This window comes from Ziziphus jujuba, chromosome 1, assembly GCF_031755915.1.
Source record: "Ziziphus jujuba cultivar Dongzao chromosome 1, ASM3175591v1".
Taxonomy (NCBI): Eukaryota; Viridiplantae; Streptophyta; class Magnoliopsida; order Rosales; family Rhamnaceae; genus Ziziphus; species Ziziphus jujuba.
The window spans coordinates 15,714,425-15,857,113 of NC_083379.1; the positions used below are offsets into that span (position 1 = coordinate 15,714,425).

Below are 142,689 nucleotides of genomic sequence, written 5' to 3' on the forward strand. Positions count from 1 at the left end.
ATTGTGGACTTCCAATTTATTTTATCCAATAAATTTTATTCTACATATTCATAGATCAAGTATGATACAAACAGGAACCGAATAACATTACTACTAGGGTCAGTCTTAAACGACATCTTTTTAGCCTTCGAAGACAAAGAAAATTCACAGTTATTGTGTCTTCCCATTCAATTTGTTCAAAGATATGCCATGACACATAATCGGCTCTTAACATGTTATTTTGTCTTCCCATTTAATTTGTACTTAAGTCTCTCATCCGCTATGACAAGCTGCAACTCTCTTCATAGATAACCCTTAAGAATAATGCAACGGAAAGAATAGCTTAACAATCATTCTAATTGCATACTATATAGATTGAGTATGATACAAAATTGTATTCGAATTTTGTTAATGATAACTTGTAATGTTTTTGTCATGTGTCTTTTAAATTCGAATCAATAAGAGTTTGTCATCATTATATATTTTTTTGGCCACTGTGTTGTTGGTACTATTTATATTTATACCATATATACATATGTTTGTCCAAATATTTATATTTATATTTTAGCCTTTTACATATATGGTATATTTGATGGTTTGTTGTCAATAAGAAAATAATGGTGTGGCAAGAATATTGTATTGGTGGCCTCAATTTATATTTGTTCAATTTTTTCAGAGCAAATCATCACAATTTAATTCAACAACCTTCGATAATGTGTGTTTCTACCAAGAACATGCTCAATATAACTTTATTAATGATTCTGACAAAAGAATCCACAAAAGATTTGGAAAAAGTGAGAAAATTACAAACAAAGTGGATTACCGAAGGTAATTTTTCCAGCAACTACAAATTGGTTACCGTAGGTTTCATTGGTAATTACCAAAGGCCCTACCGTAATCAAATTTTTGTGCCAATTTGAGAACTTTTTCAAAACTTTTAGGGTTTTTTCTTCTTAGGATCATTGAAGAAAGTATTTTTGCATGTTGTTGCATTTAACACACATTAGGGGACTTTTGGGGGCCAAAAAATTGATAAAATGTGATTTCGGTAATTAACGATAAAACCTACAGTAATTTGTCAAGCAAGGACAAATTGATTACCGTAGGTTTCATCGGTAATTACTGAAGGCCCTACGGTAATCAAATTTTTATGCCAATTTGAGAACTTTTTCATAACTTTGTCTTAGTCTCACCCACTTTGAATCCCTCATATGTTTGACTCATGCAATCTTGCCTCATACCTCTGTTACCATGCAATTTTCCAAAGACTCATATACTAATGTAATATGCAAGATCAGGAAACTATCAAATGACATATTTAACAACCAAAAAATTAAAGAGTGGGCCATTAAATGACATATTTACCAGGGAAAAAAAAATCAAAGAGTTGTGCAAATTTATGGTTCAAATTATGAATATATTAAATACTCTAAATTATGCAGGATTGTAGAGTTTCATTAATGATGTTTAACTCTCAATATCTGGTTGACATTGAAAATGAAAAGATCGGTCGTGTTTTGAAACTTGATTCCCTTAAAAATGGTGATCTATGGAAGGAAGGACCTAAGCAACCGTATGATCATTTTTATAAACTAAAAATACCATAACAAGCATGACAATTATGATGAATGCATAAAAAGTTGATTCCAAGTATTTGGAAGTCCAGCAATACACCAATGGTTATAGTCCATGCGCCTAAAGCCATTATAAAAGCCAAGATGTCCATCTTTTCTAAGTTGTGATAAAGTTGTTATATCCAGCAGATGAACATGTTTTCTCATTCCAATTAATACATCTTTCACCACATATAATGCCTTGGGCAATCCACCTCGATAACTGATCCACTTAGGAGTTTTGTCTCATTGCCACAGTTTGTCACCCATAGCTCATTCCAATCCCTTGCCACTAAATATGAAAAGGAAAAAAAAGAAAGAAAAAAAAAATAGCATCAGAGAAATTCACGAAATTAATTTTTGGTTTTCAAAAAAAAAATTGGTGATGGGAAAGAAGTAAACTTAATGGTTGTGGGTAAGAGAAATTCCTTGGAAGATGACTTTGGTTTTACTATGATTCATGGTAGAATCCACCCACTTAACCCATGTTGTCAAACCCTTACGAAAAGCAACCATACAATTCATGTCTTTGAGAGTTTGGTTATCATATTGAGAATTTGAATGCTCTCTTTCTAGTCCTCATGAACTAAAGTGAAGGCAGTTCATAGGGATGCAGATTGGACAAAACAGGAAAACAAAAGTAGCAGAGAAAAGAAGTTAATCACATGTTTATAGCAACTTTATTAAAAACTCTATGAGCAACAGAGCATTTAAATTCTTTTTTAATCATATGCTTATAGCAATTTCATTAAAAACTCTATAAGCAACAGAGCATTCGAATTCTTTTCCTCTTTTGTTTTCTTTTACCTGGTATCACCTCTAACTAGACCCCATTTGTACCCAACAAAGACTGATTCCTTAAAGCCAATATTAAATCCCTCTTGTGCTACAACTTCTTCTCTTGCTATGAGACCATCATGATATCCACTCTAGTAATACATCAATTGTTACATGAAATTCACGGAAAGGGTGTGGGGGCAACGATTATTACTTCTAGACAAAAAAAAAAAAAAAAAAAAAAAAAAACACAACTTCCATATGTTAAGGAGGGACACTACATCAACCTCATAATCAAGTGCACAAGGATAACGATATGCACCTGACCTAAGGCATTTTCAAGCACATTTTTGGAATTGTAACCAATAGTATGGGTTTCTCAATCTGTAAATATCAGTTTATCATGGAAGTCTTGAGTGCCATTAGCCTATAATACAAAACCACAAGCAAACTAATACCACATCTCCGCAACCAACCTCAAATTCATAAAATAGGAGTAAGTATAAGACAGTTCACCTATCCTATCCCCAACTGCATATCTGTAATCAACTTGAAAATTAATAATGTTCCACCAGCCAAGCCTAAGAAATTCCAACCTTGGCTGAAAACTAAACAGAAAGAAATTAAGGTAAACTAAACAACATAGATAGTATACCTCATGGTCCATATAGTAGGTATAACATCTTTTTTAAATATTAACTAATTGTAAACAAAAAAAGAGAAAGTTAACTTATATAATTCGCCATAGAACATATAACTAAAAGGATACCATAAGAATCACTTTGGTCACATCGGGCACTTGGCATAAGATCACTTTCTATTTGATGTTGCAAGCTTTCCAAGTGAAGCTCCTCTGCAAAACTACCGCTCACCTTCATAACCATAAACAAGAAACCAACATAAAATCAAAATTAAGTTATGTAATTAAATTATGATATCTAGCAGGATGGTGAGTGTCATATAAACAAGAAAACAAATGATCAACATTTGAAGCAGATTTAACCATAACTGCTTTCTACTTATTTTTCAATTTTGTTTTTTTGGGATTTCTTTTCTTTTAATTTCCTTTAATATTCTGTTGCAATCAGAAAATTCAACAAACACTTGTGAAGTATTTCTGACCTTAAAGCAATATAGAAACCGACCCTAAAGCATACTCATAATATTTAATCACCCCACTAAATTGTATAACCTACTACTACTACTACTACTTGATTTCGACTAGTTTCCTCCATTCCAATCATTGTCTTCGCCTTTCACCAATCAAGCAAAAACCCAAGCTAAAAAAAAAAAAAAAAAAATCAAAATACATAGATCCTTACCTCAAACGCAATTTTTCCTTAGTCTTTCATATGTTTGCAAGAGAAGAGGTAAGAGATGCACGGAGATGGAGCATGGATTTTTTTTTTTTTCTTAATGAGATTGTGTGTGGGTTTTCTGGGGGATGAAGAAAAATAGAAAAGCCGAGTGCAGAAACTAAAGACTGTGGGTTTTTTGGACTGAAGGAATGAAGAAAGGAAAGTAAAGTAATTTTTTACTTTCATTGGGGATAAAATAGGAAGCAGAGGGCAGATAAAAAAAAACCAAGAAATGAGGGGCATATTTCATTAAAGGCCTTGAAAAAAGAACATTGGGCCAAATTACCCTATATTTAAAATAGTTTTCCATTTCATATAATTGGAGAAAGAGCGGGCCTATTGGGCTTTGATCCACTTTTCTATGTGAGTCTTTTATGAGATCCTTTTGATCCAATCTTCTTGGGCTGGAAGTTCTGGAAAATGGGCCTGCATTTCCAGCCATTGTGTTAAAAATAGTTTATAATTGACATTTTTTTTTTTTGGGGGGTCCATTTTCTTTTTGTCAGCTCATAATTGATCATATTTTTCCAACTCCGTAAACACTTTTTTTTTTTTAATTGTTTTTTTAAGCTGAAGACGACTTCTTAAACCTTTATTCACTATGGGGGAGTGTTATTTCATTTTCTCTCGATAACTTTTTTTTTCCTTTCCTTTTATTTGTTTATTTTATTTTATTGGCAATACTTTTAGTTTATTTCCCAGATGTAATTGTAAAGATAAACGATCTTTTTTTCTCCACTAGTTAGACAGTCAAAGCAATTAATCACGTGACGCATAGCATACGTGGCCATAAAAACATCCTCAGAAGATCCGAAGTTGTCCGTTGTGTCAACAACTTCAATGAAATAAAATCGAAAGGACTAACATAAAGTTGCCACATTTCCTACCACAACTTTACTCACCAATGACCCTACTTATTAAAGTATAACATATTCTTTATCAAAAAAAAAAAAAAAAAAAAACCCTGTAATGATAAAAGTAGCCACGTTGACGATGTGGCATTATTCTATATATATATATATATATATATTGATAACGGCTTATGTTGGGTATGTAGGACATATGTAGATCGGATGACATATTAAAATAATATAATTTTGTATTTGATATAATTTCGAACTGAATAGTAAATTAATTGTTCAATATTTTATATAGGATTGAATTGGATTGGTTATATTTTTTATTTTTTTAAAAAGTGAAGAGATCGATAAACCCTTGCCTCCAGTGACTTCACCCAAGATAGATACATACAAACATATATTGTGCATAAACATATACAGAAAATCTAATTTCTCTTTAATTGAAAAAAAAAAAAAAAAACCAAAACATAAACAAGAATTCAAAGGATAATTGCCAAGATCCGCAAAATACTTTTTTGACAACAAAAGCAAACCTTGTAATTCCACAAAAAAAAAAAAAAATGTCAACCAATTACAACATTTCAAACAACATAGATCTACAAAACAAAGAAATTAGAAAGAACGAAAACACTCATAAACTAGTTTTATACTTTTAGAGAGAGTGTGTGAAACAGATTACACCATGAATCTGAAGAATCACCAATCTACCGTATCTTTCTCTCTCTCTCTCTCTCTCTCACACTGAATTTGCTAAGGGGAGCTGATGAGTCATAGAAATTCATACTAAACCTTGCAAACAGATCCAATTCAAGTAGAGATTTTTTTGTAAAGAAATTAGGGCTTACTACAACAACTTCCAAAAAACCATGTGGAAAAACCAACGAAAAGTTGCCTTCCGAATTCTCGGTGATTTCAGGTGGCTATCCTTAATCAAGTGCTAAGCCTTCCAAATTTAGCCTTTATCCTTGCAAATCGAAGCCCTAATTTTGCGTATCAAAATCCTAAATTTTGCATATATTAATCACATGAATGCAATATAACAAAGCCTTAATTTTTGCAAATCAAAGATAAAGAAAACACATTCAAAACGAATAAGAAGAATAAGAAGAAGAAGAAGAAGAAGAAGAAGAGGAAGAATCGGCATCAATGGGTGCTAGGTTGTGAGGGTAGAGTAAGAAACGGCCCTAATTTTTGCACATCAAAGGAGAAGGTAAAGAAGCGGAAGGAAGAAGGAGAATGTAAAGAAATGGAAGAGATGTAGAAATTCATACTCATCGGTCGTGTTTGTTACTCGAAGAGATGTAGAGGTCCAACGAGAGACACGATCAATACGATCCAGTGAGAGAGAAAAGAGCTGCTTCGATTGTTGACACAATCCAGTGAGAAAGGGGAGAGCTGCCTCAGCGAGTTTGGGACAGGTGAGACCCAAGGGGAGAGACAGGTAACTTGAGTCCTCTTCGAGTGAGACAACATGACCTCTTGGGACAACTTGTCCAGTTCTCAAAATTGTCTTCCAAACACGGTGTTGGGACACAGTTCTGTCCTGACCTGGCCAATCCTGCGTACCAAACACTGCCTTATAAGACACGTTGGTTGGAGCTTAGACAAAAAATTGAAAAATATAAGAATAGAAATGCAATTTTATTTTATTATTATTATTATTTTTTTCCCCTTTTCCACAGTTTGGCTGTAATCTAGACCAAGAACAAAATGTGTCAATTAATTAATTAAAATTCACCACATCATCATGCGGGTTTCTTTTTGTCGAAACAATTTTGACTTCGTGTAAATAAAAAGAAAGATCTACTTGCATTTGCTACATGATCTTAATAGTTTTATTTTAAATTTATAATTTTTATTTTCATTTAAAATTATTATTAGCGATATTTATTAATTGAATATATTTATATTCAAAAATAAATAATTGAATATTTTAAATATATTTAGAAATATATAATTAAACATTTTAAATATATTTAGAAGTATGTAATCAAATGTTTTTAAATATGAATATCTCAATTGTGTTTAGAATTATACAACTTAACATTTTAAATCCATTCAAAAATATGCAAATAAATATTTTCATATATAAATATTTTAAATATGTTTAAAAGTATATGATTAAATATTTTAAATAAACTCATAAGTATATAGTTGAATATCTTTATAAACGTTTATAATTTTAAAATCGAACATTTATAAATTTATCTTTCCATTGTATAAAAATTTTCTAACCGAAAAGAAAATTTAGTGGAATCTTGATCACTATTAATTTTGTTCCAAAATATTAAAATTTTTTATGAAGTGGTATATGATTTTTAAATTATTTATAATTTTTTTTACCTAGTTAATATTTTATAAATTATAGATATTTTAAATATTTTAAATATTATGTAGAATTATTTTATGTCTACCAAAAAATCTTTTACAACTGTAAAAAGAAATTTTCAAAACTTTTGCACTTTTTAACTTTTAGGATCATAATTACTATTTTATCAAAAACAATAGATATCGTGCCAAAAACGATCAGCAGGCTTGCTAAATTGGCAACCTTAACATGACGGGCGTTTCTTAGTGGTCTATTCAGTTGTTCAAGAACTTGGAGACTTTTCAACCAAAAAGACAAACAAAGAACTCGGAGACTTTTTGTTTATTTATTTATTTATTTTGTGGTGTCGTAGACAAATTCAAAGGCTGTGATTTGTGGGTGAGGAATGATTAATCTGCATAATAGGTGACTCTAGCAACTACAAGCAGTGAAAAGTATTATAAAATGTGTCTGTGTGGTTGTGCTTCTAACATTGCGCCAGTATTCATTCAAAGGCATTCCAGAGCCAGTCTCTCACTCTCTACGTTAAGCTCTCTCTCTCTCTCTCTCTCTCTCTCGCAATTTGATTCATGGGTCAAATAGCAATCTATCTTAGTTTTATATATGTGAATATTTTATTGATTCATGGGTCAAAATAGCAATCTATCTTATTCAATGGAAGGGAATTAGACAATGAAATGTGGCGTTTTGTTGCTCATACGACATTTTAGTTTTATATATGTGAATATACGTACGACACCGAACGGTCTTATGTATGTACAACGATCATAAGCTTTGTTCGTTTGTTTTCCCAGAATCGTTCTGAAAGTTCTTTGCTTTTTTTTTTTTATATGATTTTTTATTTCGGTTTTTGTCTTTAATTATACATGTAGAAAAGAATTAGAGAATATAAGGTTGTGGATTGAGTCTAAATTAGGACATATTTTGAACAGAATATTACAGCACTAGTTCAACATGGCTGAGGCCTCCGCACCGGCTACTCTCACCCCTGAGTTGTTGGAATGGCCTAAGAAAGATAACCGCCGCTTCCTTCATGCTGTGTATCGTGTCGGTAATCTTGATCGAACTATCAAGTATGGTTTCTACCACATAAATTATTCTTTTTTGCACAAATAATTGACAGTTTCCTGTGGATTTTGTTTCTTATTCTTTTTCTTTCTCTACTTTCAGGTTTTATACCGAAGCTCTTGGGATGAAGCTCTTGAGGAAAAGGGACGTTCCAGAGGAGAAATACTCAAATGCCTTTCTTGGGTTTGGCCCTGAAGAATCTCACTTTCTTGTGGAGTTAACATACAGTATGCTGCTCCTTCTTATCTCAAACTTCGTGTGTGTGTATATATATATTGTTAAACGTCTAGTCGTTTATTTTTTTATTAAAATATTTGAACATACTCTTTTATGTTTGTAGTTTTGTTTATGATCCATTGAGCATTTCGGAGTGAATAGACCACAGTTCTAATTTCTTGGTGAATCTTATTTAAGAATTATTTAGTGCTTCGCTAGTCTTTATTTAAAGTTTTAAGTTCTCTAGTCAGTGAATAAACTATGCTTTTTCATTAGGACATGGTTGAGAAATACAGAATAGTGGAAGGAAAAGAATTAGCCCACTTTAACTATTTAGCCTTTTTTTTTTTCTTCCCAAAATTGAGCCCACCTGAGCTATTTAACTTTTTTCAAATTGATTTTCTTGACTTGGTTTTCTGACTTTTGTTTCGTCTTGACAAAGAAACTGCTGCTGTATTCTTTTTCTAATTTGGGGGCGGGAAAACAGATGCTTTCATAAACTGGTAATAAATTTGTGATCACGAAGTGAGACTTTTTGCCCCCTTGAGAAACCATTGAAGGTTGACTTGTCATTCTTTACTAAGAACTTAAAATTATTACCAGAGGTGAAATGCGTAGACTTTTGGATGCTCAGATTTTGAAAAGTCTTGATTTCTCATAAATATTTTCATTCTGATTCACAGATTATGGGGTGAGTTCATATGATATTGGGACTGGCTTTGGGCATTTTGCTATTGCAACTCCAGATGTAGGTCTCATTTTTGTTTCTAAGAAAGTTTAAAAGCACTCTGTTCTCATCATGATAACCTATTGAATTATGATTCCTGGTGAATTCCTAGGTTTACAAACTGGTTGAACACATTCGGGCCAATGGCGGTAAGGTCACCAGGGAGCCTGGAACTGTTCAAGGGGGGTCAACTGTTTTTGCCTTTGTGAATGACCCTGATGGTTACTCTTTTGAGCTTATTCAACGAGAATCATTTTCTGAGCCACTTTGTCAAGTAATGCTGCGCGTTGGCGATTTGGAACGCTCTATCAAGTTCTATGAAAAGGTGAGTATGCCTAATTTTATTTTATTTTTTTAATTTTTTTTCAGTGAATTGTCTCCAATTATTCTCCAATAGAAGTCTATAATAGCGACCTTGTGCACAGGATTTGAAGTAGTTACTAAATTAAAGTGGATTTGTTGATTCTGGATCAAAGTCTATTATTTTTGAACTACTAGTTTACTGCTCCTAAAGTGCAATACAAAATGGATTTTCAGCACCAGCTAGTTGCTTTCATTTTGAAGAGATACTGTAACAATGTGATTCACAATGTCAATCCATAAACTATTTTATAGATGCACACAATTCGAGTCTGAGGTTTAAGTACTTCTTTTGCTTTAAATTTCATATAAACAAGGGCGCCAACTGACTTCTTCACTTTCCGTTTCTGCAGGCGTTAGGATTGAGGGTGGTAATGAGAGCTGACAGGCCTCAAGACAAGGTGCTTTACAGAATTAAAAATGTCATGTTTACGTTCCATACCTTTGTCGAGCCTTTATAATTTCTCCCATATTTTGTTGCATGCGCTTCACAGTTCTCCCTTGCCATGCTGGGGTATGACGAAGAAGAGAAGACAGCTGTTCTGGAATTGACTTATAATTATGGTGTGACTGAATATACCAAGGGAAATGGATACGCACAGGTCTTTATTATTTTTTCCTACCTTCCATGTTGAAATCTTAGTCTTATTCTTCCTCAATTCAGGATTAACTTGATTGTTTTTGTATCAACACCAGATTGCTATTGGTACTGATGATGTATACAAAAGTGCTGAGGTAGTGAATGCGGTTACACAAGAGCTTGGAGGAAAGATAACTCGACAACCAGGTCCAATTCCTGGTCTCAACACCAAGATTACGTCTTTTCTGGATCCAGATGGATGGAAAACTGTGAGTTTTTATTATAATTGTTGGTGTTTAACGTTCTTTTATTTATTTGATTCTGAAAGCAATGCTGAGTAGACTGGGTAAAACATTATATCTACGTATGAACTTGTTTTCCTTATGTATTCTATCTACGTCCAAACAGTTGTTTTCGAGCTCATGTCAGCATTCATTGTTATGCTCTTGTAGGTCTTGGTTGACAACAAAGATTTCCTCAAGGAACTGCATTGAGGAAAAAGTGAATGCGCAAGAGCCTGGATGCATAGAGCACCTACTCTTTTATCTTGTATGAATAAATGTTAAAGTAGTTTCAAAGCAACTGGGATTGACTGTTTTAATATGGATGCTTCTATTTTTCTCTATATGTGCTCCTATGATGGGCACCTTTCTATGTAGTATTTACTGGTATGGTATTGATATGAGGTGTAGTCCTATGTTCACTCTGTTATGGAATGTGTATGACGTAGCTGACGAATCATGATGTGCATAATTTGAAAGATCGACTTATGGTGTTTACTTCGTGAGAGCTCATGGGCATTATAAGGTAACTTAAGAAAATACATGAACTGAAACATACATATATATATATATATATATATGTATGTATGTATAAATTTATATATCATGTTTTTTTTTTTTTTTTTTTTTTGGTTTTGGGATAAATATATTTCATAAAGAACATCACAATGATTATTGGAGTTCTTAAGACAATATGATTACCGAAGTAAGTAAACAATAGGGGTTAGCAAACAATTAAATAGTAAACAAACGACACTATTTTGGAAAAGGCAATAGGTGCTGTGGTAGACTAGGCATCTATGAACGGTGATGGTCCGGACCTAAGGGGGAAAAATTATATAAAATAAAATAAAATCTCCCACGAAACTGTTCGGTCAAAATACTGAAAAAATAATAATCGCATGCTTTTGTCTCCATCCTCACAGCCACTTTGCTTTACAATAGGTCCACAGTCCACCGACAGGCAAAATTTGATTTGGTAAACATTGTCGTAGAGTATCAGGAAAAATTGGTTAAAATTCAACGAGTTTATGTGGCCAGGCCGCAAAGTGATGTCATTTGGTATGTGAAATCTTGTAACGAAAAATGTTTATTCATGACTATGTTGAATTATCATTGATTCCAATCTACAAATAAGTAGTGAATTATATTGATTCTAAAAGTTTAAGAATGTATATTTTTATTTTTATTTATATTTTTTTGAACAGTAAAATATGGTGTATATTATTCATGTGGTTGACTTAACAAATCAAATTGTCCCCAAAATCAGCCTCATCTCCCAAATAGGCTATGGACGAAAAGGAGAGTTGATCCCCGTTGCACATTGATAACTTAAAAAAATAATAATAATTATGATAATCTTCTTAAAATTGGTTTTTTTTTATCTTTTTCTTTAATAAATTTTCCTAAAGAATATATATTTTTCTTTATCACCTTGGATTTTTTTTTTCTATGCATGAAGACAAAGTCTCCACATTCAGCTCATATATATAACTCATATGTTTTTCAGTTAATGATTTAAAACAAAAAAAAAAAAAAAAAGGGGGAAGAAAGAGAGAAAGAAATAAGAGGGTAAAGATTGACTTGAGCATGCTGTCAGTTTTCATTTTCTAAAGTATGAAATGCCGTATTTGTTCAACGTTGGCACTTTCAGAGGATTTGTCTCCATGCTAGAAAAACCTAGCTAGTAAACAGTCTTTGCAGGCATAAGTAATCTTCATGCCTCCAATATTGAAACTATCTAATGTAGGGATACAAAATCCCAAGGCCCCTATCGAAAGTAAGCTTGCTTGTCCTGTTATGTCAAAGTCTCATAACATTTCCAAACTACTAGCCCATTTACACCAATAAAAAGAATGATGAACATTCAAAACTGATAACAACCAAATGCTTTTTCAAGGACTTTTCTCCATTCTCCTAGTTCAAAGCTTTCTTGCTCATCCACCATCCGCCTCCACACCGACCATATGTTATTTACAATAATTGAAGGTTGAAACATCTTTTGCATGTTTGGCTATCCAGAATCAACATGGAGCAGAGCCAAGAATCAATATGGGTTTACAGTGTTGTAACTGATATATGTTTAATTTGTTTAACTTATGATACCACTAACAATTGGCATCAAATCCTTTACACATATGATATAATCTCTAGATTTGGATTCTTTAATTTCTATATTTGATGCGATGAAAAATAATGTCCGACTTATTTTATACGTTGCCTTTTGAATATTTTGGGTGTTTTGATTTGTTTAAATTTGAACGGAAACTAAATGTCCTCGTTTGGATTTATTGTGTGTATAAAATTGTAGAAACTGAGTTTATGCAAAATTATGTCAAACTTTTGTTAGATTAAATTAAAACTTGGGTTGTGTTGTAAATTCTTTTTCGAATCGAATGGAGTGATTTAGAGGTGTTCTTTTTGACCTGAAAAGTTTGAAAATCCATGAAAAAAAATTGAAACCTTGGCTGACCCACACCTTGTTTGGGCATTGTTTATGGACAAGGTTTGACGAAATTAAGACCTAAGTGTTATTTCAAACTGATATTTGGATGGAATGGATGAATTTTTTAGCACCTAATTTAGCATGAATACCCACATGTTGAGAACCTTTTAGTTGATTCTCTCTTGTGTTTGGGTGTTGATTTGGGCATTTTTTTTGCCAAATTGATCTTTGGATTATTTGTCCCACACCGAGAGGAGAAGATTGGTATCGGTTTCACAGAAAACGACAGTCGAATTTGAGTTTTTTAGCCGGGTTGGACAAGGGGGTCGCACAACTAGGTCGACCTGCGACCTGACTGAAGGTTAGAGATGAGCTAACTTCAGCACACATCATATGCTAACATCGATAGCTACTTATAAAAAATAAATAAATAAAAATAAATAAAAAAAACTTTTTTATTTTTTAATTTTATTTTTATCTATAATTCTATTATTATTATTATTATTATTTTACTAAAAACATATTGACAAAAAAATATTTATTTAATTTATTGTCAAATTTTATGGTTTTTTTTTTATCCAATTCATTAATTTTTTTGGGAAATTTTACTCCATTCTCAATTTTTCTATTTCTTTTAATTAAAATGCCCAAGATTCAAAGTACATATTTTGGTTAAGATTGCCCACTAAAAGTGTAACACCTCGTCCCAAAGTACAACGGAAATTTTCCAACTTTGACCGAGGTTGACCGTTGACTTTGACTTTGACTGTTGACCGAAGGGGTCAAAATTTGACTTTTTGAATTCTATGTTGACTGAGGTACCGTTACGAAGTACACGTTGGCACGAGTTCGTAGACTAGTAGTACGTCGAAAACGGAGCTACGGTTTGAAAGTTATAAACAAAACAAGTTGAGATCCAAACTGTCTAAGGGATGCCGGAGTTGACTTTTTTATTCATGCAAAGTTGAGCTTTGACTCATGCATGGTTGTGAAGTACCCGTCGATACGAGTCCGTAGACTAGCAGCACGTCCGATTTGAACATGTGGTTTGAAAGTTATGGACCTGTAGAGTTTTTCAAATACTATATTATTTTAATATTATTTTTTTTAACCGTGTAACAATGTGCCACGTGTGACTTAATAAATGTGACCATGTGTCACCATGTTGAGATGTCATATGTCAACCATGCTTAATACCATATTATTTTATATAATAATATTATTTTGTTATTATTTAATTATTTCTTTTTTTTTCTTTTCCCCCACGTGGGAAAAAAGGGCCATGGCCCCTTCCCCTTCTTCTTCTTTCTTTCCTTCTTTCTTCCTTCTTTCTTTCCTTCACTCGCCGGCGTGTGTTCATCTTTCTCCGGCCACCACAAGCCACACGCACCGGCCACCGTCCAAGACCACACGCCGGCGAGCTAACCAGCCAAATTTCGTGGCCGGCCGGCCGGCGACGGGCCCAGATCGGGCCAGTGAAGTCGGCGGCGGCGGGTTGAATTTTTCCTGCGATTCTCGCCTTTTCCGGCCAATCCAGTCCAAATTGCCACCCCTTTCCCCCTATTTTGGGTCCTCTGAGTTCAATTATGGTCTCCAATCATTTAAATTCGAAATGGTTCGTGAGATACGAGGAGATCAAGACCGGCCGAAGCTTTCCGGCCAAATTCCAGCCACCGCCGGTCGAATTGAGCTCAATGGAGGTTGGTAATGTGATCCTCATCTCACAAGCTTTCCATAGATATATAATTTGTCAATTTTGGTTAACGTTTGTGTTAGACCCCCGAGTACCGGGTATTATTTACCTGAATAAAATATTAATTTATTTGGCTGTGTGTGAATTGTGTTCTAGGAGCTTGGTTTAATGGAGTGCTCCAGGTGAGTGACCCACCTTCAAAGTAATTTCGAAAATTAAATTTGTGAATATTTTGTGTGAATTGAATATTTGAAATTGATATTTTATGTGCCAAATATTTAGTGGTTTTATTTGTGAAAATTTGATGCCCAATTGAGTGAATCAAAATATTTATATATTAAAAAAATATTTTGATTCAAAGAATTTTATGAAATTGAAATTGAAATTATTAATTTTTAAATTAATTTGTTGGAATATTTCATAATTGAATATTTCCAAAATATGTTTATGTGTTCGATATCATGAGAATTTCTATCTAGAATGGTATTGCTAATTCATAACGTTTTTAATATACATTTTGGTGCCAAAAGAATATATTTGGAAATTTAAAGAAATTGTGGTTTGATTTATTGTAATTATTGCTATGGTTATTAGTTTTAAAAATTGTTTTGGGGTATAACATAATATATATGTGTTCGAATAATTTGGCTTATATACCATTTGATTGAATGTTTGGATTATGCATATAAAAATATTTGCCTTATTAAATATGAGTTGTCATTTTACGTAAGGTTTGACAATGTATTAAATGATTTTATATTCTAATGGGTTCATAAGTGAACTTGGAGTAATTAAATATTTTGGTATTTAAATTGAGATTTTAAATCATTTTGGAAACTATTTGGTTTGAGAAACCAGATTGAAAATCATATAATTTTAAGCACAATCAAATATTTTATAATTTTAGGTGTTTAAAATTGGTTTATGGTGAATATATTTCACTGTGGTATTTCTGGTTTTCGTATGAAATGATATTTTGAGATTTTGAAATATTTGAACAAGCGGTTGAACTTGACAATTAAATTATGATTATGATACAGTAGGATACTGTATCGGTTATTTTAATCGATGTAACCATATAGTACCAGAGTTTGGTTCAGTATTATATTACAGCGTGCTGGGTTTACCACGGTGCCGTGAGGTTAGTTTCATCCAACGGTTATCTATTATTATCACAGACTGTGAGGTCGAGTTCATCCGACGGTTTTAGTATTATTACCATGGTGCCGTGAGGTTGGTATCATCCAACGGTTTATTATTGCCACGGACCGTGAGGTTGGGTACGTTCCAACGATTTATTTATTATTATTCCCATGACACCGTTCATATATTGAGGGTCGTGAGGTAGGTGTATCCCACGGTTTACAGATTGGTATGTTGTATGGCACATTGTATATGTTGTATGTAACGTTGTTTTTATTAATTGTTTCAATTGGAAAACTTAATACAAATTTTATGGAATTTTATTATGTTTTTGATTTCTTATTTATAGTAGTATTTTAACAGTACATTTCATCTTGATTTTTTTTTTCTATTTATATTGGGTTGATGATTTTTAAAAGATCTTAGTATGTTTTTACCATTTATCTTAAATGGAGGTTTTAAATTGACTTAATTTTTTCCTTTACTTAATTCTTCAAGAAATTAGTTTATTTCATTATAAATTCTGAATGCTTGAATTATTACATTTTATTTGATATTTAGTTGAATAATTGACTCCTTGGTTTTCGGGGAATATGAATAACAGGTTTTGTGAAAAGGTTTTAAAAGGGGAACTTTTCCAACCGAAAGAATCGTAAGGGTTTTGAGAGAAATTATTATTTCCAATTAATTATTATTTATCTACTTAGTTATCGTGGTATTATAATTGTACAGTAGATAGGCTCACCCACTGAGATGATTAGCATCTCACGTTTTTAAATTCCGTTCCCCTAGGTCCAGGTTGGGAGACGTTGATCATCCGGGGCGAGCCCGACGTCTCAGTTCATTGCTGAAAGTTCAAGAAGTATTTCTTCCCTTTTTCATCTCCATCTTGTATTACTTCTTTATCTGTCATCGTATTAATCTCATATTTATTTGTATAATGCTCTGTATACTGTATTGGACATTTAGTTGTTAATTATGCACTGGTTCACTGTTATTCATTTGAAGTGCTGTAAATTTGTGGAATCAATTCGTAGTAATGTGGAAGGAATAAAAGGATGAATATAGAAGTGTGTTTTCAGTGTAGGAAATTTGTGGTAAGTCCAACCCTTAGGGGAGGTTCTGCCAGATTTTCCATTGGAGGGTCTGGTAGGGTTTCCCTAGGATCAGGGCTTGTCTAGGGTTCCGGTGAGGAATTTTGGACGAGTCCTGACAAAAAGTTTTATATTATACTTGATATAGTGGTGTAGATAGACTAAGTGTTTGCTTATTGCAAGATTTAGTACATGCAAACTATGAATTATCATGAGACTCAGTATCTAGTTGGTATAATGGTGTGAAATTTTAAGTACTTAGTTTTCATGAGACGTAATTTGTCCATATGATGTAATTGATAATGGAAAAATATTGACATAGTAAATGTAAGTTTATGTACTCACCTATAGTTAGGTTTAATTTATTGGATTTATGAATGTCAACTTGGAGTTAGGATAATGGATAGGATGCTAGGTATATACCTATAATAAAATTTGGCTTGCCTATTTCATGAAATTGCCAATATAACTCATTCTCTCCCACTTATGAACTAGGATCTATACAGATAATTAGGCTACCCTATCGGTGGTTTAATTACTTGGTAGAATGCTGTGAATGACAATAGAAGTTGATTAAATACCATGAATTGCAGGTTTTGAGTTGCTTTGTTGGTGACTTGATTCAATGCAGTTGATTATGGTTATTTGGTTAACTATTCCTAGCACGTGTATGGGTATCTTTTGTGCTATGGAGACCTTAGCAATATGATGTGTTTTGATATGATTAAAGGGGCTAGAAGATAACATTTGCACAGTTCTTGTGATGTAATGCATTCTTGTTATTTGTTATTTCCATATTTGGGAGCACCCCTTATACTCTGTCTATGAATGCCATAATAACATAAAATAAACTAATTATCAGAAGGTGCTAAAGATTCTAAAAAATTTTTTTGACCTTGGTAAAGCTAGATTTAACTTTAGATTTTGGTTCACTGGAGATACCAAATATTTATAACACTACCAATTTAAATGTTGTATAAAGACTTCAAGCACTTGTATAACTACTATATAATGGTCAAGGAGAATCAAATACATGATTCTATATATTTTTTTTAGGTATTATGATCTATGAATACTGTTCATAAGCTCTTTTAGAATAGTAGAAAATTTATCAATTTTAATAAACCTAGAAAAATTACTATTTAGATTTATTGAACTCCACTGTGTATAATAGAGTTAGTGGTATGAATGAGCTTATCTTAGAACTTTCCTCTTATTATATCAATCTCATGGGCCTTGATAAAGATTTTGGTAAAGAGTATCTATTACCATAATGAAAAGCTTTTCGCTTCTTTTGACAATATTAGGTTAAGGCTCATTATGTTAGAAAGTTTAGATGTATTTTGAAGGAGCTAATTACTATTTTTTTTAATGAGAAAAATGACATCAAACTGAACAAGTTTAAGCATTTTGTTATGGTGTCCAATTAAAATGACAAATTCAAAAAGGTTTCTGTAATGATGGTGAAGATCCAAAGCCCAATGAGAATAAGGGCTTTGTTGCAAAGTTTTATAAGCATAAAAGGTGGTTTATTATCAGTAGGGGGAAAGAAATAATCATATCATGAATGGTACAACTTTAACTAGAATTTGATCAACTGTTGAAAATTAATGGCTTAATAGGAGATAACATGGAATGTTAAGCCAATAAACATTGGCCATTGTGAGATTTTATGTGGCATTTTATAATAAGTTGGCTTATAAGCTTTTGATTGTGTTAGATTCCCTTGTTTTGTTATTGTTATTCTTGTAGTTTCACATGTTTGAACCATAATTAGAAGTAATTCTTTATGTTACAGCAATGATGTCTATGTTTTAATTACGCCACATTTTTCAATAGACCATAAGTATTTTATTATCTATGATAGTGACTTCTTTTGTTATGGATATGTTGTGCTTTTCTATGAAAAGTTAAACTCCTCTGAAGATAAAGCTTTAGAAGAATAAGAAGTTGATGGTTGTGATCTAGATGATGAATACTATAATAGATACGAGGAGAGTAAATGGAACCTAGTGCCATAAATAATTTATTTGAGTGAGTACAATATTGATGTGTAGTTTACAATCCTGCATTCCTTAGCAAATGACATAATTGAGAGGAATAACCACACTTAATGGATGTAGCACAATGTGTGTAGGCAAATTTTAATTTGTCATTTTTTTGTGAGTGACAAGTTATGTCTAGTTTACACATTCTCTTATGTATGAGGTTATAAAGTTGATGTTATGATATATAATTCTGATATTAAGAAGTTGGACTATAAAATCTTTAATGGTTATTTTGTTGGCTCTCGTAAAGAATACAGGGGTTCCATCTTATACCATCAAGATAGTTAAATCAAACATGACTATTTATTTTGAGGATATTTTAGTTTTGGTGAAAGTAAGGGTCCAAATATATATATATATATATATATATTTTTTTTAGAGAGGAAAGTGTGTTTATTCTCACTGTTGATGTTCTTGCTAGAGATATTATTGATATGATAGTTGTGCAATTGGTACTAAATCAGGACTGAATCCATTAAGATAAAATGAGATATTTTGGTTGCAACTGTTACTGATGTGTGCTTTTGAGAAGGTCACAGAGGGTTCAAAGATTCATTATATCTGATGACTATTAAGTTTATTCGCAAAAACATAACATAGATTTGCTATAAGTGATGAGTTGTAACCAATCACTTATTAGGAAGTCATAAGTAATTTAATGGCGATCTTTTAGTTAGATGCAATAAAAGATGATATAACATTTATGATATCAAATGATGTGTAAGTTTTTAGTTTAGTAACCTAAAGGTAGCAAACCTATTAGGTACAAATGGATCTATAAGATCAAGAGAGATATTAATAATCAAATGGACAAGTATAATCTGGACTTGTTACCGAAAGGTTTAACTAGAAAGAGGAAATCAGCTATAAAGAACTGTTCTCTCATATACCCATAAGGGATTATTTTAAAATCATTAAGATAATTGTGGCTAATTATGATTTGGATTTGCAATATATGGATATCAGAATTGCTTTCTTAAATGGAATTTCATATTCGAATGTGTATATATATGGTCCAACCAGTTGGCTTCCAAGCAGTGGGGAATGAGATTTTATTTTATAAACTTAAGAGATCTATTTATGGTTTTTAGTAAGTCTTAGAGTAGTGGTATTTCAATTCTGATGAAATTGTCATCTAAAATAGTTTTAAGGAGAATATTGTTAATTTGTGCATATGTTTATGGGTCAGTGTGAGCAATTTAATATTTATAGTATTGCACGTTGAAGACATACTGTTGGCTTTCATTAATACTGACCTATTGATTGAGACAAAACTATGGTTGTGTAGCTATTTTGATATAAAGGATCTTTAAGAGATTTCATTTGTACTTGAAACAAAGATTCTTCGAGATAAGGTTAATTGTGTATTGTAGTTGTTTTAGTTAGAGCATTGTTGATAGAATTGTGCATAGATGTAATTGCACAATATCTCCTCATATGGTATCAATGATAAGCTCTTCAGGAATTTGTATCCCAAGAATGAAAGAGTGATAAAAGGGGCAATAATAATAGTCTAGTATTCTTTCGCATTTAGCAATTTGTTGTTCACTCAAAATTACATACCATCAGATATTGTTTATACTATGGGTGTGTTTTGTTAAATACTTGAGTAGTCCCAATTATGTGTACTATGAAACAGCTATCTTTGTTTTGAAATTAATGCACCACTATTTTAATGCTATGCGATTTTGCGAGCTAATTATGATGGCTATATATAGATGATTTAAAAGTCTAACATTAGAAATGTTATATATTATGGTTGTAGAAGTTGTTTCATGAATTAGTGTTGGACAAATACTTACAACTTTTTTGATTGTTAAGGCAGAGTTATGGGGCATGGTTTGAGACTATGATACATGCTTTTGGGTGCATTTTTGTTAGATGGCTAAGAATGTTATTTTATGGTAATTCTATAGCTGTATTATTTGTTGAGAGTCTCATTTTATTGTGTACACGCTTGTTATAACATGATGACAGACCCACTAACAAATATTAGCTTATAAACCTATTTAAGAAGCATGTGTCCTTGTATGGGATTGTAGAGCAATTGAGACTACTATAGCTTAATAAAAGTTTTGTAATCTCCAATGTCCATGTTGTATGTTGTATATGATAAGTATTGCCTTGTAAGCAATATATCTATGTATGTGGATTATTATTTATATATATAATATGTTTATTACATATATTGTAGCTTCTTAGGCTAGTAGGCTCTATTTGATACTTTAGTCTCTATGTATATATGTACATTGAGTATGTTGTTGTATTCTGTCGATATACAACGTACTTGAATGAAATGTTATTGTGCATTGAGAGATTGAACGTGATAAGGTAAATCTCTATTATACAGACTGAGTTTATGGCATGCAAAGTGTTCAGTTGAAATGATATATAGTTTTTGCAGATTTACTGAGAAAATCTCTACTACCAAATCTAGTATATTGTTGTGCTCTATCGACATGCTATATACTTAGATGAAATAATATTTCGATTTGAAAGATTTTGTAATAAGTGAGTTTGTTGTTGTTTGAGATGATTTATAAGTGGAAAATTGTTAGATATTTTATGTGGATTTGTCATAATCATGTGACTTATTTACAGGATTTGGTTATGCTAATAACGGGATTGACTCATTTATTGATCTTTTTTAGTAGAACTTTTGGCACATATGTTTTGTAATATTTCAGTTGACCCATTAGACTGAAAGATTTATTCTTTTTAAAATCTCAATCAGCTTATTCTTTATTTTTATTATTATGTATTTATTATTCATTGTATATTATAATATTATTATTTTATATATATATATATATATGAATATATATAGAAAAATTGGAAAATAAGTTATTATAGAGAGTTAGTATGATATATACGATAATTAAAATTAGAGCTTAAGATGTTTATCCATATCTTCTTGGTGAAAATCTAAGAAAAAAATGTTAGAGATGTGTGTGCCTATTAAACATTATTTTAGTCTTTTGTTATTTATTTTGCAGGTTAATAAATTTTATAATTATTTAATCGCTACGCATGAAATGTTAATATGTCAAATACCATATATATACATAAATATATATATATATATATATATATAGAAAAATTTCAAATTTACACTGCAATTGATATATGTTTAATTTATTTATTTTATAATAGCACTAATAAAATATCATTAAAAGATTTGAAGTTGTGGTTGTGCCAACAACTTTAAAGAAATAAAATCAAAAGGATTAACATAAAGTTGCCACTTTTCGTACCGCAACTTTACTCACCAATTGACCCTACGTATTAAGAACAACATATTCTTTCTCAAAAAAACCAAAAATATAATGATAAAGTAGCCACGTTCACGATGTGGCATCATTCTACATGCTTTTTGATAACGGCATGCCGCGTGCAGTCCTTATTAGATAATTATAGGACATTTTGGTTCGAGTTCAGACCAAAAAATTGAAAAATGTGAGGGTTGATATGCAATTTTATTTTATTTTACCCTCTTCTGCATTTTGGCGGCAATCGTGACCAGGAACAAAACGAGTCGATTAATTAATTAAATTTTTCTGCCACGTCATCATGTGGTTTCTGTCCGTAAAAACGACGTTGACTTAACGTAAAAAAAGAAAAAAAAACTCAAAACTTTAATGTTCAAGATCTCGGAAGATTTTTTTTTTTTTCTTTTTTTTTGTAGGGTGTTGTAAGCAAATTCAAAGGCTGTGATTTGTCGGTGAGAATGATTAATCTGCATAACGGGTGACTGTAGCAACTAGTCCCAGTGAAAAGTAATATAGAAAATATAAAAAGTGCCTTATGTGGTTGCACTTCTAACATTGCGCCAGCTTTCATTCTAGGGCGTTCCGGACTCACTCTCTCACTCTCTCTGGTAAGCTCTCTCAATTTGAAGCTTTTTGTGGTTTTGATTTTGAGAAATAAAATTATATTGTGTATCAATCATCTGGCTTTGCGTTAACCATTTTTTCGCCTTTGTTTGTGATCAGACCTGAACTGTAAATGTTCTTTTTTTTTTTCTTTTTTCTTTTTTTTTTTTTCCTTTTTGAATTTCGCTTTCAATTTTAAAAGATTGTGATAAGCATTTCGAAATTTTGATTCTGTTGAGCTGTTTACTTGGTGATTATTGATAAAAGGTTTTATTGATTCATGCGGCAAAATAGCAATTGATCTTATTCAATGGAAGGGAATTAGACAATGAAATGTGGCGTTTTGTTGCTCATACGACATTTTAGTTTTACATATGTGAATATACGTACGACACCGAACGGTCTTATGTATGTACAACGATCATAAGCTTTGTTAATTTGTTTTCCCAGAATCGTTCGGAAAATGAGTTCTTTGTATTTTTTTTTTTATATGATTTTTTATTTCGGTTTTTGTCTTTAATTATACATGTAAAAAAGAATTAGAGAATAAAAGGTTGTGGATTGTGTCTAAATTAGGACATATTTTGAACAGAATATTACAGCACTAGTTCAACATGGCTGAGGCCTCCGCACCGGCTACTCTCACCCCTGAGTTGTTGGAATGGCCTAAGAAAGATAACCGCCGCTTCCTTCATGTTGTGTATCGTGTCGGTGATCTTGATCGAACTATCAAGTATGGATTTCTACCACATAAATTATTCTTTTTGCGCAAATAATTGACAGTTTCCTATGGATTTTGTTTCTTATTCTTTTTCTTTCTCTACTTTCAGGTTTTATACCGAAGCTCTTGGGATGAAGCTCTTGAGGAAAAGGGACGTTCCAGAGGAGAAATACTCAAATGCCTTTCTTGGGTTTGGCCCTGAAGAATCTCACTTTGTTGTGGAGTTAACATACAGTATGCTGCTCCTTTTTATCTCGAACTTCGTATATATATGTTTATATATATATATATATATATATACTGTTAAAAATCTAGTTATTTATTTATTTATTTTTATTCAAATATTTGAACATACTCTTTTATGTTTGTAGTTTTGTTTTATAATCCATTAAGCATTTCGGAGGGAATAGACCACAGTTCTAATTTCTTGGTGAATCTTATAATAATTAATAAGCGCAATCTTATTTAATAATTAATAAGCGCTTCGCTAATCATTATTTAAAGTTTTAAGTTATCTAGACAGTGAATAAACTATGCTTTTTCATTAGGACATGATTGATAAATGCAGAATAGTGAAAGGAAGGAAAAGAATTAGCCCACTTAGCTATTTAACCCTCCCCCCCCCCCCCAAAAAAAAAAGAAAAAATTGAGCCCACTTGAGCTATTTAACTTTTTTCAAATTGATTTTTGGACTTGGTTTCCCCTTCTGTCCTCACTTTTGTCTCGTCTTGATAAAGAAACTGCTGCTGTATTCTTTTTCTAATGTGGGGGTGGGAAAACAGATGACTTTCATAAACTGGTGATAAATTTATGATGATGAAGTAAGACTTTTCTTCCCCTTGAGAAACCATTGAGGTTGACTTGTCATTCTTTGCTAAGAACTTAAAATAATTACCAGAGGTGAAAGGCATAGGCTTGTGGATGCTCAGGTTTTGAAAAGTCTTGATTTCTCATAAAATATTCTTATTCTGATTCACAGATTATGGGGTTAGTTCATATGATATTGGGACTGGCTTTGGGCATTTTGCTATTGCAACTCCAGATGTAAGTCTCGTTTTTTTCTAAGAAAGTTTAAAAGCACTCTGTTCTCATCATGGTAACCTATTGAATTATGATTCCTGGTGAATTCCTAGGTGTACAAACTGGTTGAACAAATTCGGGCCAAGGGCGGTAATGTCACCAGGGAGCCTGGACCTGTTAAAGGGGGGTCAACTGTTATTGCCTTTGTGAAGGACCCCGATGGTTACATTTTTGAGCTTATTCAACGGGAATCAACTCCGGAGCCACTTTGTCAAGTAATGCTGCGCGTAGGCGATTTGGAACGCTCTATCAAGTTCTATGAAAAGGTGAGTAGGCTAATTTTATTTTTTCCAGTGAATTGTCTCCAATTATTCTCCAAAAGAAGTTGATAATAGCGACCTTGTTCACAGGATTTGAAGTAGTTACTAAATTTGACTAAGTGGATTTGTTGATTCTGGAACAAAACCTATTACTTTTGAACTATTAGTTTAGTGCTTCTTAAGTTATGTACAAAATGGATTTTCAGCACCAGCTAGTTGCTTTCATTTTGAAGAGATACTATAACAATGTGATTCGCAATGTCAATCCATAAACTATTTTATAGATGCAGACAATTCAAGGAGTCTGAGGTTTAAGTATTTCTTTGCTTTTTTAATTTAATATAAACAAGGGCACCGACTGACTTCTTCACTTTCCATTTCTGCAGGCCTTAGGGTTGAGAGTGGTAAAGAGAACTGACAGGCCTGAATACAAGGTGCTTTACATAATTAAAAATGTCATGTTTACATTCCATCCCTATGTCGACCCTTTCTAATTTCTCCCATATTTTGTTGCATGCGATTCACAGTATACCATTGCCATGCTGGGGTATGACGAAGAAGAGAAGACAACTGTTCTGGAGCTGACTTATAATTATGGTGTGACTGAATATACCAAGGGAAATGCATATGCACAGGTCATTATATTTTTTTCCCTACCTTCCATGTTGAAATCTTAGCCTTATTCTTCCTCAATTCAGGATTAACTTGATTGTTTTTCGTATCAACACCAGATTGCCATTGGTACTGATGATGTATACAAAAGTGCTGAGGTAGTGAATGTGGTTACACAAGAGCTTGGAGGAAAGATAACTCGACAACCAGGTCCAATTCCTGGTCTCAACACCAAGATTACTTCTTTTCTTGATCCAGATGGATGGAAAACTGTGAGTTTTCATCATAATTTTTGGTGTTTAACGTTCTTTTATGTATTTGACTCTGGAAGCAATGCTGAGTAGACTGGGTAAAACATTATATGATTACTATTTCTCATTTTAGCACCTCACCAGGTTTGATTAATTGTAGAACTGCTGTTTAGCCTGAACTTGTACACCATTTATAGGAGGAATGAATTTCTCAACCTTATTTTTATGGCATATTCATTTCAAGGTTTAATTGGATTAAAAAGATGGAAGAATCGGAAAATCATTTTTAAAATAAACTTGTTTTACTTATGTATTCTATCTACGTCCAGCTCATGTCAGCATTCATTGTTGTGCTCTTGTAGGTCTTGGTTGACAACAAAGATTTCCTCAAGGAACTGCAGTGAGGAAAAAGTGAATGCTCAAGAGCCTGGATGCATAGAGGACCTACTCTTTTATCTTGTATGAATAAATGTTTAGTAGTTTCAAAGCAACTGGGATTGACTGTTTTAATATGAATGCTTCTATGTTTTTCTATATATGCTCCTATGATGGGCACCTATCTGTGTAGTATTTACTGGTATGGTATTGATATGAGGTGCAGTTCTTTGTTCGATCTGTTATGGAACATGACGTGGTTGACGAATCATGGTGTGCATAGTTTGAAAGGTTCGACTTATGGTCTTTACTTCTTGAGAGTTCATGGGCATTATAAGGTAACTTATGAAAAGGGTATGAACTGAAACATGCATGCATACATAGTGTGTGTGTGTGTGTGTGTGTATACACACAGAGGGTGAGATTACGGTGTGGATTGTTTTATGCAGGCTGCATCAAAATCGACATTTTTTTAAAAAAAGCATCGGCTTTAATGTTATGTACACAGGATTAGGTGTTTTTTTTTTTTTTTTTTTAAATGTCGGTTTTGGTATGGTCCGTCCGCATGGACTATCTTTTATATATATATATATATATATTTATATGTATATATTGGTTTTTTTTTCTTTTGGATAAATATAATTCATAAAGCACATCACAATGATTAGTGGAGTTCTAAGACAATATGATCAACGAAGTTAGTAAACAATGGGGGTTTGCAAATAATCAAAATAGTAAACAAACGACACTATTTTGGAAAAGACAATAGCTGCTGTGGCGGAGTAGACATCTATAAATGATTATGGTTCGGACTCCGCACCTAATGTTTGGCCAAAATATTGAAAAACCCTAGTAAACAGTCAAAGTAGCGACTTTGTTTTTCAATGGGTCCACCGTCTAGTATCAGGAAAAATTCGTTAAATTCAACGAGTTTATATGGCCGGTCCACAAAATGATGTCAATTTGGTATGTGAAATCTGATTAGTAAAAATGTTTATTCATCACCACCACCGGTAATGTATGGTGTATAGTATTCATGTGGTTGACGTAGCTAATCGAATTGTCCCCCAAATCAGCCTCATCTCCCAAATAGCCTATAGACGAAAAGGAGAGTTTACTTTTTTTTTCTTTTTTCTTTCTTTTTTTTTTACTTTTTTTTTTTAATAAATTTTCGTAACGAATATATATATATATATATATATTTTATCATCTTGAAGTTTTTTTTATGCACGTGGACAATGTCTCCACATTCAGCTCATATATATATATATATATATAACTCAACCATAAAATCTAACAGTTCATGATTTTGACCCCAAAAAACAAAAAAAAAAAAAAAAAAAAAGAAAGGAGAAGGAGAAGAAGAAAGAAAGAAGTGGGTAAGATTGGCTTGAGCATGCTGTCGGTTTTCATTTTCTAAAGTATGAAATGCCATATTTGTTCAACATTGACACTTTCAGAGGATCTGTCTCCATGCTAGAAAAACCCTAGTAAACAGTCTTTGCAGGCATAAGAAATCATCATGCCTCCAATGGTGAAACTATTCCAATGTAGGGATACAAAATCCCAAGAACCCTATCAAAAGTAAGCTTGCTTGTCCTGTTATGTCAAAGTCATAACATTTCCAAACACCTAACCCCCTTACACCAATAAAAAGAATGATCAACATTCAAAACTGATAACAACACTAACGCTTTTTCAAGGACATTTCTCCATTCTTCTAGTTCAAAGCTTTCCCCGCTCTTCCACCATCGGCCTCCACAACAACCATATGTTATTTACAATAATGAAGATTGAAACATCTTTTGTATGTTTGACAGTCCAGAATCAACATGGAGGATAACTGCTATCCTTTTACAGAATTGTGTCTGTTGGATAGCAACCAAGCACGCGGAGAAATCTTGCAAATTCCTGCATAAGTAGAAAGTTGACAATGAGAATCAGAAGCCTAGGTCCTCGACAATTATGCAGACTAGCTTCAGTGTTAAAAAGGTTGTGGGTAGGTCAATGACCACAAGGATGAAAAGCCTAGTGTAAGAGGTCTGTATGCACCACAAAATTAGACCTTTGGTGAAACTATTTTGAGAAGGAAATGAGATGTTATTTCTAGTTATGATCATATCAGTGATTACAAAATTAAAAAAAACATACTGTATCTCAAGCTCAACGAGGCTTTAAGTGCCTACAGACCATATAATGGACTGATCTTCATTTGAAAAATATACTAGATATTATGTAGAATGCTTAGGTTAAGGGAAAAAGAAATGATAGTATTGCATTTTAACAATCATCAAACTATATAATGGACTGACCTGCAAATGCCCCAGAGCATATTGAGCACGGGGTTCTGCCATTGAAGCCTCAAAATCAATATAAAAGAGGTAATCGAAATACCTGCCACAGAAAGTTACTTACTTCTATAGAACAGAGAATCTATTCTTTTATGATACCCAACCAAAGAAAAAAAAAATTGCATATTTAAAGACAGCCCAAGAAAACTAATTCAGAATTATTGTTGTAACTTTTGATATGACTCACTTCGCACTCCCTTCATTAGAATCATCAACCACTCTTAATGGCCGTTGTTTCTGTGGGCGACTCTCTATCTGAAAATGCTCCAAATATATTAGACAATGACCAGAGCCTATTAACATGGTAACACAACTTCAACAATGAAACAAATCAAAAACTCTTGCATGAGTTTACCTTTGTCAGATTTATGTCCCTCAGAGCAAACACTGCCAATGCTTTGAATAGCATCCCAGGACCTTCCTCTAGAGTGAAAACAACGCTTGTCTAGGAACAAAAATTTTAGATATTAACTTACAGCACATTACAAAAAAAATAATCAAAGTGAATAATTGAACAGAAAAAGTACCTTGTACTGCCTATCGGTTCCTGCAATTATAGGTTCTCTTGCGAGTATCAGAAAACGAGTTATGTTATCATCATCGTCCTGGCAAGGGCAAGGTGGGGAAAATAAAATTAAGCTGCATCACTTGAAATTTACAATAGCAAACAAGAGACACGTTTTTTAAGGTAGCAATGAAAAGGTACAGGATTGTTGGATACAAGCATTAAGCACAAGTCTTAAATAACTGTCAGGGCAAAAAGGAAAGGTTATTAATGCTGTAAAAACATTCATTTATAGCACGTTACATAATTATGATATAGAATTTGTTCATTTTGCGTTACGTGTACGATGTACTAACATTGTTCTATATATCATATAAAGTTGCAGATGTTCTCCATATGCCAATGGAGTGAGCATGTCTGCAGCTTTGCAGGCATAATTGACATCAGCACGGTTCAATGACAGGTATCATTTTCACACAAGGACAGATGCTTTTAAATTCTATACACACTATAAAAAAACCATAGCCATCCCTACCCCAACCCTGCAAAGATAAAACAAATAAGAACATCCAAGCTTGAATAGCTATACTCAAGAGTCAATAACGTTAAGTATTTGGATTTTTCTTTCACACACTTCCATTTGTTTTTCAAACTGAAGAGGTAAGGTAGGAAAGAGAGAGAGAGAGACAATGAGAGAGAGGAAAAAACACCCAAGGTTGTGTTTTAACAGAATCGATAATTTCCCAACTTTGTTTAACTTTTATGTACTCATAAGCAGTAGTTTCTGTAGTCTCATATGTTAGTCTCATTAAATGAGAAACAATGAGAACAAAACAATGTGCGTTATTTTCCGGTTTCATGTTCTCCATTGTGGAAAAATATATACTTAACACTAACTCAAAGTTTTACCATTAAATGTAGGTTTTTTAAAATAAATCCAGCGTGGAAGTTGTCCAAATTCAGAGTTTCAACACGTAATATTTAGTCTGATGGTCAACAGAAATTTCTTAGCAGATGCCACGACAAAACCAATATCCTAACATGCTGACTGCAACAATAAATATACCACGACAAAACCGTTAACTTGACATGCTGACTGCAATAATCAATTTTTCATATACTTCCAAAGATACAAGGTGAACTCTAAGCCAGAACAACTTCAAACACATTCATGGTTGTTACAAGCCTATGGAACCTCTAATTCAAATAAGTTTTGTACAAAAATATATATATATATATATATATATGTATATATTTATTTAATTCACACAATATATAACTGAGAAATTAAAACAATTTCAAAGAAAATTTTACCTGGATTTTCTCTGAAAGAATGTCAAGCCCATATATTTGTGCAGCTCGAGCGCTTGCAATAGCACCAGTATCTCGTATTCCAGTTAAGGCCACCATCTGCACAAAATGTTGCTATCTTTATAATATATACACCCTTCAATGTCATTCACAGTGTAGTTCTTACAAAACACAGAAACTTTAACACAATACCTGGGCAGCACCAGCAGTGTCATCAGCACTGATTCTGATGATGCCTAATTTGCTTAGCGTCACATCACATTGAGCAAGAGCCTGCAAGTGACAATATTAGCAGCAGAAGTTTTAGCTGCCTACAAAAAGTATACACATATGAGCTAGCATCAGCTAATTTTTAAAGATAAATTCTTTTAATACGTGTATGCATGTCTATTTCAACTTGGGTAACTAGCCTCATCAAAAAAATAAAAAAATGAAAAATGAAAAAAAGAGTTTTTAGACCTCTTAATCCAAAAATCTTAACACTACAGTGTGGCATCAAATTAATTTTTTTTTTTTTCCTTATTTGCCCACCTTTAACCCCTCCCCCTTTTTTCGGACTAGTTTCAATTTGGAAAGTACTAGAATATAAATTGCAATAAACAAGTTGAAGGTACAGCAATCAAGGCTTGTTAGGGAGAAGCACTATAGAGGTGCTCTATTAGAACAACGAAAACTTGAGTAACGCTAGCGCCAATTTGCTCATGCACTCTCTTCATCACTCGCTTCATTCGGTGTTGCCACGTTCCAACTTCTCGTCACTCGCTTCATTTTGTGTTGCCAGGTTTCAACTTTTCGTCACTTGCTTCTGAAAAGTACCCACTAAATCAATTCAAATAAAAGCCTATTACATCATATCAAATTACAATGCTACCATTTAGCCAATTAAGTATAAAATGCAAATCATCCTGTGATAAATTTATCATGCACCAGTTTTTCTCTACAAAATACGTTCTTTTTACCTATGAGCAAACCAGAAACAGCATTTGTTCATTTTAATCTTTATTTTCTTTTCATCACCCACTATTAACATCTTTAACATTTTAGCAACATTGGTGCATGTCAAAGATACATTTTTCTTTTATGTCCAGTAGTGGAAAGAATATATTTTGTAGAGAAAGAACTACAATTTTTGCAATGATGATAAACTTTATAAATGAATTGTTCATATTTTATACTTAAATTGGCTAAATAGAAATATTGTATATTGATATGAAAGAATAGGCTATTATTTGAACCGACTTCGCCGGTACTTTTCAAAAGCCAAAAGCTGAAACGCTGTAACACCAAATGAAGCGAGTGACGAAGAAAGTGCATAAGGGGTCAACGCTAGACAACTAACAGACCTTACCTTGAAGCATTTGCAAATCAAAAATTTAATATGCTTCCATCATATATAAAATAAATCATATGGATTCTTTATTTCCTTTTTTAGTCAGTTGGGCTATAAAAGGTCAAGAATACTTTAATTGAAAGAAAACTTTAAAGCCAGTCACAAACAGAATAAAATATTTTCATGTAACATTGATAATAACCAATTCCATATGTTGTGGTAATGCAACATATCACTTATGTTCCTCTTCTACAAACTTGAAATCTAGAATAATAATGATAACTAACAATATCAACCTGAGGATGGCTGAAAACACGTTTTAGCTCTTCTTTTCTTACACCAGGCAATCCCAATAGACAATGGTTCACTTGCATCTGCACCTCTCCAACTATGTGCAGCCTATGGCGAAGGAGCAAATCATAGTTACGGTGGATGCTTCCACCAACAGAATTCTCAATGGGAAGAACTGCTTTATCCACTAACCACAGTTCAACTGCCTGCAATTTAAAACTCAACTCAAATCAGAAGAACTAACACATAACAATACAATGAATTTCATATGATATAATCCTGCGGACCTTGAATGCAGCTTCAAACTGGTCACATGGGACAGTTTCACACTTTGGATACGCTTTCAATGCAGCAGCTTCACTATATGCTCCTGGTAACCCCTATAGCAGGAAAAAAAGCAAACATAAGAATTACAAGAAAGCTACAACAAAGAGAACATCTCGTATCAAACAATTTACCTGATAAGCTACTCGCACTTTTGAACCATCATTAGGAGAAGAAGAAAGATCAGTTGCAGTCAATGGTTCTGCAAATTATTTATTCTTGCCATGAGATTGAGCAACGAAATTGTATAAGGAGAAAAGAGAAATAATGGATTATTAGCAGGAAACAAATTAAAAGTGCATTTAGACAGTCAATAAAAAACTATCATCATAAGAGTCAATCTACCACGTTGGACTGGGTCAGGACACACTTCCCATAAACTAAATTATCTGGTGTTATTTAATGATAAGGAATAACCAAAAAGGCTCTATTTTTTTATGGTGTGTCTCAATTTGAGCCTGTCATACTATCCCTATAGGTTTGTTGGGTCCTAAATTTAAGCAGCCACAGAAGGGTGTAACTATGCTAATTTGACATGACTATCCAATTAGATTGTGATTTAAAATTGTATGTTTCATACATGGGCATTAAGTTCTAGGCTTTCCAAGAGAATCCCTTTTTTTGGGGGGTAAATAAAGGGGCTTTAAATTTGAAAGAGTGAGGGTCTTCTCTTTCTATCTATGTTAAACTTCTTACCCACAACTGCCAAAACAATGTAAATCATTCTTTGTTTGTGATGCGTTCTATGTTGCAATTAATTTAATTTTCACTGACACCTAACCTCATAGTTTGAGTATAACTAAAGCAGATTACGAGAATTGTCAGATCATCACACGTTGACCCAACATCCCTTGTTCATCACACACATGCAATACACCACCATAACTAAGCTGATTTATAAGTGTACATCATCTATTGCATTCAAAGGAAGGTAATTAAATCTTCATCATCATATATGCCCCAATACTCAGGAACATCAACTAAGTCCAGGGTTAACCATTTAACCAAGCCTATTTGTGTATAAATTTTACCCATTATGGATAGTATCAAAGTAACATAACAATATTGAACACACTCAAAAGCATTTATTTTCCAACAAACTACCAAGATTTAGGTACAAATTTCATTCTAATGGTGTTCTTCACTACAAAAGCTCCTTTTGTATAATCCCAATAGCATAAGCTGATGGTGAAACAAATGCCACTACATGCGAATGTTACATTCTCCAAAGGAAAACGAAAACTAAACCAATAACATTATGACAGAAATGGAGAACCGTGATCAAGTCAAACTCACTAGGAAGAAGGCTCAAATCCTTATGGAATCGCCCAGACTCATAGCCCTGAGTCCGTTCAATTGGCGCGGAAGAGTCGGAGCCGGGAACGCAAGGCTTCTCATCTTCAACAGGAGTGATAGCTCTCTGAGCTAAAGCACCCAAGCAACAACATTCCAATTTGCGGTACCTCTGAAGATCATGAGTCAAATCCAAAGCAAACACAGAGCGCCTAGACCCCAAATCAGAGACACCCAGATGAGAAGAAGGAGTTTTAACACAAACCCAGAAAGGAGAAGACTTAAGAGCCATCAATGGAAGCCCAAATCTCTGTGAAACCCACAACCTCAATTCTCAAGCAAATTCAGTCTCACAAGAGAGGTCGTGGTTGGTGCTGTGGTTGTTGGGGTTGAGCTTCCAGCACCGCATTGTCCAAATGGAAGAGAATGGTGGTGGGTTTTGGACCCCACAGAACCACAAAACATATATATATGTATATATATATATATATAAATCCAATACAGATTTCGATACGAACTGTGTAGGAGAGCTTCCGTTTCAAGTGAGAAAAATATATATATATATTTGCGTGAAATTAATAAATTTTCTTGGATAAGTTCAAAATTTGGAAAAGACCAACAGGTCTGCACATACTTAACTGGTTAGACGAGAGAAAGACTTTTGAGAGGTAGATGAGCAGAATGTTGGCGACACGTTTTTCTTTCCCCTGATTTTGTGTGCGTTAATGAAAGAAACGGCAAACAGAGAGCGAGAAGAGAAAAAAACAAGAAGAAAAAGAGAAAGAGAAAGGTGTGAAAAAGATTTGAGCTCCTTTTTTTACTTTTTTTTCTACTTAAATATTTTATTTTTTTATTTTTAAAAAGACACGGAGAGAAAAAAAAATTTTTTTTTTAAAACAATTCGTGGAGGTGGGCCACAGAAGTATTTACACCTTCACGTATCCAATTATATTTAAGCTTTTGGGTCTGAATTTAATTGCTTTCCTTCTATATGGTTCTTGATTTCTGTGTAAGTCATTCACCAAAAAGTTTTACTATTTTATCATCTGCGCAATGCAAGTTATTCATAAAATTAAAGATTTTCTTATTTATTATTATTAGTATCTATAGTTAATTTATTAATCTATGTGATATTAAAATTTTAAAAATAAATTTTTTAATAATAATTATTTAAATTTATCATACTATATATAAATTTTAATTAATAATCATTTATTTAATAATAATAAATAGCATTTTATTCGTTAAATTAACTTTATCTTTTTTCTTTTTTCACTCTTCATTCACATCCTATCTCTGATTCTTGTCTCTATTTTGGCTAAAGTTGGCTGGGATTTGAGATTTTAGCTTTGGAAAAATTATTGTTATTTTATCAGATTTTTCTTTTTTTTTTTTTGGAGTTTTGTTAGAAGTACCAATGGATTTACAAATCTAATTAAATGAATTTAATTATATTGTATAATTTTTTTATAAACAAACCTATATATATATATATATATATGTTTCATTGATATTCTATTTAGAAATGATAACAAAATAGTATTTTGTAATTTTTTTAGAAAAAGTGTGGATCACGGTAATTTCGATTTTCAACATTTAAGAAAGTTGAGCGTCTAGAAAGTAATTCTTTTTTCAAACTATGTGGTTGCGTAAACAAAGATCAATTCTATAAATATTTTAAACAATTAAATTCAACTATTTTGACTTTGAACTTTTAATCATTTATTAAGGAACTGTCTTTTCGAAATCCGCCTGGTTTAATTAAATTCATTGTTTTGCATATGAAATTTTTTTTTTATCATTTTTGAACACTGCTTGTTAGATTAATAACATGTATGAACTTTCAAAAATTTTACAAAAACACAAATTATGGATAAAAAAAAAAAAAACAACTTTAAAGCTATTATATATAATAAATAAATAAAAAGTAGCTGGACCAAATTATTCATCTTCCTTTTTGTGCTAAAAAGTTGGTTTATATGGCATAAATGAGCTGCAAATTTAACAGCCCTCCATTCTGACTGGGGAAGGCAGGGTCAGTACTAAAACATAACAGAAAATTCAAATATAGGAGAGCAGTCGCTTTCACTTTAATTTCCGTCAATTCCCAATTTTGTGTCTCCAAATGACCGCAATTATATAAAATATTATTCACCAAAAAAAAAAAAAAGAAAAAAAAAACACAGAATTATATAAAATATAACACCATAAAACATTTACTTCACAGCCAAAAAATAAAAATAAAGTAAAACACACCAATTTACATTTACAAGTCTGCTTGGTAATGAAATCGAATAAAGCATTACAGCATTTTTTATGTAACGTTACATCTTATTGTGCTAACACTACAAGTCCATGAAATTAATTCCTTAGCAAAAAACGAAAAAAAAAGTCTTCAAATTAATTATCAAAAATTTATGATCATTCTGCATAATTCGTCTTTCTCCTGTATTCTTTTTAAACCCCCATTAAATTAATAATGATCATAATTTATTTTGTTGTTTATTAGTTAGCAATTGAACTTAGAAAGTGACAATATAATAAATAAATATATCTTACCAATAAATATATGTTACCGACAGTTTTATCATGGGTCTATGTATATATATTTTTTAATAGTAAATTTATTCTTCAAAATATATATATATATATATATATATATATGTGTGTGTGTGTGTGTGTGTTTGTGTGCAAATTAATTATTTGTGTATAAATTAATTACTTGTTTGAGTGATGGAGGGTGGCACTGAAGATTCCAACAACTTTTGTAACTATTTTAAATATAAAATAAAGATATCTAAAACATTTGAAAAAGTGTATATTTTAATAATGCGTTTATAGTAATTTTTTGTCTTTTTCTTTATCAAGGATTGTAATATATTTTAAATTTTTAAATTAACAAAGTATTTGAATAATTATAAAGTTAGTGAAAATCTAAATGTTTTTTAGAAAAGTAAAATTTTTGAAATCTAGCAGAAAATAAATTTCAAAATATGGGAAACTAACCTGAAAAGTTGATCATCTCAAATAAGTATCATTCTAAAATTCTCAGAAAAATTAATTTTATTTATTGTTTTAAATACAATTTACCTCTTAATTTTAATGTATAAACTTATTTAATTCCTTGTAAATATTATATTATTCTATTATTAATCAAACACAGTAAAAAGAATCCAAAAAACTTATTCATGATAATCTAAATTCTAAAAAATTGATTCTCAGAAATTACTTTCTTTTAATACTTTCCCTTCTGCCAAACAAAGCGTAAATGGTGATGTGATTCCATCCAAACCTAATCAAACTTAGGACCTAAATGTGTTCTTTATAATTTTTTGACTAGACTAAACTTAAAATGTATTTCTAAATGGAAGGTCAAACCTCGTTCAATTTTATAAGTTTTCTAAGACGAAAAATCAATGTAGACTTGTTAAAAAACTCAAAGTTTCATGCTTCATGATTTATCTTTATCCAATATATGTAACCTCAAAGTTTTTATTGTATACTGGATGAGACAACAACCTTCAATTTGTTTAAAAAGGCTGCATATTTTAAAGCCATGTGAAGTTGTTTGATATATGTATAATCTGTACATTTTAATTCTGCCTAATATATTTATATAGACAAAATAACAACCTTCAGTTTATATAAATCAAACACATATTCTATAATATATGAACTTATCCGGTATATATATATAACTTAGACATTTTGATTCTATTTAATATATGTAACGAGGAAACAACAATCTTCAATTTATACAAATCAGATGCACATTATATGATAATGAAGTCATTCAATGTACATAATTTGGACATTTTGATTTTGTCTCATGTATATTTACCGAAGGAAACAATAATTTTGGTTTATATAAACCAAACTCATGTAGTATAATGTAGATTTTATTTAATTTTTCTATGTTGTTTATGGTTATTATTGACCTTTCATTGACGAATAGTTTTTTTTTTTTTTTGGTTTATAATATAAAAAATTATTAAAAATGTAATATGGGTAGAAAAAATGAGTGTGGAAGGAACCACTCAACACAAAATAGTATAGGAGGATAAAATGCATTTAATCTTCATTTTATTATAGTTCAGTGCAAGTCACAGGTTTATATTTCAAAAATTAAGAATAATGGTTCGCATCAATTGGTCAATGCACGTGAATTTGTATCTACCCTTCATATATATAAAACAAATTCATAGTAACATCTTCTGTTGTTATTATTATTATTATTATTATTATTATTATTTTGGTGCAAAGTTATCTCACTCGTGAGAATTTGAGAATCTGAATACTCAATGATAAAAAAATAAATAAGTAAGACTTCTCATTTTTTTAAAATATTTTGGTGGATCTCATATTGTTTTTGCAAATTTTTTTTTTTTTAATATTGGAATGGAAAATTTAAAATTTTGAGCATTGTCTGAGAAAATAAAAACTTTGCAATCTTATTTGAAATTAAATAAATCATCATTAGCTAATAACGCTATTATGGGACAAAAAAATAATGTAGATTTGGATTATCTACAAATGTAGATAGAACAAATTGTAATTATAGTAATTTGTGCAATATTGTTTTACGAGCACTTTTCAAATTGATTATCATACACTAATTTGGTATACTCTACAAACTATACATAACAATCATGGAGGACAAAGATAAAAATGGGGTTTTTTCTAAATAACATGGAAATAGAAATGATGACGTGTATATATATATATATATGTTTTGATGAAGATAAACCAGTAATTAAAGAAAAAAGTTGACATATAAAGTTGACCGCCTTTGAATATGACATCAAACAAGTATTTTCCAAAGTCATATTTGCTTTGCTTATGTAGGAAAGAGGGTACAATTTAAAAAGCATAATTCTCTTTTTTATTTTTATTTTTTCGCTGTCGATGTTGATGGCTTTTCACATTCACCTAATCTACAACTGGTTTTTTGATGTAAAATACCATTTGAGATAATAACTTCGGCTGCTATTGTTGTTGGGTAGGTAGTGATTTGGACGAAGAATGTTGACTATTTCCTGGTTGTTAATATTTAATTATATCAAGTATGTATGCGTGTGTATATATATATATATATTAAATGATATGAAAAGTGATTTATGAAGATGATTGTAAAGAATAGTATTTATAATCACCATATCTATATGATTGTTATAATTTGATAATCCTAGATAGCAATCCACCATAGTTTCTTTTCATATATCCTTTATCACATTAAAACCATATCTATATGCATATATGATTAATAACAAAAATCTGATATTTATTATCAAGTAAATCTTCAGACAATATTTCAGTAACAAAGTATTTACCCAAAAAATAAAATAAAAAACATTTCAGTAATAAAGTAGTTATTTACTCATAAAGGTGAGTTGTTAGGTTTGAACCTATAGTATGATTTTTTTTCTTTCTTTTTTTAGAAAAAAAAGGGCTTGAGTCATAACTCATAAGGGAATATTTCATTGATATTCTTTGAGATTTGGGTTAATATAAAAATATCTCTTAGGTTTTAAATATATGATTTACATCTTTTGGAATAGTCTAAATTTAACCCTTATACCTTATTAAAATTTAATTATTTTTAAATTCCTTTTCTCTCTTTTTTTTTAATTATTTTAATTAAGTTTTATTTAAATTATATGATAGTTTTAATTACATAAGCTTTTTTAAGTAATTTATATATTTGACAAGCACATTTAGTTAATTATATTTGAAAAATTATAACATATTTTCTTCTTAAATAAATTATAATATATTTAGTTAAATATATTTGATAAATTATGATACATTTAGTTAAATAAATTTGACAAATTATCATTTAATTAAAAACGCTTATAAGATTTAAACTAAAAAGCTATCACATAGTTTAAATAAAATTAATTAAAAATGTATATTAACAAAACTTTCAATTTTTCAAAATTCATTTTCGCAAAATCATCAACAAGATTTATTTTTGTAAAGATAGTTTAAAAAAAACCAAAGGCAATTAAAGGTAATTCAATTTTATTAAAGATATAAAAGTAATTTAATTTGCCATTAATAGTTGTGAATGATTTATAAGTGAGATTCATCAATATTTAATACTTAAAGTATTATGATTTTACTTTTTGATTGGTAGAAGTGGTCCATCACTGTTGAATATTATTTATAATTTGATAATACTATTTATTGGCACGTATTATTGGAGAGCTTATTTTAAAAATAGCTGAAAAATTTATATCAATGCTAAATTTTAAAAATGTCAAAATCATATTTATTATTGTAAATGCTTTAAGAGATTTTATAATCTGAAGGCAAAATGTAAAAAAAAAAAAAGAAAAAAAGAAAAAAAAAATTATAATGTGATCGAGAATGAAAACACGTTTAGCGAATTAATGTTGCGTGTTTGATAAAAAAGCATATCAGATTTTTTTTTTTTGGGGAGAAAAATGATCAGATTCAGATGAAAACAACACTGTAAAATTAATACAAATTTCGGTGCCTTTTTTTATTTCTTTATTTTATATCTAAAGAAGTAGAAATAATAGATGCATATAATTATTAAATATTATTTCTTACTTTTTTTTTTTCCTAATTTTAACTTGTATCGGTAATAATCAAAGTAAAAAAAAAAAGAAAAAAAGAAAGTAACGGTAGTTTTGTTTGTTTTGACAAAGTAACAGTAGTTTTAACAAAAAAAAAGAAAAAAAAGAAGAAGGTAGTTTTGTTAATTATAGTTATTTATGAGAAAAAAAAGTAAATACTTACCATGCATTTTTATTATAACTATACACAATTCGTTAGCTAGGCTAGGGGATTTTTAAAACTGAGAAACTTTTATTGTTCATCCTAATTTTTACAACTTTGAAATTTCAAGCTGAATTAAATTTTCTGTAAAATTGCAATTACAAACTGTTTTTTTTTTTTTTTTTGTTTTTCAATACTATTAATTTTTGCTATGCCATTTTTTTTTTCCCCTTCTTCTTTATGTCACTGTTGAAGTAATTGTTAGGATCGATGACCAAACTCCCAAAAAAAAACAAAAAAAAAATTATGTGTGATAGGTAGGATTCAGAAGGTAGGACCACAAAGATGGAGGAATCTCAACGGAAAGGTATAGAAGAGAGCCAAAACTAGTTAGGGAGTTTCGTTTCCATCCAGCGTAACAGATTCCACTGAAAATCCCAACATTTCGTTTGTATTCAATTTACTTTTTTAATTTAAATAACACACCCTCACTTTCTTTTCCTTTACGCCATATAATTAATTAAGAATAAATATATGGTTTTTATGAATTTTATTTATTTTTTATTAAATATGCAAACAACAATTAAAAGCCTTTTTTTTTTTGTGTAAAAAGAAAGAAAAAAAAATCCTATATATACAGAAGAAGTTGGATAAGGTCGAGGCAGCCTATAACTGGTAAGCATGTTAATTTTGTTTATGGCTAAATAAAATGTACAAAATTAAAATAATAATAATAATAAAAAAGGGTATGTTTCTATAGGGCAACTAAATTTGAAAATGCTACATTCATTATTCATATGGGGTTGATGACGAATGTACAACCGTGTCACAGGCTGGAAAAATCTGGGTCCAATTGGGAAATAGTAGAGTGGGATTGGCTGGAGGGGTGTTTTCCTTTTTCATATGCTTCTTCTGGGGTTCGGATTGCCCAACTACAGCTTCACCATCACAGACACCCTGCTTCTGCTTTTATCAGATAAGCAACTAACAAGCTCCACACAAACTCCCATCACAATTTTGGAAATGAGGCTGTCAAAATTTACAGCTTCAATATAAGAAAAAAAAAAAAGAGAACAATCTTAATGTACTGTAATTCTGTGAAAAAAAAAAAAAAAAAAAAAAAACCCTCAAGCTCTTCTCTATATGTCTGTCTCTACAGTGTGTGAGTGTGTATGTTTGGAGTATTGGCGAGTTCCTTGGGTTTGGGAAATGGGGGATTTTTATGGAAGTTGATGGAAGTTTACAGGAAGAATGCTGTGTCTGACAGAAAAATTCATACACGTTCCAGACCCAGTACATGCTTTGGATAGGGCCTTGTATGGCAAAAGTCAGAGTTAAATGGTCCACAAGGCCCATTTTGGAAAAAGGGAAATGTAGACCCATAAAGTATTTAAACCCAGAAACATTTGTGTGAGTCAAATGGTCTGCACTACTTTCCAGGTCCTTGAGCCTTTATTAAGTTAACGAAGGTAAATTCCTATTTCCTATTTGCAAGCTTTATCATAGATATGATGTATTTTAATAGTAATTTGACGAAACGGTCAAATAAAACCAACCAAAATAACATTGTTTCGGTGGAATTGATAAACCGAAAGTTATAATGAGCACTTGAAAATTTACAATAATTTATTGGGTATTAAAAGTTTGACATGACGTAACTCGCAAAAATGAAAAAGACATTGTAGTGATATGGATATTCGATCATTTCCCAAGTATGATGCCAAAAAATATGTAATCAAACCAAAACCAAAAATACAAAATAAAATGCTTCCTAGAGATACCCTCATCCAAGCGAACCAGCCAATGGGGTAAATAGAAATAATAGGATGCCATTTTTTTTTCTTTTAAACTCCTAAACATACTCACTAGCAATGATCCCATATTTATGGGATTGCATTTTGCTGTATGAGAGACAAAAGACAAAAAGATCTCAAAGAGTTTTCAAGTTTTGGTGTTTGGATTTGGTTCCAGTTTAAGCCAACATGTTCACTGTTCTCACTGGGGTGTGGTCGCAACACCCACCTACACAAAAGCCTACTACTTACTATAACTGGTCATCGTCTGCTCTTTTACCAATGGACCCCACACCCACAAAGTCCCAACCAATCGTTTTCTGACAGCAAACTCCCAAAGTACCAACCCTTGCTGACTCTGCATAGTCCACGCCTAACTCGCCAATTCAAGGTTGCTATACTGTTTTTTTTTTTTTTTTTTTTTTTTTGCTCATTCACTTTTTTCTTTTTCGTACAGCACCCATGCCTGTACTGTGCACACAGTTCAGTGTACTGTTTGGTAGCATTTCTTTTTCTTATTTAAGTAGGTAAAGAAATTTCCATTTATGAAAAAAAAAAAAAACGAAAAATGAATAGCAAATCCGTGATATCAAGGCGCCATAATTGCATTAACATTACTCAAAATTAATTAAAAGAGAAAAAGAAGGAAAAAATAAGTTACTGGGGGGGGGGGGGGGGGGGGGGGGGGCGGCTATGGAAATAAATATCCAATCCGGTGATTCAATTCAATGCCTATAAAAGACGTGCCCCATTGCGTGTATTCAGTCTATTGCATCTTCTAACCGTTCCCAATAATGGAGCGACCTTAATTACAAAATCACCCCTCTCCTCTTCTGTCCATCGCTTTGGTCGTTCTTCTTTTTAACATTTCACGCTCTCTCACTCCCTGGCCCGACCTGGTGGTATCAGCAATGGCAAAGTCGTCGACCCCCTCGACGACGCAGTTCCCGGATATTAAGCCGGAGAACTACTCCCACAGTCCCGTCCACTATGCTGTTGCTCTGGGCGACCGCACCAGGCTCTCCAGAATCATCTCCACCCTGCCTCGACTCGCGGATCCTGCTCAACTTCATACCGAGTCCGATTCCCTTGCTCAGGAACGTGTCGCTGACCACATCTCCTCCGTACTCGACCGCCGCGATGTCCCGCACAGAGAGACGCCTCTTCACCTGGCTGTCAGATTGAACGACGCCGTGGCGGCTCGCTATTTGGCCTCCGCCGGTGCTGACATCTCGCTCCAGAATTCAGCCGGCTGGAATCCCTTGCAGGAGGCTCTTTGTCGCCGGAGCTCCGACATTGCTCTTATTCTCCTCCGAGTTCACCACCGCTCTGCTTGGGCCAAGTGGCGCCGCCGCTTGCCTCGCGTCATAGCCGTTCTGCGCAGAATGCGGGATTTCTACATGGAGATTTCGTTCCATTTCGAGAGCTCTGTCATTCCCTTCGTCGGTAAAATTGCCCCCTCTGATACTTACAAGATCTGGAAGCGCGATGGTAATCTCAGGGCCGACACGTCGTTGGCCGGCTTCGATGGCCTGAAAATCCAGCGCGCCGACCAGAGCTTCCTATTCCTCGGGGACGGCGATCAGAGCCATGACATTCCTTCTGGCTCTTTGCTAGTGCTCAACCGTGACAAACGCAACATCTTCGACGCCTTCGAGAACGCCGGAGCGCCGATGACCGAGTCCGACATTGCCGGGTTCTGCTGTCAGACAAGCGTGTATCGTCCCGGCATGGACGTTACGAAGGCGGAACTCGTCGGAAGGACCAACTGGAGACGACAGGAGAAGATCGAAAGCGTCGGGGAGTGGAAGGCTAGAGTTTACGAAATCCACAACGTGGTGTTCAGCTTCAGATCAAGGAAAGTCACAGCTGGCGAAGCAGACGTGGCAGGGAGCAAGCAGGTACTCCCTCTAGAGCTGGACGAAGACGATGATGGTTTCCTAGTGGCGGAGAATCCGGATTTCGGAATTCCCGACAAGCGGAGGCACAGCAGCTTCGTAAGAGAAGAGAGGCACAGCAGCTTCGTGAGAGAAGACAGGGAATTCGTAACGCTAGGGAGGAAGAGCGTGGATTTACCATCCGTAGTCGCTCCGCCACCACATAGGAGAGCTATTGCGGCGTCTGCGTCCGTGGTTCCGCCGCAGATGAAGGAGAAGGAATACGTGAGGAGCTTGAGGCCGTCGGTTTGGTTGACGGAGCAGTTTCCTCTGAAGACGGAGGAGCTCTTGCCGTTGCTGGACATCTTGGCCAACAAGGTGAAGGCTGTGAGGAGGATGAGAGAATTGCTGACCACCAAGTTCCCGCCGGGGACATTTCCGGTTAAGGTAAGGGGCAATTTCGGCAGCAAAGGTTTTTGGGGTCTGTCTCTTTGGGTATTCTTTTTCTTTTTGGTGCTTTTCATGTTCGCAGCAAAGACCTCACTTGATCTTTCTGACTAATCAAACTTTGAAAACCATCTGGTTCCATGAGAAGCTTTTGTGGGGACACCGCACACTTTATCTGCTCCCTGATTTTACAAGAATACCCCCAAGATTCGATTCCAATTTGAATTCAACAAAAAAAAATTAAAGGCAGGCAGGCGTGGCAGGCGGGCCCCATGTTTCATCCCTCACATCCAGATCGGTGTCCCCACTAAAGCTACATTCCAACCAAACAAAAAATTAAGTAATTAGTTTGACCTTGACTTTTGCCACGTCAGTCGGGCCCACTACTGTGTTGACGTGTCAAGATCTTGGACGGTTCTAAAAAAACCATAGGGGTGGGACGCTGGGGACCAACTGCTAATAACTTTCAAGTTCCAATTAGTAACATGGGTAGGAATTGTATTGAAAACGATTTGATTAATCTGACGGTTGATGTTTGTTTGTTTGTTTGGTGGTACAGGTTGCAATACCCGTGGTCCCAACGGTGAGAGTGGTAATAACGTTCACAAAGTTCGTTGAACTCCAACCAACTGAACAATTCTACACTCCATTCTCAAGTCCAAGACAATTGTTTCATGGTGGAGAAGGAGGAAAAAGCCAATCGGAGGAGGAGTACAAGTCACAGAGCAATTACTCATCTCTATTTTCATCATCATCATCATCATCATCGTCATCAACATGGCTGAGGCGAAATAGCAGCCAATCGGGGTCTGCAGGCAAGCAGCAACAGCAGCAGCAGCCATGTGCTGCAATGACACAAGATTCCGACCCTTTCGCTATTCCTAGCGGATATACATGGACAAGTGCCGATGACAAGTCTCGCAAAATGAAGAAATCCAAGTCCACAAGGAAGTCTAATTGTAGAGAGAAAGAAAAGGATATTGTTGGTGGGTGAATTCAGAAATTTGCTTGTGTTGTTGGGGATTTGCATATATAGAATGTAATATTATATAGTTTTTTGTAATTTGAAAGTCAGTGTAGCAGTTAGAATATGGTGCTACAAGAGAGATTTTGGGGAAACATTTGTAGCTCGGAAAGTGTATCAAACTCATTTTTCTCTTTACTCACAAGTTTACTTTTCTTACTATATTTCAGGAAGTGTGTTGGCACTCTTGCTTTGCAATTTACTATTTTCTACTCATTTTTGTGGCTCTCCACATCTAATTCTTTCCCCTACTCCTTGTGTATTGGCTTTGGCTTCTGTTGCTTTCCATGTTGATTCGTTATGGACACGGAAAAAGAAAAGCATGTAGAGAAGCAACCGTTGTAATTTTGAAAGACATTTACTAGGCTGAAAAGAAAGATGTGGGGGTTCGAAGACTAAGAGCAGAGGTCCAACACTTTGAAAATCAATGTCAATAACTAGGAGCACCTAGTTTTCTACATCTGATACGAATATGCGATACCATTTTTTGATTTGAAGTGCAAAGAGGGATGGTTTAGTATGAGAGCTCTTATGTCCTAGGACCATAATGAAACCGATATATAATTAGCACACAAGATTTGGGCTTTGGAAATTCATCATCAATTCTGGTTGAATTGTGAAAGGAACATGCTAATCAATAATAACAAAGCAAATTAATATAGTTGTAACAAACATTTTAAGTATGCGTTAGACTGCTGGCGTTTTTTTTTTTTTCATCCCTGAAGTAAACAAGCTAGCTGAAAGTCACCTCCACTCCCATTTCCTCCCACACCATCCTATGAAGATTCTAACCATCTCTTCACCATATCCTGAAAATTGCATGCAGTTCTAATGTCAACTGATATATAGAAATACAACCAAGGATTCCTCATCCAACACTGAAAGAGCAAAAACATATGACCCGCACTTGCAACAGAGTAGCAAAGAAATAACACATACATGGACAGTCTTGGTTAAAAGTCATCCAAAACTGCAGTTACAAAATTATTAATTTATTATTTGTGTTGCTACAAATGTGTATATTAACCGGATTGGATGGAGAGATGTGGGGAATATATCTTGTTCGCTGTTTCAAATTTTTTAGCCCGGGATTGAAGAAACCACATTTAGCCAAAACAGAAGCAGCAGCATATGGCTTTGTCCTTTACTTAGCAAAGAGATTTGCTGAGCCAAATTAGACATATATACACTAGTGGATTCTGTGGGAATTATTGATCCACAATTGCAAGTTTTTATTGGTTGGCCTAACAGGCTTTGTTCACATGTGAAGGATGCCACAAATCCACCCTAATATTGGTCAAAGATGCTTTTATTATATTATCCTCTTCCAAACAAGTAATAAATGTGGTTAATTTTAGCATTAGGTGCAAATTGATAGATTAGTTAATCTTTGTCAAATTCATGGTTAGGCAAGGTAATATGTTTATATCCAAGTTGATGGGCCTAATTAAGGATAAGATGCATCTTCAGCTTCCTGGATAAGGAGAGAAGTTGCTGTATGATTAGGATATCAATTAGAAAAGATACCAACGACAAAGTATGAAGGGGGGGAAAAAAAAAAAATTTGCCAAAAATAAGTTTGCTTCACTAAAGGGAAACCAGTGAGTTGGCAATTCCTTTAAAAAGGTTTAAAAATGCGGTAAAAGACAGCCCAACCAATGTTCTTTTCTTTATTCAGTTTTAAAGGTCTTTGAACGCATACCGTTTTGCATCTACACCTTCAAGGTACACCTTAATCATCAACAGGTGCTCTCTCTCTCTCTCTCTCTCTCTCCCTCTCTCTCTCTTTCTATGAATTTCTTATTTCAGGGTTGAAATTTATCTTTCAAGAAGCTACATGTAAATCCTGCTGTATGTTAGTTTGGATATATATCTATTTTATTTTATCTGTTTCAAGTGAAAAGATGATTTGGTGTATGATTTAATTTAAAAACCTTTCAATAAACTCATTTGATTTCTATATTTAGGACTAGATCCAGTTCTTCTTACGTATCATACAAACCCTGAATGCATGCTTTCTGAATATCATTGATGAGTTGCATATATAATAAAGTTATTGCTTCCATTCTTCCATTTCAAGCTCTGTTTCCTAAACTGGTAAGGTTGTGCATTAAAAACATTTTTTTTCTCATTTTAAGATAGCATTGTATACTTCTATGGAAATAGGTGATTTGGATTCACCGCTGAGAATCTTGGCTGGATGGCAACTGATGGACCGAGCTGGGCCGACCAGTGGGGTGCCGGAGGAATTGGTGCCATGGAAGAAGATGACAACACAAATGATACCAAAAAAGACAGCAACAACAACAAGAAGGCAGGCGGATTAAACAAAGCCAAAGCAGCTGCTATGGCAAGCGCACAGAAGATCAAGACTGGTACGTCCAGTGGCTTCAAATGGATCAAGAATCAATGCCAAAAACGAAGCTCCTCCAAGTGAAAAAAACACAAGATTTTCTCAATTTCTGAATGTAACCAAACAACTGCTGCTTTTCAAGATTTTGATCGAAACCCAACTCTCTGTTTGGAAGCTACACTGGTATTTTTAAGGATTTTATGCTCAATTTTCATTCCACCCAACATTGCTTCTTTTTATTTTTTTAATTTTCCATCCATCTCCCTGTTCATCCCTCTTCCTGGTCTTGCCTTTGAAACAACTAAAATTGGTAAAAATCGATATTGTACCAGCTTAACTAATCACCAAATATGCAATCAGGAATTGGCTACTAACCTTATAATAACAGGACAGCAGAGACAAAGTGATCTTGAATATTTTTAAAAACTTCATTTGAAATGGTACTGACATTTTTTTGGATGTTTTTTTTTTTTCAAACCTAAGTGCCAACTGACATGGATGATGTTGTTTATCACACAGGATATCTATATCATGGCAGTACTTAATCGAAAATCTTATACATTTAACATATATAGACCAATTAACAATCAACCAAAAAATATCGAAAGAAACCGTGAATAACTGACTAATTAATTCTAAACATTCACAAACTAAATCAAGATGTCGAACCAAAAATATTTCCAGCACCATCTACCCCCAATAATACTAAAATGATAGTGAAGGAGAGGATTAACTAAAATGAACATTGCTGTCAGAATATACAATTTCCAAGCTCTGTCTACGCAAAAATTTCCTCTCCTAGAAGGATCCGAAGGTGTTCTCTCCACTGTAAGTCATGTAAAGAAATCCATCTTCATCCTTATTTTCTTCATGAACGATTTTCATCAAGGAAGCTGTAGGCAATGGAAGATTAAGTTACACACAACTTAATAATAAAAAGGGTTATTTGCACTATTAGTTCATGAAATATGTTTAAATTTGCACTCTTGCTTTTTCGGCATTTTGATCCCTAAACTTTAGTTTTGGTTACACTTTGGTCCTTAAAACTATTTTTAGTCTTTTTTTTTCCTTTTTAAACTAATTTGAGGTGTCCAATGCACTTCATGCAACACGAAGAGGTCTTTCAAGATTGTCTAATTAGCTATAAATACTTTCAGGGACCATAATGTAACAAAAACTGAAGTTTAGGGATCAAGATGCCAAAAATAAAATAAAATAAAATGGTTTGGACCAAAAAGCAAATGTGAGCATAGTTCAGGGACTAATCGTACCAATAACCCTACCCTAATAAAAAACATTGATATACAAAATATAGATGGCAATTTACCATTGGAAGGTAGAGTATTATTGACAAAGATAAAAATAGCCTTCTCTGGACCAACATTGATTCCATTCCGAATAATATGTACAAACTGCCCAACAGTAATATCAGCACTGACAAGGTATCTGCAAACAAAAAAATAAAAAAATTATTACAATTATGTTTGAATCCCTTGACAAGATTTTTCTACTTGGAGGAGGATCTCATTAAGCCGGTTGAACATAAGAATACAAAAGAACATGAAGTTTAACGACATAAAAATAATAAGAATTTGGATACTCAAAAGGCAAAAAGGTATAAACGTCTTTGTAGGAGAATTTGGTCATAACGCAACCACTTTAAAGAAAAATAAAAGCTAGGATAGACCTCATCATCATCGAACAACTTCATTTTAGTTCATTTTAAGACCTTGCATTGCATCAATACTTCCAAATAAACAAAATGTTCACATCCTTAAAAACCAATAATCCCCCATAAAATGAGTAATACCTCCATATCAATATGATAACTTAAGATCAGCATCAATGCTGAAAAACAACCTCACCACCACAAAGTCTCAAACTTCACCTCGTAGGTCAGCAAAGGCATATCTGATCTAGGATTTTGTAAAGGTATTTGATGAGTGATTGGCTCATTAGTATTCGAAAGAGTAGAAATTCAGCTTAAGTTTTATTTGCTTTATTTGGGATGGTACAGGAGTTGTTTAGGAGCTAAATGAAAGAAATTAGCTAATTTCTTGTGTTTTTGAGACTATATCAAGGTGCATGGAATTAGGGTTTATAAAGTAGGTTTTTAATGCAGCTTTAAACAATCTTAAATCTGGTTGAAATTGAAAGAAACGGAAAAAAACTTATTTTGCAAGATTTTAGAAGATAGAAGGATCATTCCAAGGAATCACAGTACCCCAAGATCATAGTCTCTTAAAATAATAAGTATTCCAAACTTGTTCTCCATTGATTTGAAAGAATAGATCCTATATAAAACCTAGTACTCCTAGTCCTACTGATATCTATTAAAGAACAGAAAACACAACACCAACGAACCTAAATTTATATACAGCTCACAGCCTGCAAATCCCCAAAACCACCAACATAAATATCCCAAATAAGCTTCGCAATACCTGGGACATTCCAAATCCAGCGTGGGCCAAACCAACCTTAGTATTCCTTTCATAGGTCCTTACCAGGGAATTCCATCATCTTGGTTTCCACACAAAATGGCAATCCATCAATCACCTCACAACCAGCTCACCATCTTCATCACCAATCATCACTATGACAAAACGCTGCATGGTGGTAGTTTGGTTAAGCTAAGACCACAAAACACCTAGTTCCAAACAATTATATTCACATCTCAATAAAAGAGTTCATTGATCACAACATTACAATAAGGAATTTCTAGGACATATATTTTCCACCTTGAATCCAGATATGGAATCACAAGTAAGAAAGAGGTTTTGCAAAGACTGGACACTAAAACATGTGATGAAAGAGGTAAAAATCAAAACAGAAATACAAGAAAAAGTGTTTAAAAAGAGTCATATTGAGATGTAGTTAGTTGGATTAAATAAAATAAATGACATATACATATAAGTGATTTACATATACATTCAACCAAGACACTGTGGGAAATTTAACTATGTATTTTGCTGATTGAGATAGATGATATTAATAACTAGAGATGAAATTTCAAATCAAAAGCATTTGAAAAGATAAAAAAGAAGCATTGCAGCTAGTAGTTATTGAGATGAAATTTATTGTAACAGAATTGTAGATGCAACTAACTTCTTCTGGACAATGTCAGCAATGCCACTTCTTTCATCCTTCTCCAAGACTACCTGTATGGCATACTCGAATTAGGATCTAAACCAATCTAGCACACGTCTAAGAAACTAACAAATTTAACTAAGAGCAAAATCTTACAGGTACTTTATCTGGAAATTTTTCTGTAATGCGAGCAGCTTCTTGCTTCCTCTTTTCTAAAATGTATGACGCTAAAAAATATTAGAAAAAAACATAGACAAGAAATATGAAAGTTGGAAAAAAGAGTAGACAAATAAAAGATAACAACAATGGCTTCATGTGCATCCAGATGAAATTGCATTATACATGTATAATTGGGTAGAGAGCAAGATAGATTGATAAAAAATTTGGTCCCCTCCTCAAAACCAACGAATCAATTTTATACCAAGTAAAACAGGTCACATGATTTTGTGCTCGGGTGGCATAATATTGTGCCAACTTCAAGTTAAACTCAGAAAACAAGTGTAAACGTGACAAACACCACTAAAGGTTTCTGTCTCACTAGTGTCAGGAACTCAGATACAGTCTTGGCCAGACCAAAAAAAAAAAAAGTGTTGGGAACAGACTTAGAGACCCATCTACATTGTTCCTAATGGAGTCCGAAAAAGCATATATTTCAAATAAATAAAAAATTCAATGCATTTCCGGGATCAAAATCCCAGTCACTTCATATTATTGCAATCTTTGGCAAAAATTAAAAAGAAAGAAGTTTGGTTTACTAGTTCATCCTAATGTCGACACATACCAACAGAAAAGCCAATACAACTAATGCCAACTTTTTCGTAACCCAACTAAATTGAATAGAAATCGAATAAATTTAAAAAACCTATAGCCATGGAGAAATCGAATAAAAATTCAATCTTTATGAATAAAAATTATAAAAAAATAAAAAAAATAAAAAAAATAACAGAAAAAGAAAAAAGAACAAACCCAGAGGATGTTGGAGCTTGAATGAGCTTTTTCTAGCCATGGAGAAACTTACGCTACGATCGCTCTCTGCACCGAAAGCATCACAACTTTGCAAAATCATCTCTTATTGAAAAAAAAAAAAAAAGCCCAAAGAACCACAATCTTTACGAAAAAGTAAACAAAGATAACATACCAAATACGAAGGGTATCGATTGGAGGGTATTGAGGAGGAAATTAGTTGATGGAATAAGGGAATGTAGACGAACGAGAACGTCAGAACTACAAGCCCAAAAGAAATGAGTAATGGGTTTGCTCTATAAGAATCAGGCCGTACACATATAAGTTATCTCCAGGTAAATGTTTATTTACCAAAAAAAAAAAATCACTAGGTAAATATTCCCCAAAAAAAATTATAAAAAAAAATATATGTATATATATATATATATATATATATATATATATAGGTAGAGAAAACTTGCTTTCCGACTCCAACATGCAGTGGTGGGCAAATAACCATAAAATCGAACCAAATCATTTAAACCGATCAAACTAACTGTTATGTTTTGGATTGATTGAGTTTGGTTGGTTGATTCGGTTCCTTTACCTTGAAGAATATGACAGTTTGATTTGGTTTTCAATTTAAATTTTACAATATAGCCAAACTGTCTAAATCGAACCGTATATAATTTATATAATATATAAAAAAAAAAAATCATTTACACCACGTATTAGCATATTTTTTTTCAAAATTCTTTTCAAAAATATTTTTTTAAAATTTTATTTATTTATATTATTATTATTAAGTATTTTATTTTTTATGGATATAAACAAATATATATACAAAATTAAAATTTGATATAATTTAATTATATATGGTAATAATTTTAAAAAAAAATTATATTATTTATTATTTATTATTCATAATCTTATTTTTTATAGATATAACCAAATAAATATATATATATATAATAATTTTAAAATAAATAAAATATTTGATTTGATACTATTTATCAAATATATATTTATGGGTTTGTGTCACCATATATTTTAAATATATTTTACCAAATATTAGTAGAAAGAAGGCCCATGCATACATATTCCTTTGCATTATTTACCAAATATTAGTAGAAAGAAGGCCCGTACATATTTACCAAATATTATTTACCAACTATTGAACAATATAATTAGAGATTTAGACAATATTCCTTTGCATATATTATTGTTTAATATTTTATCTATATTTTATTTACCAAATAAGTTATACATATTTGAGTATAAATTAGTAAGTGATACTTTTTGGTATTTTATAATTTCAGTATTCAATATTTTGTTAGTTTTTATTGCTCTCATATTTCTGTTTTAGGATTTAAGTTTTTTCTTTTTTTTTGTTCTTTAATTTTAAATTTTAAATTTTATTTTTTATTTTTTATGGATCCTAAGCATGATCATGTTAATCATAAGCATATACGTAAACCATGCTATCGATTTTTGGAAGAAATTGATGATTCTAAATCAAAATATGATGTAAAAACTATAAAAAAAAAATAAATAAATAAGATACTTCTGAAGAAGAATCCTTGCTTATTGATTCACATTTATCTATCAATTTTTTCAAGATTATGGATAAGAAAAAGAAAAAAATAAAAAGACACAGGAGATTATTTAGACTGAGGGCATGCAAGAAAAAGCAAAACGATTGTTCTAGCAATCAAGTGGTGCCGGAATTTCCTGATTTTGACACAACTTCATTAAACAAAAAACAACTTAAGAAGATTAAGCGTCTATCCTATATATTATATTTTTTTTCCTTTCTTATTATGCTTTTTCCTATTGGGATCAAAATAATATAATGTTTTTATTTTAGTTAGTATAAATTACAATATTTTTTTTTGTGGTTCGTTAATATAATTATTCTCTACATTAATATAATTTATAGCCTCACTAATGGAATTAATTTTTTAGCAATTATGAACTTATTTAATTTTCTGCATATATGGTAAATGACCTGGATTTTTCTTAGCAAAATAAAACAAAAATTATACTTTTGTAAAACCAATTATACCAATTATAAATTAAAATAATACATAAGCTAATAAAATTAATCTTAGCTGTTGTAAAATCATTTGTACAGGTTCAAAACCAAAAAAAAACCAAAATCTATTTTTTTTTTTTTTTACATAAGTAAAAATAATACACGGAAGTGATTAGTATAATTTGAAATAATATATTATTTCACAAAGCAATTTTATCTTTTATTTCACAAAGAAATTTTATCTTTTATGGAATTTTATCTTCTATCTTTTGAATCATAATCTTATTATTTCACAAATATAATTACTTTATGGCCTAAAAAAAAACTTAGTACAATATATATGGCTGAATTCTAACTGTTATATAATATTATATTGGCCATAAATATTATATGGCCATAGTAGTAAGATTTATATGGCCTAATATAAAAACAATATTTTATCACATATTATATTTTTTTATTTATATAGTCAAAGATATTTATATATTTGATTTTACTTATAATATAAAATCCTTTTTTTTTACATAAGTAAAAATAATAATAATAATAATAATTTCTTTCTTCTTTTTATTTTTGTTCTCTATTAGAATATAAAATTTTCTAAAAACATAAAAAATAAAAATAAAAACAAGATCAAGGAAATTAACTACTAATAACAAAAGTGTTAACCTATTTAATTAACCCTAAAACTATTTAATTTAATTATTTTACTTAAGAATAAATATCAATTTACTAACGAAATAATATCTTTCCATGATTAACAATCGTATGCATCACGTATCAGCACATCATTCTTCCAAATTCCCTCCAAAAACATATTTTTTTAATTTTATTTATTTATTCTTATTTATTATTTATTTCTTATTATTCATTATCTTATCTTTTATGGATACAACTAAATATATATAAAATTAAATTTTGATAAAATTTAATTATATATGATGATAATTTTCAAATATTTTTATTTTATTTATTATTATTTATTATTTATCATTTATTATTTTATGTTTTTATGGATATAACCAAACATATATATATATATATATATATATTTCAAAATGAATAAAATATTTGATTTGATATTATTTATCAAATATATATTTATGGGTTTGTGTCACCGTAATTAAAGATAGCTTGTGCATGTATGGTATGATTATTTACCAAATATTAGTAGAAAGAAGTGAAAAATGACTAATATTAAATGTGCTATTATTTAATATTCATATATTATTTACCAATTATTAGTAGAAATATTCCTTTGATTTATTTACCAAATATTATGTATATATTCCTTTGCATTATTTACCAAATATCATTTACCATAAATTTAGAATAGAAAATTTTCTAAAAATATATAAAAAAAAAAAAAACAAAATAAAGGAAATTAACTACTAATAAGGAAAGTATTGACCTATTTAATTAACCCTAAAACTATTTAAATTTCAATTATTTTACTTAAGGATAAATATCAATTTACCAACGAAATAATATTTTCCATGATTAAGAATCGTATGCACCACGTGTCAACACACCATTCTTCCAAATTCCTTTCAAAAACATATTTTTTATTTTATTTCATTTATTTTTATTATTATTTATTAATTATTAATTATTATTCATTATCATACCTTTCATGGACACAACTAAATATATATAAAACTAAATTTTGATATAATTTAATAACATATGATAATAATTTTAAAATATTTTTATTTTATTTATTATTATTTATTATTTATCATTCATTATCTTATTTTTTATGAATATAACCAAATATATATATATATATATATAATATTTTTAAAATGAATAAAATATTTGATTTGATATTATTTACCAAATATAAATTTATGGGTTTGTATCACCATAATTAAAGACAGCCCGTGCATGTACAGCATATATATAATTAAAGATTTAGAGAATATCAATTCTAATTATGGCATAATATATATTTTCATAAGGTCTACTAATTTATACTTTAACATCTAATATTTGAATTTAAATTTCATGATTGGAGAGTATTATATATAGATATCAAATTTTTAGTCTTAACAACGTTTATAATATACATTGAAAAAAAAAAAGATCCAAATATATTTATCATCAACAAAATTTTTTTTTTTTTTGAAAGACTATGTCCAAACATATTGATTTTATCAACCACATCAATGCTAACAAAACACAGGGGACATTTAAAGTTTGTGCCCTAAGACTTTGGAATATCTCATGTTTTGATGACAAATCAGAAATTAGTAGCATTGAAATGATGTTAATGGATGAACACGTTTTTTTTTAATTTTTTTTTATTTAGATTACATGTTATTTATATTATTATTATGTGTTTATATTATAAAATATAATATTATATATAGTATCGTGCATGTATATAATATACTATATAATATATATTATTATTATTATTATAATTAAACTTATTATTATATATAATATATACAATATCGTGCATGTGTATATAATATACTATATAAAATTTAATATTATTATAATTGTACTTATTATTATTATATAGATTATACAATATAATATTATATATAACAATATAATAATATTATGTATCCATACTTTTGTTTAAGGTTTAAACATTTTAACAAATATTTATAGGGTGAAAGAATTCATACTACAATAAAGCATTAATTGGTTCGTCGTTTCAGTTCACTGATTTATAAAAGTCAATGTATTTAATACAAAATTTTATAGTTGGATTCACCAATATCAAATTTAATACCACAAGACACAAATACAAACTAAACTTTATGTTGAAGATTAATGTTGTTGACGCTTTTGATGAAAGTTTTCGAATGTAAAATTTTGTTTTCAAATTGTTTACTGAAATTTTGAGTGCAACTGAAACCAATGAAAAAGAACTCTTTGGTAAGTAAAAAATTTATAATTGTGCAATGATTAATGCTTAAAAATAATTTTTAACCTTTTTTTTTATAACTTTTCTATTTTGTTTTTGAAGATATTATTGGAAAAGTTGTTGAAAAAGGCAATTTTAAAAGCCTAGAAGATGGAGGAAAGACAAACAAGTTCATTGATATTATGCTTCAGGATCTAGAGTAGTTTCATTTATCATTTGAGTACCATTTAAATTATAATCTTATTTGCATGTAATATTGTATGATTTTGTGTGTTTATTTTACAGAAATACCAAGCTTCTATGTACTTTGTGGGGTGATTTTGTAGATGATATCAATGGTTATTTAAATTTAGAAAAAACAGAATCTATAATTATAATACTTCAATTTTTCCGTGCTAATATTCAGAGGTTATATCTTCAATTTTTTTAATACACATAGATACTAATTTAAACATTTTTTTTCAATACAAATGTTTAATTAAATTAAAAACTACTTTATTGCAGGAGAGATTGGAATATTCAATACATGTTATATTTCAAAGTTGATGGTGCATTCCCCCTATCAAGGAAGTTATTGAATTTCAAAATAAGTAGGTCTTTTTTTTTTTTTTTTGGGCAAAAATGTTTCAATTTAATTTAACAATTGTTTTATTTTGAAGATTGATGGGTGGAGGTGATTGCAGCTCTCAAAGAATAAGTCAAATATCTTCTTCATCTGCTTATTCTGTATCTAATCACTTAGAAAGTGGAAAAGCTATTATGAAAGCCATCGAAGAGTTGGTAGAATCTATAGAGGTAAATAAGCAATACAAAAAATAATATGACAACATATATTTAGCAATCATGCTTTCTTCTTCTTTTTTTCTTCTTTTTTTCTTTCAGGTGCATTCATATAATAGACATGTATATAGTATATAACAATAAACATTCTTTTTCACCCAAAAAATAAAATAAAAAAAGTCATAATAGACATTCTGATCGACAGAAAAAAAAAATCCATTAATATAAAGGAGACAAAAAAAAAAACATTTTTTTAGAATAAATTAGCCTCTACTATATTTTAATTAGCCATAAAGTGTATTAAATACGTCTTTAAAATTATCGCATTATTGTATCGGTCTAAATCACAAAAGTTTTCATTCTAATTATACAATTTTCTAGGAAGCAACTTCTCATTAAAACTTTTTTTGTCATGGTCATGCATTCTCAGCGAGATCATGTAAATATTTATAAAACCACCACATTAAAAACATATATATATATATATATATATATAGAGAGAGAGAGAGAGAGAGAGAGAGAGAGAATATATGGCATAATTAATCTTTAAAAACAAATTTTTGGAATATGTGTATATACCAATATATGTATATATTGTTCACCATTGCTTATATGTATATATAACATAGTATTCTTTTTTTTGGTTTTCCTTCCTTTTTAAAATATATATTTTTCTGAAAATATAAAAAATAAAAACTAAAATAAGGAAACTAACTAAAATAAGGAAAATTTTGATCTATTTAATTAACCCTAAAACTATTTAAATTTTAATTAATTTATTTAAGGATATATTGTTCACTATTCCTTCTTTTTTAGAATATATGTATATAACAATATATGTATATATTGTTTACCATTACTTATATGTATATATAACATAGTATTCTTCTTTTTATTTTTCTTCCTTTTTAGAATATATAATTTTCTGAAAATATAAAAAAAAATTAACTACTAATAAGGAAAATGTTGACCTATTTATTTAACCCTAAAACTATTTAAATTTTAATTAATTTATTTAAGGATAAATATCAATTTATCTCATAAACAAAATTTACAGAAAATCAGAATTACAACTCAAAACTTTAACATTTTCGGGAGGCCTAATATATATAATCCTTCCTCTACATATTAAATATTGTTTTGTATACATTGGAAAAAAAAAAAAAAGAAAGAAAGAAAAAAAGAAGAAGATCCAAAACTACTTATTATCAATAAAACTTTTATATAGATTTTCAAATATGACCGGATAGATCGATCTTATCAATCAGAACAATGCTAACAAGATGCAATAGACAATCAAATTTAGTGTCCGAAGACTTTGAAAAGTCGCATGCTTTGATAACAAATTAAAAATTAGTAGCAATAATAAAATTATAATAATAATTATAATTATAATAATAGAAATTATAATAATAATAACCTTACAAAGTTATTATTATAACAATGTAAAAAGTAATAATAATAATAATAGAAATAAAGGTAATTAAAAATAAATAATAATTATAATAATAATAATCATAGAAATAAAGGTAATTAAATTATATTATAATGATTTAATATAAAGAAATTAATTATTTGCAAGGAATAAAAAAAAAGATAGTCAGAATAAAAAAATTAAAATAGATTTATAATCTCTTTATTAATATCTTTGCTAGTTTAATATATTTATTTTATTGTAAAATAAATTTTTTTTGTATATGGTAATTAATAATTAGATTTCATATATTAATACATATACATATATAGATGTGCAATAAATGAAATTTCAATATCATAATATATTGATTTCAATAATAAAATTAATCTTTTTATTTGATATTAATAAAATATATCTAACCATAAATAAATTACCTCACAAGGTTATATGGTAAATAATAATAATAAATATAATAAATATAATTACATTATATTATGAGGATTTAATATAGATAAATTAATTAATTGCAATATCATAATATGTATATTTCAATATCATAATATAATTGAAATTAATTATGATGATTCAATATTATAATATATAGATTTCAATAATGAAATTAATCTTCTTATTTAATCTTCTTAAAAAATGAATAGTGACTATACATGGTCAATTTTAAAGTTAATTCAAATAATAAAGAAAAACACTTTAATTTGAAATGATGGCCTCATTTTAGGAATTAAAAAAAATTTATATTAGGTTGAAGGTTTTCAGTTATAAATAGGTAATGGAGCAAGTAATATTTAACTCTCAATCAATCGATATATAACTAATGAACAATATTTCCTCTTTAATTTTAATTTTTGTTATAATAAAAATTATTTAGTTAATTAATTTGATTCGATTTGAATATAATTAATTATTAAACTCATCTATTGTAGTTATCCAATCCGTACATCGCAAGGAATTAATACTAGTATAATATATATAATTACATTTTTGTATATATAGTATATGTATATTTGATTTAATATATATATATATATATATATATATGTCAAAACACTTCTTTTCTCTCTAAGCCTTGATCTCATCTTTTCTCCTTCTCCTCTCACTCGTCTTCTCTGTCACCACTCACCAGCCACCATACCACCCACACAGATGAGCATCGCCTCCGCCATCTCTCCTATTCCTATGATAATCTTCTTCATCTCTTTCTTTCATTCTCTCATTCTCAGTCTCTCACCGTCTCACCCTCTCGATCTCCATTCCCTTCTACAATCTTTCACTCCCTCTGTCTCTATCTCTATCTCTCGCTCTTTTGACTCTCACTCTCCAATCTAAATCCATTCTCAACCAAACCTAACTCTATCGATTGGACCCAAACCGTAGCTCTATCTATTTGAGGTGGTTGTGAGACCATCAATAGTCTCGATTACCATCATCTAGTCACCAACCATCAGTTTCATTCTCAGATAATTTTCAAATTTCCATTTGCTCCTATATATAATTTTTTTTTCTTTAAGGGTTTAATTTCTAAAAATTCACTATTTCAAAATTCTATTTTTCTTTGATGATCTCAAATCTTAATTATTTATTGACTTTTAAGATTTTAATTTTTAAGAAACTTGACAGTTCAAGTTTAAGGCTTCAAGCCAAGAAGGAAGGAAACCAGAGCTGGCCTATGGTTGTGTGTGCCACTGTGCTCAAGTGATGCTATAATCAGTGAAGAAAATATAGATGTCGATGAAAATATTGAAGGTATGAATTTACAGAAATATCGATGGAAATATCGATATCGATAAGGTTACGGAAACTGTAAATTTTTAATTTAGAATACAAATTTTGAGATATAAAATAATTATTATAATAAGATAATATAAAAATTCAATAATTAGAATACAATAATAATAAAATATAATAAAATACTCATCCAATTAAGCATATATACTATACTCTTATATATTATATAACAAAAAAACTAACAATATTATTTATTTATTTTTAAATAGATAAAATCAAATTTATTAAAAAAAATTAAATTAAACACTAAAATAAAAAAAATAAAAAAAATAAAGAGATGGGTATTAAAATACTACATATAAAAAAAATCATGTATTATCCTTTATATAATATAATATTATCATATTATTATTTTATATTATTTTATTATAAAATATTATTCTATTATATTTTATATCATTTTATTATAAAATATTATCATATTTTATTTTATTTTATTTTTTCTTTCTCTTTCCTTCCCCCCCACGTGGAAGAAAGATTTCTTTCTTATCCTTTCTTCTTCTTTCTCTCTTCCCTTCGTCTTCTTCCTCCCTCTCTTCTCTACCAGATCGTAACCAACCCAACCAGAGAAACAAATTCATAACATATCAGATCTCAGAATCACAGCCGCTGACATCTCCCCAAAAAATCCACCGAAACCCGACGACTTCTCGCCGACTTCTCCACCAGATTTTCCACCATATCCATCTAAAAAATGATATCCCAACCAACTCCTGTGTTTCCAGGTGAAACCCATCGAATCCGGTGACATTCCAGTGACACCCATGACAGAAACTCTTTCCCCCTTTCCCCCCCTCCCTTTTCGGTGTTCGAGGTGGTCGACAACAGACAGTATCGGCGACTTTTCGCTGGTGTCGGCGACATTTGCTTCACTGGCTATGATAAGGTAAGTTGTTCTCTACTTCTCTCATACTCACACTGGATAAAATGTAATGTGATGTGAACTTGCTTGAATTTTAGAATTCAGAGTCTCTATGGTTGTGATTTTGAATTTGACTTTGTTTCTTTTTAACTCTAATTTTTGTTTAATTATGGTCAATGGCAATTGTTTATTTGTGTGTTTCTTTGTGGGAAACTAGGAAGGAATTGCTTAGTTATGGACTTTAAATTTATTTGTTTCTTTGTAACTCTGTATTTTGTTTAGTTATGGGAATTGCTTACTTATTAATGTTTGTTTCTTTGTGGAAATTGTTAATTTATTTATAGGAATTCTTTGACATTGTATTTTTTTTTCAAAGTGATTGGTACGTTGTTTTATCAATAGTAGAATTTCAATGTTATACTATAATTGCCATTTGCCATCGAAAATTGAATTGATAAAATGTGAGTTGTTTGGTTGCTTACAAAGTTGCAAATAAACCCTCTGTGATTCTAAATTTTAGAAATTGTGAATTTAAAATGTTAGTTGCCTTTGTAACTTTGAATTTATGAAAGTGTAATTTTAAAATATGAGTTTGCTTGCATTTCAGAGTCTGTGTGATTCTGAATTTTCGAAATTGTAAAAATGCGAGTTGTCTTTGTAACTCTATTTTTATGAAATTTTGAATTTAAATCATGAGATTGCTTGCATTTCAGAGTCTATGTAACTATGAATTTTTGAAATTATAATTTTAAAAGTAACTTACATTTCAAAGTCTTTGTGACTATGAATTTTTTGCATTGTTTTTATTTTAAAACGTACATTGGAATTATTTATAGTTATTTGCATGTTTGCAATATACTTAATTATATGGAATTGAATTGTTGTATATTTGTTTGAAATTACAATTGAATGTAAATTGATTTGATTGAGATTGTGCAATTTATGGAATTGAGCTGTTGTGTAATAGTTGTCCTTTTTTTTTTTTTTTACCCTATTTTATAAGCAGTGTCATAGATGTGCTGAATATGGATCCTGATTCTGCCTAATATGGACTTTGATTTCCCATCATCAGTTAATACTCCTTCTCAAACCCCAATGGGCTAAAGCAAATCATCACCACCAGTGTCAAAACCATCTATGCCTATGCCTTTTGATCCCAAATCAATGCTATCTCTACCACCTCCATTAAAGGGGGGCAAAAAAAAAAAAAAAAAAAACTTTGAGGCTAGCAAGTGATGTATAAGATCACTTTGTGAAAATAAAATATGGTGATTCTAATGACTCTAGATGTGAATGCATATACAACCATAAAGATTATGCATGTGTTTCTAAGAAATGTAGAACTAGTACCCTAAGGAACAATTTAAAGCAATGTCAGAAATTCCCTTATAATATAGATGAAAAGAAGCAAAAGACTTTAAGTTTTTATAGAAACCTGATGGTCGTGGTAATAATCTAATAGCTACAGTTTTCAACAAAGAGGCATGTAGGATGGCATGTGCCAAAATAATAATATTGGATGAGTTGCTTTTCAGTTTCGTAGAAGGCCATGGGTTTAGATACTTTTGTAGTGTTGCATTTTCTAAGTTCGATCCTCCATCTAGAAGAACCATTGTAAGGGACTTTTATTAATTATACTTGGATGTTCCAACTAGATGGAACTCCACATACTTAATTTTAAAGTTGGCTCTGAAATTTCAAAAAGCTTTTGAGAGAATGAAAAAGGAAGATGGATATTATGCTTTCTATTTTGGAGAGAATAATACTGGTAGGAAAAAGTCAGACTTCCTGTAGTTAGGCATTGAGATCATGCCAAAGTGTTTGTCAAATTTCTTAAGAGCTTTTATGAGGTAACTCTTAAATTTAGTGCTTTTATGCATGTTACCTCTAATATATACTTCCATCAAGTTTCTTCAATACAAAAACAATTGGATGACCTATGTGGCAGTGAAGATGATGGTAGGGATGGCAATTTGCCCTGCACACCCTGAAAATGGCGGTGCACCACCCCTAACGGGGTGGTTTTTCTCTAAAAAATCGAGATCACGGGATAAATCCTTAAGGTCCGAATCAGGATTGGGCCGAGATCGGGAAATAAAGAACCCGACCCTTATATATTTACTTTTTTTATTTATATTTTATGTATTTGGACTATTGTATTTTTTAAAGATGCATTTTATTATAATTGTAAATTTGGAGCTTGATGTATTTTATTATATTTTTATTGCATTTTAATCCACTTTATTTACATTTTATTCGTAAAAGAAAATTTTTTTATATAAATTTTTCAAAAAAAGAAAATTATATCAATTATAAAAAATAAAACAAACGGGCAAAACTGCCCCACCCCATCCCCAATTGGAAAATCCCAGTCGCCGTCCTAACTCTAGAGAAATGGGAAAAACACTGGGGATGGGATGAAAAATTTCCCACGAAGACGAGGATGAGATTTTAAAAACCGATCTCGTCTCGCCCCGTTAACATTCCTAGATGATGGTTTGTGTATTATGGCAAGGAAAATGAGTGAAAAGTATATAATAAGTATTGGGGTTCCCTAGGGAATGTTAATAAAATACTTTTGAATGCAGCAGTGCTTGATCCTATATATAAGTTGGATTATATGTCATTTAGTTATGAGATGCTTTATGACAATAATGAAAGTAACGTTATTGAATTGACTAATGGTTTGAAGATGGCTTTAATAAGGCTGTATAATTAGTATAATGAAAAAGAAATGAGTTCAAATAATAGTTGTCAATTTTCCACTAGTGATGAGTCTTCTAGAACTAGTTGGGATAGTAATAGTAGTGGATTAGGACAAGTCAATTATGCTGACTAAGTTTAGATTACCTAGTTGAAGAAAAGAGAAAAAATCAAATGTAAAAAGGTAAAAAATGATGTGGACAAATATTTGGCAGACTCTTCTAAACTTGGTCTAATTAAGAATTTTGATATTTTAAATTGGTGGAGGATCAATAGAGAGAAATACTTTGTGTTAGAGAAGATTTCAAAGGATGTCTATGGCTTCTGAGAGTGCCTTTAGCAGTGGAGGCAGAATACTTTATCCTTTTAGGAGTTCTTTGACTACTAAAATAGTGGAGGCTTTGATATGTTGTCAAAATTGGCTTCATCCTTCTCCAAGTTTAGACAGATTCATTTTAGAAGAGATAAAGTATTATGAAAGTATAGATGCTGGTAATGTAATATGCAATTGAGATTATTTTTTTATTATATGCAAATTATATTATTTTTGAATGCTTTTATAATATTTGCTTCTCTTTGGTATCACTCAAAGAGTTATGCCAAAGTCAAATAGCAGCAGCAACCGCTGACAACAACAACAAAAAGGATTGACTGTGCTTGTGTGTTGTGGAGTGGAGGGCCTTGAAAGCTTTTGCAGCTATCGAAGGTAACTCTTTTTGTTTTATTTTTTATTTCGTACTAATCATCACATTATTAGATTAATTTATTTTGGTTCTCCATGCTTTGTGATTGTAGCAATGCTTGCAGTTTGAAGTTTAAACTTTGAAGAGTAGAAAGCTTTTGGATTTGGAGGCATTGGTAGTAGGAGAATTGAAGCTTAGAGGCAATTTTTTGAACTGTTATTAGTTATTTTCAATTTTCATTTTAGACATATTTTTTCTTTGACGTATGTTGATGAATTGATATTTGTATTATTAGTATCAATATTTATAACTTTGGATCTGTTCTGTAAGCCTGTAATTTAGGTGAATGCTTGTATTTGACTACTGGTAATTTATTATACTAGGTAGTAGAAAGAGATGCTAGTAGAGACATGTAATTTTTAAAAATATGTTTGTTTAGTTAATTTGTTAATTTGTTAATTTTTTTTTTCATTTTTTTGCTTTTGCTAAAGTATAATAGTTATTAGGTCCAAAAATGTTAAAATGATAATGCCCGTTTCAGAAGAATCAAAAGCCAATCCTAAAAACTTTGAAAAATTAGATGAATTTGGTTCAAAAACAGGCCCAAAATAGTATAGCCAAGTAGAAGCCCAAATCGAACAGCATAAAACCGAATTGACAAACCAGTTCTATTTGATTTAAGATAGATTTCCTTTTTAACAATGGTTCGGTTGGATTACGATACAAGATATAACAAATTGATCGGTTCAATTGGAAATTTAGATTAAAATCGAACCAACCCAAACTATACAATCCTCTACCAACATGAAACCGATCAAAACATATGTACATAGAAAAGTTGGTTGCGGTATGGTAAATAGTACATTGCTGGACTCTAGAGTTTTGGTAGGTAAGGAGTCCATCACTTATTTATACAATGAAAATCCTGTCTAGAAATTTTTTTTTTCTTTGAAGAAAATTAAATAGAAAAAAGAAGTTCATTGTAACCTTTCCATGGAGTTATTTGTAATTTATCATTTAGACTTTGGATCTTTTCTATAATGTTTATTGCATATATGTAACACCCCGTACCAAAAAATATACATGATAAAACAAGTTTGACCAAATTGACTAAGTTTGACCAAGTTTGACCAAGTGAACAATATATGGATTCAAGTTGACTTTTTCAATAGCCAATATTTTTGGTTTGACTAAGGTACCATTGTGTAGATATCGTCGATATGAGTTCATAGACTGGTGGCACACCAAATTCTGAATTAAGAATAAAAAGTTATGGTTCTGAGAAGTTTTAAGCATAAGTTTTAAATCAGTGTCCAAGCTAGTCCCCAGTTTTTGTCTGTTAGTGATCCAAGGCTTTATATAAGCCTAGGTAAGCGTGTCAAACAGGAAACAAAGCCCAAAATACCCATTTCTTCCCCAAAACCTGAGAAATTCTGTCCTCAGACCCGTGGATCCGAACTGGGCCGTTTCAACCCATTTACCATCGAAGTGGATCACCATCGTTTTGCCCATTTCTGGCCAACCACCACTTACACGCACCAGCCAACTAGAAAGATCACTTGAAGGCGAGCTCAATCGTGAAATTTCAAGGCAAGAAGTGGCTAGACGCACCCAGATCTCCGTGGCGGCCGGCGAGATTCCTCACCGGTTAAAAGATCCGACAATGGGAAGTTCGACCGATGCTTCAACAGTGTTTTCTGGCCACCGGAGGAAACTTTGGACCAAGGCACTCGAGTTGAGCCTGGAGGTGATCCTGTAGAGGGGCAGGCGTGAGCATCTCCAGTACTGTGAGTAATTATATCATTTTTAAATGTTTTGGGTATATAGTATAATATATATGTGGTTTAAATATTTTACGTATATACCATCTGATTGAAATGTTTTTTTTTATGCATATATAAATATTTGCTTTCACATATATGTGTTATCATTTTATATGACTTTTGATAATATTTTAAGTGATTTCCAATTTCAATGGGTCTATAAATGGACATGTGGTATTTAAATATTTTGGTAATTAAATTGAGGTTTTAAATCATTTTGGAAACTATTTGGTTTGAGAAAGCAGATTAAAAATCAAATGAGTTTAAACATAATCAAATACTTCAAAATTTTCGGTGCTTATAATCAGTTTATGGTGAATATATTTCACTGTGGTATTTTCTTATTTTAGTAAGAAATCATGATTTGAAGTTTTTTTTGAAATATTTAGACAAGTGGTTGAGCGTAAATATTAAATTATAATTTACGATACGGTAAAATACTGTATCGGTTATTTTAAATTGATGTACCGTATAGTACCAAAGTTTGGTTTAGTATTATATTACAGCGCGCTGGGTTTACCACGGTGCCGTGAGGTTGGTTTCATCAAACGGTTATCTATTATTACCACGGACTGTGAGGTCGGGTTTATCCAACTGTTTATTATTATTACCACGGTACCGTGAGGTTGGTATCATCCAACGGTTTATTATTGCCACGGACCATGAGGTTGGGTACGTCCCGACGGTTATTTATTATTTCCACGACACCGTTCATATATTGAGGGTCGTGAGGTAGGTGTATCCCATGGTTTACAGATTGGTACATCGTTTGGTATATTGTGTACGTTTGAACATATTGTTGATTTACAAACATTGTGGTGATTCCTGCATTTTCATATTTATTTAGTGGAACTGTATTTATTATATTTTATGCTCAAATATTTATATCTTGATTTGAGACATTTTATAATATTACAATAATCATTCATTTTATATTTGAGCATCGGTTTTATGATATAGTAAATTGGGATACAAGTTTGGGTTTTGTGAAATGATTTTTAAACGGGGAACTTTTCAAACGAGTGGAACGAGAGATCTTGAGAGAAAGATTTTTCATAGATAAATTATTATTTTTCTATTATATTATACCACTTACTGAGATTTCTTTATCTCATGTTTTATTGTTTTAAATTCGTTCCCCTAGGCCTATGCAGCTAGTAGCAGTCTACCTCGTGTACAACTTATCGTTTTGTTCTTTCCACGACAGCAGTCGTATTTATCTTTCCTTTATCTACTGTTATCTTTTGGATTTATTTAACACTTATTTGTACTCTTGGACTTCGTTGATACTCTTAAAATGCTCTGATTTTATATATGGAACTCAGTAGATATCATGGTACTTATGCGTATAGTTATGGTCTGTAGTACAGTAGACCGGTTGTAGACTTTACGCTGTTGTGGATTTATTTATTTATTTTTTATTATACATATTGAGGTATTATTGTTATCGCTTGTGTTTGTTGTTTATGTTTTAAGGTGAGGTCCTATTGGATATTCTCTAAGGATTATCCAGTGGGAATTCACTAGGCGGGACCACCCGAGGGATCCTGGGAAGATTTCCGGAGCGGGTCCTATCATATATATATATATATATATAATCTAAAACCGCATCATGAGGACTTCATAAAATGAAATCCCTATGTGACATTCTCCTTAGCCAAATAATGTTACATTATTTAATTTTTTTTAACCCAAATTTTAAATGAGATCTACCAATAATTATCAACATGTGATTAAAATTTGATTGATTTTCTTAAAACTTTTATATAGCACTTAACATTGACAAATTCAATGATCTATATAAGGCGCTAATGTAGTAATGTATCTATTAAAAGAATGTGTTTATGTAGTTTTTTTTTCATATCAGAATAATATATATATATATATATATATGTATATATTATTCAATGTATGACTAATATATATTGGTTAAATATTTCAAGGATTAAGATAATATTCGTCAAATATGACATTCTTATGCACCACTGAATGTATCTATTCAAGGATTATGATAATTGATTAAAAATATATTGTCAAAATTTTGGTACATAAAGCATAACATGAATATTTGCGTCGTTAGTTCCTTAACCTTATTGTGTTTTATCAATATTGTTTGTCTTTTTTTGGGTCATTTTTGTCTTTAACTCTAGCATTGTATCATGTCCCTATTCCAATTTCCTTTTGAATTCTCAAAAACCATAGCGGCAGTTAACCCAGTATGTCCCTATACCAATTTCGTATTGAACTGTCAAAATTCCAAAAGATGAATGTTAGAAGCACATACTAGGGGCATGGAATGGCCTTTTGGAAATTGTCGAACCCTTTTTTTTTTTTTTTTTTCTTTTTTAATAAAAAAAAGCTAAGGTATTTGTTTTTTTGCTGGTTTTAATTTTGATATTTGTTGCATCGTTATATCCTTAGCCCAATTATATGTTTTAAATTTATCAAAAAACACAGACATGTTACATGTACATGCCAAGGGTATGGGATTTGACACTTTTCAAAATGACATCCTATACACAAGCATGTGCATGACATGCGTTTTTTCACAAATTTGAAACGGAATAAGGTTAGGGACGTAACAATACAACAAATACCATAATTAAGGGACAAGAGTGCCAAAAATTTAAAAAAAATAAAAATAAAAATCAAGAGTAGAAATACCAAACACTATGAAGTAAAAATACAAAAGTGTAAATATTCCTAGATGTTTATTACATTATAAGAGGCCCAATCCATACACCAGCAAGGCCTCCTAATGCCCACAAAATTTGGAGCCAAAAAATTCTTATATTAAATATATTTGTTTAAAAATTAAATTATATAATCTTTTTTCAGAAATATAAGACTTCTAATTATCTTAAAATTTTACAATTTTAAAACAAACTTTTATAAATCTGTATTATTATTTATGTGAAATTAATTTATATTAATTTAGTAAGTCTCTTAAATTGTATTATCTTTTTTATAATTGAAATTCAACTTCGAAATTATAAAATGCACTTAAAATTTTTTGGGTCATTTAATGTTTTAATTTATAAAATATACTTCAAAAAAATTTATAATCCAAAAATAATAAAAATTAAAATGAAGATGTCATCAATAAAAAATATTTATATAAAAGTTATTTTATAAATTTTAAATACAAGATTTACTAGGGGAAAAATTGAACTTTTTTTTTCCCATTTACACTCTTTTTTTTTTTCTCTTTTTCTTTTCCCATTTACATTCAAACTTATAAAAATTAACCTTGCTCATTTTATAAAATTGAATAGTATTTTAATACAAAAATTATAAAAATGAATAGTTTCTTCAAATGCAGAATTTATTGGTATATGATGCCCTAATGTGGTTTGTATTTCGACAATCCAAAATTCTATATACATGCTTTATTTGTTTTAAAAATTTTCAGTATAATTTACCCTTACATAAAAATCATTAAAAAAAAAGTACATATTTAGAAAGATGTGGTAACTTTTTTTTTTGGGCTTCCAAAAAGATGTGAAGTTTTGCTATTTGATTGCGATGTGCTTCACAAGTTCACATTGTCCACAAATACTATGCCATGCGAATTATTTTATTTTTTAACATGTAGAAATTTATTCAACCAATATTGATTTTGGATTTTTTTTTTGGGCCATGATAACAATAGCATTTATCACTCTTCCACTGTTCCCTAACTAATATAGTGTTAAGCCATCAAATTAATATAATAATAGTAAGAAGAAGAAGGTACAATCTCTTTGGAAAAAAAGAATGTAAAATCCAAATCAAAGTGCTCTACCAGTATAGCGATGGAATTTTGATACAACTAAACAACCAAATTAATTTCTACGGAATTAACCAACAAAGTTATAATTAATATATAAGTTACATATATATATATATAACCTGCACACATCCAGTTTTCAATTTACAAATTTTCAATCCAAACACATAATACGTTGTACACATAAATTGGTAGTCAGGTGACCGAGGAAAGGGTGTCAGGCAGATACGCCAGGGGGAGGACCACCGGCCTCTACATGAGAGTATATGGTCCTCCATTAATAATAACTTCCCTTTTTCTCTTCCTCTTCCTCCTCTTCTATCTATATAGTATAGTTTATGCATGTACTTCTTCTATCCCTTTTTTCCAATATAAATTTTTCACCCTCTTCCATCTCTCTTCCTTCTTACTTAATTTGGCGATATCTCTCTATCTCTCTCAGTGATCGATTGCTATCAAACTTAAATTGGTCAAATTGAAGATGGGTCAATGTCATTCTACACCATCATCAACACAAGGAGGGCGCCACAGTAGTGAGGCGGAGGAGGAGGAGGACGAGGAGGAGGAGGAGACGACGACGTTGAAGAAAAGATGTTTGGCCATGGCTAAGGAACAAAGATCCAGGTTTTACATCATAAGGAGATGCATCGTTATGTTGCTGTGTTGGCACAAGTATGAAAACTACTAACTAGCTATATATATAGTATTTCATCGATATGTATATATATCATGATTATCATATGATATATATATATATATATATGTTTGATTGTCCTCGATTACCGTCCTTGTAATGTTGCCTGAGACAAATACTGAAAATCATGTATGAATATTAGTTCTAAGCAATTCAACCATGGAATATTTTGGAACACTTGACATCTCTGTTTTTCTTGTGTATACCACATTAATTAGAATTAATTAATCCCTGCGAATCAAACTGATATGAAGAAGATATTGTTCATCACTTATCAGTGTTAATTTAGTAGTACATATAAATTTGTGTGCATTTTTTTTTTATTTTCTTTTTTATAAATATGAAAGTGAAGAAGGAAGGAAGAAACTCATGAATATGTCATGATGAAATTGGAAAAAGTAGGCTAGGGTTTATGTAAAAGGAAGAGGGAGGAGGGTACTTGGGGTGTGTGTTTGTTTTTGCAGGGTTTTCACGTGAAAACAGTCATGGAAAGCGAGGGTTGTTTTCTTGCGTAAAGAGAGACACACACATTGATTCAAATGGGGAGAGGGACAACTCGTGTTGCGCAGATCGTACAGGTGTGTGCGCGCCAGACGTGTATATATATATATATATATATATAGTAATTTTATGGTAGGCTTTGTCGTATGCGAAAACGTATTAAATTTGACATTAAAAGCATTAGTTTTTTTCTAGCAAAATTAATATTATATTTTTTTTAAAATATAGTAAAATTAATATTTTCTTAAGTGTTCGTTTTAGTATGGATCTGCATGTAAATAGTATTCATTATAGTCTCACCATATATATATATATATATATACTTTTTGCCTTCAGGTAAAATTAACTATTAATTAATTTAATTAGCTATTTAACTATATATTAAATTATGTGCTACTAATTTAGTGGAAGAAAGTTGGCTCAAGCATTACACATATGAATTTAAATTATGACAAACTTTGTTATTGTTTTGATACAGAGATATATTTTTTATTACTAAGGAAAAAATTATGTGCTACTGAATATTTTCCGAATTGCAATTTGCGCAAATTGTACTACCATATAATCTTCAAAACAAGGATTTTACAATTAATTTAGTTTATGTAATTTAATCTGAGGAAAAGAATTCTCACAAAATGAAAAAGCAATTAAAAATTTAGGCGTCAAATTGAGAGATAGGCAAGGAGAAAGGACAATGGGAAAAAGTAGGGGAGGAGTGATGGATTATGTACGTTGACGTCCAAAAATCTTGAGAGAAGTCCTGCTCATTAATCTCAAATACTGTTTTTCCGAGTTCTGATCACAGCCTGACTTTTCACCCCAAAAAAAAGAAAGAAAAAGGATCACAGCCTGACAAGTCTATTTTTGTGTACAGCTTCTTGAGCCTCTCACTATTTTTCATGTCTACTCCAACAAGCATAATTAATATTTTGAGCCTGAATAGTGCTTCATGTCAATTAATGCAGGAGGTTTTTTTTTTAATTTATTTATTGGCTATATATATGGCCACCTTAATTAATTTCCTCTTTGTTTTGTTTCTAAAATGAAGCATTTCTTGGTGGGGAAATGCTGACCCATAAAAAGAGACAAATTGTACATCTCTAATAACGTTGTAGACTTAATTATATAATTATATAATGAGGTAGGGGCCACTTGTTGGGGTCCCCATGATATTAAAAAAAATGTTATATACCTACTAGGCAGGGCCCAATGTTGGTTCCTTATATGATATATTAATGTACATCTTATGCTTTTATGGCTGTGGAACTTCCTTCTTTTCCTTTTGTTTCAGTGTGAACCATAAATTAATTTTGTTTTCATTAGATATATTTCCACGCTGTAAAAGCCTGAAAGTTGATCATGAAATCACAAAGCACATTCTTTGAAAGGTTTTCACTCCTTCCTTATTGTCCAGAAAAGGAAAAAAAAAAATAGAAAAAGAAGAAAAGGATTTGAGGCTTTTCGTTAAATAAGCTATAAGCTAAATCACACATGAATTTATAGTTGGGAGTATTGACAGTTTCTACAGAAATGGAGGTTTAAATTAACCGAATTTTTTAGTGCATCCTAGTTAGTTTAATACACACATATGATATTAAGAGAAACTTTTATGCTGTCCTTTCTTCTTTTGTTTTTTTCACAATGTTGTTCTTTCCAACGATAAATGACATCTCATACCCCAAAACTGTGATTTGATTTGAAAATAAAACCCATATGCGTATATAAATATTGATCATTAATTATTTTCGAATCATTTCCAGAGTGGACCCCATGACGAAAGAGATTGGGACAGGGACAGGCACCACACCGGATTATACATATAATCCATTTTTTTAAGATAATATTATAATTAATCCATACCTTTTAGGTTTTTTTTTTTTTAAAAAAAAAAAAAATATATATATATATATATATATACATATCTATAAAAGGTTTGAAAAAATATATATATGTGTGTGTGTGTGTGTTTCAATACAAACATATAGAGAGCTGAGTGATTTGTTCAAGTGTAACTGAAAATTATAGTAAATACACACATCTGATTTTTTTGCAAGTTTTTAACAGTAGCCTGTACAAAGTGTAATAATACGGTTGTTTTGGAACACAGCATGAGGTTATTCTGGGCCACGTATCCCACAATATGTTATAAGATGTTGTATGTTCCATAATATGTTGTGATATATTGAGATATTAAAAAATTATGGGCAATTATAGGCTCTATCTCTCTTAGGAGAAAATTTTCATTAATATATATATATATATATATATATATGTAAATTTATATATGTGTAGTCCTATTACAAAATGCATACACATCTACATTATCCAAGATATGCATGATCAAATTAAATGTAATCTATGAAATATGTTAATGGTTCCATATAAATCATAGGACATATACTAGGCATTACATGTAATTTGACATAGTATGTACTCGATAAAATGGGTGTGTACACATGTTATAGCAAAATTATATATATACAGCATTCAATGTATCAAGATTTTTGACAAATCATTTTAGCTTTTGATTGGATACATTTAAAGAAAGATAAACATTTGAAAGTTATGAGTTTTTATTTTTATGATTTGTAAACCATTAGATCTACACTCAATAGATAAATATTTATCAAATATCTTGGTATATAAAGCGTGCCTCTATATATATGTATAGTAATAATCAAGGAGCTACATAGCTCACTTTATAATTGATAATCTAGGGATAAGATCGGTAAAATAATATAACAATATTAATTTACAATATTTTTTTATATGTTCACTCTAAAATTCTAATAAGAAAAAATAAACCATGTAATAACAATTTGTTAAATTGTTATATGGTGTATAAATAATATTAGATTTTTATTTAATAAGATTTACATGATTTATATTTTTTTTTTGCCCCTATTTAATATTGTACCACATTAATATCACGTATTTTTAAATGAATTCAGTAGATCAAAACTATAAGTATGTATATAAAATTTGATTCTACTAGGTATTAATTGAGAAATATAAGCTAACCCTATATCTCTCAATTATATGTAACTTATAAAATATTTTACCATGAATTATATATAATCAATCGGCAATCCAAACACTATAAACTATTATAGTAGAAAATTGCCATATATATAAACATGCTACCACATGTGTTCGAGGGGCATATTATGGTATAGATTGGCATGTAATTTAGCACCGACCTGCATCATAATGTTCATATCTATACTTTTGAGATCGTGAATTTGAATCACTTCTTGCTCCTTTTAAAATAGAACATTATTATAATTTTGACCAAAAAAAAAAAAACCATAAATTTATTTTATATATATATATATATATATATGTACGCATTTTAAGATGGCACCAGCCATGACATGCTACATCTTGCAGCCTTGTGGTCCAGTATCCCATGATGTGGACATTAATGCCCATAAAAAAGGATGTATGCATGCATAAATATAGACTGGAGTTTATTTTGTCTTATATTAGCTGAAAATCCTTTAGAGTAAAAATGCTTGTTCTACTCTACAGTTAAACTAAACAATAGCTAGGTAGGCATAATTTACCCCCCAAGAAAAAAAAATAAAAATAAAAATAAAAAAGAAAAGCAAAAGCTAGGAAGGTATCTCACATTGACAATATAAGAGTTTTTAAATTTTTTTTCAAGATCTTTGCCAAATTATATAAAGTTTATAATCTACCAAAAAAAGAAAATAATAAAAGTTTATAACTTATTATATATGAAAGAACTTAAAGGAATATTTTTAGTGACTTTCAAGGCCTTGCCTCTGTCGGAATACTGTTTAGTGTTTTTTTGTTGTGACTTGGGGATGAAGAGATTTTTACCCAATTTGGTTTTAACCATGAGTTTTGAGGTATACTTTTATACGTTTTACCATTAGACCTTGCATATTCTTATAGATTTTTATTTTTTTATATATATATTTTTTTGATCTTTGCCATTAGTTGAACCCAAAAAAAAAAAAAAAAAACAAAAGAAAAGAGGAAAAGAGGGAGAGAAAGAGAGAGAGAGAGAGAGAAAACCCATTGATCCTATAAAAAAAAAATTTAAATCTCAAGCTTTTTGGTAAAAAAAGAGATTTTTCCAAAAATGTCCTGATCTTCAACTTTTGTATACGCACATCCTCTAAAATCAATCCACCATTTATTTGCCTCCTATAATTCTATTTATTTTTCCGTTTGAAATCAAAAATGTATTTTTATGGTTTAATCTTAAATTGTTAAATATCTTTAACCGTGAAACATGGAGTTTGGCTGGTCAAAGTGAGTTGGCCGGATAGGATAGTCATCCATGTTTTCCAAGTTTTTTCAAAATTTTTTTACTTAGATTCAATTCTAAGATAAAAAAAAAATAAATAAATAAATAAAATTATTTTTCTGTTTGAAATCAGAAATGTATTTTTAGGATTCAATTTTAAAGTTTAAAACATCTTTTGCCTTGAAACATGGAGTTTGGTTGCTCAAAGTGAGTTGGCCGGAGAGGATAAAGTAGAGTCATTCATGCTTTAAAGTTTTTTTCAAATTTTTTTGACTTAGAGGAGTACAGCTTTTAGACCATCTTCAATGATAAATATCTACTTTTACCATTGATATTTTTAAAATTTTGTTCTATAACATTAAATGCCAATGCCACAACTAAATTTTAACATCTATCTACATAATATGTTAAAGTAGAAAATATGCGCCATATGTCATTATATTATCATTTCAAATTATTTCCAAAATCATCAATAAAAAATCATAATTTATTAAAAATTATGACCTTCTCAAAATAATATAAAATTTAACTCTTTTTCTTTTTTTTATTTATGACCTTATCAAAATGTCAATCAGTACCAATAGAACAGCTATTTAAGAGATAAATTTTTTTACCTTTAATTGTTTGTATCCAATATATATATATATATTAGAACAAAAATATTAAAATGTATAATTGGGACATAATATACACTATTATACTTGTAAAATAAAAAGTGTATCTCCATATATAACGTATTTTAAATATTTTTACATATATAAATATAATTATATAGAAAATAATAAAGATATCTTCTTATTTTGACAAAAAAATTACATAAATAATATAATTTTATTTTATTAGTAGAAAAAATTTGAATAATCCTATTCAAAATATAATTATTAAATATGACAAAGTATGATATATATATATTCGAAACAAATTATTTTATTTTATTTGAGATTTTTTTTTTGTTGTATCCAAAAATATATATTTTTATTATTATAATATTATATATCATGTTTGATTAAAAAAACCTTAATTAGGAAAAAAATGTTAAAAGTATATAATTAGCACAAAAATATAATATTATATTTGTAAAACAATAAATTAAAATGTATTTCTATATATAACAAATTTTAAATATTTTTACATATACAAATATGATTATATAGAAAAGAATAAAGATATCTCTTTATTTCGATACAAAAATATAACATAAATAATATAATTTTATTTTATTAGTGAAAAAATTTGAGATATATTTTTCAGAATATAATTTTTAAACATGATAGAGTAGGATCTATGTTCAAAATAAATTTTGATTTTATTTTATTTACTAAATAAGTCAAATACATTTGGTTTTTCATTAATACAGAAAAATTAATTACTTGAGAGGAATAAAAAAAAGAAAAAAATTTCAAAATAAAAAACATTAAAAAAAGATATATAATCTACATATTAATTTTTTCTGTTAATTTATTATATTTATTTTATTGTAAAATAAAAAAGATGTTATATACGGTAATTAATAATTAGATTCTATATACTAACACATATACATATATGGATATGTAAGGTATGGAATTTCAATATCAAAATATATAAATTTCAATAATAAAATTAATCACCTCATTTAATCTTTTTAAAATATATGTAACCATAAATAAAATTATCTTATAAGGTAAAAAGATGTTCATTGGGCAAATAATAATAATAATAGTAATAAAATTATATTTAATGATAGTAATAATTTAATTATATTATGAGTATGTAATATTAGAAAAAATAATTATTGCAATAAACAAAAAAAAATACATTTGAATTTAAATCTAAACTTCATAAGTGAAAAAAAATAGACCGGTAAATACTTTTGTATTTGAATTCCATAATTGAATAGTATTATATATAAAGATCAAACTTTTCGTTCTTAATAAACTTTTACGATATAGATTAAATAAAAGTTTAAATTTCAAATTCAAATATACCTAGTAAGGATAAAAATTTTAAATAAATTTTCAAAATAGTCAGATAGGTTAATATTATTAATCAATCAACACTAATAAGACCAGTGGATGTTCAAATTTTGAATACTAAAACTTTGGAATATTTCAAGCTTTGATGATAAATAAAAAATTAATAGTTTTGAAATAATTTTAATAGATGAACAAGCTTTTTTTTCTAAATTTTTGTTACATATTATTATTAATATTATTTATTTTAGTATATCTACTTTTTTATTTTTTTATGACAAATAATGCATATAATATAATTTAAAGTTTTGTATGTAAATGTGCATTAATACATTAATATATAACAACATCAAAGCTTAAATATTATTATTTATGATATTATATATCTATATATATATTATTTATATTATATATTATTGGTATTTTCCTCGTTTTCATTTTGAAATATGAAATATAAAAAGTCATTATTAAAATATTATATCATTAATAATTTTCATGTAATTATTAATATGTCAAATATATCGATCTTGTGTTAAATATAGTTGTTCTTATTGTTTACTATAATATATTCTATCATTTTTTTTATTTACTTAATGTTATTAATTTAAATACTATCAAAATCAATTTTATATAATATTGGATTTCCATATTATTATTCTATATTAATATTTATTTATTTTTATATAATCAATTATTAATTTGTAATTATGAGATTCTAATGAATCCATCTTATATAAAATGTATAGCAAGTATATATATATATATATATATATATATATTATTAATGAATAAAACTTATCAAAGTTATTGAATTTAATTCACCTATCCCGTTTTATTTATATCATTAAATAGTTAAAAGACAATCAAAAAGCTAAAAAAAAAAAAAAAACTATCATTAAAGTTAATTTGGTAAAAGAATTTACTAATCATCAATAATATTTTTAAATTTTTTATAATTATTTTAAAAAAATTTATAGATATTTTCAAAATTTACATAGAATTTTTTTAATATGTAAATTTTTGAAATTTCGATAGATATTATGGATTTTTTAACCAAATTATTAAGAATTTGATGTGAATATTTTGAAATATATTTTCATAGAAAATTTTGATAAAATTTCAAAAATTTCAATAGATATTATGAAAATTCTATCCGTTTTCACTTGAAACCAGAATCTCTTTTTGACCTTTTAAAAAATCAAAAATTTTGAGAAAAATTTGAATATTTAAAACCTTGATTAAAGATCATTTTTAAAATCATCTATTATGATTACAATGCCGTGTATCACATAGAAATTGATGCTAATTGATATGAAAATAGTATTATCAAAGTAAATTTGAGCGTTGGTATGGAAATAGTATTGTCAAATTATAAATATTATTGAATGGTGATGGAACCTACTTTTACTAATCAAAAAGTAAAATTCATTAATTTAAATATTAAATGATGATAAATATTACTAATTTTTATTTTTATCAATTAAAAAATTAGTTACAAATTAAATATCTTATTAATAAATAGTATAGACCAAATTTTGGTGCTAAAGTTGATATCAAGAATGACGTTATCAAAACTGTCCACTTATCATAGGTGCAGAAAAAAGTGGTCTTATGCTATAATGTATCAAGAATAATATTAAAAATATCAAATAAATATATCAATCAATATATATATATATATATATCAAATAATATATGTTAATAATTTATTATTTAATGTATTATTATAATATAATTATAAATAAATGAACTATTAAAAAAATAAATGTAAATGATAAAATATAAACACTTGATGTATCTCGTAATGTCCATTTGGAAGATGCTCTTGCTCCTAAGTAGGAAAATGTTGAAAAAGCCTCCCTACTGGTAGCAGGGGACCCTTGTTCTAGTTGGGAAATTGTAAATAATAATAATAATATAACCAGGAGTTCTCTACTAGCAGGGGACCCATTGGACTTGGAGGTCCCTGCTACTTTTGTCATTAAATTTAAAAAGAAAAAAAAAAGAAATATTTATATATATATATATATATATAAATATTTCTTTTTTTTTTTTTTACACGTTTTACAAGTTTTTTCAAATTTTCCTGATTGAAGGAGTAGGGCGAATAGTAAATTCTGACCAAAAAAAAAAAAAAAAGTAAAATTTATTTTTCATATTTTACAATTTTTTTTTCAACGTTTTCCTACTGGGAGTAGAGGGCCACTACTCTGCTCGAGAAATTTTGAAGGAAAACTTGAAAAAAAAAAAAAAAAAACCTGCTCTTCTTCATGTTTTCCGGTGACCCAATTCACTTCAAGCAACCGAACTCCATACACATGGTAGGAGAGATGATTTAAACTTTTAAAATTAAACCCTAAAAATACATTTTTGATTAAGAAAAAAATGTTTATTTTAATAGATTTAAATTTCTTTTTTCACACAAAAATGCCTAAATGGATTTGAAAATGAATATTTTATTTTTTTAGTTTAATTTTTGGTGCTTGGGATGAATCAAATAGAAACAAAAACGGAATTAAAAAGTAAAGAAATGGTGGATCGGTTTTGGAGAATGTACAAATATATGAGTTAAAGATAAAGGTATTTTGGACAAGGTCTTTCTACAAACAAGTAAGGATGAAATTTTTTTCTAAAAGAATTATAGTATCAATTAGTTAATTTATCACTTTTATTAAAAATTTAAGCTAATGATAAGCTAATGAGAGATAGATTATGATTTCTTTTGTATTTTTTTCTACGCTACTTTGGACTAATTTTTTATTGTTACATGTGTTTTTGTTTTTTTAAAATAAAATTGTTAAATTTTAAATTCAAAACCTCTTAAATAGCATGATACTAAGTTAAATTATTATTTTCTCAAAAACTCAAACTAATAAAAAATAAACTATCATTCTTTATTTTATTTTATTTTACATTCTTCTCTTAAGATCAATGGGCAAAATAAACCTTTATAGCTAGATGTGCTTGCTTTATTAATTAGTTTCTTATAGATTGTTCATATTCTGTAGTGTAATTAGCAGATTTGTTATTATCCGATGTAATCAAGCCTCATATATATAAAAAAAAAAAAAAAAAAGTTTGTCTTTCTGTTACTTGACCTAAAAACCTAAATACCATAAAGGTTTTTAGTTCGAATACTGCTATCTTTTTAAATATTTATGAATTTGCATATAAGAGCTAATTAATTTAGGTTTAAAACTAATTATATAATTTTTTTATAAGGTGGAATCTACATAAAAATAATGATTTTGGAAAAAAAAACGGTTGTATATGTATCTTCTAATAAATAAATAAAAGAATTACAAATATCTACTCAAAAAAAAAAAAAAAAAAAACTCTATAAAGGACCGGCTATCTTAAAAATTTAAACTTTTAGAATTGACATGCTTCAAAATAATCACCAAATTTTTTTTGGATATGTAGAGTTAATTAAGTTAAGGGCTTGGCCTTTGTGAAATAAGTTTTATTTTTAATATTATTTATTTAATTGCTTATTTCCCTCTCACTTATTGTCACGACAGGTAGTTTAATTTTGTACGTATGACAGGACATTTTTTTCTTCCCTCACCTAATAAAAAGGATCATGGTCTGTTCGTTTAAGACAAATTTAATAAGGATCATGCTCTGTTCAAGACAAAATTAATAGGTGGAGCTGGAAAGTCATTCGCAGCAGTAATTGAAAAGCAATCCAAAAATATCAAGGTTAGGGTAAAAAATCATTGTAATCCTAAGGAAGACAAAGTTAATTGACCTTCTATAAAATATTAACAAAAGGGTGGGGATTTAATCCTATTTAATACGATGGCATAGATATCTGTAAAATTTTAACATGTAAATATGTACAAAAATAATAATATTGAAAAATAGTAGATAATATTATTATAAATTTTTTTTTTATGTATTTGCATGTTAAGATGATGTAGATATCTACGTTGTAAAATTTTTATGATTTTTAAAACATTGTTTTTGATTTTTAAAGTTCAAAATTAATTGTAAAAGTATTTAAATAGTTTTTTAAAAGAGTTTTGAACTATTAAAAAAGCTTCAAACCATATCTAGAAAAATTATAGCATTTTATAAAAATATTATAAAAAAGTTGAAACTCTTCTTTTTTTTGTTTTTGCTTAAAATTCACCTCAATCATGATCTTAATAGTAATTTTGTTTACAGGGTCTAATAGTCTGCAACTTATAATGAGACGCTCTAATTGAACTTTAAATTTGTGCCTCTAAAATAAGTCTTGTTTAAGTACTATGGAGATACGTAGTGAGTGTGAAAAGTATATCCGTTATTTTATAAATGTTATACGTTAAAAAAAATAATAATAAAGAAAAAAACAGTGAAGATAAATTCAGTTTGGAGGGCACATTAGACTAGAATTTTCCTTAATAAAAAGGAAAATAGGTTAACATATCATTTAGATATTCCTGGCAACAGTGCCTATTAGCAATGGTTAAAATATTTAAATGGCAATTATATACTTTACTCTTGCATAATTTCCTTATTGGTTCCTTTTTAAATAGATGAAAGACAATCTTCTCGTTAAACCACACGTAGGCCATACCAAAAGAATAATCTTTCTAGTCGCAAAATAAAATTTGACGACTAAAAGCCTCATTTAGTCAAGATTAACTTTAATATTTTGTCGCAACGTGTTATAAAACATTGATTTAGAAAACAAAAATGCTTTATCATCAGATAAACCTAATCATAACTAAAACTTTTATACACGGAGTTTTTTGTCATGAAAAGAACTTTTATGAGCAATGTCATAATTTTAATGATGAACTATTTGATGACAATGGATGACATATGTGGCTTTGAGAAGGAAGAAGAAGAAGAAAAGTGAAATCGGTTCCTTGTAATTCAATATTTTGTTGATACCATGTTGGTTTTGAGAAACAAATTTTTGGCCACAAAGTTGGTTTGGTGGATTTTGATTTTCTGTAGTGGAGACAAGCAAACTAAAGATCAACTTCACCAACCAAACCAAAGGAGTAGTTGTTTTTGTATACAAAAGCTTTTTGAATTTCAAATAAGGGTGGCACCACACGAACCTCATAAATACACAAAATTGAAAGCTCAAGATCTCTTCTCTGCCTCTCATTCACTTTTTTCCCCTATTTTTTTTTTTTCCCTAAAAGCTTCAAATTTAATATACCCACCTCCTTTTTCTTCTAGGGTTGGTGGAAAATTCAATGCCAGCATTTTCAACAACATCTTCAATCCCATCTCTCTCTCTCTCTCTCTCTCTCTCTCTCTCTCTCTCTCTTCATATTCAAAAATCATGCATCCTATAGGACCTAGTGACTATGCAGTACTATCAATACAGAATTCCTACTTTCCACCTTCTTCTCCTCTCTTGTTTTTTCCTTCTGGCATTCTTGAGACACTATCTTTGTTATTTGTTTTCTAGTCACTTGAAGCTTATATATCTAGCTAGCCACTTTGAGGTAGGGACATCGGGTAATTACTACAATGTATATCAGCGACACATTTTTATTTAATTTCAGCATGCTTTTTTTCTTTTTACATAAAAATTTCAACATGCTAAATACGTTATATATATTTTTATATATGTTTCAGTAATATATAATATTGATTAATTTTATATTTTTATATTTTATATATTTTTTTTGTTCTGGTCTCAAATGACTCCAGGATGCGAAAGGATGATGAAGCAGAATGTAGAGATTAATGGGGTGGAGTTAAGAGCATGAGTCAGAGTAATACAAAAGAACATGAGATATTGGTACGGTTCAATCAGAAACCAGCTGCTTTAATTCTAGAGCTCTGTGTTTTTTATTGAGCCGTGCCAATATCACATGTAGATGCTTTTAAGTGTATTGCTAGCAGCTACTGCTATACATATATAAAAATTCTTCCTCTCCTCTCCTTACCAGTGACCACACTCATAAGCTAAGCTCATTTTCTCTGCCAAATCTCTACTTTTCTTCACTTTTTAAATCTTTATCCTTAATATTTTTATATTTTTCTTTTTTAAAATGTTAGTTTTCATGGATGAAATTCCAATTAGGATTAGTCATTTGTGTGTGTGTGTATTTTTTTTCTTTTTTTGGGGGTGAATATGGTTACTTTTGCGCTTAGTATTATTATTAGTACTACTGCAGAGCTGGTGCATAGAATTATGCATTTATATATTTTATTTTCCAGGTAAATATACCAAAGGCTTTTCCAGTATGTTGTGGAACAGTAAAATCAAATTAATTTTAATTGCTTTTTTACATATGCTCGGATCAAATAAAAAATATATATAAATATAATATATATATATATATATATATGATTGCCCTTTTGGGTTATTAGCTGGATCTCCATGTTTTCTCGGTCGAATAGATGAAATTCATATGACCAAACCAGCGGCTAATATGAAGAAAAAGCTGTGTGTAGTTGCTGAAGGGCTAAGACATATATTTTTATTTTTTCCACCATAAAACATAAGAAAAAGAAAATTATTTATTAAAAAAAAAAAAAAAAAAAAACATATAATAAGGGTTTGGTTGAGTTCTACGTAAAGGTCCACACAACTTTGTTTTCGACAATACGGCCTGTGTAGGTTGTTAGAAATTATATAACAACTACTTCTCCTTTTTAAAACAGAGAAACCAATATTTTTCTTTTATTACCGTCTCACTATCATACACCATTTTAATTCTCTGATTTAATTTGTTTTAATTAGATTGAAAAATATGGACCAGTCAATATATACAGAGAGAGAGAATTTCGAGGAAAAAAAAAAAGAGAGAGGCATAGTATGCCACCTGAAATGATGGAAGAAAAATATGACTATATCTGTATTCCTGTGTCTTACTTGGGGAGAAATCTTGCCTACTCTGATACCAGCTCAACTGGTAACATTTCAAATTATTTAATGCTATGTTTTAAAAAATTACCTTGCCATAGCCGATTAATCATCCTATTTGGTTTTTTTAATATATTTTTTTTAAAAAAGTAAAACAAGTCTATTTCTTCTTCCTTAGAGATCTTTGACGCTTTCACCTTCCCTTCCAGGCTTTCAAGGTGGCATGATGTCAACTTTATAGTTTGCAACCCTATTCTTCCTTTGCATCTATAGTCTGCATCACTAAAGATCTAAAATTTTGAAATAGACTCATTCATGGACTTTCCCTTTCTTTACTTTTGAATCATTTTCAATTTTTTTTTTTTAAAATAAATTTTTGGAGGTAAATCTTGGTTTAGGTTGGGTGCCCTGAGAGTGCATGTAACGTCTGAGATCTAGATGCACACGACACCTCAGTCGATTTGGATCATTTGCATTCTTCCTTATATTCTTCCATGCGCACATGATTTGGATTTGAAATTCAGTCCCTCTCTCATGCTTCTATAATGGGGTTTTAGGAGAGTGCTTGACAGCTTTAGATAGAGGATAATTTTATCATTTTGTTTTGGTTAGTATGTTTTCTTTCACCTTCAAGTTTTTGTTCACAGTCGCAATGGAGTCAGACGGAGAAGCATAGCCATGGAGAAGAAAAGCTCATGCAATAAACAATTTCTTCTTTTTTTCTTTTTTTTACTTTAAAAAAAAAAATTTAATTAGGATGTTGAACTGGCTATGACATGGTAATTTTTGAACAGATGGTATTGAATAACTTGAAGTGGTCCCTAAGTATCACTGTGTTAGGCAAAGATTTTCTCCTTTCTTGGGTCTCATGAAGTTGCACCCTCTTTTCTCTTTTTCTCTCTCTTTATTTTTTTATTTTTTCATTTTTTACCCATGAAGTTGTAGCTTGAGCCTGCTTGTTTCATCCATTAGAGGTGCTGGAAATCAAAGAATGGCAATGCAGAAATATTCACAAATTTGAGCATGCAAAAATTAAAAAGATGCTGCATTGTTTGGTATATAAATAACAAAACTCAATCCAATTCTACTTCTCAAGATATGGAGGGAGCAAATTTTAAAATACCATAATCCCACATATTTATAATATAATGTATATACATACATACATATATATATATAGTTTATCTATAGTGTATATTAATGACGATTTATGAAAAAACTATCGTCAATACTATCACACAAAAAAAATATTAATGATGATTTTTTTAGAAACTATTATCAATACTCACGGTCTACATGTGGTCCTTCCACATGTAGATTATCCGCACCGTAAAGGGTTATTTTCAAAATTTTGTGTTTCCTTATCAAATGGTTAATGATTTTATTGTGAATACATATGCTTTGCTCTTTAATCCAATGCCGCATTCTTGACTGTATACATGCATTTGTATATAGAGGGAGAAAGATTAATTTATTAGGATAAAGCAGCAATTGCTGTCATAAATACTACTGTTTATTATTGAGCAGAGTGGAGAACTCATAATATAGCTCCCCACGGTGTAAAGAATGGGGGTGTCAAAAAGTCTCTTATTAATGCTATGTGGCATCCTCTTCTTCACTATATATTAGTGGTACAAACATCTCTATACTCATCCATCAAAACCAAGGCCGAAGAAACAACCATCCTTATATATCTATACGTGCTTAGATTAGCTCTTCCAAGGTGTATATATATATATATATATATATGTAAATCCTTCCTGAGTCGGGAAGGACAACTTTCTGTCACTCAGAAGCTTGCACGCCATAAAGCGTTCTTATCTTCACCACAGCGCTGGTGAACTTCCATAATCCTCTCAACAGACCTGCAAATCCCGCTGCATCGCCAATCAAACGTAGCCACACAGATGTTGCCTGCCTGAGCCTTCCACTCACAATCTGCAGAACAAATTATAACTTCAATTTAAATTGTGAACGTTGGCTTGCGTCTTATAGTTTGTGACGAATGCTTAGATCTATCAGGAATTTCCCCATGATAAACTAAGTAGCTGACAATTGAATACAACTGAGTGAGCTGGGACTAGATGAAAACTGCTGTATATTTACTTTTTTTATGTTATTTTTTTGTTTTCCTTCCGTAATGAATGACTCTTTATTATGTGTGATACTCGTGCATGAAAGTAAATATGGACATAATTTGTCAATATTTTCAATCAAGGGCAAAAACAATTCAGTAGTTTAAAAATGGGAAGATTCATGGATAGATAATAAATATCTAATTGTTAAACTAATTATACCTGAAAGTGACCAGTCTGAACTCACTGGCATGTTAAACTAATACAAAATAAACAACAGTTACTTTTAAGAGGAACAAAATTATCTTTATATATGGTTTATTCATAGATTTCAAATTTTCCTTTTTCACCTATTTTCGCTTACCATTCATTAGTTGCCTATAAAAAATATCATTATGTTTATGAAACAAAAATGGTTGAACTAAAAGAAACCAGAAATAGATATGGTTATAGATACCAAGAAAATAAAGTAAAAGAAAAAATTTCCAATTTACCAGGTGGGGTACCGCAACAAATTCTCTTATCATCCACATGCTCTACATCTAAACCAATAAACCAAGATCCCAATGAAACATCCTCATTGGCATACTTGTGCAGTACATGCCTGAGATGGTCAAAACAAAATACCAACTTATGATTAAAGGCCACTTAATGGGCCAAAATATTTATAATATAAATATTTGCAGCCAAATAAAAGGAGGTTCACAACCTAAAAAACATAAAAATCAAATATCAGGCATTAGAAGCAGAATTGTTGATAAGTGGATATATGAATTACTATGCCAATTCATTCATGATAACAGGCCTGAAATTTCTTTTTAATCCAATCAAAAAAGAGTAGTCCAAGTGAAAACTTACTGGTTTATAGATATATATGTGGCTAAGTCCTTTGAGATAGCATACAACTGTCCTGTTGCATGACGAAAATATTTGTTTCCCACCTCACCAAATTTCCAATACTCTGGTTCATGGTACCTCACTCCCCTGTTCCAATTATATTCTACTGTAACAACCAAATCTTACTATATTGTAAGTATACAGGTAACCATGAATAACTGACAACTATGCTTACTTTCGAGCAAGGACTGGACCAGACTTCATGCAACCAATGTACACACGAGGTTTCATACGATGCCGAGCTAGAGTCATTCCAAGTGTTGCTGTAGTAGATATAAGGCAAGTGAACAAAATAAGATCAATAAAGCAAAAAAGAGCAAAAAATGTATTGCTCAAAAGTAATAATCATAAGTGGAGCAAAGAACACATCGGATGGGAAGTATTATGGCTTTTAAATTGGTAAAGTAAAATTTTAATGGTACTTGGTTCACATATTGACTCTCATTTTACATGCAAATCATTCACAGGAAGATACATGAGTAGTACTATTAGTAATTATGGATATCTCGTGGATCATGAAGTAACTTCTTAAGTGTAAAAAGAAGACACTAGCCAAGAAAAAAAAAAATTTAATTAACTGATATGTCTTAGCACAATCCCTAGCACAGTCCCTAGTCCACATTAGCGTACAAGTTTAAGAGTTCCAAATTTATTCATGATGACTATTTCCTGATACTATAGGGAATATTGCCACCCCTTTATTCTTCCAGTAAAACTTTTGGCATATATTTTGCATGGGAAGTCCCATGATAAGGAATAGACACAAAACAACTACAAAGAATCACTCAAATATCACCCCAAGTCTCATGACAATCTAATAGTAAAGAGGGACCAAACATCATTTTGTTGAATTTTGTGAGTTAATTGCTGGTAAAAGAAAAAATTCAGGTTCACAAAGAAAATTTCAACATCTACAAATTACATAAATATAAAAGAACAGCTGATGCTGCTAGTTACCTAAATTAACATGAACATCATCATCAACTTTGACGTAAAAATCCGCATCCCATAGAGCAACAGCAGTAGAAAAATAGGTCTTTGTCTTGGCTGATAATTCCATGTAACCTTCTACATGGTCCTGCTTACACAATATGAACAGAAAAATAAGTTCTATTATATACATCTCTAGCCTCTGAATACTAGGCAAACTTATCAAAAACACTGCAAGTGTAACACAAGGCTCCACATAGATAAAAATGGGCAAATAAATCACCAGCCTCAGGAAGTCCCTGTGCATGAGCTCCTCTGCTTCAATCGCTTTATCAAGAATGCCACCAGATGTTGAACTAGTAAGAACAGGAAAATTATTTCATCTATTTGTTTTTCAGATACATATTACCTAGAAAATAATTTCTTACTTCATTAAGTAGGGAAAAAACAAGGAAAACAAAAAGAACCAAGAGATAAATATCCATGCCATTGCAACTGAAGATTGTCTCAATGGCTACATTGATTGCTCAAGAGTAAGCCTTGCAAATATTAATTGTAGATGCCCTCAAATATTTGAAATAGTTACCAAGATGCTAAAGAGAAAAACATATTTCATTCTGACATCTTACCACATCATCCATGAGTTTTTGTTTTTGTAATCAAGAAATGAATCATTGGTGAAATATGTAGTGGTAGTTGAATCCAGGACCAATGAACCATCACTGATCTTGTTCCAGTACGTTGAGTTCAGCTGGTCATGTTATGGCCAAGTATAATATCGGATACTTTAACTGATTAAACATTTTCACAGGCCAAGATTTACATTACCACTTGTTAGAAACTTCAAACAACTACAACTACTTGTTTAAAAATTGGCCAAATCAAAACTCATTCAAGCGTTTATCAACATGTCAATATCAAATTCACATTATGCTTCTACTTTCAGCCTGTAAAAGAACTCTAAGTTTCTCAGATTCCGCTTGTTCGCTACAGAGAAATTATACATAAAGTTCTGCACTACTTCCAAGGCATCTACTACCATTTGATCAATATTAAATTGGAATTCTGGCAGAGCATAGAATTAAAATAAGAATTAAGGAAAAGTCCATCATCTAAGCTGGTTTACTAAACTTGCAAGAAACTGATTATAGACGAATTAATTTAATTTTAGTTTGTTATAACAGTGTTTCAATTTCAAAATAGGTAGTAAATGACAGTTGCTAAATTTGGTGAGCAGTGAGATATCTTTTTTCTCCAAGAAATTCAGAAACTATGCAGACAATATGATGCTTTTTCTTTCGTATTTCTATTTGTACCCATTTTGTAGAGCTCAATTTCAAATTGTTTTTTCAAGTAAATTTGGTGCTGACTTCATCATGGCACAATTATTCTAATAAGGAATACTTCATATTTCTTCCTTGCCTATTAACTTTTACCTGAAACTTAAATCCACAAATTATAAGGGAAATTGAATAGTACCAAATGCTGGGGTAATGAAAACTCAAATACATTTACATGAGATATTATAGCATATAATATGTTTGACTGAAACCAGCTTTGAAGAAAATATCAAATCTCACCTGTGGCCTATAACAAAGCGTATGACTATTCCCTTCTCTTCCTCCAATTTCTTTGCATTTTCACCTGGTAAATATTTGTCAATGAGATTCATTCTCTAGTAGCATATAGATAAATAATGGTTATTAAAGAAGCAAATCATATGCCAGTCTTATGCACCTTGTGGCATCCAAGTCATACGAACTGAATCTCTTCGTTTTCGGCTACTAAAAGCTGTATTAATTCCTATAACCATAAAGTATTTTCTTCTTGAAGGTTGATTAATAGTCTTCAAGTTTCCTGATACAGGATTATCATTATTTAAAGATTCATGCACACCCCTAGCAGCAGCTAACTTCGTCTCTAAATCTGAAACTGTCTTATTTAGCATCCTGCATGCAGTAAACAGCAATTAGCTTTTCACTTCCAGCCAATTAAGAGATTACAATAGCTAACATAAGAGAAATATAGCAAGCAGGCATCAGTGTAGCTTACTTAATGACATGTTGAGTATTAGAAACTTCCTCTAGACTGCCATTGGATGTACGCTTTATAAATTTCAACACAAGCACACAATCAGAAACATATCATTAAACAAAATGTGATCAAATAGTTTAAAAATGTATTTAGTAGAGGAAAAAATAACATCCAGATTTTAATTTTTTCCCTGACAAAACCTGATATTATTATTGATCCATTATAGTTTGAGACCATAATAATTACCATATCTAAAATTTGAACCAAAAGGCTGTCGTTTTTTCTCTTGAGAAAAACACTGTTATATAAAATCATTGATACCAAGAATAGAGGTGAATGATATTATGACTCATGGCTGTAATAAGTTATTCCATTAGCCACAACATACAATTATTCCCTGAAGTTCAGTCCAATAGTATCCTAAGCATTGTTCAGCTATCAAAGCTCAGTCACTGCTTAAGAACCTGTTACATGTACAAGTAAAAACTTGACCAAAAGTGTAACTAATGCACTTACAAGTTTTGGATTACAATCCTCTGATTTTAAGTTTATCAGTTTATCTCCAATTTTAGATGTTTCTGCAACATCTTTAGCTTCAGGTGCTGTCCACATCCTGATACAAAGTATTTTAACAGTTATAAGTTCCAGCCGCTTGGACATGTACTCTTGCTCCATCAAAGAGCAATAGAAAGAATATTAAGTGAATATGCTTAGCTTATTAGCATAGTTTAATTTCCATCATAACAGTAGTCTTAGTAGGAGCCAGTGATCAATTTTTTATGGAGTCTTGGTAACAAAATATAACATCATCTTCCCAAGGTTAAAAAAAAAAAAAAAAAAAAAAAAAAAAAAAAATAGCATACATTTTTGCATAACAATTGATGGAGATCCAGAAAGGTAACTGAAGACTTATGTTAAGTGCAAATATAGAAAATAGATTACTTGTTTTTTTTTTTTTTTTAATGAGATTTATTTAGTTTCCTAGAATAACAATATTAACCAGTCAAAAAGAAGAAAAGGAAAGGGGGGCATACAAGAATTGCATATCAGATGTCATGGTAAAAGCCTGTATAATGAAAATTCCCAGTCCATCTTGGGATGATTTTACTGGAAACCGTAAGGGGAAAAATAAAAGTTGATCATCCAGATAGTTATATTTAGTACAATTTAGGCTTTGTCACTTGCAAAGAAATAATATTGAGAATCATGGATATAAACTCAACGAAATAATATTTAAGAGCTTCCTCTTTCAGAGAATTCGGAAAGAAGGGTGTACTTGACTCCGGGAACAACAAAAACCCAAAACAAAAGGAAACCATATTGCCTGAATCAATGCGCCATTAGCATTAATGACAGTAAATATTAGAATCTGAAAGGAATGATGTGCCAAACAAGAATGCAATTCAAAAATAGAATAAGAACAGAAGAAAATGCAATGCAGTTCAACAATAGAATAAAAACAGAGAAGAAAGTGTAATCACACTTTATTGGCATCAAGTCTAAAATAAGAAAGTTACAAATAACAATGCATATCTCATATATTTTCATATAGCTATAATTTACTTAAGCCAAAACATGGTATATCTGGTCCACACTAACAGGAAAAATTCAAGTGAAGATATCTAAATTGGTAAACTAAATGTAGTGAGACCCCATTCCCAATGGCATAGAAAAAACTCTAGGCAATTCGCAAAAATGTCAATCCAATTGGTAACCTACTAAACACATAATCTTCTGGGTTTACTAATTCTAAAAATTTTCCGATGCCCACTTTGCTAAAATGCGTAATGTACTCTAAACCAAACCACTAAGCAACAAAAAAGTTGTGAAATTTAAAGCAAGCAAAAGAAACCCATCAAAGGAAAATACCTGTTTGTGAAGAACATTCCAGCACAGAAGCTGCCTAAGCATAGCAAAAGAGCCCACTTCCTTGCTATAACATTCCTCGTGGCTACCTCTCCTGCTCCCCATCCTCTGCTCTTCACAGACATTTTTTGTTCTTCTTATTCTTCCACTAAGCTAATTCCCATAAAAATAATTGGTAAAAAAGAAAAAAAAGAAAAAGGAAAATTCAAGAAGAAAAACTGAATGAGAGCCTAAATCTAAGAAACCCAGAAAGAGATTTGGAAATCTAGATACAAAGGTCTAACTTGTTGGCTATGTGTGCAACACTCTCTTTTCCCTCCTGGAGAGGCAAGAGAGAGGTAGCATAGAAGACGACACACCAACCGCTCTCTTATATAATAATTGCTTACTTACGGAACCGTTCCTTTTGCAAAACGTTACTCGCAATGTATAAATGAAGAATGAATGAATGCGCTTTCCCTCACTCACTCAATACCACTAACTAACAGTTTCATTTCTTCTCTCATGGCCATGCTGTTGGCGTCGGTTATGTGGTTTTTTGGTTCGCTTCAGATCGGTCATTTTAGCCCAACACCCATTTCGCTTCGCAACCATTATTAAAGATCAGAATTATTACTAATCCGAAATAAAAATTGAGAATTTATGTATTTACTGTAAATATAAATATCATAAGCTGTTAGAAAAATGTCATAATAGTAATAGGAGGGGCGGTACATATGGGTTTGAAGTAGTCAACTGTTTAGTGTTATTATAACCACTTGCCATTAATGTAGTTTCGAACCTAAACAGGTCTAAGGGGATTTAATTACCGTTTTAGGTTTTTTTTTTTTTTTCTGTTAATTAATTACCGTTTTAGTTACTTTGGCTGAATGAATCATAAATTAAGTTTTATTAGCAATGTTTTCCTTTCAGGTTTGTTTGACCTTTTGTTCTTTACAGCTCTTTTGGCATTTTTATTGTCCCACGAAGCACGAAGGTCCGACACCCACATACATATACATATATGGAGCTGGATCCTCTGTCCCCATTTTGACGTCCCCAAGCCTGTCCTCCCAATCAATCAATGCCACCTCATTTTAAAAAATAACACTCATCTTTTACCGTCAGTTTATTATATTTTTTATTTTTATTTTTTTAACCTTAAAATACTCCTTTTTCTTTTTGCCTTTGAATGTCGCGCAGCCATACCTGCATTCATCAAACTTTAATTGCTTTGATTACCAATATCGTTTCCATCAATTTTCAAATTTTATATTCATCACTGGATGATAATTTTCAGTAAAATTTAATTCACATAGCTCATTGAAGCAAATCCATAGAACATTTAGTTTCCAAAAAAAAAAAAATTTATTTGCGTTATTAAAAATTTTTGAATTATAAAATTTCATCAGAATTTAACGTTACATATTAGTAATCTGATTTGATAATAATTTTTATTATTATTTTTAAACCTGAAAGACCCTTTATAAATCTTTTTTTTTTTTTTTTTTTCCTCTTTTGTTGTTAAAGTCAAAGAATTAAAACTCGCGGGCTCAATCAAAATATATATGGTGGTAAGCTCAATCCAAAAGGACTCAAAAACACCATTTTCCAGACAATTTCAAACGATTGTTGCATAAAATTCTCATCCCATCAAACCAGACAATGAAAATATACATACTTATATCTTCAGATTTGTTGAACCATGCCCAAGTCTCAAGATATATATATATATATATTTAAAATTGAAGAAAATCCGAACCCAACCATCTAGCAAATAAACCCCACTTTCGAAACATACATTTTCTCTCTTCTATCTATTGGTAATTGAAGATATTACGGTTTGATGAATACCGGTATGGCTGCGCGACATTCAAAGGCAAAAAGAAGGAGGAGTATTTTAGGGTTAAAAAAAAAAGTAGAAAATATAATAAACTGACCATAAAAAATAAATGTTATTTTTTAATATGAGATAGCATTGACTGACTGGGGGATAGGCTTGGGGACACCAAAATGGGGACAGAGGATCCGGCTCCTATATATATATATATATATTGAGAAATGTTTTATTATAATGAGATTGATTTAATTGGTATGCCAGATATATTTACAATTAATTAAGAGTTTAATAATAGTATATATATAAAATAAACTATATTAGTTTGACATTTATTATTGAAGTGTAATTTATTTAAAACGTTATTTGTATTATATGGTATATTTATTTTCACATTTTATATTTGTTTTGGAGATGCTCCTATATTATTCAATTGTCGCAATTACATTTAATCTCAGATGAAATATATGATGCATCAAATCCTAACATTGTCAAGTAGAAAACAAGTATATATGTATACATATGACTTTTTTTAATGCTGAAGTTGAAAGATTCAAAAGAATTATTTCTAAAAGAAGTAATAGGTCTACCATTGTCTTTTTTTTTTTTTTTTCCCTCTAAAAACGAAACTCTTGATTTCATAGTCAATTAGCTTAGTTATGATTTGCATATATGCATATTCATCTTTTTTTTAATATTTGAGGTGAGGGATTCAAACCCCATATTTGTTCTAAAAGAAGTAGTCGGTCTTAAAAAAATTATTGGTTTCATATTTAATCAGCATAAGTATGATTTGTGTTTAATTTTTTTTTTTTTTAAAACAGCAATTTATATGGAAGAAGTAAGGTAAACAAATTAGTATATGTACGTCCATATATAAAAGAGCCACTCTCCTATCAACATTTTTATTATTAGCTATTGCATTGTTTTATGGCCATGGATTTATATATATATATATATATATATTTTTTTTTGAGGTTTACTAAAACCTTAAAGAGGGCGGTAAAACATTGATTTGAGGTTTATGGATTTGAGCTTTACTAAAACATTAGAGGACATGGATTTGAGGTTTACTAAAACATTGGATCTATATAAATTCAAAATGCACTTTTGAATATCAATACCTAAGTGTGAAAATTCTATATATATATATATATGTATAATTATGTTCATATTAAATTGACATGATTTTACTATCTAGATTTTTTTTATTAATATTTAGATCATTTCAAAGGTGTATATTTAAAAATTTATTTATAGTTGATCGAGTTTTTATTGTATCCATTTTTTTTAATTTAATTTTAATATATAATTAAATCTATATTAGATTATTAATTAATTTTTAGATCTTAATTTTTAAAATGATTTAAAAATTAAAAAAAAAAAAATATATATATATATATATAATGTTAAAATAATTGAATTGATTTGATGTAAATCTAATTGTAATTTTACATATATTACTAGGAAGCACATGAAAAACAGTAAAGCACGATGCAGCCTATAACCAATGTGACACTTCAATAATATGTAAGAAATGGAAAATAGATATGGATATAAAGGGGCAAGTTAAAGGGACAAGTAGCATATTAAGTAGAAAAAATAGGAGGAAAGAGGCAGGCCTTTGTATAATGGAACAACCACTTATTATTGATAGATGTCACATCTTTTCTGGTATGATAGGAGGCCAAAGAAACAAAAATAAATAAATAAATAAAAATTCAAGTGAGACTGTGAGAGTGGTCTCTCTGTAACATTTGGGGGATGCGCAAGATGTGGGTGGTGAGAAGAGTTGAAAAAAATAATAATAAAACAAATAAATAAAAAAGGAATTTCTATAAAATATATACTAATATTTTATTTATTTATTAAAAAAAAAAAAAAAAGGAGTGTACCATCTCTGTCGGCTAAAGGGGAAAACAGCCATTTGGTGGAGCTGAGGAATATTTGAAGCAAAGGTTTGGTATTTTAGATTTATAGAGATACCATTTAGAAAATATAAATAAATAAACCACAGAATCTGTCCATGGTAAGGAGAGGTACGATTCTTGAACTTTATATACATTATTGGTGGCCCATTATTCCAATGGCCCAAAAAAAAAAAAAAAAAAGTGGGCGGCTCAGAATATAAATATGGCTTTGAAATCTTTGGATTCGTTTTTGTTGAAGATTTTTGGCTCAAAAATAAAAAAGGGAGCAAAATCAGAACATTTAACATAGACTTCATCTTTAAAATCAAAATAAAATATAGTTTGATGAAATATACCAAAAGGATTCCAGTTTATATGTAATTATTCATTGAATAAAAACACTTACTAGCTAGAAAATATTAATTAATTAATTTTAATAAAAGGGTTCCCTCCAATTATAAAAAAGTTACACCCAACTTACAGTAAGGACCAGTTAGAATTATTCTTATAATTGCAGAGTCTGACAATTTTTTATTTAGCAAACAATATAACAGCCACTATTTTATTTAAGATTAGTAAGGGAGCTTTATTGCTCTTGGAATGGTTATAAGAATAGAACAAACCTCCACAAAACCTCAAAATTGTGCACACCCACCACAATATCTATATATATATATATATATATTAATCCAAAGATTTAATATTTTTGGTTATTCTTCTACGTGGAAAATGCAACTCAGTAGTTTATAGATTATACATGATTCAAACCAAGGTTAGCTCTGGAATTTTGTTTCAAATGTTTTTCTTAGAAGTCAATCAGTAATATTGAATAATATATATCTTTGGCTAATAGCTGGAACCTCAGCACCAAAATGACCCCTAGTACGTCCTTAATTCCCCATGTCATGATCAACCACAAGAACTATTCATTTTTTTGTGAAAATTTTACCCACAGGTTATATAAATATTAATTAATTAGCATAATTGAACATTTATTTACCACCCCATGGATGTTACACACTAAATTCATGACATGTAAATCAATAAATATCTGGCATGCATGCTTTTATTTGTACTTGTTTGACCTTAATGCAAAATGAAGTATCTGGGCATCAAGTACTCTCCACATGATGATAAATTTATGATGCATGTCAAATTGCCAAGCAGAATAAAATGGGTTTGAAAGTGGTGAGAGTGAGAGAGCCTGTCTATTTCATGATACAATGACGACACTAGTCATTGTATATAGCTTCTAAACTAACCAAGATTTTCTTTTTGCAAAGAGGTAATCCAATCAATATTATAGGGTTAATTTCAATCATTTAAATACAACTTCATCCTTTTCTAATTTTAAGAATATTAACATTTTAAGAAATCATCATTTTTCTTCATATTGTTTTATTTACACTATTCGAATAATACCCACCTTTAGAAATAATAGTCATACCTCAATATATAGAATATATACAAAAGGCAAATATGGCCAAAATTATAATGGAAGTCATACATCAAATTACTTATAATTTTAATAGTTCGTCATCCAATTATATATAATTTATGAAAAAATTACATCTAATGCACGGCATTATCATTAAATATTCAACATAATTTTGATTAAATGTATCATATCAAAATTATATATATATATATATATATCAAAATAGATTTCCTAGAAAAGAAGACTCATTCAATCCACAAGGTTAATTCCCAACCGTTCGTTGTCATTATTTTACATAGAGTCCATATTTTTAAAAAATCATCATAAATTTCTTTTAATTGTTTTGTATATAACAAAACAAGCCTATTTATTAATTTTTACCAATTCTTACTGATTAATTAAAAAAAAAAAAGGAATTATAAATATATATTTTATTATTAAATAACATTGTAAATATATAATTTTTTAGCCTCTAAACAAAAATTGACAAATTAATAGCTGTGATAATTTTAAAAAACTTAAAAAAAAAATTAAATAATAATTTTTTAAACATATAAAATTTAAATAATATAATATAAAAAAGGATGAATGAAATTTTCAAATATTCATATAAAAGTCACGAAACAGTATAAAAAAAGAGGACAAAAAGAATGCATGATACAGGTGTAAAAAATTATAATAGTAACAACAAGAGCAGAACCAGCCAAAAGCTGATGAGATGCCATGAAGATTAATTAATCCTTCATCATATTTTTCCCTTGCGAACTTACAGCTTACAAGTGCATTCCGTTTACCAAAAACACCAATTTCTACTGGAATACCAGACAAAATCTTGGAGGCTGCCAAGCCCTTTTTTTTTTTTTTTTTTTTTTGCCTCCTAAAACAGCAAAGGAAAAAGGACAGCTCTGACTTTTTGCAAAGGGGACTAGTCATTTTACTTCTCCTCCCACTACCCTCCACTACCACACACTAAAAACTACTTACTAAAATTGGTGACAACTAGCAATATAAATATATATTAATCAGCCAAAAAAAAAAAAAATACAAAATTACATGGACCCCTGGCAATCAGACTTTGGTGATGATGGTGGTGGTCATGGAGGGCGTGGTGTATTGAAACAATATTACTCTAAGAAACCTGTTTTTGTCAAAATATCATTCCTCATTTTGCTAAGATCTCTTCCTTTGAGTGTCCTTCCTATACCTTCACATACAGAGAAAGAAGAAATCTGACTCCTTGCAAGCTTTCTAGCAATCCATTCATGTGGAGGAACCATACCATCACCATCATCATCATCATCATCATCATCATCATTATCACCATGACCATTCTCATAGACAACACCACCATGATCATCTGCACAATTTCCATGATGATCATCATTAATATTAACCCATGAACCAATATTCCTGGCATTCTTACCATAAATCTTTGACCAATCAGGAATGTCAACCGGAGCTGAGGATTGCTGAACATGAGTCTTGGCTTCAATGGTTGTTTGGGTATTAACCCTTGGGATCATTCTTGGAGCAGAATGGATTCTCCATGCAGAAGAAGAAGTAGAGGAGTATTCTTTGGACTTCCTTGTTATAGGACTTGAGTCTTTGCTCTCCTTGACAAAACCCCAAACATCTTCTTCTTCAAAATCTTCATCCCTCATTGATGTGCCACCAAAGCCGCTTCTTTTGTTCATCATATGGAGTTCTATAACACCAAAAAAAGTCCAAATGAGTGTTTTAGAGAGGAAAAGCCCAAGAGAAAGAAAGGGATATGATTGAGCAAAACTTAGCCATTTCACTCACTATAAATAGACGGAAAAAAGTACTTTATTTTGAAAGAGAAAAATAAAATGAAAAAAATTGTTCCATAAAACTGATTTTTTTGCCTTGGGAATCAAAAAGCAGAAAGGTTGTATAAGAATAATATCAGGAATCTGCCTTGCCTTTGTTCCAATAACTTCCAAAAGAAAACCAAGGCTTTTCAAAGATTTCCCCCAAATGGTACTTTGCTTAAATTCAAAAACCAACCAGGAACCAAGGAAGAGAAGCTGTAAAAAACCCTTCTTTTTTTTTTCTTTTTTTTTTTTTTTACCTCCTTGGCCTCAATACCTCCAAACAAGATCACAGATATCTAGGGGGCCTCAGCATGGTACTCTGCTAAACAACAGAGGTGAAGAAAAAGACAACAAAAACAGATATTCATAAATTTTGTGTGTGTGTTTTTATTTATTTATTTTTTTCAAGATATGCCTTATACACAAATTATTAAAAAAAAAAAAAAAAAAAAAAAAGGAAGCAAAAAGAAAATGAAGGGCTTTTATAAGAATCTCAGTTCCCCCTATATTCTGATTTTGTTACCTGGATGGAAATGGTCACTGTCAAGGTGGATGTCTTACAAAAACAGCCCACAGGAAAAATATAGGGTCAGCTAGAGAAGGAAAAGAAAGAAGAAGATGGATAATGAAAAGAATTTGGAGGTATTGATCGAGGCATTAAGCAAAAACCCAGAAAGCAGGTCTAATCAGAGCATATTTTCCCACCTATAGCAAACTGTCACTAGTGTGATACGAGGCAAAATATATAACATTATAATAATAACAACATTTGTGGGTATTTTTGATTTTTGATATTTAATTTTTCTAAAAGCTCTGAAAAGCCTGGGTTTTGATTGGGAAAGGTGGAGAAGAACGATTGGTCAGACCAAAACCTCACTGATTTCCGTAACCTTATCCCCAACTTCACACCAAATAAGCTGATCAGGCTCAGCTGTGAAGCAACAACTTCTTTTAAGGAAGCCTAGAAGGGAGTGCTTAAGAGAGTAAAAGGACTTCTTTGGGGGATACTAGTCTGCATTGAGATATGTGGATCATAGGCCATTGGTGGTGATGATGCACTATTTCTACCGTGACTCTTTTAACCTTTCTGTTTCTTTTACTCCTATGTCCTATGAATGCCCTTACTGGGTTTTGGGGATCATTGCACTGAGTAGAGAGAGAATATAAATGAGGGAAAAAACTTTTATATATAATCATTATCTGACTGATACCACCCAAAAAATAAAAATAAAAAAATCATTAAATCCATACATTTTAAAAAATAACATGTACAGATAAAATATGGCAAAACCATTAAATATGATACTTTCACCCTCAATGTCCAATGTGGGGCAATGGCAATTGCAATTTGCAAACATAGGTCAGGTGGGGTGGTAAAGGTGGGAGGTCTTCTCAACTCAAATCAGATGGTCTATTGGATGAATGGATATGAACAAAGTGTGCTTTGTGGGTCAACCATTTTTATATTTTTTATTTTGTTTGGGTATTATTTTTAATTTAATTAAAAAAAAATTTTCTGGTTCATGCAAAATTAGAGAGATGAGGATAAAATCCACCATGGAATATGGACCATGACTACAAAGAGTGCCATCTGACAAATTCTACTTTATCTTTTAATCCTCTTCAGAGCCCTGAATTCCTCATCATCATGCCAATAATCTTTTGCCACTAATGACTGTTTGTCCTTGCCTTCCAAATTTGGCAAAGCTTAGCTGCTACAGCTCTTAAATTTTTAATGCAAAATAAAAATATATATATAAATACTTAAAAAGGCACAACTTTGCTTCCTTAGGATTCTATTGGTATTGACTATGTCACACACTCATAGTTACAATTTTAAAACATACTTTTATTACCAAAAAATTTAAAATATCCTTTATCTTTTTAGCTTTTATATGCTATTGACACTTCAACTTGATCAAGTGGAGTATTAGTTCCCTGTCCAGTCCAATAATTACATGCTTTTTTTCTTCCTTTTTTTTAATCATCCTCAATAATTACACGCTCATAGTATAATATGTCATCATGTTACATGAGACAAGACACTTGGACAAATTTTAAGCCAAAAAAATAGACATTTGGACAAATTAACCTTGTTTTTTATGAAATGGACAAATTAACTTTTTGATCACTAACGATACACCTATTCATATATATATATATATATTTAGAATTATTATGGTGGACAAAGCCGGATGCTATATGACATGATAACAGTCATTTATAATTATTAAATTTGTATGATTAGTAGAATGTGACTGTTATAAATGGTTATCTATTACGATATGTTGCAACTTTCCTAATAATAACAGTATATATATATATAATATTTTTATTTTATCTGCCTTTTATAATTTGCTCAAAATCTCATAGTATATTTTGTCTTATTCATTATATTATTATATTTCCTTCTTTACCATCTGAAAACTCTGTTTCAAGATTTCAAAAAAATAAAATATAAAAAACTCTATTTTAATTAGTAGCTTTTATGGTTGTTAGTATTAATATTTTTTAGATAAATTTTATGGTCGTTACTAAGTATCATGTTTCAAAAGTTCAACATATTTGTGGTTTTTGTTCTCTAATATGACGAAAACTAGGTAGCTCAGAATTCGGAAAAGGAACCTCCACCTCCATATAAAACAGAATTTCTGTCCATTTCAATAAAATAAAATAAAATAAAATAGAATTCCTGTCTTATTTGGTATTTTATATCTATCTGCTTTTGAATCCAAGCACGGAAAATCAAGAGATTTAGAGGTTATATTCATGTATATTAACCATAACCGAGTGGCTTATATTTTAAATGATAATTGTCCTTTTCACCTAAGCTACAATATAAAAAATAATAATAAAAAGCATTCTAACCTTTTTATATAAAATGAGATTCATTTTGATATAAAAAAAAATTATTATAAATAACTATTAAAATAATCATTAATATTCCTATATATTTAATTTCTTAGATAAATAAAAAAAAGTTAATAGTATTTTGAGATCTTTAATTTTTAAAAATCTATATATTTTTAGATTTGATCCAATGATAAATCCACTGAAAATAATCTCCGATTCAAATTCAAATTTTAATGTTCAAATCTTAATCTGGATAAGAATGTCCTCTCCAAAGTTGTAACTAAAAAAAACAAAAAAAAATCTTTATGGATTCTGCAATTTAAATTTTCAATTTTTTAAGTCAGCAATTTAAGTCTTTAATTTTTTAGTTTGTTGCTTTAATTTTCAAACTAAAAAGATATTAAAATGTAAAATATCAAAATTATTATTAATATTTTAATATCCTTTACTTTTTTTTAAAAGAAGTTGGTACTGATTGTTATTGATTGATATTAAACTATATAAAATTTTAAATTAAAAGATATTGAAAATGTAGATTTTGTAACTAGTCTTAAATTTTACAATTTAATATTTTATAGTTGGAAATTTGATATAATTTAACATTATTCACATAAAACTATCAATCAAAAAAGTAAAAAAAAAAACACAAATTATAACAAATTAAAAAATTAAGGGTACAAATTATTGATCTGAAAACTTAAGGGTTTAAAATTGTAAAACCTTAAAAGTCAAAATTATCAAAATGCAATTAATCCAAAAACGTTAAAAAAAAAAAAAAAAACAAATAGAAGCAAGCCCTGAAAATCGTTCCTCTCATTTATACTTTTTGGTTATGGAGACTTTTAGTGCCAATGACAATTAAAGAAGTTCTAGTTGTATTAAGAAGTGTATATAGTTTCATTATAAATTTATATTTTATTTTTAAATAAAATTATCATTCAAGACAATTTTTAAATTGATTCATAGATATCTTCAAAGATGTATAGAAGTATATGATAGAACAATTTAAAAAACATGCAAAATTATCTAACCAAATATTTCTAAGTTGTTTAGAAATTTACAATCAAACATGCCAAAAAATATATTCTTCAAAGACATTAAAAGTACTTATTCAAAAATAAATGATTAAACACCTCTTAAAAATATGTTCTTTCTATATGTTTGAAAATATAGAAATTGTTACTTAGAACTTGGTTTGTTTTCCAAAGATGCAAAAAAGTTGTTGGTTTGGTGGAGTGAAAATAGCTGCAGATGTGTCATGGAGGAAAGTTGTTGATGATTTTGTGGAGGGTGGTCGATTGGCCAGGTTCAATTTGGGTCAGTTGATGATTAAGTAAATGGAGTTTTTGGTTATTGGAGACTGTATAAAAGTATGTGGAATAAATTAGACATTAAAAAAACTGTATAATTTTTTTTTTAAATAAAATTTATATCTTTTATTTTTTTTGGTAAATAATTTATATCTTTTATTGATGATGCATAAAAAATTGGACCGTATATAATTTATTTGAAACTGTGAAAAGAATTTCTCTAACAAGTAAAAGAGCTGTTCATGTAATAACCATGACTTCTTTTATATGCTATTTGAGAGCAAGCAAAGGAGCTTTTGTAACCAGTCTGAGGTTTTTATGGCTAAAGACAATTCCATATTTTCAAGGGTTAAAAAACGAAACAAAACAAAAAGGAAAAGAACTTTGTCAGCCTATAATTTTCATTATTTCATTTATGGTTTTACAGCAATCAAATAATTAAATTCTTTTTTTAATAGTAAAATAATTAACCTCTTTCATCATAAAGCATGTACGTACAAATGAAATAAAAAAATAAAAAAAAACTTCTGAAGATTTTTTATTATTTTATTTATTTTCATTATTTCATTTTCATTTATAATTTTACAACAATTTACTTCTTGCATTATAAAGCATGTCAAGAAAAATAGATAATAAACATTTTAAAGAATTTTTTATTTATCGATTTCTTGTAGTATGACGGTGGCAGTGCCTAGATATCGTAAAATTCTATATAATATAAACTTATAGGATATTATTAGTATTTGGGTTTATTTTAACAATATCCAATTCATAATATTAATAATAATTCTTTTGATAATATATATTATATTTATTAAATATTTATTACTGATATTGCTTAACATTATTTTCTTATATATAATACTTTAATTCATCTATCTAATATTTAATTTTGTAAATATAATTATTTTTATACTACTAAACATTAATTAAATATAATTTTATACTGATGATTTTGAATTTTATATTTTTATTTAAAATAAATTTTATAATTAAGCTTGGATAAATGGATTGTTAATGGTTATCCAAAAATTGAATGAATGGATTTAAGTTTAAATATTTAAACACGAAATCTTAACAAATCATATTTGAGTAAAAAAGTTTTAATACAAACATGAAATAATATGAAATCTTGCAAGATCTAGCATTGTCCTACACAAAAAAAACAATAAGCATCTTTAGCAACCAAGAGTGGCAAATGAATTAGGAGTTGAAAGCATAGTTACTCCCAACTCACGTTACATCTCAATCGAAAGTTCACCAAAGCATGTGCCACTTTGGTACATTTCCCAAGAAAGTGATGCAAATCAAATCCCACTTTCATCTTCTAAAGAATTTCGAGAGCTCTTAGTTTAAAATATTTCTAGAGAAATTGAAAGTAGTACAAACTAAATGTAGACACCTAGCTAAAAAGCCCAGAATAGATTCGAAGTCGGATTTTTGTATACTTACTGGCTATAAAGGATTTGTTTTTCAATGAATATGATCAAGTGGGATCCTTGTAAGAAAACATTTTAGTGTGGAAAGGTAAAGCTATCATCAAAGCCTTGTATAATCATTGAAAGTAGAAACTCACTTGTACCATCCAAAAAGGATCTATGTGATTTGGATTTTGATAAGTACACTAACACCTCAAACTCCATCTTTTTTACCTTTTCTAAGCGATAGGTAGGGTCTCAAAGCCTAATGCAATAAATAAATAAAGCTAATGGAAAAACCTCAATTGAATTGTGCTTCCCATTTCCCAAATCAATCTTTTATGTTTTTAGTCCACCACCACACTACATGTCAACTCACTAAACTATCATTTCCACATATTATTAGTCGCTTCAATGCCTGCCCAGTATGGAGCAATTTTGATGGCTAACAAGGCAGGAAATTAGGTGTCCTAAATTGGGAAATCTTTTCACCCTTATGAAGTCTTAATTTCAATTATTTAAAAGATGTAATCTGTTGCATAACACATGCAATATTCTAAAGTAGCGACAGCATGCAATAGACCTGCCTACAAAACTTTTGCCAGGTATTCATTATATAAAAATGAAAAATTGTCAAATTTCAGTTTCAAATTGGATGATGTCAGCCAATCTTAAATTGACAAACCTGGTAGTGGTAAGATGTGGAAACCTTTTTCTTTTTTACTTTCATAAATTAATAAAATAAAATTAATAAAATCACTTTGACCATGAAGTAGTGGTGGACAATTGAGATTCCCAATTCTGATAATACATACACACATATATATGTGTGTGTGTTAAACGAGGAAATTTACTGTTTATGGGAAAAAAGAGGGTCCATATATTACTGTTTGTGAAAACGATGAACCGTAAATGGTGGTTGAAGTAGGAATAGGAAGGACTCAGGAGGATGTGAAAGCACGCAATGTAGCTCAAAATCCATAAGCAGGCATAAAGGGTTATTTATGAAAGTTTGAAAAAGAGAAGTTACAGAATATATTATATATATATATATATACATATATATTTTGAGTATCCTCAACTTTTGAAATTAAAAATAAATGAATCTAATCATTTAAAATCTTTAAATTTAATAACTAATAAATTATCACATCAAATCTGAATGCTTTATTTAAAAAGTTGAAGACATGTTCGTTTATATTTCATACCTGTTGGGATTTTCGGAACAGATCAAATGTGGAAAGAAACCATTTAGTTAGTAATCGAAAAAGAAAAAAGAAAAAAAAGAAAAAGAAAAAGTGTGATTGGTCTCGCTCCCATTCTACTGCTTCTTTCAGCACTGTATACGAGGTGGTGTTTATAATGGACTGAACTTTGTATTTAAAGCTCACTGGTGCAGGTTTTGGTTTGACTGGCTTAAGGATTTAGCTGGCCAAAACTCTCAGTCCCAGTTAGTTGCATATTGGAGGTCCAGAGGGTTGGTTTTATTACTTTCCAAGTTGAGTTTTATTAGGTCTCCAGGGTACATCCAGAGGCACTGCATAATCTGCAAATTGTGAGCATATATATATATATATATATATATAAACCTTTTTCATTTTCTATTCTATTTGGCTGAAACTTGTAAACATACCTCAAAGGAGACTTCACACAACAACATGCTATATGGTCTCAAAACAACCATTTATTTTTTAACCTCAAAATTTATCAGCTTGTGGGAAAAAAAAAAAAAAAAAAAGGGTTATACATCGAAATTCAAATTTGGCGTCAAAATACGACTGTTATTTCTTACCAATAGATACCTTTTATTATTATTATTATTATTTATTTTTAAAGGAAAGGCAATAGAGACATTGGAAAATATTTCTTAAACATTTTGCTATGGTATTGAAAAAGCTACATCAGCAAGGTTTCTTGTTATTTATCATACCAACCAGTAATTACCCTGCAAAACCATACCTACAAGCATACTCAAAAACAAGCTGAAATCGGTATTGTGTTTGTGTTTCTGAGTATGAGAAAGAGAGGGTGTGAGTTCGAACAACACATAAAGGAGCATGTCATATTTTGTTTTGTTCCTTGGTCATCACTCATAACTAGTTTATTTTTGGTGTCGAAAGAACTCGCGGAGTACTTCTGGTTTTTGTAACACTTGGCAACAAAAGATTATGAGCAATAAAGTTTGGATAATAAAACTACTCAACTATTAAGAGCATAGACTTGTGCTTGTGCTTATGCTTGTTTCTCTGTCATGGTCAATATCAAGTACAGTATCATAAAGTCTGAATAATAAAAATTGTAAAGAAATTCATGGTATTAACGAGAACAGCTCACTGCTGATAACAGTACACTGCAATCAATTAATTACTAGAAAACAAGGATATCACAAGATTGGATACATTAATTAATTGTACGGGAAGGTGGGATATTGTGAGCTAATGATAGTAGCCTTCACACTTTTGTGATTGCTAGTTGGCAAGTTGATTTTCTCAACTTTCTGGAATACCAACTAATTAAATGAGTTCTTATAAATGACTTTTAAACGAATTATATGTTTAAAAAACTGATCTGGCACACTTGGCCATGAAAAAATAGATTCAGGCCTATCACTTGTCAAATTGATTGGTAACTGAAACAGAAATCTCCACCACAGGTTGATAGGGTATGTACGAACCTCCAGTTTCTTGAACAACAGTATTGAACCATATCTTATTGCCATGGGTTAGGTCAGTCCACAAGGATACCAAATCGAGGGGACCAAAATGAAATCAGCACCAGCAAATATCTAGAAAGAAGAATACAAGATATGTTAACCGTTTGGGTTATTTCTATCCAAAAAAAAAAAAAAAAAAAAAACCGTTTGGGTTATACTGCAGACGTAAGATGTAAGTTATTATGAAAATAAAAACAAAAATGGCATCAGTAGTAAAACAATTTCAATTTCTTGAGAGCCAACCTAGTGCAGGAGTGGCTCATCATGAGTCAAACAAAGTCGACCTCAAAATTATTATGAGAAAAATGCAACTGAGTTGCCAAGTTTACAAAATCATTTTGGATACAAGGTCCGAAGCTGAACGAGGGAGAACAACCTGCCATCATATAATCCTTTGTTACACAATGTCTTCATTGCTACACATAAATGATAATGAGGCATGGTGCAAATAAGAGACATCGCATGGGATTTCTAAAGTTATTAATAGTTTCAATTAATGTCCAAAGACAAGTCACAGATTGGAAATTATTCGAGAACTGTGGTATATTTGATGAAAATTGACTCAAATTTTTGAAAATGTAAGATAAAAGCTAACCTGTATATTGCTACATAGGTTGTGCCAAATGCCATGCTTGATTGGATGCATTCGTTTCTGATGAGTTAAGCAAGTAATTATACTAACTAAAGGGAGATCGGCTGTTCTCGGACCAAGCTTTTGTTGCAAGGCTTGCTTAGCTGCTCTTTTGCCTTCAACAACATTGCGGATGTTCACAATATCTGGAAGGGAATGCACAGTATATATTAGACACAACTGCATGGAAGTACCTATCAAAAGCTCCAATGAATATATTTGTCAGCCAACTTTAACTCGGACACATAGAAGAAGACGTGCTGTATGTCTCAATGTTTAGTCTTCAAACTCCGAAAGCAAACTGATTCACTTTCATCCTAGGTGAATAAACTTGCAAAAACTGCCAACTGTGCCAGGTTGGCTTACATGGTTGGGTCAGTTTCATAATAGTTTAAGCATTGTAAACAGTTGGAAATTAACAAAAATATTTGAAGGTTGAGTTGACCATTTATTATAATTCCAAAGTTGGTTGCATGCCATTAAATGTGTAAACTTGTTGAGTCTGCAGTATTCAAGTTTCTTAGTTGAGCTTTTGTTTAGTCTTTCGGATATATTAAATCCTTAATCCTGTTGTTATTAAAGAAGTCTAGATGTTTCTTTAATTAGTATAAATGTAATGCATTTTAGAAGTCTAGTGCTGCACACCAGAACTTTGAAAAGGCATAAGATCAATATAGTTTCTGCAGGTGCAGCAGCCTTGCAATCTAAATTATATTTTGTAAAATGTTCATTCCATATGAATGAAGCTTAATGCAATAGCTTACATTCAAATACTCTGTTTTTCCAAGTCTTCTTGCTCATTTTGCTTCTGTCTGCACCCAACAGGAATTTGGTAGGAAACCTAGTCTGACTACTCATGTCATAGGGAGGAGAGATTGAGAAAGCGTAATGAAATACATAGAAACTATCTTCTATTTATATGAATGAACCTAGCATCATATGGATTATATTTGGGTCAATTCCATTTTATAATTCCATTTTATATACCATGGAACTTCTTGAGATGAGGAGCAACTGCAGGATTTCCAGCAACTTCCTTTCAACAAGTGTGAAATTTATTGTGTTTATAAACATGAATAACACAGATCTTATCCCAAAACATCATGTCTTAAGCTTCTGATAATGGATATTGGCACCTCAATCATTTAACAATTTAAAAGTTGAACCAAAGAAGATAAATAGTGTGGCATTTGTTTTCTTAGACATGGATTATGCCCGAAAGAACATAACAAAATGATTCCAAGTCTTGAATTTTCTTTCTAAACCGATTAGGGTGTTCCTCATTCCACATTCATGGATTTTAACAGCAACACCTAAGTTTGCAGATAATTCGATTGCATAATAATCTAGCTAATCTACCTTTGCAAGACAGAATAGTAACACCAAAGAAACAGTAAAATAATTTAGCATCTAACTATAAAAAGTTCCAGGGACAGATGAAAGCACGTCGATATTAATTTTGTTTTGATATACTCAAAGCATAGATAAGGAAATTAAGTTAACTATAAGCCACTAGAACTCTAGCAATAATCCAACAAGCAAAGTAATATTATTTGAAAATTATAAACTGCAGAAAACATGGATGACAGTTATTAGGTTTAGCGAAATTTAAATGCTTAAACTTGTAGCCTTTTCTTGTATGCCATTGCTTTCCCAATTAAATGTGTCCCCAAATTCAAGGTCATGGATTGTGAAGACAACTCACACTTTACGAAGACCATAAAATACTGCATATAATGGTGCTTAAATAACCATGCAACAGGTGCAACTAGACCAATCATGGGAGTAGATAATATCCTGCCAGCAAAGCACCAAAAGAAACAATTAAATTCAAAATCCGTTATCAGGATGCCTAGTGAATACAAAGAGAATTCCTGATTTGATTTTAGCATATGTTCAGAACAACTTATAGGAATTTTTTTTTTATTTTTTTATTTATTTTTTAAATCATATACAATAATTCCCCTCCCCATCCCCACCCCGGTGTCTCAAATCAATTATAGGTGTGAATGGTTTAACAATTAAACCAATCTCACTTGACAGGAACAATTTATAGCATTAAATACAATTTGTAGCAGAAATTCAAGAGCAGCACGGCAAACAAAAATCAAATCTCTCACCATCATTCCCACAACCATGTATGCACTTTTCTAAAGGACTTTGCAAAAAGAAAAAGAACAGATCCAAGAAATTATGTAATGAAACTGTGCAGCACATAGCAGTGCAATTATACAGATGATCAATTTGCTAATGGGGCCAAACACTGTAACACTTCTGCTATGAAAGTGCCATATACACACACACACATATATATATATATATATATATACAAAGATGTCATCCTCAGAGACACAAAGCTGAAGCTGTTATATGAGGATGAAAGACATGAAGACCTCTCAAGCTTATTATGCAAAGGGCAAGGGCCTATACAATAACTCCTGAAAATGACAGGCCTTTTTTTGATATATATTGAATATCCCCCAATGTTCAAAAGTGTTCTGTTAATACTAATTAAGACTTAAAATCACCTTTACAAGTGGGACCATCTCGACAGCAATATGAACAATGTGCATGGGCAATACTCCTTTGCAACTCCTCGAAACACAGGAATGTGGTAATCCCTGGCATTATTTATTTATTTATTTTTATGTAATAAAAAATTCCACCATCTTGCTATCATAGAAAACAGACACAAAGTATTCACCAAAAAAAACAAAAAAAAAAAAAAAAAAAGACACAAAGTACATAATGTATGCATCCAATAGGACCTTGACTGCGGAGGCACAGATATTAACACAGTATTTTAGTCGTGTATTAATTGATATGTATTCATTGTCTATGAGTTAATTTAATTAAGCATCATGATCCATTGCACATATTATATAACAAAGCCATTTCAATAGAGAATTTACCCTTTTACAAGATCTGAATGACTAATCTAAAATTAAAGGGCTTTATGACATTGGAGCTGCTAGTAAATGAGAAAAACCAACCAAATCAAATCCACAATGCAGAATCATAAGGCTGATTTATCTGTTTCTTTTATTACTAAAATCAGGTGGACAAAAGATAGAAAAAAACTGTTCATGAAAAACAACTCCATGAAGCAAGTAATACAAATTAAATAGCCATTGAGACACAGGCAATTTAACATTAATTTAAAAAAAAAAAAAAAAAAACTACTCTAAAAATTAATTTTAAAATTCTACTCACCTGACATGGAAAGAAATAGTATCCACTGATTCACTGCAAAAATTACCAAAAGACGCGCCGATTGGGTGTATTCAGCCTTCTTCCAATTGTTTCACGCTTCCCAATAACGGAGAGCCAGTTAAAGACAAAACTACCCCTCTCTCTTATCTCTGTTCCTTTTTCCTCAATATTCCCTCTCTCTAACTTCTTCTTTGTCGTTTAATTAATTAATAACACTCTCCACCACACTCATCCTCTCTGACTCCTGTCGTTTTTTATCACCGTTCCCCACTCTCTACTCCACCTTGTGTTCTCCGCTTTTTTCATTCTCTGAACGTGAAAATGGCAAGGTCGTCCTCGGCCTCGTCAATGCAGTTCCAGGCGATCAAGCCAGAAGATTACTCTCACAGTCCGGTCCACTATGCGGTTGTGCTGGGCGACCACACCACCCTCTCCAGAATCGCTTCCACGCTGCCTCGACTGGCGGATCCTTCTCAAGTCCACACTGAGTCCGACTCGCTTGCCCAGGAACGTATCGCTGACCAGATCTCTGCTGTCCTTGACCGCCGTGATGTCCCCTACAGAGAGACCCCGCTCCACCTGGCTGTTCGATTGAATGACGCTGTGGCAGCCCGCAGTTTGGCCTCCGCCGGAGCTGACGTCTCGCTCCAGAATTCAGCCGGCTGGAATCCCTTGCAGGAGGCTCTTTGTCGCCGGAGCTCCGATATTGCTTTTATTCTCCTCCGCCTGCACCACCGCTCCGCTTGGGCCAAGTGGCGCCGCCGCTTGCCTAGGGTTATCTCCGTTCTTCGCAGAATGCGGGATTTTTACATGGAGATTTCCTTCCATTTCGAGAGCTCTGTCATTCCCTTCGTCGGTAAAATCGCTCCCTCTGACACGTACAAGATCTGGAAGCGCGATGGCAACCTACGTGCCGACACGTCATTGGCCGGCTTCGACGGCCTGAAAATCCAGCGCGCCGACCAGAGCTTCTTATTTCTCGGAGACGGAGATCAGAGCCACGATGTTCCTTCTGGTTCGCTGCTCGTTCTCAACCGCGACAACCGCAAAATCTTCGACGCATTCGAGAACGTCGGAGCACCGATGAGCGAGTCCGACATTGCCGGATTCTGCTCTCAGACGAGCGTATATAGACCAGGTATGGACGTGACCAAGGCAGAGCTCGTTGGAAGGACGAATTGGAGACGACAGGAAAAGACCGAAAGCGTCGGCGAATGGAAGGCCAGAGTCTACGAAATCCACAATGTGGTGTTCAGCTTCAGGTCAAGGAAAGTTACAGCTAGCGAAGCTGACGTGGCAGGGAGCGAGCAAGTTCTCCCTCTGGAACTGGACGAAGACGATGATGGTTTCCTAGTGGCGGAGAATCCGAATTTTGGAATTCCCGACAAGCGGAGGCACAGTAGCTTCGTGAGAGAAGAGAGGCACAGCAGCTTCGTGAGAGAAGACAGGGAATTCGTAACGCTAGGGAGGAAGAGCGTGGATTTACCATCTGTAGTGGCTCCTCCGCCACATAGGAGAGCTATGGCGGCGTCTGTGTCCGTGGTTCCGCCGCAGACGAAGGAGAAGGAGTACGTGAGGAGCTTGAGGCCGTCGGTTTGGTTGACGGAGCAGTTTCCTCTGAAGACGGAGGAGCTCTTGCCGTTGTTGGACATCTTGGCCAACAAGGTGAAGGCAGTGAGGAGGATGAGGGAACTGCTGACCACGAAGTTCCCGCCGGGGACATTTCCGGTTAAGGTAAGGGGCAATTTTGGTATATTCTTGTTTTTTTCTTTGTTTAAAAAAAAAAAAAAGCGGGGTCCACTGGGAAGTATGTTTTGAGGGGTGGGGTCTTTGGGTAATTCCGGTTTGAGTTCTTTGCTCTGCTTTGCTTTGCTTTTATCGGTGCTTTTGATGCGCTTAACAACGGCCTTACTTAGCCCTTTCTGTGGAAAAGCACACTGATTCGCTGAGAAGCTTTTGTGGGGACACCGGGACACCTTACTGGTATGGTGGCTGATTTTACGAGAATGACCCGAATTTTGTAAATCCTACGGTGATTAGAGCGCGCTACCCTAGATTATCCGAGGATGGATCGCTTACCCTAACAAACATACCCCAGGAATTGTGGGTCCCCACGTTTTATGATTTTATTTCCCTTCTGATCCCTCTCATCCTGACCAGTGTCCCCACCTCCGCTAATAGCCTTCCCGACCAAACCCCAAACAAAAATAAATATAAATAAAGTTAATTAGTTTGACCTTGATTATTGCGACGACACTCGGACCCACCACAGAGTTGACTCGTCAAGTCCCTTGGATTGTTCTGTATGAATAGGTTGTGGGACTGGACCTGGGTCCAAATGGGACCCACTGTTCCAACTGTTAACTTTCATGTTCCAAAACCTTCAAATCACCACCAAACAATTGATAGAAATTGTATTCAAACTTTTTTATGAATATATTTTTTAAGGGACCAAATTATGAAAAATGATTTGATTAATCAACTGTTTGTTATTTTTGTTTTGTTTTTTGGTTGGGGGCAGATTGCAATACCGGTGGTCCCAACGGTGAGAGTGGTAATAACATTCACAAAGTTTGTTGAACTTCAACCAACCGAACAATTCTACACTCCATTTTCAAGTCCTAGACACTTGTTTCATGGTGGAGGAGGAGGAAGAAGCCAATCGGAGGAGGTTGGCAAGTCACAGAGCAATTACTCATCTCTACCTCCGTCTTCTTCTTCTTCGTCATCATCGTCAACCACGACATGGCTGAGGCGAAACGGCAGCCAATCAGGATCTACCAGCAAGCAGCAAAGGTGTGCTGCAATGGCACAGGAATCTGACCCTTTTGCAATTCCTAGTGGATACACATGGACAAGTATAGATGACAAGTCTCGCAAAATGAAGAAATCCAAGTCCACAAGGAAATCCAAATAGAGAGAAAAAATAAAAAGGCAAAAAAAAAAAAAAAAAAAAAATGAAAACTGAATTTGCTTGTGTTGTGGGACTTTGCATACAGAGAGAGTGTAGATATAGCATCTAATTTTTCATTGTAGCGGTTGAAATCTGATCTTGAAAAGAAAGATCTCGGGCAACATTTGCAGCTCCAAAAGGTGTATTAATATTTATAGAATTGGTTCCCTCACAATTTTGTTTTCTTTACCCCCAAGTTTTCTTTTTTTTTTCTCCCCCTGCAAGCATATTCTTTTCCCGCTACTTCTTGTATTGGCATTTTGTCTGGGCTAATCAGATTGGCATCTCGAGAATTAATACTATGGAGTTTGATATTAGTGACCATATTAACCAAGGAGCTGCCGCAAGTGAGACAGATTAAGTTACTGGTTTTCTTAAGTGCAAATTTAGACAAAGCAATGTATGGTATTTTACTATTTTCCCCAAATTTATGGACCTCTAACTAGGAAGCAGATACTTGTTCAGCTTCCTTGATAATAAGTTACTGTTTGATTAGGATAGGAACTAAAAGATATCAAAAATTGTCAGAAAATATATTTGCTTCACCAGAGGGAAACCCGTGAATTGGCAATTTGAACCTTCAAGAAAGTGTAAAATGTACGAAAGATATGCAGTAGACCATTTCTGAAAACCGACAAGCCCAGAAAGCTAATATATGCAGATCATTTCTTTCTCCTCTTTTCTCTTTTCTTTAATAATATATATATATATATATATATATATATATATGTTTCTTTTGGGGGGAAAAATGACATCAACTTGACCATTAAATAGTGATGGACAATCAAGATTGGCAAGGCATTGTTATGTAAAGGCCTAAAGGGTGGTGAAAGATTGAGGAACAGAAGTTGCAGTATATTTCTACTTGGTTTCAAGCCCCACAGAGTTGCTGCATATTCTGCACATTTTTATATCCTTTCGTTTCTTCTTTGGCTGAAACTTGCAACAAATTTAGAGGAGATTACACAATCACACGCTATCTGGCCTCACAGAAATCATTTTTTCACCTCAGAAAATTATAACATACGTGTAATAATCAACCAATTATTACTCAGCACAAAGTAATCGTTGAAATCTTAACCTACTATTATGTATTATATACAACCCAAATGAACCATTTTGAGCTCTACAACTACCTTTCACCTTGCATTATTTTGATTGGCAGAATTGTATGCAACAAATAAAGCTTTTTGAACGAGAAAAATTCACCAAGATATGCCACTAAGTGTACAAAACCTCAGAATGAGACTGAAATCCACCTCATTCTCCCTGACTGATTGCTTGTTTTCGCTCTCACTTCCGTGCTGCATGATAAAGCTCCATATAGTCAAGAGCAGGCCGATTCCAAGACCAGTCTTGCTCCATGACTCTCTTGCATAATGAGTTAAACCAATCACGACCATCATACCAAGCACTGATTGCCCTGTAAAACCGTTGATATTGTTTAACATTTGTTCCAAAAACTTAAAGCTGATAGGAAGTGAACCAAATTATGTATATCTGATATATTTTTCATAACTGTCCCAGAATAATAATAATAATAATAATAAATTAAAAAGAAAAATCAAATTTTCACTGATACACGGATACTCCTTAAAATCACGCTGAAACCAATAATGCTTTTGTGTGTAAGAAAGAATAATTCGAACAACATATTAAGCAGTGTACCATATAATTTTTTGTTCCAAGGTTACTTATTATGACCAGTTTATTTTGGTGTCTACTCAACGAGTACTCCTGGTTTTTGTAACACTTGAGCAGCAAAAGAACATGAGCAAAAGTTTGGTACAACAACTACCTACCTATTGAGAGCATAATCAATACCAGCAGCATCAGCTCCATCGAAACTAAATCCATTTGGCTCAAGACCTTCTGCTTGTGCTCTCTCTTTATCATGGTCAACATCAAATACAGTATCATAAAGTCCTATAAAACAATTAACCCAAAAATGATGAATGATTAAATATCATAAAAAATTAATGGATATTAACAAGAGAAGCTCACTGCTGATAACACTACTTTGCCATCACTTAACTAATAGAAAGCAAGGATATTGCAAAATTAGATTCATTCATTGCATGGGAAGTTGGGATTATATTCACTGTTAGCTAATCTCTTGTAAGTTCATTTGATCGTCATATCATCCAAGAATTATGGAAGCCTTCATAATATCGCAATTGCTATACTTTCTTGACTACCTTGAATATCAACTAATTAAATGAGCTCTCACAAATAATTGACAAATAAATTCTATGTAAAAATAAAACTGATCTGGCACATTTGGCTATGAAAAGAACAAGTAGATATTCAGGGACTAGTGAGGCCTCTGTCATTTGAACATTTATGTTCCGTATGCAAGTATTTTAACTACCAAAGAGATACAGAAGAGTCATTTATCATTTGCAAAATGATTAGTAAATAAAACATGATTCTCCACCAAAGATTGATAGGTTATGTACACACCTCCAGTTTTTCGAACAACAGGTATGGAACCATATCTCATTGCTGTGAGTTGTGTCAGTCCACATGGCTCAAAAATTGAGGGGACCAAAATAAAATCAGCACCAGCATATATCTAGAAAAAATATAGACCAATTAACCATTTGGATCATATTGCAGATGCAAGATTAGAGTGAGCCATTTTAAACAATTGGCATTAGTAGTAAAACAACAAACCAAGTGTGATAGCGGCTCATCATAAGTCAAACAAAGTCGAGCTCGATCATTATGAGAAGAATGCAACTGATTTGCCAAGTTTACAAAATCATTTTGGATACGAGGATCTGGAGCTGAACCAAGGAGTACGACCTGCCATCATATAATCCTTTGTTATACAGTTTCGTTTTTTAATGCACAGAAATGACGAGGGGGCACAGTGCAAATAAGAGATATCCCATAGGATTCAAAAAGCATTCATTTCTTTTACCAGTTTTTTCAATTAATGTCCACTAGATTACAGACCAGCCACAGAATGGAAATTCATGGAGAACTGTGGTATATATGAAGAAAATTGACTCACATGATTGAAAATGTAAGATAAAAAGCTAACCTGTCCATTGCGTTCTAGGGTGCGCCAGATGGCATGCTTGATGAGATGTATTCCTTTCTGATGAGTTAAGCGAGTAATAATACCTACTAAAGGGAGATCAGCTGTTTTAAGTCCAAGCCTTTGTTGCAAGGCTTGTTTAGCCACTCGTTTGCCTTCAACAACATTGTCAGATGTGTACGATATCTGGAAGGGAATGCAAAACATGTATCAGAGTCAATTGCATGGAAGTAGAGACCAAAAGTTCCAATGAAAATATTGTGAGCCAACTTTAATTCAGACGCATAGAACAAGACATGCAGTTGGTCTTAACATTTAGGCTTCAGACTTCAAAACCAAACTTGCTGCATTTTCATTTTAGGTGAATAAAATTGCTAAATTAGTTAACCATATTAGCTAGACATACATGGTTGGATCATTTTAAGAATAGCATAAGCTTTTAAAACGATAACTTACAAAAATATTTGAAGGCTGAATTAACCATTTATTATAATTCCAAAGTTTGTTGCATCGCATTTAAACATGCATACAGCAGTAATCAGTAACCCACACAACACATTTTACTTGACTGGTGACCCAGAATTAAGGAATTTGGTTGCAAACGTAGTTTGACAACTTATCTCAATAATCTTAATAGAGAGGAACAATTGACTAACAGTAATGAAATATAGAGAGAAAATAAACTACTTACAGGAATGAACCTATCGTTATAGGGGTCCCATATATCTGGGTCAATTCCATTTAGTATACCATGGAACTTGTAGAGATTTGGAGCAATTGCAGGATTTCCAGCAACCTCCTTTGAATAAGTATGAGATACCTGAGTATATATAAACATGAATAACTCAGATGTTATCTCAAAATACCACATCTTAAGCTTGTGATCATGGATATTGGCAGCTTCTTCATTTGAGCAGTTTTAACAATTGAACAGCTACAAAATGTAATTTCATAAGAACTAGAAGATAAACAATGTTTTCTTAGACATGGATTATGACCTAAAGACCATAATGAAATGGTTCCAATTTTTGAATTGACTTCCTAAAACGATCAGAATATTCCCTATTCCTCATTCATGCATCCTAGTTAGCAGATGATGCAATCACATAATAATCTAGCCAAACATTGTCTGACATCAGCCATTCTATCTGAAAGAACAAAAACACAAATGAAACAGTGAATAAATTAACAGCTCTATCAGCTTAAGCTTTTGGTATTGATGGAGACTTAATTGCACTAATCAAACAAGCAAAGTGATACTATATGAAATTGTAAACTGCAGAAGAAACTTTTTTTTTTTTTTTTTTTTTTTTCTGATTGTCCAACTGCAGCAGAAACTGATGACAGTTATTAGGTAACTGAATTTTAAATACTCACAGTTGTAGCCCTGTCTGAGTATGTCATAGCTTTCCCAATTAATTGTGCCCCAAACTCAAGGTTATGGATTGTAAACACAACTCGCGCCTTACTAAGGCCATAATGCATATAATGGTCCTTAAATAGCCATGCAACAGGTGCACTAGACCAATCATGGCAATGGATAATATCCTGCCATTACGAAACACCAATTAAAGTGTACATCTACTTAAAGAACAATTAAATCATAATCTGATAAACTGGATGTTTAGTAAATGTGTTACCATGGGAAATACCCAAATTTTGATTTTAGCATTTATCCAATTAAATAAATCAGAACAAGTCAGAGAAGAAACAAGAAGTAAACAACTTACAGGATGAAATCCACTTTGTAGCAGAAATTCAAGAGCAGCATGGCCAAAAAAACCAAATCTTTCCCCATCATTCCCACAACCATATATGCAACCTTTCCCAAAGAATCTGCAAAGAAAAAGAGTAAATCCAAGAAATTGCAAAATGAAAATGAGCTGCACATGGCAATACAGTACAATCAACTTTGATACTGCCAGAGCCAGAACAAAAGAATGAAATACATATCACCCATGGAAAAAAAGAAAATTGAGAAAAACAAAAAAATAAATATAACAATATTAAGGGTTCAATGAAAGAAAAAAATTACCCATTTTGGGGCTCCAAAAAGTAGACAGGAAGGCCCTCCACTTTCCCAAACCAAACTTTTATTTCAGTACCACCCCAGGAATAGCTTCTGTTATACTGAAAGTCTTTCACCTAAAATCACAACATATATAGAGTAATTTTAGAATTCACAGTGAATGAGATTTACATTTATTTTTTATATTATATTAAAAATCTACTAATAGAGATGGAGGAATAAATGTATATATATATATATATATATATCGAAACACAAATTTTAAGACATTCGAATTAGAATGGACCTCCTAGAAAGAGATGATTAACTACAACAAGATATTAAATTGAATAGTCCTTTTACTAACAATATGGTCAAAAAGTTCAAAGATTAAACCATGAGATAAAGGGAGATAAATGGGAGGATTAAGGAAAAATATATGTATGAAAGTAACAGCAATGAGGCTTACATGGCTAAAGTTCAAACAGTCATACTTTGGAAGAACGATGTCCACATGGTGGTTCAATTCCTGGACTGCTCGCGATAGGCTAGTAACCACATCACCAAGGCCTCCAACCTGGAACATATTACTATACATGATCCAACCCAAAAAAGAAATAAAAGAAAAAAGACAGCTTACGTGCTCAGGTTGTTATGTCATAAGTCTCTATTATAATTAATAATGTAACATAAACATAGGATGATATCCTCAAAAACAAAAAGCTATTATATCAGGATGAAAGACATGTAGGCATCTCATGCTCGTTCAAAGGACCTCTATAACTCCCCAAAACAATAGCCCTGGTTTGATGTGCTGATACCTCTATTGACAGATCAATATCCTAATGGTTGAAAAGTCCTCTGTTAATATTAATTAACACCTTAACTCACCTTTGCAATAGGGGCCATTTCAACAGCTATATGAACAATGTGCATTGGTGGCTCCTTTGCAATTCCTCCAAACACAGGAATGTGGTAATCCATGCCATTTTTGTTGTCAAAAATTCCACCATCTTCCCTCTCAGAGAAGACAAAATCCATCACGTATGCATCCAATGGGACCTTGACTACAGAGACACAAATATTAACGCTTGAGTCTGATGCATCAATTTTTTTTCATTGTCTATAGACAGAACTTGTTTTCAGCTCTTTCTGCAAGTTAACTGATTTAGCATCTTGATGCACACAATGAAAAATGCGGGCAGAACCATGAATGAGCATTAAAACATATTAATAACACAGTAATCATAATACATATTACCCTCCATGATATCTGAATGGCTATGTCTAAAAATGGCTTATGACATTGGCACTGCTCATAATGTCCATGTTGGAAAACAACCAAATCCACAGTGTAGATACAAAGTCCAATCATCCGTTAAATACTAAAATCAGGTCGAAAAAAAATTCATGATACAGAAAACTTGTTCATATTGTCAAGGACTTGACATTATGCACAAACATCCAATCCCATGCTAATAAGAAAAACGAGCAATTGCTAGTCAGCTTTCATTTTATTCAATAAATGATAGGGACTGAGGCTCTGAAGGCTTTCTAACTTGCTTAAATTAGGGAATGGCTCTGAATCTCATCATGTATGAAAAGAACTCCAAGAAGTAATGCAGATATTACAACCTGTAAATAGATACTAAATAGCCAGCCATGACTCAAGCACTTCGGCCTTACTCCCTAATCTCACAAACATTTTCAGAAATAAATAGTTGAAGAGTGGCAATGATTAGAACCAAGCAATCCATGAAGTAGAACTATCTCTGGTGTTGTATGATATGCCTTATTGGATAGGTTCTAATGCTTTATGTAAGTTCGTAGTCTAGGCTATATTACTCCACCTTTAAATTTGAAATGGGGAAAATTGCATTTCGGAAACATGTAGAAAACCTTAATTTCTAAAATTAATTACAATTTTAAACAAGGGTTTGGCTTCAATTTGGTAAAGAAAAACACCAAAAATGAGTTTGGAATCAAATTGTTAGAAATCAAAGGTAAGATTAAATGCATTGATGGTTTGAGAGAGAGAGAGAGAGAGAGAGAGAGAGAATAAAAGTAAAGACAAAACTTTGTAAACCTTACTATTCTACTAGGAATTTATGAATTCAGACTGACCAGTGGTTTTGACATGAGAACCATTATCTGCAGGTGACATTTTCTGTGGTGGCAATGGACCCTTACGATGGGTCCAACGGTTGAAAGAACATCTGAACCAAACTTCAGGTTTTCCATTCAAAACTGTGCTGGCAGGGTTATAGAAAATTGTCACTGTACTTCCAGCTTGAACATCAAGAGGGTTGGTGTAGACTATATGCTTTTGAGACAGCAAAAACCTTTTCAAAGTTCTTTCTTTTGTTTCAGCTTTCATACGTGCTGTCTTTTCAGCCTGCAACAGAGATGAGCAAAGGAAATGGGAACTGGTGCTAGTATATATGTGCATATATATATATATATATATATATATATATCAATCTCAGAAGGAAGATATCTCAACCACCCATGAGCAGAATTGCAAGGATACTCTAAAAATCCAAAATTTACATAAAAATCACAAGCCCAGAAAGGACCCAACAGGCACAACCAAAACAGCTGAGCCCTCTTCTCTCTCTCTCTCTCTCTATATATATATATATATATATAACTGTGGAAACTCTGCCAGAGGACTTTGCAAAAAAATTAGAAGAGGACAGCTAAGAATGCTTTTACAGTTTTCCTGAAATCAAGAAGAATAAATTTGAATTTTCACTACTTCACGCCTTGCGAACTATCAGTCTAGTTGCTCTAGATATAATTTAGTGTAAACTTACCTTGGCACGTATGGCATCCTCCCTTAATTTCCTCTCCTCCTGGAGCTTTCTATATATCCGATGTTCCTCTTCAACCCAATACAGTTCCTCAGGAATGCTTTTTGGGACTATAGCATGGAAATCTTGCTTGTAGTTGTTATCATACACAATAGCATTCTGAGGCGGTCCATCAGCAAAAACCCAGTCCACAACAAGTGCTTGATCAGGTATAACAACTGCCAAACACAGAGTTGACCATAAAAGGTTTGTCTTACAAAATGTAAATACTGGTGACAAAAAAATTATACTTTAACCCTTCAAATATAATAAACAATTACAGCCACTGTTCAAGATTTTTCTGCATGTCAAAGCGACCCTCTAGTTCCTTGTAGATCTCCTAAATAAATTAGTAAGAACACATTATACAAATCAACATAAGATGGCTGTGGCCTTTTCCTACAAGAATATCCATTTTCACTTTGCCTATTCCTTAAGGATTGTTAAGTTAGGGTTCAAACACAAGATCTGTTAGATAAGAATACCATGTCAGTTACCATTTTATCCTAAAAGCTTAAACGTTTAAGAAGCAGATCCAACTATGAATATTAAGCAATACAATGACTAGTAAAATAAAATCCATATATGCATATAAGAATACCATTACAAAACTGATTATGATTTTCAACTCCAGCTTCACACATAAATGCATAGCGCTTGAAAAAAAAACATCAATATCATGTAATTAATATTTGTTCAGGCTCATCACATTCAAAAAGGGCCAAAAAAAAAAAAAAAAAGTATTATCACATATGAAACCAGAAACAAGATAGATGTTTGCACATACCATCAGCATACCACCAGTCACCATCCTTTTTCTCAGAGCTAACGAGCTTCTCAACAATAGTCAGTCCATCCTTCCAATTATTATGCCCTCCATGGATCCAAATTTCCTTGGCATGAGCAAGAGGACCTGAACTTCTGTTATAATAAAACTGCACCAAGTCCTTGCCTTTAAACTCAGCAGGCACTATGTACCAAACATTCTCAACAGACCTTGCAGCCTTTTTTATCAACTGTTGCAATATTTCTCGTTGCCTTTCAGCCTCTACCCTTGCCTGTGCTCTATCAGCTTCACTAGCTGCCTTCTCAGCTTCTATCCGTCTCTGCTCTTCTGCTTGTTTTTCCCTCTCTGCTTGCTCCTTAGCTAGTTTTTCTAGTTCCTTACGCTTCTCCTCGAGCAAGTAATCTTCAAATGCAAACACATCCATACCACCTTCCACAGAAATGCAGAAATCTTTCTTATCATTATTGTCATAAACACTTTGCCCATTGAAGAAAACAAAGTCTATCTTATATGCTTCCTTAGGAACATGAATTTGGCATGACCACCAATCCCCACTAAGATGTGTTTTTTTCAACCTCACAGTAAAAGATTTCCATTTCCAGTCATTGAAAGCTCCCATGATCAGAATATCAGGCTCATTATTCAGAGTGGAGAGACTCCTATTAAGGAACACTTCTATATCTTGATCAGGTCGCACAACCTGAGGAAAAACAAAGAGCTTGTTCCCACTTGCTAAGTTTTCCTCAGCAAGCCTGGCAATTTGCTCTTTGCGCAAATTTGCTTCCTCCTCTAACTTGAGTTGTACAGGATCTTCGCCTGTTAGTTTCTTATCAATCTCAATGGTTTTATCAGTCACAATTTCAATGTTCACATTACTCAAATGCCTCCCTTCTGAACTTATTCCATGGGCCACATTCTCATTATCAATTTCAGAAGCTGTCTTTTTATGTAAGCCTGTCTCATCCTCACCGACCCTACCCATACTTCCATTTTCTACATCTCGAGTACTTTCAGCAACAGATGAAACTATGCTTGCTGATGGTGGTTCCTCAACTTCATGACCAATGTCATCAACTCTTTCTGTTTCAATTTTCTTCTCAAGAGAAGGTTCAACTATCCACTGTTCTTGAGAATCAACTTTACTTTCGAGAATTTTCTTGTTGGGCCCAGCAAGTTGACTGGATGCTGGAGATTTTTTATCCCCATCATTTCTTTGTTCTCTCTTATAAGTGCTCGTTCCTACTGGTTTTTTGGGCACAAAACCTTTTGAAGCAGGGCCATTTGGCCTTGCTCCGGACATTTTTCTCTGTTTTCTTCTGGAAAAATCTAAAAATTTACAGTGACAGGTTTTAGTAACACTTAAAATATGCAATTAAAATAGGGGGAAAAAAAAAAAAAAAGTCCTGTAATTGACTTAGAACCAGAATAGAACCTGATGTACTAGCGGCGATTCGAAATGAAACACCTCTTGGTTGGTGTACTTTGGACCATGGAGAAGACTGAAAATTAAATGCATAGTTAACAGAGATTAGATTGAACAAAGCATAATAATACAAGTCGCGGTTCAAGGATTGTATTCAGAATACGTCAAAAAAACAAATTAATTTTATTACTCAAATAAGAAAAAACACTACTTGACCCTTGTTACACAATTAAATCAATCAAATAGTAAATGGCAACTAAGAAAAAGGAAAAAAAATAATAACAATAAAAAAAAATCTTTCAATGGTTCCCAGAACAATCTCAACAAATAGTCCATTAAGGAGAACCTGAAAACAAAATTGATGAATCCAACTTCCCAAACTCATATTACATGAACAAAGCATCAATCCATTTACAAAATCCAATCTTCAAGATCAAACAAAACCCAACAAGTTACAATACAAAACAATCCAAAATAAACAGCGGAGAGGCAGTAGATGAAGAAAGAAACGGTTAAAAGCATACTAACTAAACATATCACACTTTGTGGATAAACAAAAAAGGAAATTACTTGAAAGAAATGACAAGTTTTTACATGTGGAAAGGGCATAAGAAAAGATTTGAGCTTCAAATTGTCTTTCTCTTGAAAAACTAGACTAAAGTTGAGTGGCTTCTGCCCTTGCAAAGCTACTTCCATGGCGGTTCTCAAAAAGAATGTTTTTTCTCCAAATGTTTACTACTCTTTCTCTTCCCCTACCAAATCTGATTTAACCAGCAGAACATCCTCTGATTGATCCAGCAACCCACATCTCTCTCTCTGAAACTGTGCAACTAATTATTTAAAATAATAATAATAATAATAATGAAAATGTTATTATAATATTAATACCATACCATATGCTTTGCTGACAACAGCACAAAAAATCCTAGAATCTCAGCCAGGTGGCTTCAGTTACGGTGTAATTATAATGTACCAAATTACTTTGTATGTGAGATTTTGTGGCCGTTGACGTTTTGTCAAGGATCCAGATTGGTTTTGAGATATGGTTGAGTGTGACTTTTGGATGTTGTGGGACAGCATGTTGAGATAATCTTTTAAAAATTTTGAATATTTTGATACAGGTAAGCTTTTTTTTGAGAGGCTGATAGTGCGAGATTAGGCTACGCCAGGGAACAACTGGAAATTGACACATCAAATGCTAACAATCCACTTGAAGACAAACTTGGTAACCGATTAAAAGGCAGCTGTTTCTCAATTATCAAAAGGGATTAGACTCGACTCATTTTTCTTTGTCTCTTCTTTGTTTAATATAAAGTAAAATTTTACTTTTTATTCTTTGATTAATTTTAATTATTAAAATAATCACTTTTAACGGACCAAAAATGTATACAAAATTTAAATAAATATATAGGTTTAAAACAACGGATAAAGATAAAACAAAGGATTAAAGGATTTTCGCATCGCATCAACAAGTAACATAAGGGTGTGTTGTGCTCAAATTTATAGCATACATACGTAGGAGAGTGATATCATCAGGATCAATATTTTATATCCGATTCATAAACGTGATTTTATTTTGGCTTTTAGATTAAAACTAAGGATTCAGATTACACCTTCAATTTCTCTACCAAAAATGCTCTCTCACGTGTGTATATGTATATATATATTTTAAATTAAAAACTCCATGTAACCAAAACAATTAAATGCAATGTTTTAAAACTAATAACCTATCTTATAAAAGGACACAATTCTAAAAGTTTTAAAAATCCAATTTGATCAACCAATACAAGTTTAAGTCGATTACCCATTGTAATCCAAATATATGTATAGTAGATTGGATTGAACTGAATATTTAATTTGGTTGAATTGGATTAAACCAAATGTGTAAATTTTGATTATACTAAAAATATGTATTTTTGAATTCAAATTTTTCTTAAAAAAAAAAAGCTTTGGTATTTTACTTAATACTTATCGATTTTTTGTTTTTTTTATGTTATCTTCTACACTTCTACTTAATGCTGATGGTGTTATTAAACAATTAATTTTTACATAATCCCACAGTTTTTATAGATACTTACTACTTCAATATGAATGGCAACATGTGCTGATTTCAACCTTAGCTTCATATAATTTGTCATAGTGTGGACCCGACGAAGGAGGAGTTGGTAAGTTTTTTGCTATGATCTCCATAGAGAAAATTAATGGAGTTTCATTAGAAATTGAGATTTTGACTCTTTTGGTTTCGGTCATGGAAGCAAACTAGAGTGCTCTGGTCTGCATGTGAAGAAGTAAATGATGAGCACGCCGTCTACTTCTTCCTCTTTGAGAACTAAGGAAAAAAAGTTTGCTCATCTGCTTCTTTCTCTTTGAGAACTTAAACAAGATTTCAAAAAATGTTGAACCAAAAAAAAAAAAAAAAAGGTACCGTCAGAATCAGAAAACTGTCGATAACCAATGGAAGTCCGACGACCGCCCAAAGTTGACCTACTGGTTTCTCCAACGCAGGTTGTCGGTGTTTTCCCAATGCCGGCTTGCTGGCTTGAGAGGATTAGGAAGAAGACTTTGAATTTCACAACCAAAATGAAAAAAACTAAATAAATAGATAAATAAATAAAGGTATTTTGGTCGTTTAAATGTTAAAGGGATTGTGTAGAGGATTTTTTTTTTTTTTTTTTTTTTCATTGTAAAAGAACAAAGACCATTATAGTCACACTGCCAAAATTACTAAGTGCGTTACATTCTATATATACTAATATTAAAATTTATTTTTACTATCTAAGCTAATAAATTATAATTATTTTATCATTAAATAAATTAAAAATAAATCTAAATACACTACATCAATTTCTCAAAAACTTCATGCTTCATCTTCTTCCTCTAGTTTTGTAACCAACCCATTCTTTTGACAAGCTTTTGATTTCACACTGTTTCAAAGGGATCTCAAAACACGTTTAAAGCTAGCAGGAATATAATAGAAAGGTGATGAAAGAAATCAATATTTAGTTAGCTACAGATTTTTTTTACCAAAGAATCTGTAGCTAGCAGGAATATAATAGAAAGGTGATGAAAGAAATCAATATTTAGTTAGCTACAGATTTTTTTACCAAAAAATCCATGAAGAAGATGAGGAGGAGGAGGAAAAGATGAAGGGTTTGTTCTATTTTCTAAATGTGTATGAAATGGGTTTGAAAGATGAAAATAAAACGTGGTAAGTAAAATGTGTATTAATTCAACAATTATGTGATTAAAGATTGAACTCTTCCTATTTTTGCTTTCAGTACATTCCAAATAATGTTTGTTTTTAATAAATGATTGTAATTAAAAATATATATATTTATGACTTCAAATTAATTATTATTGAATAGGTTCTTCGTCTGGCGTAAATGAGTTCAAATTGAGGCAAACAAAGGTCACCATCAGCTTCACAAGGTCTGAATTAAGGGAAAGGACTAAGAACTCGGCTGTAAACAGTCGGAATCTGGCAATCTGACTAAGTGGCCATTGTCGATTTCCATGGCATTTTCAGGCGCATGGGTGGTCATTCCGACAAATAGAAAGCACTACAGCATTGTTGGCATGGCGAGCTGCTAGATGGTGGCGGCATGGTGAGTTGAACTTGCTAGAATCGGAGCAACTTTTCTAATGTGTGTGGGGGGGTCGGGACAGAGAGAGAGAGAGAGAGAGAGAGAGAGAGAGAGAGAGAGAGAGAGAGAGAAGGGCTATCAGGGGAAAAAAAAAAGGAAGAAAAAGAAAAAAAGCAAAAAAAAAAAAAAAAAACGAGAAAGGTAGAGAGAGAATTATACAATATATATATATATATCCTCATAGAAACCCATTTATGGGTTTTAATTAATCCAAATAAAAATAGTTTTTTGGTAAAATAATACAATACTCAAATATATGGGATCAAATTGGGTAATGATCAAAATGCCTTTAATATTGTTTTTACTATATCTTTTTAAATAGTAGCTCAGAATTGTACGTGCCACCAATCTATGAACTTATATTGACGAATACTACATAATGGTATGCTACTCAACACAAACCTGGACCATATAAGAAATCAACTTTGGGCCTACTTAGTCGATTTGGATTAAATTTTGTTCTAACCATAACTTTTCGATTGTAACTCCGAATCAGACGTACCGTAAATCTATGAACTCATATTGATAAGTACTTCACAACCATACAAATGTCAAATTTAGAAATCTTATAAATAAAATATCAACTTTGAACCAACACCTGTCAATTTCAATTAAAGTTGGTCAAAAAATCAAATTATGAGCGTTTTCTTAGGTCGGGTGTTAGTGGCTCTCTTGGATCATACATAAGACAAAATCATAAGAAATACAATCAAAGAAAAATTCTCCCAAAATAGCTTGAGAGCTTCCCCAGACCTTGGAACCCAAGCAAAAGACAAGGAATTAAACTTAGAAAACAAAATTACACATACAATTCAAATAGAACTTTGACATCCAATGCAAAGTAGAACTCATTGGATTATTTAGGCTTTGAATAACAACTTTGGCACCACTCTTATTGCAAATATTTGTCCAACCTTCCTTTGTAACGTCCAGTTCTGGAAAATGGCCTAAATTTTGAAACTTTGATTGTGTTTAACCAAATGGACTTTTCTATATAGTCAATGTTTTAGTTTGACCGATATACCATTGCATGGAGTACATCGGCACGAGTTCATAAACTGGTGGCATGTCAAATTTTGAGTTACGGTTGAAAAGTTATTGTTATAAGAAGTTTTAAACATTAATATTATACTAGTATCAAAATCAGTTCTAAATTTTTGTCTGCTAGTGATCTAAGATTCTATATAAGCATTGGAAAGTATGTCCAGCAGTGAACAAATTCTAAATACTCATTTTATCTCCCAAATATGAAAAACTTGTTACCAGACCCATAGGTTCGAATTGGGATGATCGAAATCCGTTTAACACTCAAATCGAGTAGTCTTTGTTTTGCCTGCTTCCAGCCACCATCAAGCCACACATGCTAATTAAGCTTGTAGTTCATCAACTGATGACCTTACCCCCCAAATTTTCGGTTGATCCATAATTGGATGCACCCAAATCAGGCTAGTGAAGCCTACAGCAGTGGATGGAACGGGTCGCTTGAGTTCGTGAGTTTTTCAAATGTTCTAGGCCAGCCTATACACTTTCCCTTTATTTTTGAACCTTTTGAATCCATTCCCATGCTCCATTTGCCAAGATTCCTCACGCTTTGAGAGATTTATCAATGAGGAGTTTGTCCTTGGTTTGCAACGAGTTTTCCAACCATTGGTGATACTTTTTGGACCTAGGTGAACACACCATAGTATTTCTTATTTCTTAGGCTTTTCGTTGATATAAAGTTTGCAAATTTTGAACGTCGTTTAATAATTTTTTCATTTTTAGGTTAATTAGGTAAATACAAGATAAATTTGGACTATGTTTGGACAAAAATTGATCAAACTGGACAAAATTGAAGTTGGATTAGTGTAATTAGATATTAATAGAATCCATTAAAAGGTTTAATTTTAAAAAATTGACCTTCGAGTGAAAAATCTCAATTTTTAGGTACCGAAATCCTAAGGATTCACAGTATAATAAGATCGATCTGTGTCCAATTTATATAATTTTATAGCTATATAAATTATTTTCAGACATTTGGCATGCACCAATGTAGTTGTTGGAGCCTGAAGAATATTTTATTATATTCCAGGCACCGTATTAAATCTAGAGTCAACCCTGCAGAGGAGCAGAAGTGAGATTCAATGGTATCTTTGAGTGGTTATGTTTTTAAATAGTTTTAGGTATACTAGTACAAAATATATGTTTTGAATATTTTATGTATATATCATTTGATTTTGATGTTTATTATACATATATGAATATCTGCTTTTATATATATGTGCTTTAATTTTATATGACTTTTGATAAAAGTTTAAATGGTTTCAAACTCTGATGAGTTCATAGTAAACTTGTGTATCAAAATATTTAAATATCTAGGTATTTGAATTGAGGTTTTAATCATTTTAGAAAATATTGATTTTGAAAAAGCAGATGAGAAATTATATATTTTTATACATATTTAGGTGTTTTATATTTTAATTGCTTAAAAATGATTTAAGGTGATATATAATTTAGTTTAGTATTTACGTTTTGGCATAAAATGATGATTTAGAATTTTTTATAATATTTAAATAAATAGTTGGATTTGAATATTAAATTATGCTTTATGGTATAGTAATGCTTGGCAAAATATGATCTTACAAAGATTATTTTATAGATATTATATTGTTATTTTTAATTGATGTACCATATAATACTAGTGTCTCTATTTAGTATTATATTATAGCGTGCAGATTTGCCATAATACCTGTAATATGTTAAAAGTCATGAAGTGGGCTCATCCCACATGTCTGTATTAGTATAACGTCTTTAGGATGCTAAGGGTCATTAGGTGGGTTTATCCATATATTTCTTTTCTTTTGTTATTTGGTGGTGTTTTTGAATGTCATGCACCACTTGGCATGCTAGGTATACTGTTCCAATTGTTTATATTTCTGAATACATTGTTGATTTTTCTGATATTTATGATTTTACTGCACGTTTATAATTAATTTGTAAAATTATGTTTATATTATTATATTCTCAATATTTATATTATAATTGATCTTGTTTTATAATATTTTAATAGATATTAATTCAAACTATTAAGTATCGGTTTTTTGATATTGACTTGGGATATAAGTTGGATTTTGTGAAATGATTTTTTTTTTTAAACGGGGAACCTTCTAAAAGAGTTGAATGAGAAGTCTTGAGAAAAAGAATTACAGTAATAAAATATTATTTTTCTATTATACAATACCACTCATTGAGATATCTTTATCTCACGTTTTATTTGTTTTTAAATTCATTCCCTTAGGTTTATGCAATTAGCTGACAGTCTATCTCACATATCATCTATTGTTCCATGTTTTCCACAATAGCGATAGTATTTATCTTTCTCTATTTATTTTTATTTTTGTAAACTTATTCGTATCAATTGTATTTCTAAATTTTACAAATATACTTAAAATGCTATGACCTAAATTGTGAATACGGTAGCTGCCCTATCATATATGTGTAGCTATGGCTCGTAGCATGACAGGTTATAGATGTGGATCATATTTGTGGATTTACATGTTGTTGTGACTATATTTTTATATATTGAGATATTATTTGATATTTGCATGTGTTTGTTTATCTGCAGTAAGGAAAGGTTCCATTGGTTATTCACTATGGATTTTCTAGTGGAACTTTATTGGGCGGAATAATCTTGGAGATCCTGGAAAAGTTCGAAGGATGGATCTTATCATCCTCCACAACAAGCAAGAGAGGCCTATAGATAGTGCATAACTTAGCCACTTCTAATATGTCAATAGATTCCTTGCAAGTATATGCTTTGGTCATCTTACCATGGTGGTCCCAAACAACAATACTAAAAAAAAAAGTAGTGGTTTTTCACAGTAGCACCAAAATTGCTCTTGCTAACTCCAAAGTCCAAACCAAAGATGGATAAGGCTCTAGGAACATAATCTAAGATTGTTGCACATCAGCCAAAAGGGTATGTAATTTGATGAAGCATTTTTATTACAACACCTTAAATATTTTTAGCCATTATTTAATAAGTAGTCTCCCATATTTTTTCTTTTTTCTTCTTTTGTTTTATATTCATCAAAAAACAATGCTAGAGTAATAAATGATGTAATAATATTTAATTAATTTATTTTTTTAATTTACTTATTCATTTGTAGGTTCACTTTTTCATATTTAAGTTATACGAATATATCAACTAATAATATTTTAATATTTATAATTTGATAAACATTTTGGTACCCGTAACATTACTGTTAAACAAAATAAGTTTCCATTTTTTTTATTTACATATGCATATATGTATATAAGTGAAATTTAACAATATTTTTGGATTGAAGAGAGGAAAGAAAAAGAAAAGTATAAGTTTAATGAGGAAAAAAAGGGAAAGAAAAAATATTTATTACTAATTGTTGTTTAGATGATTAGTAAATGGAAAGGAAATGGTATAAAAGATAATAAATATTTTTCGTACAATAATAATAAAGGTAATTTTGGAATATTAAAAAAATTCATTAAAATATTGGATGGTTGTATTAACACTACAAAATTTAATAATTACACTATGCTTTTAATTACTTTTAACATTTCAAAAATAACCTCAGTTAAAAGGATACAACTACCTTTAAGCACATAAATAGAATAAAAATAAATTACTACGTACACTATAATGGAATTTTAGGAAAAATAATAAACCCTAGGGTAAGACCTGCAATTTTTGTAGGTTTAAAAATGGAAAGAATTAAATATTTATTGTTTTATTTGAATCTTTATGGTAGGAACTACTTTAGAAGGACTTTTGTGTGAATTTGCATGTAGATATGTGAAAAGACAATTTAGTCCTCACCTATTTTACACATAGTAGAGGTGTAATGGTCTTTTATCTTCTTTCATTTACTTACTTGTATTTATTATTATGATTCTAGAAATTAGACCTCTTGAGATGGAAATGAGTGTACATAGAGTTAAGTTTGATAAGTAGTTTGATGACTCAATAGTCAAGTAAGCACTAAAAGTAGAGGTGGATCAAACCTATACAGATATATCGAATTCCCAATTTTCTCTAGAAGGCTACAAGTGAAATTTATCTATCAAATTATATATTCACTGAAAGCCCTAGAAGTCAACTTTTTAAAGAATTTTACAAATAAATTTTTAAATTTTTCTAGAGAAAGTTATGATAGTTTAAGTGACTATATGTTTAGACCAACAATGTCTACTCGATCTTAGAGTTGGTTTTGGTTTTGGTTTTGGAAAACCCATGGGTATATAGCCCTGTTTGATGGATAGGGTTGAGATTGAGATTGTAATAAAATTATCTCAATTCTATGTTTGATGTGGCCAGCTCACAAGATTAAAGATTCCTAGGCCAACCTAATAATCCCCTAATGTGGGATTAAAAAAAAGGAGGAAGAATAGTTTCTATAGGATTTCTAAGGGAAGATTAGTGAGCTAGAGAAATTAAGGTAAATTCTTATTCCTTATAATTGTTATTAAGGTTCTAGATTTTTTAATCTAGTTTAGAAACTAAGATTATTTTGATTTCATTTTTATTCTTTATTTTTCCTAGTTGGAAATCAAAATCAAGGAAGAGATTGTGTTAGGACTTCTCTTGAAGTTCATCATTGGAACTTTAGGAAGGTCTCGACTAGACGAAACCCCACTGGATATTCTATTCTAACAACATCTTTCCTACAATAAAGATCTTCCCAAAATTTTCCTACACATAAAATACATTCCTAAACATACCACTTTATTCCTTCCTTTTACTATAATTTCCATAAATTGCATCACTTTATAATGAAAACAGCATATAATAAACAATTAAATAAATTGATACAAATTCCCAAGTCCACAATTAATATAACAGCATCTTATGAGTATTTAGAAATATAAATATTATAAATAAAGAAGGAATGATAAAATAGTAACAAAGTAAAGAAATAAGAAAAATCTACATGATATAGGAAATGAAAGAACACAGTTGAATGGGTGTCACAGCTCATACAATCAGTTAGCTAGCTTCTTGAATCTAGGAGAACAGGTTTGGAAAACAAAAGAAAATTACTGAAATGCTAATCATCATAATGAGTGGTATTAACTTATACTAACATTAATTATAATAATCATAATAATAACAATAAAAAAGAATAAAAGAAACAATAATAATGACATAGTTTAAAATATCGAAACTTGTCGCATAATTTTCATTTTTCAAAAACATCGAAAGGAAATTTACATTCCAAGTGGAAACGAATATAATTTCCATAATATCCATTAAAATTTCTTATATTTTTCTATAATTTTCATGAAAATTTTCATCATAATATCTATATTAAACCCTTCATAATTTCTTTTAAAAATCTATAATTTTCACGGAAATTTACATGAAAATTTTATAGAAATTTTGGAAATATTTAGATTTTTTATTTTAAATTTTTTTATCAAATTTTTGTAAATATCATTGATGTTTAGTAAAATATTTTGCCAAATAAATATTATTGATTTTTCTTTTTTATATTTTATTTGTCTTCCAATAATTAAGCAAATAAAAATAAAAAAATTCACATTTAATAAACAATGTCCAAAATTACATTAGACAAGTATACCTATCATATTTTTAGAGAAAATTAGTACCACAAGTTACAAGTTTACCTACCTATTATTATTTTTTTATAATAGTAAATTTAATATTTGTATAAATATTATAAAGTAGATAAAAATTAGAACATAAACAAAAAATGAAATATAGGTAGGAAATATATTTTCTGTAAATCAAGGTTCAAAATTTCGATATCAATGATATTTGATACGTGTAAACTTAACTTTTAAATATTTGTATCGAGGGTATATTAATAATTATATTCAAAATTATCATGAAAATACATCTTTTAATAATTACTTATATTTCACATTTTAAAATGAGAATGAGAAAGATACAAACAATTCTCAACCATCCAGAAATTTTTTATAGTATTAAAATGATATTTATAAAATATAATATAAATGTAATAATTATTCTATATATCTTAATTAATAAATAATTTTATTAAATATCTATTGTTTTGTTTTTTTTTATTAATAATAGTATATTTTTAACTATTAACGCTTATTATAACTCGATTGATTAAGAAAAATATAATATCCATTCAATATTTTTGCAATTTTAATGGTCAATTTGATAATTAATTAATTAAATAAGCTAATTTTAAAGTTTCAATAATAATTTTTATTTTTTAAATAAATTTCTATCAATTTTCATCATTTTTTATGAATTTTTTTTTATATTCGATATTTCTATAGATATTTAAATATTTTGAACCTTCAATATTTTTATCGATATCAAAAATTTGAATTTTGAATAATGATATTGAATAATAAAGAATAAAGAATAAAAGTAGTCATTTAGAAAAAAAAAATTTCTCTCAAAACCCTCACTAGTCCACTCATTTTGAAAGTTTGTTTGTTTAAAAATATTTTGACAAAATCCATTATTTTTGTGTTCCCAATTATTTGAATATCATTATAATAAAATAAAATAAAATAAAATGAGGTAAGATATTACTTAAATAAATGTCCCAAAAATAATATTTAAATAAAATAAATGAATTATAAATGGGAATAATAAAATAATTTAGAACACTAAAAATAAATAAGTAAATAAATAGACAAATAAACCATAAATTAAATAAATTTAAAAAATATAAAATACACAAAATATCAGGCGTACACTTGACGCATCAATTATATAACGAGTGTTGCCAACTGGATGTAGCGTCCTAAGTATTACCTAACAAAAGGAAGGGAGAAAGATTACCTGCAATTGGACATCTTGGCATCTCAAAGACGCTGATATTTTGCCTTCCTACATCTAAAGGGAAGACGACTAACGCTCACATCACAAAATATGTGTCTATCCTCTTTCACTTTTTCTCTTATATGATAGTTAAATAATATCTTTGCACTTATCAATGATAATAATAATACGAAATACTAATTGTGCATCTATAAAATATAAATCTGAAAACAATCATAATAATGCGGAAACATCAATTCCAACATATCCATTCTATAAACCACAATAAAATTACCTAATAAATTATAAGTATTTCTCATAAAATATCATCCATAATAATTTATATAACCAGAGCATAAACAATTACTTTTGCAAATCAGAAATTAATTAATGATTAAATGGAATAGAAATCTTTAAATAAAATTTGTAAATAAATATATCAAGTTTGAAATAACTGTTAATCAAATAAAAGTAATTAGTATAAACACCATAAATAACTTGATGAAAATTCCATAATCATCCTAGATAAACATAATTATATAGATATACCTTTGCTAGAAATTTAAACAGATAAATACCCCAAAAGTACAATTTGAAATTATATCACTTGCCTAGAAATAGTAATTATTCCAATTCCTCCACCGAATCTATTCCACGATTTACACGGTACCTAAAAATACAATGCATATTAAAATATTAATTTTTTATCAAATATTTTACATACAACTCACCCAGGAAAAATACAAGAACTTTAGCCTAAATTTACATCCTATGTACCAAAACGGAGTTTGAAGCACAAGGATCACAATGGTGAACTTATATTTCGGAAACTTGGCCTGTGGTGGTTGAAAAGATTTGTCCTAAACTTGATTTTCTTATATCTCTAAGATAGCTTGAATTGAGCTAAAAGAAACTTGGATTTATGTTCAAGGGGGTCAAAAATGGTGAAAAAAGGTGGTCATTTGGCTAGAATCTCGCTAAAACCCATGAATGAAGCTATTGCAAGCTCATTGGAAAATTGTTTCGATCCTGGTTCATCGGCGACTCCTTTCTGTGGAATTTTGCAGTTTGGTCATACAATGGATGGGTAGCATAGTGGTATGGGTAATTAGAAAAAAAATGGTTAGAGGTGGGTTTTTCAAGTGAAAATCTCTCTCTCTCTCTCTCTTTCCTCCATCCACCCTTTTAAAATTACCAAATGGTCATTGTTTACACATGACCACCACCCAAATGCTGACATGTGGCTCGTGTTAGCAGATATTTTAAATTCCCCCCCCCCCCCCACCCTGTCCTTTTCATGTGCTCTTTATATAAATTACCCTGAAAAACTTATACCAGAAAACAAATAATAAACTTTAGAAAGCAATAACTTCCCAACCGTATCTCTGTTTTAAGCGTGCTACCAGTCTATAGGCTCGTATCAACTAGTACTACACAATGGTACATAAGTCAAAGCCATATCTTATATAAATAAAAAGTCAACTTCAATATCCACACCGATCAAATAGTCATAAAGTACAATTTTGGTACGGGGTATTATATTTTGATTTGTAAAGAACCAAGCTAATTTTCCTTATTATAGAGAATAGTTAGGATGTATTTTTATATGTATTTTAATCTAGTTTCCGTATATTGTTTTAATTTAGTGTCTTTGTGTTGTTTACTATGTGTTTAACTTATGCTTTAATATGAATAAAATGGATTTGTACTTGCTATAAGATGGTCTCTTTTTGTTGTATAAGATATTTATGTGATATGATTTCTTTTTGGAAAAGATTATAGAGTTTTATTGAAAAACAACTTGCTATCTCGTCCAAACACAACCTATTTTCGAACGAAATTGTTTTTTAAAACTGAATTTATCCTAAAAACTAAACTAGAAATTGTTTTCCAAAACTGATTTTATCCTAAGAACTAAACTCATCAATGAATATTTTATAATTTGAATCACTCCATAATGATTTTTCTAGATTTAGGTTTTTTTATTTTTTCAAATCTAATCCTTCTACGATGTCAAAAAATATGTACTAAGTTTGTAAATTTGATATTTTGATTTTGTTAACTTGTCTATTGATCTCCAAGTATATTATTGTTTTTACGAAATAGACTTAAAAACCTTTCTTTTAAGTTAAGAATCATTGATTATGGAATTGTAAAAAATTAATTATAATTTTTGAAACTTGATTGAATTACTGGAAAATATGAAAGACGTTGTTTTTACTTAAGTAACTTGTGTTAAATAATCTCTTTGATGTATTTATACTTCTAGTTTTGATATGATATTTTTGTTGCATAAATTAGACATTCTAAGGAAAATTTAAAATTTTATTTCATGTCATTTGGAATTATATTTGTTCCAAAATGGAATTTATAAGTTTGAATTTGTTTGCTGGAAATTTACAATGGTATAAGTAATCCAATTTTTTTTATTTTTTCTATAGGTCAAATAAACTTTAAAATTTCCAAAATTTGGCACATAAGTTACTTCATATCTCTATTCGTTCATGGTAAATTTTCAAAACTGGTCATCTAGATTCTAAGAGTAATTGGTCTTTTTTCACAGCATGTTCTCTATGGATACCTATTTTCAAATTTTGATTTATGCCTTGTAAAATTTAATTGTATGTTTTTGCGTTAATATAAGTCTGAAAGATTTTGTGCAGAACCTTTAATTTTTCTACTTTAATCATGTAAAGTTTTATTGAGCAATTTTAAGTTTTGCCTAATGATTTTTTTATTATTATCATTGTAACTATGGTATATGAAATTTACATGATTATGGGTGGAATGTTTTACTACAATAATAAGAATTTTATACATAACTTATTACATTATCTATTATTGTTAATTGTATGGGCATGATATGATGTTGCAATCTATTAATAAGATAAAATAAATTGAGCATAAGATACCAAATTCCAGTATCGTTGTTTAAGTTAGTTATGAATGGCAGTGATGCTTTACATCTAAGTATAAAAAGTCATGCATACTATATTATGATAAGAATAAGATATGATACATGGGCGTTTTACACCTTATGAAAAATCCAACTTTAAGTTTCATGTGCTCGATGATATAACATCTAATAAGTAATTATGTTATGATATATTGGATAAGTATATGCTATAATCAATATAGACGTTATATGTTTTATTATGTCTTATTGTATATATATTATGAATCCAGTCATAAGTCTACTATGCTATTTAAATAACATATACATTATAAGATAAGGATTATATTGTATGCATATATGTGCAAATGAATGGTAGACAATTGCATATTTATTTTTTATAGCTTGGAAAATTACTAAGTTTACTTGTAAACTCACTCTTTGTTTGTTATTTCTTTTATATAATAACGATGAGTAAACCTTATTTGTTCATTCTGATGAATCATCAAAGCATCTTAGCAACACTTAACACTACTAAATAATGATTTATTATTAAAGAATAAAGTTGCTCTTAAGTTGAATGCCTATTTAATTATCCTTAATTTCTAGTTAGGTTAAATAATTGGTTGCTTTTGTTTAAAATTATTAAAGACACTTGTTGGATTTAGTTAAGTTGGTTTTGAAAATATTGCTTTGCATTTAAGGTATGAGTCTTAAATAGCATTTTTAATTTAATACTAAAGGTTTTTAATTTCTGCATTTTTATGTATGAGTAAGAATGGTAGGGCTATGTGACACCTAGAAACAATAGAGTTTAGCAATTAAAGAGGAAAGAATATACAAAAATTATTGGCAAATTATTCCTTTCAATCCTAAAAATATAAGTATTTAGATTTTATAATTTATTTATTTCAATGTATTTTTTTAATCTTTTTCTTTCTTTTTTTTTCTTTTTTTTTTAATTTTTGTTTCTATCCCTTTTTTTCTTACAAGTTATTTGAATTTTCATCATTATACTTTGAAGTCGTTTAGTACAGTAGCTCAAATGCTATGAATAGGTACGAAATCTATATATAGAAGAAATTAATTGCTTCAACAATACATGTAATCATCTGGTATACATAACATGGATGATTTAAACACGTTCGGGTTCTGTTTACCGAACATATAAGTTCCATTCAACTTATTGAAAACAAATGACATGTGAAGTAGTCTTTCGGTATATAATATGGATTACTTGAATCCATTAGGGTTTTGTATATTGAATATATTTATTTCATATAGATTACAAAACCGGGATAATTTTAACCCATCCAAGTTCTGTATAATGGATATGTTGTTTCATCTAGATTATATAGTTTGAATGGAAACAAATGATATGTAAAGTAGTGTCTAATTTACATAACCTAAACAATTTTGAACCCGTTTGAGTTCTATATACCAGATGTATCCAATTTTGTCTAGATTATATAATTCGAACAAAACCAAATGATACACGAAACTGGTAACTGTAAAGACCGACTATAATGTTATTGGCTGATTGGCAAACCCTTAAATGGGGTAATCAACAAATTCCTCTGAAATCAATATGCGGATTAGGGCAACTGAAAGGTGTTTATTAAATTTAAAAGGACTTAATGGTAAAAATTTAGGGTAGTTCTATTTACAGTACAAATTTTGATACCAACATTACATTCTACATACATTAATTTTTATTTTAAGTTTTACTATTTACACCAATCATTTATACCTAATTTACTCTTAAATACAATTAAATACATATACAATATTTTATTACCTCTAATTCCCTTTTAATTTAAATTCATTCATTACACTACAATCCTAATTCCCAAATTCCAAAATTCCAAAATCCCCAAATCTCCTTCATCTCTAACAATTCTTATTGATATCTCTTTTTCTGTGCAATAGCCAATAACGTTTGAACCTATAATCATATTCACTCATTAGCTTGTTCCTTTGTTCAGCACCAATTATTTTTACTATTTACACTAATCATTTATACCTAAGTTACCCTTAAATATATTAAATACATATACCATATTTTACTACCTCCAATTCCCTTTTAAATTAAATTCATTCAATACACTATAGCCATAATTCCCAAATTCCTAAATCTCCTTCATCTTCAACAATTCCTATTGGTATTTCTTTTTATGTGTAATAGCCAATAACGTTTGAACGTATAATCATATTCACTCATCAGCTTGTTCCTTTGTTCATCACCAATCATTTTCCTTGCTTCTTTTGCTATCTTTTCCTTCTCTCTCCATTTTTTTTGCAAAAATAATAATAAATTAAAGTGGGAGAAAGTTGTTTGGCTAGGTTCTGTGTTCTTCATCTTCAAATATTCCTCTCAAAGTAGTTCATATACAAAATGTATTTCTTCCTTTTCCTTTTTTATTTTAGTCTATACATAAAACTTGAACTAATATGTTTCCATTTGAATTACACAATCCAGATATAACTGTGTAATCTTGTATATGTGACTTGGACGGATGCAATTTGTCTAGGTTATATATACCGTATGACTTCATTCCATTCGGATTAAATAATCTGGATGTGATTGTGTAACCCAGTATATGTAACCTGGAAAGATACAAATAATTTGAGTTATGTATGGTAGACAACTTTATTTATATTTGTGTATTTATCCGGATTGTAACCTAGATATGACTAAAGTAGTACGATATTCATAATTCAGATGTGTTCAATTCATTAAGGCTATATAAATCGAACAACTTTATAAGTCGTTCAAACAATATTTTCTCTAGTATATAGAATTCGAATATGATCAGATTGTTTTGAGATACATATACCGAACAACTTCAAAGTATATATGATGAAAACAATTGGTTAAAAGAACAAATAAAATGAAAATTAAACAAAAATTAAAAATCAGATTTAAAAACAAAATAATAATAATAATAATAATAAAGAAAGCTAAATACGTATAATTTTATGATTGAAATGAATGATTAACCAATTATTTTTGTTGATTTTTCTTCCTTGTCGCCAAGCTTAATTGTCTCCATTTTTAGATTTTTTTTTTCTTTCTAAAACTCTACTATAGTTTACATAGCAATTTTTTTTTTTTTTTTTAGTTTATGTACTAGGAAGTATTTGTGACTTTTTAACAAAGCATATTTTTTAAAATATTAAAAAGTAATTAAAAAATATAGTATGGGTATCAAAACTTGTTGTGTAAATAGAACCATCCAAAAATTATAATGTATCTATTTAATTTATTTAATAGTAAATTAGACATAAATATTGGGTGTATGCAATACAAATTGAATTAAGTGGGAGTGTATATAAAATATAGTATGAAAAAAATTTTAATATGAATAGAACCACTCTAAAATATTTTCTTTTCCGTCTCAATTTTTATGGAAAATAAAACAGATGAAAAACTAAAATAATTCATTTCCATTTCCTCTTTTTTGTTTGTTTGTTTATTTTTTGTTTTGTTTTTTGTTTTTTGTTTTTTTTGTTTTTTTTTTGTTTTTCCACCTCATTTTAACCATTCAACACAAAAAGAATTTAAACCATTTCATTCCTATTAACTCCTATTTCATCAATCCAAACATGGTGCAAATCCCACAATTATAATAAAAAAAAAATGATGATGTTAAATGAAATCACTCATATCCTTTTAATTAGAGTTATTATTAGAAAATGATATTTACAATTAAATTCACCTTAATTTATTAAACTAAGATCTTACTTTATTAAACTAAAATCCATCTTTAATAATCATTCATTTTCATTTAAAAGATGTGGTTTGACTTACAATAGAATCCAATTGTGTTTAGTTTTATGAAATAAAATGAACCTTACTTAAAAAGAACAACTGATGTTATTAATACATAATTACTAAAAAAAATTAATTACGGATTCTAAAGTATTAATGAACAAATCTA

The 142,689-nt window shown here is 30.7% G+C and overlaps 10 protein-coding genes and 2 long non-coding RNA genes across 31 annotated transcripts; 5 read left to right on the plus strand and 7 right to left on the minus strand.

Moving 5' to 3' along the window:
* Nucleotides 1-1,375: 1,375 nt before the first annotated feature.
* On the minus strand, nt 1,376-6,311 carry LOC112489312 (uncharacterized). Its single transcript, XR_009635450.1, has 4 exons — nt 5,859-6,311; nt 3,692-5,588; nt 3,139-3,241; nt 1,376-1,884 (listed from the first exon to the last, which is right to left on the minus strand). It is a non-coding gene; the product is annotated as an uncharacterized LOC112489312 (long non-coding RNA).
* A 974-nt stretch (nt 6,312-7,285) lies between these two features.
* LOC107419809 (lactoylglutathione lyase GLX1) lies at nt 7,286-10,646 on the plus strand. 3 transcript variants are annotated; one of them, XM_016028624.4, is made up of 9 exons: nt 7,286-7,440; nt 7,849-7,989; nt 8,087-8,211; nt 8,884-8,948; nt 9,040-9,252; nt 9,641-9,688; nt 9,782-9,889; nt 9,984-10,136; nt 10,320-10,646. In XM_016028624.4, exons 2-9 carry the CDS (start codon nt 7,871-7,873, stop codon nt 10,359-10,361), a joined length of 873 nt encoding a protein of 290 aa, XP_015884110.3. In that variant the 5' UTR covers nt 7,286-7,440; nt 7,849-7,870; the 3' UTR covers nt 10,362-10,646. The 3 variants fall into 3 exon arrangements, with proteins under 3 accessions (XP_015884110.3, XP_060673488.1, XP_048331094.2); XM_060817505.1 differs by having other exon boundaries at nt 7,402-7,420; XM_048475137.2 differs by lacking the exon at nt 7,286-7,440 and adding an exon at nt 7,529-7,668.
* Nucleotides 10,647-22,290: 11,644 nt separating this feature from the next.
* Nucleotides 22,291-25,981, plus strand: LOC107419478 (lactoylglutathione lyase GLX1). 2 transcript variants are annotated; one of them, XM_016028223.4, is made up of 9 exons: nt 22,291-22,449; nt 23,037-23,177; nt 23,275-23,399; nt 24,145-24,209; nt 24,299-24,511; nt 24,892-24,939; nt 25,033-25,140; nt 25,237-25,389; nt 25,731-25,981. In XM_016028223.4, the coding sequence occupies exons 2-9, from the start codon at nt 23,059-23,061 to the stop codon at nt 25,770-25,772; spliced, it is 873 nt and encodes a 290-aa protein (XP_015883709.2). In that variant the 5' UTR covers nt 22,291-22,449; nt 23,037-23,058; the 3' UTR covers nt 25,773-25,981. The 2 variants fall into 2 exon arrangements, with proteins under 2 accessions (XP_015883709.2, XP_015883716.2); XM_016028230.4 differs by having other exon boundaries at nt 22,312-22,449; nt 23,021-23,177.
* A 1,138-nt stretch (nt 25,982-27,119) lies between these two features.
* Nucleotides 27,120-33,885, minus strand: LOC107419511 (arogenate dehydratase/prephenate dehydratase 1, chloroplastic). Of its 2 annotated transcripts, none has more exons than XM_060817496.1 (11): nt 33,152-33,885; nt 31,990-32,057; nt 31,819-31,911; nt 31,537-31,737; nt 30,103-30,183; nt 29,914-30,024; nt 28,622-28,699; nt 28,450-28,539; nt 28,282-28,349; nt 28,056-28,137; nt 27,120-27,654 (listed from the first exon to the last, which is right to left on the minus strand). In XM_060817496.1, exons 1-11 carry the CDS (start codon nt 33,438-33,440, stop codon nt 27,598-27,600), a joined length of 1,218 nt encoding a protein of 405 aa, XP_060673479.1. In that variant the 5' UTR covers nt 33,441-33,885; the 3' UTR covers nt 27,120-27,597. The 2 variants fall into 2 exon arrangements, with proteins under 2 accessions (XP_060673479.1, XP_015883740.3); XM_016028254.4 differs by having other exon boundaries at nt 29,914-30,009; nt 33,152-33,883.
* Nucleotides 33,886-42,379: 8,494 nt separating this feature from the next.
* On the plus strand, nt 42,380-45,197 carry LOC107420896 (uncharacterized). The gene is made up of 2 exons (XM_016029963.4): nt 42,380-44,009; nt 44,569-45,197. The coding sequence occupies exons 1-2, from the start codon at nt 42,597-42,599 to the stop codon at nt 45,001-45,003; spliced, it is 1,848 nt and encodes a 615-aa protein (XP_015885449.4). The 5' UTR covers nt 42,380-42,596; the 3' UTR covers nt 45,004-45,197.
* Nucleotides 45,198-47,909: 2,712 nt separating this feature from the next.
* Nucleotides 47,910-51,769, minus strand: LOC107420881 (autophagy-related protein 8C-like). 2 transcript variants are annotated; one of them, XM_048481535.2, is made up of 6 exons: nt 51,612-51,769; nt 51,440-51,505; nt 50,630-50,685; nt 50,492-50,544; nt 48,714-48,832; nt 47,910-48,279 (listed from the first exon to the last, which is right to left on the minus strand). In XM_048481535.2, exons 2-6 carry the CDS (start codon nt 51,477-51,479, stop codon nt 48,185-48,187), a joined length of 363 nt encoding a protein of 120 aa, XP_048337492.2. In that variant the 5' UTR covers nt 51,480-51,505; nt 51,612-51,769; the 3' UTR covers nt 47,910-48,184. The 2 variants fall into 2 exon arrangements, with proteins under 2 accessions (XP_048337492.2, XP_048337487.2); XM_048481530.2 differs by having other exon boundaries at nt 51,440-51,541; nt 51,612-51,731.
* Nucleotides 51,770-82,533: 30,764 nt separating this feature from the next.
* Nucleotides 82,534-83,798, plus strand: LOC125420654 (uncharacterized). Its single transcript, XR_007238877.2, has 2 exons — nt 82,534-83,050; nt 83,259-83,798. It is a non-coding gene; the product is annotated as an uncharacterized LOC125420654 (long non-coding RNA).
* Nucleotides 83,799-85,864: 2,066 nt separating this feature from the next.
* LOC107419718 (probable beta-1,3-galactosyltransferase 2) lies at nt 85,865-92,830 on the minus strand. Of its 9 annotated transcripts, none has more exons than XM_016028504.4 (12): nt 92,616-92,830; nt 92,226-92,375; nt 90,873-90,969; nt 90,375-90,427; nt 90,060-90,271; nt 89,903-89,966; nt 88,606-88,678; nt 88,350-88,470; nt 87,568-87,655; nt 87,354-87,479; nt 86,990-87,099; nt 85,865-86,358 (listed from the first exon to the last, which is right to left on the minus strand). In XM_016028504.4, exons 2-12 carry the CDS (start codon nt 92,345-92,347, stop codon nt 86,210-86,212), a joined length of 1,215 nt encoding a protein of 404 aa, XP_015883990.2. In that variant the 5' UTR covers nt 92,348-92,375; nt 92,616-92,830; the 3' UTR covers nt 85,865-86,209. The 9 variants fall into 9 exon arrangements, with proteins under 9 accessions (XP_015883990.2, XP_015883999.2, XP_024928066.2 ...); XM_016028513.4 differs by having other exon boundaries at nt 92,612-92,830; XM_025072298.3 differs by having other exon boundaries at nt 92,507-92,830.
* A 5,276-nt stretch (nt 92,831-98,106) lies between these two features.
* On the minus strand, nt 98,107-100,431 carry LOC107420008 (zinc-regulated protein 8). Of its 3 annotated transcripts, XM_048470920.2 has the most exons (3): nt 99,745-100,431; nt 99,479-99,540; nt 98,107-99,091 (listed from the first exon to the last, which is right to left on the minus strand). In XM_048470920.2, the coding sequence occupies exon 3, from the start codon at nt 99,081-99,083 to the stop codon at nt 98,511-98,513; it is 573 nt and encodes a 190-aa protein (XP_048326877.1). In that variant the 5' UTR covers nt 99,084-99,091; nt 99,479-99,540; nt 99,745-100,431; the 3' UTR covers nt 98,107-98,510. The 3 variants fall into 3 exon arrangements, with proteins under 3 accessions (XP_048326877.1, XP_015884363.1, XP_048326875.1); XM_016028877.4 differs by lacking the exon at nt 99,479-99,540 and having other exon boundaries at nt 99,745-100,428; XM_048470918.2 differs by lacking the exons at nt 99,479-99,540; nt 99,745-100,431 and adding an exon at nt 99,330-99,472.
* A 6,746-nt stretch (nt 100,432-107,177) lies between these two features.
* LOC112490744 (starch synthase 3, chloroplastic/amyloplastic) lies at nt 107,178-111,493 on the minus strand. 2 transcript variants are annotated; one of them, XR_007238977.2, is made up of 4 exons: nt 111,360-111,493; nt 109,852-109,943; nt 108,111-108,292; nt 107,178-107,587 (listed from the first exon to the last, which is right to left on the minus strand). XR_007238977.2 is itself a non-coding variant. In XM_048467732.2 (4 exons), exons 2-4 carry the CDS (start codon nt 109,925-109,927, stop codon nt 107,841-107,843), a joined length of 309 nt encoding a protein of 102 aa, XP_048323689.2. In that variant the 5' UTR covers nt 109,928-109,943; nt 111,360-111,493; the 3' UTR covers nt 107,678-107,840. The 2 variants fall into 2 exon arrangements, 1 of the variants encoding a protein (XP_048323689.2); XM_048467732.2 differs by lacking the exon at nt 107,178-107,587 and adding an exon at nt 107,678-107,891.
* Nucleotides 111,494-111,532: 39 nt separating this feature from the next.
* Nucleotides 111,533-114,323, plus strand: LOC107419665 (uncharacterized). The gene is made up of 2 exons (XM_016028442.4): nt 111,533-113,093; nt 113,881-114,323. Exons 1-2 carry the CDS (start codon nt 111,681-111,683, stop codon nt 114,274-114,276), a joined length of 1,809 nt encoding a protein of 602 aa, XP_015883928.3. The 5' UTR covers nt 111,533-111,680; the 3' UTR covers nt 114,277-114,323.
* Nucleotides 114,324-115,293: 970 nt separating this feature from the next.
* On the minus strand, nt 115,294-125,250 carry LOC107420649 (starch synthase 3, chloroplastic/amyloplastic). 4 transcript variants are annotated; one of them, XM_025071800.3, is made up of 16 exons: nt 125,023-125,250; nt 124,438-124,504; nt 123,006-124,331; nt 122,183-122,397; nt 121,491-121,761; nt 120,258-120,433; nt 119,836-119,943; nt 119,394-119,503; nt 119,089-119,194; nt 118,736-118,906; nt 118,050-118,178; nt 117,362-117,544; nt 116,989-117,120; nt 116,776-116,887; nt 116,115-116,238; nt 115,294-115,735 (listed from the first exon to the last, which is right to left on the minus strand). In XM_025071800.3, the coding sequence occupies exons 1-16, from the start codon at nt 125,122-125,124 to the stop codon at nt 115,606-115,608; spliced, it is 3,462 nt and encodes a 1,153-aa protein (XP_024927568.3). In that variant the 5' UTR covers nt 125,125-125,250; the 3' UTR covers nt 115,294-115,605. The 4 variants fall into 4 exon arrangements, with proteins under 4 accessions (XP_024927568.3, XP_024927563.3, XP_048329527.2 ...); XM_025071795.3 differs by having other exon boundaries at nt 124,999-125,250; XM_048473570.2 differs by lacking the exon at nt 125,023-125,250 and adding an exon at nt 124,775-124,894.
* Nucleotides 125,251-142,689: the final 17,439 nt, after the last annotated feature.

Bases quoted from the DNA above. Each gene is read 5' to 3' on its own strand.
- LOC107419665 (XM_016028442.4), top strand. From the start codon at position 111,681: ATGGCAAGGTCGTCCTCGGCCTCGTCAATGCAGTTCCAGGCGATCAAG. The intron at 113,094-113,880 runs GTAAGGGGCAAT...GGTTGGGGGCAG, and splicing joins CGGGGACATTTCCGGTTAAG to ATTGCAATACCGGTGGTCCC.
- LOC107419478 (XM_016028223.4), top strand. From the start codon at position 23,059: ATGGCTGAGGCCTCCGCACCGGCTACTCTCACCCCTGAGTTGTTGGAA. The intron at 24,210-24,298 runs GTAAGTCTCGTT...GTGAATTCCTAG, and splicing joins TTGCTATTGCAACTCCAGAT to GTGTACAAACTGGTTGAACA. The intron at 25,141-25,236 runs GTCATTATATTT...TATCAACACCAG, and splicing joins AGGGAAATGCATATGCACAG to ATTGCCATTGGTACTGATGA.
- LOC107419511 (XM_060817496.1), bottom strand. From the start codon at position 33,440: ATGGCTCTTAAGTCTTCTCCTTTCTGGGTTTGTGTTAAAACTCCTTCT. The intron at 31,738-31,818 runs GTCCGCAGGATT...TTTAAATTGCAG, and splicing joins AGTTTGAAGCTGCATTCAAG to GCAGTTGAACTGTGGTTAGT. The intron at 28,350-28,449 runs GTAAACTCATGC...GAGCATTTTCAG, and splicing joins GGGACATAAATCTGACAAAG to ATAGAGAGTCGCCCACAGAA.
- LOC107419718 (XM_016028504.4), bottom strand. From the start codon at position 92,347: ATGTCTGTGAAGAGCAGAGGATGGGGAGCAGGAGAGGTAGCCACGAGG. The intron at 87,480-87,567 runs GTAAGCATAGTT...TAATTGGAACAG, and splicing joins GGTCCAGTCCTTGCTCGAAA to GGGAGTGAGGTACCATGAAC. The intron at 86,359-86,989 runs GTAAATTGGAAA...TTTGTTCTGCAG, and splicing joins TTGTTGCGGTACCCCACCTG to ATTGTGAGTGGAAGGCTCAG.
- LOC107419809 (XM_016028624.4), top strand. From the start codon at position 7,871: ATGGCTGAGGCCTCCGCACCGGCTACTCTCACCCCTGAGTTGTTGGAA. The intron at 7,990-8,086 runs GTATGGTTTCTA...CTCTACTTTCAG, and splicing joins AATCTTGATCGAACTATCAA to GTTTTATACCGAAGCTCTTG. The intron at 8,949-9,039 runs GTAGGTCTCATT...GTGAATTCCTAG, and splicing joins TTGCTATTGCAACTCCAGAT to GTTTACAAACTGGTTGAACA.
- LOC107420008 (XM_048470920.2), bottom strand. From the start codon at position 99,083: ATGATGAACAAAAGAAGCGGCTTTGGTGGCACATCAATGAGGGATGAA.
- LOC107420881 (XM_048481530.2), bottom strand. From the start codon at position 51,539: ATGATTTTGCAAAGTTGTGATGCTTTCGGTGCAGAGAGCGATCGTAGC. The intron at 50,686-51,439 runs GTTTGTTCTTTT...CATACATTTTAG, and splicing joins CAAGCTCCAACATCCTCTGG to AAAAGAGGAAGCAAGAAGCT. The intron at 48,833-50,491 runs GTTAGTTGCATC...TTTTGTTTGCAG, and splicing joins GCTGACATTGTCCAGAAGAA to ATACCTTGTCAGTGCTGATA.
- LOC107420896 (XM_016029963.4), top strand. From the start codon at position 42,597: ATGGCAAAGTCGTCGACCCCCTCGACGACGCAGTTCCCGGATATTAAG. The intron at 44,010-44,568 runs GTAAGGGGCAAT...TTGGTGGTACAG, and splicing joins CGGGGACATTTCCGGTTAAG to GTTGCAATACCCGTGGTCCC.
- LOC112490744 (XM_048467732.2), bottom strand. From the start codon at position 109,927: ATGATTGGTCTAGTTGCACCTGTTGCATGGTTATTTAAGCACCATTAT. The intron at 108,293-109,851 runs GTGAGTTGTCTT...ATTCCCTTCCAG, and splicing joins TTTTATGGTCTTCGTAAAGT to ATATTGTGAACATCCGCAAT. The intron at 107,892-108,110 runs GTTAGCTTTTAT...ATATGATGGCAG, and splicing joins ACCTATGTAGCAATATACAG to GTTGTTCTCCCTCGTTCAGC.
- LOC107420649 (XM_025071795.3), bottom strand. From the start codon at position 125,124: ATGGAAGTAGCTTTGCAAGGGCAGAAGCCACTCAACTTTAGTCTAGTT. The intron at 122,398-123,005 runs GTATGTGCAAAC...TGTGTTTGGCAG, and splicing joins TGACTGGTGGTATGCTGATG to TTGTTATACCTGATCAAGCA. The intron at 118,179-118,735 runs GTGAGTATTTAA...ATATATACTCAG, and splicing joins ACTCAGACAGGGCTACAACT to GTATCTCATACTTATTCAAA.